The 138,766-nt window shown below is 42.5% G+C and overlaps 1 protein-coding gene and 1 long non-coding RNA gene across 11 annotated transcripts; one reads left to right on the forward strand and one right to left on the reverse strand.

The window, feature by feature from the left end:
- Positions 1-608: 608 nt before the first annotated feature.
- LOC116859519 lies at positions 609-3,479 on the reverse strand. Of its 3 annotated transcripts, none has more exons than XR_004381172.1 (4): positions 3,377-3,479; positions 1,886-1,994; positions 1,176-1,524; positions 609-770 (listed from the first exon to the last, which is right to left on the reverse strand). It is a non-coding gene; the product is annotated as an uncharacterized LOC116859519 (long non-coding RNA). The 3 variants fall into 3 exon arrangements; XR_004381171.1 differs by having other exon boundaries at positions 1,176-1,520; positions 1,759-1,994; XR_004381170.1 differs by having other exon boundaries at positions 1,759-1,994.
- Positions 3,480-54,731: 51,252 nt separating this feature from the next.
- Positions 54,732-120,738, forward strand: AK4 (adenylate kinase 4). 8 transcript variants are annotated; one of them, XM_032844851.1, is made up of 6 exons: positions 54,732-54,832; positions 55,400-55,683; positions 91,872-91,991; positions 114,636-114,808; positions 117,869-117,987; positions 119,339-120,738. In XM_032844851.1, the coding sequence occupies exons 2-6, from the start codon at positions 55,539-55,541 to the stop codon at positions 119,451-119,453; spliced, it is 672 nt and encodes a 223-aa protein (XP_032700742.1). In that variant the 5' UTR covers positions 54,732-54,832; positions 55,400-55,538; the 3' UTR covers positions 119,454-120,738. The 8 variants fall into 8 exon arrangements, with proteins under 8 accessions (XP_032700742.1, XP_032700745.1, XP_032700749.1 ...); XM_032844858.1 differs by lacking the exon at positions 54,732-54,832 and adding an exon at positions 54,904-54,921; XM_032844857.1 differs by lacking the exon at positions 54,732-54,832 and adding an exon at positions 55,045-55,061.
- The last annotated feature ends 18,028 nt before the right edge of the window (positions 120,739-138,766 follow it).

Genomic DNA, 138,766 nt, shown 5'->3' on the forward strand with positions numbered 1-138,766 from the left:
AAAAAAAAAAAAAAACTTCCGGGTCTCATGACCGGGAAGGGAGAAAAACAAAAGGGAGACGAGACACAACTCCAGGGGAAGGATGTGCGCGTGTGTGTGCGCGCGCGCGCGTCCTCCTCCCGCCTCGGCTCGGAGAAGGGAGGCTCCCGCAGCGGACACTGAGCATCCTCCCGTACGGGGAGCCCAGTGACCTCCCCCGCCAGCCGTGGCGTCGCGCGTCCCGGTCCCACACTCGCTGCAAACGCTCCGCGAAGCTGTCAGCTTGGTCCCTTCTGGCCGCCTCCACTTGCTCTTCACCTCGGAGCTCGCGCCCTCGCTCCCAAGCGGGTGTAAGGTTCTGGGTTACCTTCAGGGAAGTCTCACCAGAAACGGAGGAAATAATAAAGTTCAAAGGCTACCGAATTTCCTGTGTTTTAAGATATTTGTTAACATGCTGTTGTTTATGACAACCGCGTGGCAGCGCTAGGCACAGATCTTACATTGGTTCGAATCTTTCCTCTTTCTCTATATCCTTTCTCTCTTCCCAAAGCGAGACACACCCTTATGTGGTGTTCCATGGAGGGCGGGGGTTGATAGGTGGCCACGGACCATTCATCATACCTTGACTTACTTTTTAAGACATTTTTAATAAGTGGCTGTTCAAGGCCAGGGAGCATTGTTTAAGAAGACAGTTGTATGCAGCAAGGTGGATTCACGTTCCCCTGATCGTATTCACATTTGGAGGGCGTGATAGACGTTTCATTCTTAGCCAAGTCTCGTGTTCACGGTTGCTGAAAAAAAAAAAAAAAAAGTATTTGGGAGCTCTGCCACGTTTTTCAGTGAGATATAAAATTTTGTACCTTTATTTACTACTGTATTTCCTTTGGGCACTTTCACTTTTGTTTTTCTTGAGTTTCCTTTCTGGTTTCTTGTCTCAATTTCACAATTCACTGCAGAAATGGACTTCAGAATCGGCTAGGGTTCCTCGCTTTATTGGCGCAGAAAGGAGGCCGTGGAATAGTGATGGAAGTTGCTCCAGGTCACACATTTAATTAGGGCGGAGCTTGGATTGAGCGCAGCTCACCTGATAGCTCTGCAGGAGGGGTTGGAGATGGAGGGTGCGGGATGGTAACGTCTGGCCGCTACTCTGCTTTGTAAAATTGATAGCCTAGAAATTAAAGATGGAGAACATTTACCAGATCATTACCTTCTTGGGACTGGTGTGATTTGATTGCTTCTTCAAAATCCCCATTCTTGTGTTTTAACTCAACTGTATCTGTTAATTTAGATTCGATTTCACTCTTCCCTAGGAGAGTTGGTCATTTCAGGGAACAACCCTACATGATTGTAATGAATTGTTTTTGTTAGACTCAGAGTAGATCACGGCCCCTTTGTCCACCTTCTATTTCCCTTTTATATTTATTTTATGGTGCCTTTCACACTTCAGCATATGTAACAGTTGATGTATTTCCCTGAACTGAGGGTAAGCTTGGAGGGCAGGGCCATGCCATATTCATTTTGTATCTCCCATGGTTAACACCCTGCCTGGAAATGAATGAGCATGCATTAAAGCCTGTTGAGGAATTTTTTCCCCCCTGTAATTCCCTCCTAAACATCTCTAGGAAATTCTTCCATGTTTCTGGTGAGAGCAGAACATTGAAGATGCTTTTTGATTCTTACACCTTTGGCAGGCTTCTACTTTACAGAGCCAAGCAAAACACAATTTGTTTAATCAGTTTTTTTTTTTTTTAAACCAAATGCTTTTTCCTCTCTTTTTACCTTGTTTGGTTCCTCTTCTTCAAATTCCTTCTAATTCACGTAATTAGTTATGGCATCCCTTGCCTTTTGACTTTTGCTTTCTCAGACTCCAAAAGGTTGGTAAAGTTTAAACTTTGATTTGACTAACCCTCTTCAGCCTGGAGTCAAACGACCCGAGGCAGCATTCTTATTGAGACTCTCTTCCTGGAACGCAGTGAGGAGACTGGCAGTTGAGCAGTATGAAAAGATCTCAGCATCTGGACAAAGAGTGCACATCTATAGCTTTAAAAGAGGGGAGAATAACTTGATGCACGCAATCATATTGAGAGCTCAGAGGAGGGTCTAGATTGTCCCACAGATGAGTTCATACACATCTGGATCAGTGAGGTTCCATCACATGTCTGAACATGAACTACAAGTATTCCTTTGGATGGTGCAAATTAAGTTGGTATTACTGATGGTAACATCTAAAGTCCGTATGTTTCATCCTGGAGAGCAACAGTGTGATAATAATTTTAAATGTAACAACATCACCTCCCGGCAAGGCAGAGATGGCACCCAATTATATTTAAAACCATGTGCTCCCTTAAGTACAAAGGTGAACAGAGAAAAAAGGAATATAATCAAAAATACTTAAATACTTTTGTATATCTTGCATTCATGTACGCTCACACATCATTACAAAGATCAAACTTTATTCCTCTGAAATACTACATGGTTGCTGATTAAAGTAAAGCTCTTATAGGCATTCTAACAACATTCTTTATCTTTCCACTACATAGTTAAAACAATGACAATTCCTGATGTATGAGAGCCTGGACTTTGGAATCAGGTTCTGATCTCAGCTCCGCTAATGTATTACCTGGGCAAGTTTCTCATCAGCTCTGATTCTATTTAAAGAAATATGAAAATGAGTATAACGTCGCCTACTTCAAAGAGAAGCTTTTAGGAGTGACATTTCATCAGAATTTAATAAAATATATGGGAAGCCCCCACCCTGGTATGATGCTTAGAAATAATCTTCAATAATGGGGGGCTGTAATAATATTTTTAATGTATTTTTGTTTATCGCATGTGCTTCCTAGAATTATTCTTTCCCTTTTGGCTTCCTGCTCTTGAAAATTCAAAAAACCGGGGCGACTGGGTGGCTCAGTGGGTTAAGCCTCTGCCTTCGGCTCAGGTCATGATCCCAGGGTCCTGGGATGGAGCCCCGCATGGGTTCTCTGCTCCGCAGGGAGCCTGCTTCCTCCTCTCTCTCTCTGCCTGCCTCTCTGCCTACTTGTCATCTCTATCTGTCAAATAAATAAACCTTAAAAAAAAAGAAAAGAAAATTCAACAAACCTAGTATTAGTGAAAGTTCTGTGATTCTGAAACTAAGTTAAGTCCTGCCTTCAAGAAGTTCACACTTCAGCCTTGGAAAAAAACATATAGAGGTAATTGTACTGAGACTCGTTGATGGAAGACAAACACTTGATTCATACCACTTTATGATAATCTAACCAAGAAGAAGCATTTACTTAAGATCTAGCTTCACTAATACCCAAGCAAAGACAAACCTTCTAGAAGCAGTTAGGAAAATGCTACCACACACCCCCATCTCCCAAACCCTCACATTTTAACATAACACCAGGAAGATTACCTTTAAAACCCCATCCAATCAGTATGATTCTGCAGCTGTTGAAAAGAGTTTTCTGGTCCAGTGTAAGAGGCAGGCTTGCTTTCCATCCGAGTAAAAAATATGCCAGATTGTACTTTTGAAATAATGCTGGAGACGTGTAGTTAATAGGAAGCACTTCTGGTTGTTAATTAATTCGACCACTTTAATCAAGAACTATTTTCCGAGAAACTTATTCCCAGCCCTGGATCAGGTGCTAAAGAAACAAAGATGATGAAGACATAGACTTTGTCCTTAAGGAACTCATCCAACAAATGTTTATTGATTACCTACTGGGGATGCAGTGGTGAAACATTGAACTTACTAGCCAAGGACTGATATACACACCTTATCTTCACAGCACCCTCAAGAAGTGTTTGATTGACACAGCTTTTGGGCAAGGCAAAACATGGACCCTACCCCCAGAACATTCTTTGTTCCTCAAAACAAAGAACAGCTCTTGAAAAAAAAAAAAAAAAAAAAAAAAAAAAAAAGATCGGTCTCTACAGCTCCAGTCAGTCTTAGAATTGTGAAGTGAAGGAAATTAAATTTAACTCTCCTGGAGTCTAGGCTATTTAAACAGCTTTCTGGTCTCTCAGTTCCTGAGTTTCTCAACTCTTATTTCATTCTCCAAAGGTTGATTCTAAAATGCAAACCTGCTTATATCATGCCCCTACCTAAAAATGTTCGTGGCTTCCCATTATCTACCAAGCGTGGCACACAAGATGCTTTGTGATCTTGCCCTGCCAAAGCCTACCCATCTGATCCTTCATAACATCCACAGGGGAGGGTTGCCAAAATCTGTAAATAAAAATACAGGATGCCCTGGTAAATTTAAATTTCAGATAAGCAACAATTTTTTTTTTGTATAAATGTGTCTCCAATATTTCATGGGACATATTTACACTAAAAGGCTTTCATTATTTATCCAAAATCCAAATTTAAATAAGCATCCTCTATTTTTTCTGGCAACTCTACTCATGAGAGTCTGATTGATTAACTTGCCACTCCTCGCTAGTCTCTTCATGCCTTTGTAACGGCTTGACAACCTTTCCATTCTGCCCCTTATCCACCTGGTATGTTTCTGTTTCTTCTTCAAAAGCCAGTCATGGACTTCTGGAACCCTGTATGTGTGAGCATGGAATCCAATGTGCTGGGGTGGGCCTGGCTATGTGTGTGCTTTGTTTAATAGCTGGGCTTCTGCCCCAGTTCCTGTTCATCCTTCCCCTGCTCCCTCCTGGAACTGGAGTTCTGCCGTAAACCCTAGTTAATTTGGCTGGGACCCACTCAGAGTTCTTTACCCTTGCCAGCTTTCTCCCTGAGGCTTGTTCTTTCTCCCAGCTCCTGGCTGGGCTCCCGACCTAAATTGGAGGGATCACTGAAACCTGCTTCAGATCCCACCACCTTCCTGTCATATCTACTATGAAAGATGGACAAGATACTCAAATGAGAGTAAGTTTGTGAGTGTGGTTTGTCAAGTATAAAGCTTCTACGATGGCAATTTTGTTTTTAGAGACCAGTATCAAGCTCTTCACCTGGTCCTGTGTATGAAAGTCCCCCTTTAAGGTGCTCTGGATTTCCCTTATTTCTGCTCATGCCTATTGATAATATGATGCTGAAAATGATGGGGCTATTTTCCAAATGTCCTCTAATTTTGATCAGTGCCTTCAGCCACACTGGCTATTTTATTATGAATGGATTTAGACCAGTGGGTTTAATTTTTAAAATTTTAATTTTGTGATCCAGGACACACCCCTTTGGAACTCCAACCAGTCTCATGAACTATGTCATAGCCTCAGTATGTGTAATGAACTCTGATATTTTCTATTCGATTTGACCTTTTAAAAGTTGGTCAACCCACCAAGTGCATTTCATCATCTGATAACAGACTGTGACTTGCATGTTGCTAAATGCTGATCTGTACTATCCATTGGGATTTCTGCATTAACCAACTGGCCAGGACGGTTGTCAAAAGTCTCCTTCATTTGGTGCTATCTCCAGTAGGAACCAACTTGTCCACTAAAGGAGCTAAGGCCATCTCACTGAAGTAGGTCACAGTTGTTCCTGGTGATAACATCAGCAAGCAGAGTACTGCAGCCAGACTTTCTAAGCTGCCTGAGTATCTATAATCCCTGGTAAGGCCATTTGTAGAGATGGAGAGCTAAAAAATCATTATTTATCTTAACCTAGAGGGATATTGTTTGGGGGCAATTCTTGTTCAGATTTTCAAAAAATTTTTAGTTATTTATTTGAGCGAGAGAGAGGAGAAGCGGAGCAGAGGGGGAGAGAATGAGAATCTCAAGCAGACTCTGCACTGAGCACGGAGCCCGATGCAGGGCTTGAGCCCACGACTTCGAGATCGTAACCTGAGCCCAAAGCAAGAGTCGGATGCTCAACCAACTTGGCCACCCAGGCGCCCCATCTTTCCCAGACTTTTGAAATTATGCCTGGTTGGGTTAAAGAGACTTTTAGTTTTCTGAGGTTTCACATTAATTTCAGATACAAAACATAAATGAAGACTCTCTCATTCACTGTTATGATTTTGTTTTAAGCTCTTCTCCCTGAATGGTGAGCAGGGTAATGGGATATTCAGACAGCTTTAAGGAGCTGGGCAACAGGGGCACCTGAGTGGCTCAGTTGGTTAAGCAGCTGCCTTCAGCTCAGTCATGATTCCAGGGTCCTGGGGTCATGTCCTGCATCAGGCTCCCTGCTCTGTGGGGAGCCTGCTTCTTCCTCTCCCTCTGCCTGCTGCTCCCCCTACTTGAGCATGCTCTCTCTCTTTGTCAAATAAATAAATAAAAACTTAAAAAAAGAAAAAAAAAAAGGTGGGCAGCAGTAGATTCCAAAGACAGTTGACGAAATATATGGAGAGGAAGTATGGTTCAGATGGAGTGGAAAGAAGATTAATTATCTAAATAATTCCTATGCTACAGGTGGTCAACCCAACTTCTATAATTCTGCTATAACTCAGGATATTTGCCCCCCAAACACACACAGACATGCCCTAACTTCTTCTCTCACTCACAGATGCTTCATTCATTTTTCTTTATGGCAGGATTTTAATTGTGTTTGTTTTATTGGCCTTGAAAAGACCAGTTTCAGATCTATGGTGGCACAAAAGCTGGACTGGAGAGAATTTAAGGGAGAACAGGAGAAGAAGAATTGGAGACTGCTTATATAGTATAGACAACTGTTTGACTACAAAAGGTTACAGAGAAATAAGATGATAAAAAAATGTGGGAGATACAGTCAAGGAGTCAAGGGGAGATTTTTATTTGTTCGTCTTTAATGCTCTTGAAATGATTGTTTGTATACCAATGGAGATGGTCCAGTAGTGGAAAAATTCATGATGTAGAATAGAGTGGGAGGGTTTGCTAGCTTGGTCTGTAGGTCTACAAGAGGGTGGCATCTTATGTACCAGTGGAAGGTTTTACTTGGGAGCCCTGAGGGTGCATCCTGACTGATAGGACATAAGGCAGGGTCTCAGGGGGTACACCTGTATGGACGTGTGGATGTGGTAAGAACCAGTGGACATTGTCTTCTGATTGTTCAGTTTTCTCAATGAGGAAAGAAGCACAGTCATCAACTGGGAGAGAATGGGGGAGAGGAGAGAAAACAACACTCCTTTAGCAGAAAGAGAATGTAGTAATGTAGAATGTAGGCAAGTGACTGGATGAGGCAGATGTGGGATGTTAGCTGGGAAACAGCAAGGGCCATCTCAAGTTCCTGGTGACAAGTTTAAGGAGAGACCAGTCAGTCTAGGTAGACAGTTGGAATCTGAACAGTGTTGTGATTCTGCCAACCAGTGTGAGAGATTAATGTGATTAAGGAGGTTGAGGAAGTGGTTATATTTACTGACTCTGAATTTTAGCTGAGCAAAGAGGGAATAAACAGCCTCAAGGGACAAAGTACAGTAAAAAAAAAAAAAAAAAAAAAAAAATGGTACCTGAGATGCTCCTCCTTCTGGTCTTTGCAAGACTGGCTCCCTCTTGTGGTCCAGTCCTTTTCCAAAACCACAGTTTTAACTCTCTCCTGAGTACTTAAGGTGCTTTCCATTTACTTTTGCCTGTTTCTGTCTGTCTGTCCATCCACCCTCAATTTCACACTACTAGATGATAAGCTCCAGGAGGACAATGACGTTGTCCATATTGTTCACTATTTTATAGACACAGCATTTCATTCCAAAAGGTATTTGATAGAAGAATGATGAATGACTGTAATATGATTTGTAAGGTCTTCCCCATCCTGATCATGCTCATCTCTACATGCTCCTGTTTGTCAGTTTCCTCCTTCTAACTTCCTCCAAGATAAAGAAAATCCTTCCACCGGGGTTAGAGCTGCTTGCTAAACCATCCATGTCGAGTCTTCTGCGAGTGTGGGAGGAAAGTTCAAGGACAATTTTACCAGAGTTACACATGCACCAGAATATTTCAAAGGTGAGCCAGAAAGGGTGCTATGAAGTCACAATAGCTTTCTGTTTTGTTTAAAACATCCTTATTGAGGTTTAATTTAGATACCATAAAAATCACCCATTTTAAGTGAACATTTCATTGAATTTTAGCAAGCTTATACAGTTATACAGCCATCACTACAATTCAGTTTTAGAGCACTTTCATGACCACAAAAAGTTCCCTTGTGCCTGTTGGCCATCCATCTCTGCTCCCACGCAGTCCTAGGCAACCACCGATCTGTCTCCACAATTTTGTCTTTTCTAAAACTTTCATGTGAATGAAATCATATAATATGTAGCCTTTGGTGCCTGTCTCCTTCCATTTCTTATAATGCTTTTATTGTGAATAATATTCCCCTCTACAGACATACAACCTCATGTCTATCAATTTACCAGTTGACGGACACTGTTTCCAGTTTGGCGGCTATTGTGAATAACAATACAATGAATATTCGTATGCAAGCTTTTGTGTGGACATACTTTTTCATTTCTTTTGGGTAGATACCTAGGAGTTTAGTTGCTAAATCAATTGATAAGTGTATGTTTGGCTTTTTAAAAAACGCCCAAGTGGGGTGCCTGGGTGGCTCAGTGGGTTAAAGCCTCTGCCTTTGGCTCAGGTCATGATCCCGGGGTCCTGGGATCGGGTTCTGGGATCGGGTCCTGGGATCGAGCCCCGCGTTGGGCTCTCTGCTCAGCAGGGAGCCTGCTTCCTCCTCTCTCTCTCTGCCTGCCTCTCTGCCTACTTGTGATCTCTGCCTGTCAAATTAAAAAAAAAAAAAAAGGCACCCAAGTTTCCCAAGGTGGCTGTCTCATTTTATGTTCCCACAAGCAATGAATGCATTTCTCCCTATCTTCACAAACCCTTGGTCACTCTTTTTTGTGTTAGCCATTCTAGTAGGTGTGCTGTGGTAGCTCATTTTGGTTTGAACTTGCATTTCTCTGATGACTAATGATATTAAACATCTCTTCACATACTCACCTGCCATTTATGTATCTTCTTTTGTGAGGTGATTATTCAGATTGTTTGCTCATTCTTATTGGGTTGTTTGTCTTCTTGCTGCTGAATTATAAGAGTTCTTTATATCCTCTGGATCAAGTCCTTTATCAGATATATATTTTGCAAATATTTCCATTCTCTTGTGTCTTTTGAAGAGCAAAAGTCTGCATTTTGATAAAGCCCAATTTGTCAACTTTGTCTTTGATGTGTTATATGTGAAAAACTCTTTGCCTAATTCAAGACTGCAAAGATTTCATCCTGTGTTTTCTTTTAAGTCGTTATGTATGGTGTAAGGTAAGAGTCGAGTTTCATTTTTTTACAGATGTTTATCCAATTGTCCCAGCATCTATTGTTGAAAGAACTATCCTTTCCCCATTTAATTACCTGGCATCTTTATCAAAAATCAATTAACCATATATGTGAAGGTCTATTCCCGGATTCTCCATTCTCCTCCATCTACCTAAATGTTTATTGTTTCTTGATTATCATAGTTTTTTAGTAAGTTTCAAAACCAAATAAAGTCCTCCAATTCTGTATTTCTTTTACAAAATTGTCTTAATATTCTAAGTTCTTTGCACTTCCACATAAACTTTAGAAACAGCTTTTCAGCATCCACCGTAAATAAATAAACAAATAAATAAATCCATCCTTCTGGGACTTTGGTAGGTATTACTTTGAATCCATACATCAGTTTGGGAGAATTGCCATCTTACCAATATTGAATCTTCCAACTCATGGATATTATGCATCTCCCCATTTTTATAAGTCCTCTTTAATTTCACTCAGCAATGGTGTGTAGTTTTCAATACACAGATTTGTGCTTCTCTTGTTAAATTTATTTCTAGGTACTGTATTCCTGTAATGCTATTATAAATGGAATTAATTCATTTTCAAACTGCTTACTGGTAGCTTATAGAAAGATAATTGGTTTCTGTATATTGATCTTGTGTTCTACAACCTTGTTAAACACATTTTTTGGTTCTAGATTTCATAGATTCTTTACAATTAAAAAACTTAGCCATGTTGAAATATAATAGACAAAGAAAATTATAATATATTTTATTAATCAATATTTAATAGTGACTTAATAAATAAGTTAATTAAAATTAACTTTAATATTCAAAATGTACAATGTGATGATTTCATACACATATACATTATGAAAGAATTCCTGCCAAAGAGTTAACTAACACACCCATCATCTTGCACAAATACACCTTTTCTCCTGCTTTTTTTGGTAAGAACACTTAAATTTGGGGTGCCTGGGTGGCTCAGTTGGTTGGGCGGCTGCCTTCGGCTCGGGTCATGATTCCAGGGTCCTGGGATTGAGCCTCGCATCAGTCTCCCTGCTCAGCAGAGAGCCTCCTTCTCTCTCTCCCCCTCTCCCTGCCGCTCTGCTTACTTGTGCTCTCTCTCTAACTTTCTGTCAAATAAACAAATAAAATATTAAAAAAAGAGAACACTTACATTTTATTGTCTTAGCAAATTTCAATTACACATTACAGTATTTTCAATAATAGTCGCCATGCTGTAAATTAAATCCTCACCCTTGTTCATCTAAAAACTGAAAGTTTGTACCCTTTTACCAGCATCTCCCTAATTTCCCCCATCCTCTAGCCCATGGAATTACCATTCTACCCTCTGTTTCAAATTTTTTTTTAAAGTTCCAGATATAAATGATACCATGCTGTATTTGTCTTTCTCTGCCTGGTTTATTTCATTTAACCTAATGCCCTCCAGTTTCATCCATGTTATCACAAAGCAGGACATCCTCCCTTTTTAAGGTGGAGTAATAGTCGAGTGTGTGTGTGTGTGTGTGTGTGTGTGTGTGTGTGTGTGTGTGACATTTTCTTTATCCAGTCATCACTGATGAACATTTAGGTTGTTTCCATGTCTTGGCTATTGTGAATAATGCTGCAATGAACATGGAGTAGAAGTATCTCTCTGAAATGGTGATTTTGTTGTCTCTAGTTATGGTGGTTCTATTTTTGATTTCTTGAGTCAAGAAATTAAATTATACTGTTGTATATTTTACTGTTTTCCAGAGTGGCTATACCAGTTTACATCCCATCAACAGCATAAAAAGGTTCCCTTTGTAATTTTTTACATACATGATCATGTTGCCTGAGGACCACAATGGCCTCGGCATCTCAGTCGACCCTCTCACTTCCTCTAATACCCAACACCAAAGTCCCAAAATAGCATTATTCTTGATAATGTCAAACATTCCTCCTATGAGGGTGGGGTGGAGTGTCCTTAAATTCCTTCTGGAGACTGGAATGTGGCACTAAGAATTGGGTTGCCCCCCATCTGTAGTAATTTTCCACATTCACCCCCTGTACAAAGATAAACTTGTCGCAAGAACTAAGAGCTTGTGTTCATGAATCTAGGATTTTTTCCCCCCTTGCTCATGTGATTTGCCTGTATCTTTGCTTCAGCTGTTGGCCAAACCCCCTACTGGTCCCTATTCTTCTTTTGAAGTATGATAATACATTTAACCAGATTAAAGTAAAGCCCTAGCTGGGAAGTTTTCTGTCTCCAGTGATGCTATCTTTTGTCTGCCCTGATCTATTACTTATTTTGTAGTAACTCTGAAAGGGTGTTCCTATTTTTCATTTCCAAATGCTGTGTGTGTGTGTGCATGCACAGGACTGGAAATGGATACCTAGTGGTTACACTTGGCTATCATCCATTACTCAAGCCACACTTTCAGTAACCTAAACTCCACAGAATTCCTTTACATGTATCTCTATTAATTCATTTTGCTTCCAGTTGATCTATTTTTTGGACTTGTGTAGGACATGATTGATTTTATCACAGTTCCAACGTGTTAGATTCAGGTCATTATTTCAGACCACTGAAATCTTTTTGTATCCTGATTTACTGCCATCCAGTATAACTTGCCCCCACCAAATTCATGCTTTCCCATATTTGGACAGTAGATCACAGTCTTTATCCAAGGAAATTCTGAATGAAAATGTCAGAGTGGGGACAGTTTACTGTGGCCTTGGAGGCCTTCCCTCCTACTTTCTTGCAGTCAGCAACTAGCACTCTTTAGGAATGGTTGTTCAGTTCATTGCGTGGTGACTAATTTGTGCTCCCTTTTCCTCTGATGTGAAATGAGGATAATTTTAGTACCCAACTCATAAGACTGTTGTAAGGATTAAATGATTAAACACTTGCAGTTTGCTTAGAACAGTGCCCAACACAGTATATATGCTCAAGAAGGTGAGCCATTCTTCTTGCAGAGGCCGGGCTTTTGTAGTCAATAGCTTGGCCTTTATCTTCATCTTGTTATTTCCTAGCTGTGCATCCTTAGACAAGTTACTTAACTTCTCTGAACCTCAATTTCTTCATTGTAAAATCGTTGTGAGAACAGTGTTTTTTAATAAAGTTGAAGGCATAAATGAAGTAACATAGAGTGTTTAATGTACTGCATGACACTCAATAAATATTTGTTGCAATGATTCTGATTGACATTCATCTTAGACAATCTCCCTCTATCTTCTTACCAAAATGTCTCCAAAAGCTTGAAGATATTCAGATACATTATGTCTACAGCATTACCCTGATCAAACTATTTGGAAACTAAGTAACTAGTTTACAAGTTATGGCTAATTTAATCATCTTTTAAAACCCTTCTCAAGGGCACCTGGGTGGCTCAGTGGGTTAAAGCCTCTGCCTTCCGCTCAGGTCATGATCCTGAGGTCCTGGAATCAAATCCCATATTGGGCTCTCTGCTCAGTGGGGAGCGTGCTTCCCCTGCTCTCTCTGCCTGCCTCTCTGCCTACTTGTGATCTCTGTCTGTCAAATAAATAAATAAAATCTTAAAAAAAATAAAATAAAATAAAACCCCTCTCAAATTCTTTATTTCTTTATTTTATTCTTTAATTAATCTTTCTCTTAAATTTAATTAATTATTTATTTTAAATTTAAATTCCATTAACTAACATATAGTGTATTATTAGTATCAGGGGTCGAGTTCAGTGATTCATCAGTCTTATATAACACCCAGTGCTCATTATATCACGTGACCTCCTGAATGCCCATCTCCCAGTTACCCCATTCCTCACTCACCTTCCCTCCAGCAACCCTCAGTTTGTTTCCTGTGATTAAGAGTCTCTTATGGGGGGCGCCTGGGTGGCTCAGTGGGTTAAGCCGCTGCCTTCGGCTCAGGTCATGATCCTGGGGTCGAGCCCCGCATCGGGCTCTCTGCTCAGCAGGGAGCCTGCTTCCTCCTCTCTCTCTGCCTGCCTCTCTGCCTGCTTGTGATCTATCAGATAAATAAATAAAATCTTTAAAAAAAAAAAAAAGAGTCTCTTATGGTTTGTTTCCCTCTCTGATTTCATCTTGTTCTATTTTCCCTCACTTTCCCTATGATTCCGTTTTGTTTCTTAAATTCCATATTTGAATGAGATCATCTGATAATTGTTTTTCTCTGACTTACTTTGCTTAGCATAACACCCTCTAGTTCTATCCATGTCATTGCAAATGGTAAGATTTCATTTTTTTGATGGCTGAGTAGTATTCCATTGTTTGTATGTGTATGTGTGTGTATATTGATATATATATGTGTGTGTGTATGTATATATATGTGTGTGTGTATGTACATGTATATGTATATTACAGGAACTCTAAAAATATAAGCAAAATAATTATTTACATGCTTAAATAATATGTTATGGCTAGATTACTACTCTTGGATTCATTTCATGATACCCTAGACTTGTATGTTATGTATGCTGTATATACAGTTTCTAAGAGAACCTTAGGGGCCCTTGGAAAGATTATGATCATTTCATAGTCTGGGAGGCATAGTTTGATCAAAATGATTATGAAAGTATATATTTGGTTTTATTACAGCTTTGTTCTTTGATTTCTCTGGTGCCAAGAACATAGCTCAGGAATGCAGCCATCAATGATAACGCTGTTTCTATGAGAAGATAGTTTGCCCCACAATGGTCAGCTGAGATGTGGAAACTAGGACTCACTGTGGTGAAAGTCAGATACCGCTTGCCAAATCACAACCCTCCTTATGTGTGGTAGGAATAGAAATCCCAAATCTTACAGGTATGATTTCCACAAAACAAGCAGTTCAAAAGGTAATTCTTAGTTATAGCAACTAAGAATCAAGGTTTCATTTTTGATGTCGATTTCACTTGATCTTAGCCAAAAGGCCAAGAATTTTATAAATTATTATATGTCTGATTTTCTAAAAAGTGCCTGTGCAAGCATAATATAAAACCTGACAAGTCTGGGGCACCTGGCTGGCTCAGTCAGAAGAGCATGGGACTCTCATCTAGAAGGTTGTACATTTGGGCTCCATGTTGGGTGTAGAGATTACTAAAAATATAAATAAGTAAAAGTTGGGAAAAAACCACAGATCTTGCAAGTCAAACACATTTGGATTTCATTCTCCATCTTGCTTTTTATTTTTTAATTTTAAAATATTTTACTTATTTATTTGACAGCAAGAGAGGGAACACAAGCAGGTGGAATGGGAGAGGGAGAAGCAGGCCTCAGGCTGAGCAGGGAACCCAATGCGGGGCTCGATCCCAGGACCCTGGGGTCATGACCTGAGCCAAAGGCAGACTCTTAATGACTGAGCCATCTAGTTACCCTCCATTTAAAAAGATTTACTTATTTATTTGAGAAATGGGGAGGGAAGGGCAGGGGGAGAGAGAGAATCTCAAGCAGACTCCCTGCTGAGAGCAGACCCTGATGCAGGGCTCAGCCCCATGATCCTGAGGTCATGACCTGAGCTGAAATCAAGAGCAGACACTTAACAGACTAAACCAGCCATGTGCCTTTCCCATTTTTAAAAAATTTGGGCACATTACCTATCTTTCTGGACTTTCAGGATTTCTTTTCCAAAATGTAGATAATAATTACCAAAAGGAGTGTCCCAACGATTAGATGATGAGTATAAGGTGCAGAATATAGTGCTTGGCACATGGTAGATGCTCAATAAACATTTGTTCCTTTCTTTTTCATTCTCCGTGGTGATCCATTAAAAAATATGAATGGAGCAGGGAAAAAAGTATTTTTTTTAACTTGGCTCTGGTTTGACTTGGCTCCTTTAAAAGATACAAAAAGAGTGTTCTATTTTGTTTAGTTTTGTTTTTTGATGGAAATGCCATGGTGGAATTTTTAGTGGTGGAAGGTGAGGCTCTTGTTGGGGAGATTTTAAAAAATACTGGCGGCTACGTTCTATCCCAGGGACTGTGATTAACTGGACTAGGATGTAGTCTAGGATTTAGGATTTTCTAAAGCATAAATTAATGCAATAAATTGCATAGATCTTAGGTGTATCATTCAATCAGTTTTGAAAATTGTTTATCCTCTTTTGACCACCACCCTAATTAAGATCAAGAACTACTCCATTACCCAGAAAGTGTCCCTTTCTTCTCAGTTTGCCCCACCTCCACCCTAGATAACACATGTTCTGATTTCTATCAGCATAGATTAGTTCTATTTTTGAATTTCATATGAAATTTACAAATGGAATCGAATGGTACGTACTTATTTGTGTTTTGTTCAATGTAATATTCTTGAGATTCATCAATGTTGATATGTATATCAATAGTTCTTACTATTATCATTATGTTTCAAGGTAGAAAAATGCCATAATTGCTTAGCCATTCTTCTCCGGACTGACGTTTGTTGTGTTTACACATTTCTTTGTTATGAATAAAGATGCTTATGAATGTTCTTGCACAAGTCTTTTGTGGACATACATTTTCTCTCTCTTGGGTATGCTTAGAACTGGAATTCCTGGGTTTTAGGGTGGGAACATTCTTTACAGTAAACTGCTGAACAGTTTATCAAAGGGACTGTACCATCATATATTCCCACTAGCAGTGCAAACGAGTTCCAAGCGCTCCACATCATTGCTAACGCTTGCTATTTTGTCATCCCTTTAAAATTCAGCCATCCTGGTTGGTTTGAAATTGCATCCCATGATTATTGTTGTTGTTAATTTTATTTATTTATTTTGAGGAATCTCTACACCCAACACGGAGCTCGAACTCACAACCCTGAGCTCAAGAGTCACATGTTCCACTGACTAAGCCAGCCAGCTGCCTCCCATGGTTTGTTTATTTGTTTGTTTAATTTAGAGTCAATTAGCCAACATAGAGAACATCATTAGTTTCAGGTGTGGAGTTCAGTATTTCATCAGTTGTGTATAACACAACTGGGTGGCTCAATCCTTAAGCATCTGCCTTTGGCTCGGGTCATGGTCCCAGTGTCCCAGGATCGAGCCCCACATTGGGCTCTCTGCTCAGAGGGGAGCCTGCTTCTCCCTCTCCCTCTCCCCTACTTGTGTTCCTTCTCTCACTCTCTCTGTCAAATAAATAAATAAAATCTTAAAAAAAAAAAAAACCACACACACAATGCTCATTACATCACATTCCCTCCTTAATGCCCGTCACCCAGTTACCCCATCCCCCCTCCCCCCTCTACCCATCCTCACCTCCAGCAACCCGCAGTTTCTTTCCCATAGCCAAGAGTCTCTCATGGCTTGTCTCCCTCTCTGATTTCTTTCCATTCCATTTTCCCCTCCCTTCCCCTATGATACTCTGCGTGGTTTCTTATATTCCTCATATGGGTGAAACCACATAATTGTCTTTTTCTTATTGACTTACTTTGCCCAGTATAATACCCTCCAGTTCTATCCACATTAATGTAAATGATAAGATTTTGTCTTTTTTGATGGCTGAGTAATATTCCATTGTGTGTATGTATGTGTGTGTGTGTATATATATATATGTATATATATATATATATACACATATACGTGTGTGTGTGTGTATCACATCTTCTTTGGTTTTTTTTTTTTTTTAAGATTTTATTTATCTATTTGACAGACAGACAGAGGTCACAAGTAGGCAGAGAGGCAAGCAGAGAGAGAGAGTGGAGGAAGCAGTGCTCCCGCCTAGCAGAGAGCCCAACGTGGGGCTCGATCCCAGGACCTCGGGACCACAACCCGAGCCGAAAGCAGAGGCCCCAACCCACTGAGCTACCCAGGAGCCCCTTCTTTGGTTTTAATTTGTGTTTCCCTGATAAAAGATGAGGTTGCCATAGAAATTTACATGATATTTACAGGAACACCTATGGATACCATTTCATGCACTTACTAGTGATTGGTATGTCTTCTTTTTTGAAACGTCTATTTTGAAGTCAAGTCTTCTCCATTTTTATTTTTATTTTCTAAAAGATTTTATTTATTTATTTGACAGAGAGAGACACAGCAAGAGTGGGAACACAAGCAGGGGGAGTGGGAGAGGGAGAAGCAGGGTTCTCGATCCCAGAACCATGGAATCATGACCTGAGCTGAAGGCAGACACTTAAGAACTGAGCCACCCAGGCACCCCTCCAATTTTATTTTTACTTATTTTTCCCCCCACAAATCATTAGCATTTATTTCCTGGGTTCTAGGTGTCACTTATCTTGCTAGAAAGGACAGAGAGTTGATCAGACAGTTTTGAGCACAGAACCCCTTCTGCAGAAGTGGATCTGTGGAGCTCCATGAGGGAACTGTAGAGCTGCATAGATGGTCAGCTTAGCATACATGCCCTCCCCCACCCAAAAAGAGTCTGTTCCCTCCCTCCCTGCTGAAAAAGGTTTAAAGTTTAAAAAAAGTTAAGTGTTTTTTGTTAAAAAAAAAAAAAAAAAGGCAGGGAAGATACAGGGTCCTGACCCAGAAGGTTGGGCTTGGAGAAGCCAGGGCAGAGCTGGGATGTGGTTGCTGGTGGAGGCGCATTCTTGGGGGGAACTGCTCACCCAGATCCCCTCTGAATCAATAACATCCTGTAGCTACAGGGTTTTGAAAGTGTTCCAGGGCGGGCTGAGGAGGTGGTGGGCAAGCAGAGCCTGAGAGTGCAGGTGGAGAGCTTTCCCAGGGTAGGGGCCACACTGGCCTCTAGGGGTGTCTTTTCACTGGCCTAGCCTGCCTGGGACAGGAGCTCAAAGAAGAGGCTGCTGGGCCAGTGCCAGGGCTCCCTGACCAGGTGGGGACAGCAGGTCTCTTTTCCACCCTCCGTGGGCATGGTCAGACTCAAGACGAGGGTGTCCCATTGTTGCTCTCAGTCTGGTTGCTAGCTTCCCTGTTTAGCTTCCCTGTCTAGGGGTACCTAGCTCTGCCTGTCTTTCTGCCCCCTCAAGTGCCAGCTCATCCATGTCTTTGGTCAGCTTCCTCATGCTCACAGCCTCAGAGGCTGCCTGTCCTGTTAGAGGAAATGAAGATGGAGTAGGAGGACTTGACCCCCATCATGAATGTGGCATTGCTCTCCTGGCCTGGTTTAGTTTATTTTTCCTACTTGCATCTCTTCAGATTTTCCACTGTTGACTCATCAGTGTGTAATTTCTGGCAGGTTCAGTGGTCCCGAAGCAACCTGACTTGGACAGGTGTTTGGTAGTAGGGGTGGGGGATAGGGTGAAGGGCTCAAGCAGGAATTTGGAAAGCTTGAGTAATTCTCCTTCCTCTGACATCAGCCCTTTCTGTGGCCTTGGGTAAACCATTTCACTTTGAGCCTTTTCCCATTTCTTTCAGAGAGATCTGGTAAATGAGATTTGGTAAATGAAGCCTTTACTCTCAGCTCTGAGATGGTTCTTTTCTCCATTTTAAAAGAACTGGTTGTCTGATTTAGAGGAATTCTTTGGTTGACTTATGCTTCCCTGTACCTGCTTTTGTTATCCTTACACAGTCAGGAAGAGTTTGTAACTTGCATCGCCTAGTGTTGGTACTGCTGTGAAGAGTAAAGGGGAAAAAGAATATGGAGGTGCAGGGGTGCGAAGGGTCAGAAGGGAGAGCAACCGCCAAGGGTTGATGGTATGCAGGATGGACAAGAAGAACCAAACTAGTGTCAGGGAGGCCAAGTGAGCCATAGAAGGAGACTTCCAGCTACTCTTTTAGGATGAGCAAGTCCCCAAAAGTCTCAGGGAGGTGCTGGATTTCCCACACAGTCCTAAGAACAGGGACCCAGATTTGTTTGAATGGATATATATGATATATATTCACAGTATGTGATATACAATGTAACAGATACCATATAAAAACATAATGTGTAACATAATAAATAAATGTATATAAAATGCTAGGAGTTCCCGCATACTTAGATACTTCTGCTTCAAAGATACAATTCGGGGCCTTTTATAAGTGATTCAGAAACCTAATATGGGACTCAACTTCTACCTTGCTGTGAACTCCCTGAGTGTGGCAACAAATCCGTTCAGAGTTTCTTAGAACAGAGAAAATCCAACTGTGATGCTACGGAATGTTGGCTCCTCTGTTGTGTTCTTGGTTCCTCTCTCGGCAGTCTCTTGCTGTGGTTTCTCAGGTTACAGGTACAATTAGTGAGTTAAGGCTTTAATGTATGGGTAGATGCTTATTATTGTTATTGGCTTTAATGTGACTATGGCTTAAGTCTTATTATTTCTGGACTTTAGTCATTACTGCCATCATTAAATCTGCTGCTTAACAGTCATTCCAGGGCCAAAACCAACAAAACACCAGCAACTGGAATACTAAGGACAATATAATCAACTCTGTTATCCAGGAACTCATTAATTCAAATCCCAACTTAGAATTTATTAGAATTTCCCAATTGGATGTGCATTCAAGTTTAACTTTGTTGTGTCAGAAGTAAAAGACTTTGCAACGCAAAATAAGAAGCAAGAAGAAGATCGTAGGAGGATGTTCACCCAACTAAAGAAAACAGTAGGATGAGAACATTGGGAACTCATTAGAAGTTTCCATTTACTTCAACAATTAGAAGCATGCATGTATACACAAAGATAGCACACTGTATTTTGCTGGCTTATTTTCCTCTCTGTCTTCCTCGTTCAACAGGGCTTGGGTTGGAGGACAGGAACAATGTTCCTGCACAGAGTGGACACTTAGCCTCTGCTAGCTAACTGGTGGATCTTTCCATGTTGCATGGAGGGCTTAGGTGTTAGTCATACCTATGGGTTCTTTACCTACATCTGTGTGTGTGTGTGTGTGTGTGTGTGTGTGTGTGTGTGTGTGTGTGTAAACTCTGTCAGTAGGATCCACTGAACCAGAGTTACTAGCGCAAGAGGTTTGCTGGGGATAATGTCTGTAAAAGATACAAGCAGGGAAGAGAAGGATTGTGCTAGAAGAGGTTCAGGCCGTGATTTAAATCTGAGGAAGTCTTGGACAACCTAGAGGGACTCTCTGGAACAAAGATTGTCCATTAGAAGAGCCCCCCCATTGGGCAAAAACAATGAGACCCTACTATCCCCACCATGCTTGGTCATTGCCTGGGATTGCTGAAAACAAGAGCATGTACACATATTGTAATGGGCTGTATTACATCCTCCCAAAATCATTGAAGCCCAGTATCTCAGAATGTGACTGTAATTGGAAATAAGGCCTTGAAAGAGGTGATTAAGTTAAAATAGGCCAATAGAATGGGCCATAATCCAGCCTGACTTGTGTCCTCATAAGAAGAGGAAATTTGGATGCACCAAGAGACAGCAAGGGCCTACACAAAGGAAGGACCATGTGAGGACCCAGCCAGAAGGCAGCCGTCTGCAAGCCAAGGAGAGGGGCCTCAGGAGAAACCAGCCCTGCTGACAACTTTGATCTGGCTTCTAGCCTCTAGAACTATGAGAAAACACATTTCTGTTGTCTAAGCCCCCAGTCTGTGGTATTTTGTTATGGCAGCCCTAGCAAACTGATAGAATCCTGTCGCTTTGCAAGAGTTTCCATGTTGGTAGAGGGTATGAAGAAGGCAACCAACAACGAAGGGGAGTGCAGGGAAACTTGGGCACGCGGAGGAGGGACATGCTACTCTGACTGAAGAGGATGGTGTCAGGAAAGAATGCCCAGGGGTGCCTGGGTGGCTCAGTCAGTTAAGCCTCAGACTCTTGATCTCAGCTCAGGTCTTGACCTCAGGGGCACGAGTTCAAGCCCCGTGTTGGGCTCTGCACTGGATGTGGAGCCGACTTAAAAAAGGAATGCTTGGAAGAAGTGTTGCAGAGGAGTCCTGAGAGTTGAGTAGGGAGGAACTAGGAGGAGAGAAGCACAGGCAGAGGGACTGACTGGCAGGCAAGCCTGGAGACAGGAAAGAACACGGCGCCCACCATGGGCGAGTCATCTGAAATGCAGGGATGGAGAAAGCGGAAGCACTATTGTGTGGTTCTGACACAAGCACACCAGGGGCTACAGGAAGGAGATGTTATTCATGACAACACTGATAATATTTTGTACAGCCCTTTACAGCCTGACAAAACACCTTCTTGTGCCTTATCTGTCCGTGTCAACAGGAGGGTTGAATCATTTCATATGCCAGGCAAATGAGGGTCGAGAGGCTACATAGTTTGTCTGTAGCCTTCCAGGAAGTTAGTGCTAAGGGCCTAATGCTCAGGCCCTTTCCTGCCCAACTCTGCATGCGAGTTAGGGCTGCGCTTCTGTGCCTCAGACCTTGCTCAGAGCTGCACACGGGGCAGTGTGGGGACAGGAGTGGCTTAGGTGTGGTGAGTCCTACTGGACAGGAAGGACCTGGAAGAATAGAGCCCCTTGCATAACAAGACCACAATATCCTAAACACAGCACCTCCAGGAGAAGAGTTCTGGCCTCTGTGGAAGTGCTTATCTCCTTAATCGTTCTGTCCCTAATTACTGTTGAAGGTCTCTTAGTATCAGTCAAATGGATACAGAGTAATACACCCCCACAATTAGCACTGGGGCCTCCCTGCCGCTCATGCAGGACACCTCCTAACTCCAGGAACCTCATCCAGGGATCGGCATTGAGACACCCTCCAGAGCTGTGCAACATTGCAGGGGTATCCCCTTTGTGTTGATGCCTCCAAGAGGTGAAAGAAGAATTTAAAAATGCAAGCTGTCGTACATAAGAGAGTCTTTCTATCAGGTTGGGAAAGATCGTGCTTAAGATCTGGAGAGGGGGAAAAAAGAAAGGTTGAAGCAGACCTTCTCCCTCCCTCCCTCGCTGTAATCCTATAACCGATGCTGGCGGTCCCCCCATATCCCCGGCCTTTAACTGATGGTCTCTGGCCTAAAAAGAGCTGTCGGTGCCCAGAGGGCATTGCTAGAGGGCATTCTCTAGATGCTGGAGACCACATGCCCTCCCCTGCTCTAGGCTGGAGCTGCCAGGGAGTTACTGTCCCCAGGAACAGCTCTCAAACATTGTCTAATGGAACTTAGTGGAAAAGTACCCCAGCTCCTTCCTTTCTTGTGAGGGTAAGTACACTGCTTCCCAGAATTCTTAAGTCGAATTAAGCTCTGGTTGTCTAGAGTGGTGACTCGCTTAATATCACAACTTTTTTTTTTGGTATCTGTTTCTTCCTGATCTCACATCTGCGCTTCCCTACCAGTGTTTCCCAGGGTCACCTCCCAAATACACAACTCACATCTCTGATCCTTGTCTCATGGTTTGCCTCTGGAGAAACCCAAACTACAGAAACCTTCCCGTCTAGTCATTTGTTGTTGTTGTTGTTGTTATGTGTGTGTGTGTTTTGGTTTGATTTTTTTTTTCTGCCACTTTGAACATTATGCATAGTGATGGAGAGGAGAAAAGAGAATGATACAGAAATATAATTCATTCACTCATGCATTCATACATTTTTCACTCAGCAAATACCTATTAAGTGTCTATTTCATGCCAAGCACCATGCTGGGGGGGCAGTCAAGAAATCTCATTTCCGAGGACTCTCTGAAACCATCCATCATTCAAATCCCAGCTCACACAGCCCAGCCAGCACTGCCTGGGAGGGGGCTGTGTTATGAGAGGAGACAGCGTGTCAAAGAGGTAGAGCCTCAAAAGGGGAGGAGAAGACAGAAGTTCTGGGATTGTGGGGGAGGGGAACAACAAGAGTAAATAAAGGCCGGCAGCGGGATGGGGATTCACCCGTGAAGGGCAAAGGCTCTGGGTGGGTACATGCATCACCTTGTGAACACCCGATTCCTGGGGACATCTACTGTCAGGGCTGAAAAGGGCGTCAGAGGTCATGAGTAGATCTCCTTCACTTTTCTCCTTAGGAAACCTAGAACCAAAGAAAAGACAACATAATTTCTTCAAATCATTATGCTGTGAGTGTTCTTTCTCTTGAGGGAAATAAGTCTAGATCAGTGTTTCTTAAAGTTTTATTCATTAATCCCCAAGACCCTTTTTAGAATTTTTTCTTAATTACTTCTCCCTAGTGAAAGCTTAATACCACAGACACCCAGTGCACCAGTTGTGTACTGTGGGTCTGTGTGCTGTAGACATGAAAAGAGTAAGATGTTCTTTTCAATCCCCAAGAACCAATATTTGCTCCCCTGGGGGCAATATTGTTCTTGTTGAGAATGCATGGGATAGAGAGGCCAGATGGGACAGGTTACTGAGGCCTTGAAGTTCCTGGATTTGGTGCAGTGAGCAATAGGGACCCATAAGAGCTTCTTGAGCAGAGGGATGCAGTGAGGAAAGAGGCGGAGAGCCTACCCCACATAAGAGTGTCCATCAAGCACTCTGTCCTAGCTGCTCTCCCCGCACTGTCAATGTTATTAAGAAGAAGGCCAACCTGGCTCTCCTATATCCTTATGGACAGTTTCAGTATGTGTTCAAACAACTATTATTATACTTGTAATGTGCCATAGCCAGCTTTATTTTTTTTTGTTTTAATTAAACAAGCATTTATATAGAGCTTGTTCCAGGTATTACGCTAAGCACCATATAAATATGAGTTCTTTAATCTTATGAGAGAGGTGAAATTATTATACCCATTTTACAGATAGGAAAACTGAGGCACAAAAAGTATCTTGCCTGAAGGCACACGGCTTGTAACGGTAGAGCTGAGATTCCAACCCAAGCCGTCTGGCTCCAGAGTCAGTATTCTGAACCACCGTACCATGATTTGTTAAAGTAGAACCTCTTTGGGCAAGGTGTAACTATAATTCAGTCTACACACAGTGTAGGGTACAAATATGGACTCATGGACCTCTTGCAATAACTCTAATAGAGCCAAGGACTGCAAGTTGGAAACTGGTGAGCTAGAAGATTTTTAATGTCTGTTTGATTCTTAAGTTCATAATTTTGGTAGAATTTTTAAAAGGGGGTGGGAATTAAGTCCTCTCAACTTTAGCTTATGTAACTGGAACAAACCAGACGACCTCAGACTCCCTTCTCAGTAATGAGTGGAAGAGGCACCCTCCTCTGTGCTATCTACAGAAGAAATGTAACACAGGGGCTGTAACTAAGTCATGTGTATGAGTCTCTGGTGAAGGACATATGTGCCCTTGGACTTGAAACTGGAGAAGCAATGAAACCGAAATCATATGTTCATGTTTTACTATTTGACCACACTTGAACTTTCTTCTCTCCACCCTTTTGATTGTTACCAGTGAATGAGATAGATTTTTTAATTACTTATTTTAGTTCACAGAGGACTCATATACCTGCTATAATTTATAATTTTTCCCATTTATTAAAAAAATCTGTTCTGTTTTGTTTTGTTTTTTAATTTAAACCAAAACCTGTTTTCTCCATGTGATCTTATCCTACTTCTCTAGAAAGGAGTTCAGGATGATGAACCACTAACTAACTCCAGAAGAAATTCCTCTCCAAACCTATCTTCCTGTTGCTTTCCTGTCCATATATTTATTGAACATCTGCTATATGCCAGGCATTCTGGTAGGTGCTGGAAATATAGGGGTCAACAAGTCATAACTCCTATCCTTATGGAACTCACAGATGAGTAGGGTGGAGACGGATATATACAGGAATCATGACAATGTGGAGCTATATTAATATACATATCATATGCTCCATGATCTTATCAGCCTGCAGACTTTTGCACATGTTGTTCCAAGACTAGGGATGTACATCCTTGGCATTTTGGCGGCTGATTCCTGTGGGATAGAGCGTAGAGCACCTGGTAGGGGGATATTGGAGAAGGCTTCCTGGAGAAGGAATGTGTAGGCTGAAACTTAAAGGATTAGAGAGCTTGGATGTCAATGCTGATCTCACCGGCTGAATGGGGTGCCCCCCATCTTGTGCTATCTAGCCTTCTGTCCAAACTGTTATCCTAGCAAAAAGTAAATATTTGTGAATGATGTACAAATAGCACGCCTCATTATCTTGTAATCGTCTATAAACTAGCTACCTTGTCCACAAGACTGGAGCTCTCTGAGGGAAAGGAGCATGTACGGTTGGTTTATCTTTTCATCTTTATCAGTAAGGAGAGTGTCTTACCATAATAAGCTCTCACTGTGCTTGCAGATTCAAGGACGGTTGGAGGTGTGCGTGGGTGGAGGCATGGGTGGATGGATGGGGAGTGGCTGGGTAGATGGAAGCACAGGAGAAAGTAAGTAACAGTGTCAGATGGAAGTAAGGGGAACAGGTTGGATAGGAGAATCTGGCACCTTCATGGAGGTGATGATGACTTTGAGTTGAACCCCAATGAATGATCTAGTGAAGTGCTTTTCAAATTGCAGTGCATTCAGGAATCACCTGGGGATCTTGTTATGGGCCTCTGTGGCACAGTCTGGGAAGGAAGATGAAGGCAGAGGGGCTGGAAGACACCTAGGACTGTCTGTGAAAGTGTGGGAAACCCAGGATCTCATGGAGACTCAAGGATGCTTAAAGCAATGGACATGGCACCTGAAGCTGAGATGAGTGAAAGGCAGGCAGAGAAGAGAACTAATGTTTCTTGAATAAGAATTAATGAGAAGAGAACTAATGTTTCTTGAATAATCTATGTCCACACCTGTTATCTACCCATCACACTCAATTATTTCCACTCAACAGCCCTGAGGAGGTACAGAAAATGGAGATCCTTCCTCCTGTCCCTCTCTCCTTCCTTTCTTCCTTTCCACTTTTCTTTTTTTTTTTTTTTAAGTTAGTTTGTTCACTATGGTAGCATTCTTTTAATGCAGCATAGGTTGCAGGTTTGATCCCTGATAAAAGCACACAGAAAAACATGGTTTTGGGCATCTCAGTTTATGCCATTTATCAGAGAGAAAGAGAAGCATAAATCATAAGTACTTGAAAATGAATAAAATATATTGAACTGAAGAAGAAGAAGGAGGAGGAGGAGAAAGAGGAGGAGGAGAATAAGAAGAAGAAGAAGGAGAAGAAGAAAAACAAGAAGAACAAGAACAAGAAGAAGGAGAAGAAGGAGGAGAAGGAGGAGGAGAACAAGAAGAAGAAGAAGAAGGAGAACAAGAAGAAGAAGAAGAAGAAGAAGAAGAAGAAGAAGGAGATTCAGAAAACTAAAGTGACTTGTCCCAGGCCTCACAACTTTGTGGCAGTTGGGACTCCAGCAAGGGATAAGCAGATGTGAAGACCCAAATACGTTGACGGAGGTTCAAAGAAAAGCTTTCAGTCCCAGTGAAGAATTCAAGTATCAGTGAGAAATTTGGAGTCCTCTTGCACTTACAGAGTCTGAGTCAGTAGATCAGGATTCTGGAAGGCTAGAATCTGAGGGTGGGCCGGAGTAGGGTCCCAAGGCTCCCCAGGATCCCTACTGATTCAGGGAGGAGCCCAATCCCATAAAGCGAGGGCTGAAGATAAAGGAGCCCCTTCTGTCCAGATGCCCAGAGGACTCCATGGTGATACCCATGGGGGAAGAAGCCCATAATGAAGAGTAAGGAGAGCTGGTGAGACAGGAAGAAGGAGTAGAGGAATATTTAGAAAAAAATTAGAATAGAGTTTATTTAGAATATTTTAGAAGTGAAGACAGGGCCTTACTTCAATTTTAACAGATTTTCTGTCTCTTGCTGTAATAAAATCTTGACATACGTAGATTCTTTTTGAACGATTCTATACAAAGGCTCTCCCCAACTCCATCCATTCATTTAATGTTAGAGACTACCTGTTTCATCTCCTAGGACTGTAACTTTCAACCAAGAAATGTCTAAAATAAAAATTTGTCTGTTCTAGGAATGGAATCGATTTATTGAATTTGTCATTAGCAGTATTATTCCAGTCCATTACCTTATGACTCATTTAGTCCCTTTATCAGAAAAACTAGGGACCTACTTAACACTCTATGTTTTATTCAGAGCTCTGTACAAACTAGGGATCAGTGGGAACTCTTTAAGAAAGCATAAAAATAAACTGTATTCTGCCAAAAGTCAAAATGGCAGTGTTGAGAGCGTGACCCATGGGCAGGAGCTCCCCAGGTAGGCTAGAGAACAGGACAAGTCAGTGGATGGAGAGAGAGCAGGACATGGAAGACCCACGGTGAAGAGATCACAGGGATTGTGATGGGCACGGGCCTACATGAGCAGAAGCTACCACACGGGCCCGAGGGTTGTAGATGCTGGCAGCAAGGAGTGTGGTGGGCAGCATGGTCTGATGATACAAGACCCACCCCTGGGGCTTGTAGGGTCCCGAAGGTGTCTCCTAAGAGAAGAGATTTTCACTAAGAAGTTTACAATGCGGACCTGGTGACCCACCATTAGGATAGATATATTTGTTTTGTTTAAGCTTACGTGAATCAGGCATTGTTCTAGGTACTTTTACAAATATGAAGCCATTTCATCCTTGGAGGGAAGTATTGTTACTATCCCCATTTTACAGGCAAGGAAACATAGATGTACAGAGAGCTTAGGTCCCTGCCTGAACCTTAAGAAACATATAGTTCGGTTGAGACACGAAGGTCCAGAGAGCTGAAAATATCTGTGCAAAGCCCAAGAGAAGGAGGAAGGGTTTAGAAGGGCTGTCTCCAGAGTCTCAGCTAGTTCTTTTTAAGCAGAACATCGTGCCCCTTGCTCAAGTGCAAGATTTGAGACACGAGAGGGTCATTTTTTGATGTCTTCTCTGGTCCTTTGTGCCTCCACTAAACTTAGCCCGAACCATTGATACACGTACCCTACTGTCCTGAGAAGACTTGTTCTTGTCTTCCCTGCTAGACCGTGAGCTGTCACTGGGCAGTGACCGTGTCTTCCTCTTTCCTCCAAGGGCAGTGGCTGATCGTTGCATCTATCACATACTAAGTGTTCTATAATGTTTATTGAGTAAATGGATGGATTACATGCTCAAAGACCCACCCTCATTCTTTCCCGATGGCTGGTGCTTTGAATTTATCTTTCTCATGCTCTGGAAGCCTGGTCTGGAGGCATCACCTGTGCTAACGGTAGGCTGGCCATCTCATCAAAGTTTCATGACCGCAGGCTGTGTGGTGCTTGTTCTGGGCCTGGCACTGTGCCCAGGAGCTATCTGGCTCAGTGGTCTTCTGCAGAGCGACCTTGATCTTCTATTTCTCCGGTTCTTTTAATTCTTGGGTCTTGTTTTCTTCACAGAAGTACCAGAAGTTTCAGATTTTTCTTTGTCACTGCTTTTCGAATGGAATGCAATGTCTTGCATTATTACGCTGCATATATGGTGTAAAGAGTTAAGACAGAAATGTATTTTGAGCAAATTAACAATTTATCAAGCATTTGTTGATAACACTGTATAATGATGCTATATGCTTTGCATCCATGATCCCATTTAATCCTCAAAATCCTTCCGTGAGCTCAGCAGAGAGCGGGCTTCTCCCTCTCCCTCTGCTGCTCCCCCTGCTTGTGTTCTCTGTCAAATAAAAAAATAAAATCTTAAAAAAAAAAAATTCTGTGAAAGAGGTGTTGTTATCCCCATTTTAGAGAGGCTAAAAATGGATGCTCAGAGGGGCTAAATGACACAGCCAGTAAATCTTTCCCAGGGATGTCATGAGGATTATATGAAATGACAGAACACATTTTGCACTTAGTCTAATAATGTCCACATATGGCCCTTCTCTCGAACGTTTGCATTTTAGGGAGCAACACCTGCAAACTTAAGACAAGAAAAAAAAAAAGCAAAGAAATAAGGGAAGGGAGGAAAAAGAGAAAAGATTTCTCATGGTGTAAATCAAGGCAGGACCCAGCGAGCATGCTCCTGATATGAACAGCGAGGGCCCCGAGATCTTCCTGAACAAATAGGGCTCTGCCTGTAGGAAATGTGATCTGATTTTTCCTCTTCCTCTGCCATGGAAAAATTCCACTCCCACCACGAGCAACTCCTTTGGCTAAGAGCCAAGAGGCAATCAGGCGGCCTTTTTTTTCTACTCTTCTCCTTCCCTTAGAACACAGAGTTCTGATGGACAATTCCAGAGCTTGGGTTTCCACAGCCCTCCATGCTGTTACTCAGCAGGCTGGTCAATTTGAGGAAAGATTTCTGTAGTCTGGCCAGAGGGTGTTGGCCTCTGGGTCTCCATTCTTTCTTCAGGTATATCGCTGTAACAAGCAGACCAGGGGAGCCTTTCAGAGGAGCCAAAGGATTCTTACTTGTTAGAATGGTTTTTAGACTAAAAGCATCAGTGGAAGACTTTTATCTTTAAAGTGTGCATGCGTGCGTGTGTGTGTGTGTGTGTGTGTACTTTTAAAGTTGGGGATTTCACTCTGAAGTACAAATGTAATGCTAGTTTGCGGCAACAAACTAGGTAATACCATTATGCGACACAGTCAACAATGTGCTCTTCTGCTTACTTTCTCGCCCCCCATTCCCCAACAAATGTGAACTTTTGGATTTGTATCTTTTTGCAACCTTATCTATGTGTGTGGGTTTAAATATATCTATGTATGCATACACCAGATATATGTACACACGTATATGTATTTTCACATAGAGATTTTTGTCATATTCTTTTGAGATGAAACTATATAAACTCATAAAATAACTTGCTGTTTTTCACCTATATTTCACTGACATTTCTCCATGTAAATACATCTAGATTTAACTTATTATTTGTATGCATAATATCCATAGTTTAGGATATACTATATTTTATTTCCATATTCCCCCTGTAATACATATCCAAGTGGCTTCCGGTATTTTTGTCTTTTGCCCCTTCAAATAATATTGCATAGAAGTGTCATGTATCGATTTTCTCATTTATTCATACTTTTTGTTCAGTAGAAGATTATTTCTACAAGTTGAATTTCTGGGTTCACCTGAGGATTTTAGATACTGCCAAAGAGAGAGATTCAGTGCCTAGCAAAACACATAGCCCTTTGGTGATAGCTTTTTCCTCTTTGTTGGACGAGAGGCCTGGAAAAATAATGTCCTTTTCTCTTCCTTCCCCACACCATTATTCTCCTGCAGTAGAACAGGCAGGGATAATATATCCTTTGTAATACAGCAAGGAATAAGAATTACCAGTTTGCTGGGTTATTAGAGGATACAAGAGAGGCCCAAATTAAACAACCACATATTCCTCCAATGAGTCTTTTATTTCGGTTTTCTCCCCTCTTCATGAAAAGGCAGGTAATAGGGAAGAGGGTGCACAGAAGGAAGGATCGTGCGTTGCAGGGCTTTAACAGGCGAATAATTAAATGATGGCACTTCTAAAACCATTGGCTTACAGGGTCTGAATATATCTTCCTTCTCTTTGTAGAACAGAGAAAAGAGAAAGCAAGGTGAATGAGATGAATCACAATGTAAGTCTTCTTTCATTATTAATTTTCAGTATTCTCATACTAGAGACTCATCAGAGTTCAAGGTTGGAAGGGGCCTTAGGACATCTGGTCTGTTTGCCCCATTGTGTCAGGCCTCGTCCTCCTCCGAGTTTCTGCGTTCCTCCTTAACACACTTGTATTTGGATAATTCTTTATCCCTTCATGCCTTCAAAAGAACATTTATGGTAGCATCCCAAGCTAGACTCTGGGGACAAAGAGGAAAGACACAGGTCCTGGCCTCAAAGAGGTTACAAATAAGGGGAAGAAAATCAGTAGACTTAAAATTACAAGGGAGGGGTGCCTCGGTGGCTCAGTTGGTCAAGCATCCCAGTCTTGATTTTGGCTCTGGTCATGATCTCAAGGTTGTGAGATGGAGCCCTGTATGTCTCCACACTGGGCATGAAGCCCGTTTAAGATTCTCTCTCTTAGGGCGCCTGGGTGGCTCAGTGGGTTAAGCCTCAGCCTTTGGCTCAGGTCATGATCTCAGGGTCCTGGGATCAAGCCCTACATCGGGCTCTCTGCTCAGCAGGGAGCCTGCTTTCCTCTCTCTCTCAGCCTGCCTCTCTGCCTACTTGTGATCTCTGTCTATCAAATAAATAAATAAAATCTTAAAAAAAAAAAAGATTCTTTCTCTTGGGGGTACCTGGGGTGGCTGAGTTAAGTGTTTGTCTTTGGCTCAGGTCTAAGATTGAGCCCTGCATTAGGCTCCCTGCTCAGCGGGGGAGTCTTCTTCTCTGTCTGCCCTTTATCCCACTTTCTCTCTCCTTGATCTCGCTGTCTCTCAAATAAATAAGTAAAATATTTTTTTCTAAGATCTTCACTCTCTTCTTCTGCTCCTTTCCACCCCTTCTCTCTTTCTCCCTTTCTAAAAAAAATAATAAAATAATATCAAATAAAATTACAAGAAAATGACCAAGATGTATGCAAGTATTAAGGCAACACAAAACACAGAACAAACACCCAACATAGCCACAGCTGGGAGTACGGGCAGTAAGAACAGGCTGGTAAGATTAAGCTGTGACTTTAAGATTGACTGGAATTTTGCCAGCATTGACTGTACAGTACATGAAGCATATACAAAGGCATGGAGATGGGTGAGAACATGACAGATTAAAGTCATGATTGTGATTGATTTAGAGTAGCAGAAATAGGGTGCCTGGGTGGCTCAGTCAGTTAAGTGACTGCCTTCGGCTCAGGTCATGATCCTGGAGTCCTGGGATCATGTCCCATATTGGACTCCGAGCTCCACGGTGAGTCTGCTTCTCTCTTTGACCTTCTCCCCTCTCATGCTCTCTCTCACTCCCTATCTCAAATAAATAAATAAAATCTTTTTTAAAAAAAGAGTAGCAGAAATATATTTTGCTTGCATGGAGCAATGGAATATGAAGTTGGAGAGGTAGGTAGGGTCTAATCTTGAAACACTGTTATGTTCCTTGCTAAGAAGTGGTTTTATTCTAATGGAAATAAGGAGAATTTTAAGTATAAAGTGACAAGACTGGATACATATTTCATAAAGATCCTTCTAGAATCAGTGCAGAAAACAAGGTCAGGGGTGAAGAGACTGGAAGCAAGGAGACCAGTTGGGAAACTGGCAAGCTGGTAAGAAATGGCAGGAAATGGGGGAGGATCTGCATTCAGCAGTGACACTGGACATGGGGAGCTCGACAGTAGATAGAATAGACTGGTCCTATGACTCTTCAGAAATGGAGGGAAAGGAAGTGGTACAAATTTGGGATGTATTAAGGTTTCTGGCTTAGGCAACTAGGTAGATGGTGCTTCCCCCCAATTTAGATAGGGAATACTATCCCAGAAGCTTCTTTAAGGGGAAGGGTGATGAGCTCATCTGTGGACATATTAAGTTGGAAGTTCCTAGGATATATCCTAGTAGAGGTGTGCATAACGACTGGATACATGAGTCTAGAGTTCAGAAAAGAAGTTTGGGTTAGAAATATGAACCTTGGCATCATCAACATGGGAGCGGTTGCTAACGCCCAAATCATGGCTGAGATCACTCAATGAAATAATAGAGAGTGATTTGAAAAGTAGATCAGAGATAAAGCTGTAGGAAAATAATAATACCCCTGTTTAAGAATTAGGTGCCATTTGCTATAACAGGACAAAACTGGAGATATTATACTAAGTGAAATAAGCTGGACAGAGAAAGATGAATAATGTATGGTATCACTTAAACGTGGAATCTTAGGGAAAAAAAGGCAGATTTCATAGAAACAAAGAATAGAATGGTGGTTGCCAGAGGCTAGGGGGAGAGGGAAATGGGATAATATGGGTCAAATGGTACAAATTTTCAATTATAAGAAGAATAAGTGGGGCTCCTTTGGGGCTCAGTCATTAGGTGTCTGCCTTTGGCTCAGGTCATGATCTCAGGGTCCTGGATCTAGCCCTGCGTCGGGCTCCCTGCTCCACAGAGAGCCTGCTTCTCCCTCTACCACTCCCCCTGCTTGCCTGGGTAGCTCTGGAATTTCCTATTCATATGGCAACCATTTATTGATCACTTATTATATGCCAGGCATTATGCTGTCATTTTATTTAATCCAAACTGCAGCTATGCAAGATTACCATTTTACCTTCTAGAAAACTGGGGGTGAGAAGTTAGTTTATGCAGACTATAAGTAGGTTGCAGAGATGTGACTCAAATTGCAGACTTCTTTTTTTTTAATATTTTATTTATTTATTTGAAAGAGAGAAAACACAAGCAGAGGGAGGGGCAGAGGAAAAGCGAGAAGCAGACAACATCCTGAGTAGGGAGCCAGACTTGGGGCTTGATCCCAGAATCCCAGGATCATGACCTGAGCTGAAAGTAGATGCTTAATGGACTGAGCCACCCAGGTTCCCTTCAAGTTGCAGTCTTCTGGTTAAGATTTTATTTCATGTTCACCATGCTTTTGGTAAACCTTTTCAAGGTTGACTACTATCATTCCAGAGTCTCCTTCTTTATTCCCTTCTCATCCATTGGGACATCTGCCTTTGTGTCCTGGGATTTTTTTTTTTTTTAACCTGGTTTTGACTGTGTCCCTATTTTTTTTTTAAGATTTTTTTTTTATTTTTATTGATTTGAGAGAGAGACAGTGAGAGAGAGCATGAGCAAGGAGAAGGTCAGAGAGAGAAGCAGACTCCCCGTGGAGCCGGGAGCCCGATGCGGGACTCGACCCCGGGACTCCAGGATCATGACCTGAGCCGAAGGCAGTCGTCCAACCAACTGAGCCACCCAGGCGTCCCGTCCCTATTTTTTTTTAAAGATTTTATTTATTTATTTGACAGACAGAGATCACCAGTAGGCAGAGAGGCAGGCAGAGAGAGGAGGAAGCAGGCTCCCTGCTGAGCAGAGAGCCCAATGCGACTTGGGGCTCAATCCCAGGACCCTGGGATCATGACGTAAGCCGAAGGCAGAGGCTTTAACCCACTGAGCCACCCAAGCGCTCCTGTGTCCCTATTTTTGTTCATTCTTGTGGACACCATCTTTATGACCAGACCTCATTTCTTACATATGAATCTGCATTTGTACTCATTCCCCCAGGGTCTGGTCCTTCTCACTGGATAGATCTAGGTCCAGCTCACTGCTCTGAATAAAGTAGATTATTTTTAAAAAATAATAATAACTAGATTTTATATTGTGTCTACTTTATGCACTAAACCTCTATTATTTCTAACCTGGACAACTCTAGGTAGAGTATAGGGAGACAACAGTCTTCCAACTTGGGTATGTTTTACCCTACAAATCAGCAAGCCTTGCAAGGGGGACATAGGTATGTGTAGTTTTAAAAAAATCAATTTTCAGATCCTGAGCTTCCACATGTTGGTCCCAAATTAATCTGCCTAACAAGTGACCTGGAAAAGGTGCATGTCCTCTTTTCCCACACTGTTTTTCTCAATCAGTCCTCTTCCCAATTCAAGAAAATAAAGGTATGCGTCCAACTCATCTCGAATTTTTTGGTGCATTACTCTCGGGATATTTGTAAAAATATCAGAACAAAGAGGCAATTCAAAATATTGGTGAAGGTATTGGCAGCTGAATGATTCTAATAACTGGATATTGATTCCTTTTTCCAGTCAGATGGCTTTTTTTGTTTTTAACAAAACTGAAGGAAAACCTAATCAAGTTGATAGTTAATAGATCATTAAAATTATTTTTGATGACATGTAACTGTGTTTCTTGACATACCACTCAGAAGTAGTTCGAAGAACTGAGTGACATTGTTCTAACAAAATGTACTTTCCCTTCTACTTAATTATATAAACAGGTTTCTCAGTTCTTACTTCTCTAAAAATGAAAAATAGGAAGAGAATTAAAATCCAATCTTCTCCATTCTAATAGTTGATATTGATCCATGGATTCATGAACTAATTGAAAAAGCAAAAAAACACAAAACACAACAAAACCCAAAACAAAGCAAAACAAAACAAAAAACAAAGCACAACCAGCTCACTGAAAAATGGATTTCCAATAAAATTCACTAATTTGATATGTAATAATTATTTATCCAAATTTCAATAGATGTATTTTTAAAAGAGGTATGTGCAAGGGTGATCAACAAATGAACTTCACGCATAAAACAAATCACAGTAGAAAATAAATTTGAGGAAGAGGTGAAAGAGAAATGGGAAAATTTCCATCCTGCTCACGTGTTTTTAAAATAGGTAATGCAGGGGTGCCTGGGTGGCTCAGTGGGTTAAAGCCTCTGCCTTCGGCTTGGGTCATGATCCCAGGGTCCTAGGATCAGGCCCTGCATCAGGCTCTCTGCTCAGCAGGGAGTCTGCTTCCCTTCCTCTCTCTCTGTGCGTGCCTCTCTGCCTACTTGTGATCTCTGTCAAATAAATAAAATCTTCTAAAAAAGTAAAATAAGATAATGCAGATATACACTCAGTTTTAATTTTGATTTCCACTGGATACATCTTGAAATGTAGTTTTAATTTTGATTTCCATTGGATACATCTTAAAAAGTGACGTAGCTCTTTTTTTTTTTTTCAGTCCCAGATTGAATGCAGATTGAAGTGGTAAGATGTTAGTCTGGTCTCAAAACGGAGGTAAAACCTCTACCTACTGGCCCCCAGCCAGAGTCCAGCTACCACCAGGGCACAAGGAACCAGAGAAGTTGTGAAAACTCTCTGTAGGTGTTTATGAGGTTTGAAATTACAGATGATAGTTTGAGAGAACTTTTAGAGAGATGAGGCACACACATACATTGTGTGATGAGACCTCCAATCAAAATGTCCCACGGGTTCTGGTTTTGTGAGTCCTTTTGACTTCTGTTCAAGAGGTGAATGCTGAAGGACATCTAGACCAGGTTGTTGGGCCTGTAATGGAACCCAAGAGATTGTTTCTAGAGAGGATTCCCTGAAGGCTGCTGCCCATCTAACAGTGACAAAAAATTTGTGTTGGTAGTGTGAAAGAAGGTACAGAAGACTATAATTTGAGAAACTACTTTGAAAAGTTTAGTCAGATCAAAACCACAGAAGTTATGGAAGACAAGCAGGGTAGAAGGAAAAGAGGATTTGCTTTTACAATTTTTGATCATATAGTTGATAAAATTGTTGTTCGGGGATATTACACTATTCATGTGCCTAACTGAAGTGAAGACTCACATGCCCTCCATGAAGACTCAAGCAGTTCCAATGACTTTTCTAGACACCGAAATAGTCTCTTTCGAAACGACAAGTGTAGTCTGCTGGATCACAGGAGACTCATGTTGCCGGATCTCATGGGGGAGATCCGGCAACTTTAGGTGTCGTGGGGGAACTTCTGCCACGGTGGAGGGTGCTTTGCTCAGGGTGGTAACTTCCGTGGAAGAGGGGGATATGGTGCTGGAGGTGATGGCAGCAGAGATAATTACGGACGACATAAAGGTGGATATAGTGGATTTGGAGGTGAAGGTGGCAATGACGGCAGATGGGGTCCTGGTGATAGTAGCTGAGGGGGTGACGAGCTAGGATATGCAAACCAAGGTAAAGGATATGCTGGCAGTGGTGGAGGATATAATGGTTATGATGAAGGAGAAAATTTTGGCCGTGATAACTATGCTGGTGGTGGGAACTGTAATGGTTTTGGAAATTCTAGTGGACAACAGCAATTGAATTATGGTCCAAAGAAGTGGGGGCGGGGGCAGTTGGTGAGGAAGCTCAAGCAGTCCCTAGGGGTTATGGATATGGTGGTAGGAGTGGTGGGTATGATAGTGGAAGGTTCTAAAAGCTCAGCCAAAAAGGGCTACAGTGCTTAGCAAGAGAGAGAATGAGGAGCTATCGGGAAAGTTACAGGTTACTTTGGGTCAGTTCTCCCAAATGCATTAGGGGATCTACAAAAATCTGTCATGAAAGGAAGAATGACCAGCCATAGCCAGAAAAGTTACTTGGATAGGAAACTTAAACTTAATAGCAGCTTAAATGAGAAAGTTTTTATCCGGTCTGTCATAGCCACAGTTTGCAAAAAGTACAATTAATGATTAACATGCTATCAGCTAATTAGATGTACCTTCCTGAGATTTTTTAATATGGCGTAGATTTGCCTATTTTTAAAATTGCATCATGCATATTGCCCTTATTTGTAAATTGTGCTAGTCATAAAGGAATAAAAAATTAAGGAATTCTTAAATAACCTCCCCCCAAAGATGATGCCATCTTTTTAAGGCGTCAGTATTTACAACATGTGGGAACTTATAGCTTTTGCAATTACTTAAACTAATAATAAAAAATTCTAGGTGTCAGCATAAATGTTACAATGTAAGCAAAAACATTGGAAGACCATGGGTAGAGAGGAAAGAGCGCGGGCTTTGTGAATGTCAGTTGTGTGTCCTTGGGCAAGTGACTTTATCTCTCTCGGTTCAGTTTCCTCCTCTGTGCATGCTGTCATGAAAATTGATTTAATAATTAATAATTTATTAATATTTATAATAATAATTAATAATCCTGGGGAGGCGTAAGCCAGATAAGACACATAAATGAGCCTGAAACATGGTAGGTAGGTACTCCATAAATATTATTTCTCTGCTCCTTTTATCAGCGCTGTAAGAAGGTATTGATTGATTCATTCAAAAGTTATTTTTAGCACCATGTATCAGTTGCTATTCTAGGACCTGGAGATACAGGGTGAATAAGGCAAACAAGGGCTCTAGGACACGGATAAGAGTGAGCTCTCAGAGCCAGATGGTCTGGATTTGAATCTGCCCTTTGCTAGCTGTCTAATCATTGACAATTCACTTAATGTGTCTCTGTTTCATGATCTGTGAAATAGGGACAAGAGTCCCTTGAAGAGTTCGCGTATTGAATTGTAAAAGAGTTAGGAATATGCCCGGCACGTGGAAACACCTCAGTAAAAGTTAGCTAGCAATGTTATTCTTCATGAAGCTTGGGGTCTGATGTGGAGAAGGGGGAGAGAATATTTTTCTGTATTTTTCAGGTAAAGACACTGGGGTTAGGAAAGGTTAAGTAAACCATCTAAGTCAAATAGACAGTGGGGGTAGAGAAGAGACTTCGTCCTCTGTTCCATCTGACTTCAAAGCCTACACAATTTCTGTCAAGCCGGGCAGACTCTTTCATAAAGTGTCTTCTCTAGGACATTCCCCGCTACTAAATTCTACTGGTAGGGGAAGGAATTTTAGAGTTTCCATTTAGAGGACTTAGAAAAATCCAAGAACATAATTTGTAAGTCTCCCAAGCCCTTCATTACTTCAGGCCCATCTGCTGTAAAGCCTAGCTTCAGTCCCTTTGGGTATAAAAGATCATCCCTCAAACCATCAGACAAGTCATCTGGAAGGAACTCGGAAGGAGACTCAGAAAACTCATTGCTTAGAGGTGGTGATGGCCTTACCTTCAAGATAGTACCAACTGTTTGATTTGGTTTACATTTTGAAATGGTGCCATGTTCCAGGCCCTTTCCTGCATGAGGAGGCGGCCAGATCAGAGACCCTTCACAGTTCGTGGAGTCCCACACAGGAAACCAGAAACTCTTGCACAAGGCGGTGTAGCCTACGGTCACGATGAGGAGAAAACCAGCAGTAGAACTCCTCAGAAGGAAGCGATTAACTGAGTAGAAGGGCCCGTGAGAAGAATACTCTGGGGCCTGAGTCAGGTTCTGGAAGTCTGAGAGGGAAGGACAGTGAGAGGGAAGGGGCTGGAACACACTGTGCAGGAAGGAATTCTGAAGTGAGGCAAGAGGGCAGAGCTCCTCCGTGAGGGCAGGAAGTTCCCTTATCCACTTCCCTTATCCACTCTGATGCCTGAAGAGGTGCCTGATACTGAGTGGTACTCATTAATTACTTGTTGGCTAATTGGATGCTAAAATCCTGTGTCTATGCCTAGAGATTCCGACTCAGTCCATCTGGGAAAGGGCCAGTGCCCTGGTAGGTTTTAAAAACGCCTCAGCTGGGACGCATGGGTGGCTCAGTTGGTTAAATGTCTGACTCTTGATTTCCGCTCAGGTCATGATCTCAGGGGCATGGGATGGAGCCCCACTTTGGGCTCTGCTCTCAGCGTGGCGTTGGTTTGTCCCTCTCCTTCTGCTCCTCCTCCTTTCTCTCTCTAAAAACAAACAAACAAATAAACCCACAAGAAACAAAAACTCTTCACGTGATTCTACTGTGCCTCCAGGTTTGGTACCACCGAACTAAATGAATGACCTGAACCAAAGTATATGAGAAAATTTATAGTTTTCCGTGGGTCAAAAGCCGTACTCTTTGAAAGCAGCTTGGATGAAGGTGCAAGGGTACTTTCCTGTTTTATGGAAGCCCCCTTCCATAAAATGTAGGGGAAATGTAGGCTTCCAAAGATTTAAAAAAAAAAAAAAAGCCTTGGCAGGTACGGTAAAAATTAATAGTAGAACCTAAGTGATGAGTATGTAGGTGGATATAAAACCTTTTTTTCTATTTAGATACATCTCAACTTTTTTTCTTAATAAAGTGTTGAAGAAAATTCGCTTGAGCCAGAGATAAAACATGCTAATTGAGTCTCAATGAGAAACTGCTAGAAACCTGAGTGTCATTTAGTCCAGCCTTCTATGAGGAGGCAGAGAGGAGAAGCCAAGGCCTTGCAAAATAGAAAGGGAAATGGTGCTGGGTTGGTGTGTTGGGGTCTTCTTAGCTGGAGCAGAAGCAGAGGGCTCTGCTGAAAGTGTCCAAGATGTCAACTCAACTGGAGTCAAGTGACCTTGGGTAATTGATGTGATGTCTCTACATCTTAGATTCCTAATAAAGTAGTCATGTGAATAGCAGGTTTGTTTTATTTTTTAAGAATTTATTTATTTATTTGACAGACAGAGATCACAAGTAGGTGGAGAGGCAGGCAGAGAGAGAGGAGGAAGCTGGCTCCCTGCCAAGTAGAGAGCCTGATACGGAGCTTGGTCCCAGGATCCTGGGATCATGACCCGAGCTGAAAGCAAAGGCTTTAATTCACCGAGCCTCTCAGGCACCCCATGAAGAGCGGTTTTAAGTACCAAACTCACAGAGCTGTTGTGAGGATCAGATGATATAAATGGTATAAATCAAATGGTTTTCAAAGGCAGAAACAGAGACTTTCCAAAAGATATGATAGGGAAACAGTTTCTGGATCTTAATTTCTTTATGTGATTCTGCTAGAAGGGATTTCTCTGAGGAAATGTTGAGTGTTGGAGTGTTAGGCTAAGTTTTCCTTTCTCAACTGCCTTTCATAATCCCCCTTATCTCCTTTGATGAAATAAAAAGGTACAACTTGCCTCCATCTTACCATATACCTTGCACTGGGTGTAATCGCCCCTGCCAAGGGCTCCAGGGAGAACTTTCAAAGTACTGGGGTAGGCTAGACTCTTCTAATCTAGGCAGCATGCCCCCAAAGCAGGGCTTGTGTTTTTCCTTGATTTATCCACATCCTGTGAAGAATGAAATGTGGCATCTGGAATGGGCTCTTCTGGCCCCTGTTGGGTTGTTTTGAATCTAGCTCCACTCCAAAATAAGTAGGGCATGATGACAGTTTTCACTTAACGACCTCAGCCTTTCCATCCTCTGACTACCATCAAGGAATCTACCACTCCTGACTGAGAGTCTTGTGACAGCAAACAAACAAAAGAGGAGGGTGTGTTGATAAAAAAAATATCAAACAGAATGGCACGTTATATACTTGATTTCATTCAGGAACAAATTCTCAGCAAGGTTCTTCTCCTTCTCACTCTCTGAATTCAGAAGTGAGCTGGGTTGTCATGGGGATGTGTCTTAACATGTTTATTTGAATAGAAAACATGTAGTCAGATCTTTTGTGACAGAAAAAAAAATCTGATTTGGCCGGTTGGTTTGACAGTGAAGGGTGACTTTGCTAGTTAGGCAGTAGATGGGTACTTTCCATAAATTGAATGAGCTAAAAATACTGCACCAAGGTTTTTGAATAAAATATATTTAAATCACATGATTTAAGAGAGAAGAATTCCTTGTCAAAATTTTTATTACTCAAGGTATTTTGAAATTGATAGTATCTTCATCTTCTAATCCTTTCTGTACATGTTAGGTTAATTAAAATACCTCTAGATGGAAAAGTAACAGGTATGATTTTAATAATCATTTGATAATTCTTGAGAAAGCCTTTTTGATACACTTTTCAGAAATCCAGAAAGTGAATGGTTGTCATGTCCAGGGTAACAAACACTTTTGCAAGTCAGGTGCTTTCTAATTCTTTGTAACAGACTTGAGGGAAAAATCAAGCTTCAGCCAACAGATGACTAAAAAATGCATTTTAATGATAGATCACTCTGTGGATTTTGGAATATAACTTGGAAGGGGTTCAAATAAATGAATGATGTTGCTGCAGCTAAACTCCTCCAATTCTCATCCCCTGATTTTTGTGAACAAGTTTTCTCAACACCTAACATCCATAAAAATGGAAAACAGTGAAATTAATGCTGAATACTGTTTCAGTTTAGCAATAATATTTTTATGAACTAATTTTTAAAATTATAATTCATCTTAGTAAAAGACATTTATAATAATATATTTTTGTGTCATATTTTGATCAAAATTAGTAATGCGTTGGTCATTTTGATTAGTGGTATATGACTAATAATTATAATGATAACTTAATTCCTATAATTGAGTTTTTGAAAAAGGAGTTTAAAAATCACAGGGAATTATCAAAATTAATTTCTGGCTGTGTATTTTTGTTGCCAAATATATTAGGGTAATCGAGAAAATACTTCTAAAAATGAAAAAATATCACCTTGCAATTAAATGGAGGGAAAGCAGGATGAGCATGTTGGTTCAAGGTGCAGAAGAACTGATGTAAAAATTTGACTGAGTAGAAGAGCTTGTTCATGTAATTTTCAAGAGGATGATGGTGGTTTTTTATTTGCTATGGTCTTTAAATTTCAATACATTTAAAAGAGTGGTATAAGTTTTATTTTAAAATTTCAGTCTTATAATATGACTGGAAATTACACCCCTTGACACTTTTTCATTTATGATGTACAATTTTAATAGTTGATGTCAAAACATGTTAGGATTACATGTTTCAAATTTATTTAGGAGATACTGGGGCATAAAGGTTCAAAGGTCCTTGATATGTATGTGAAAAGAATCCCTTCTCCCTCACCTGTTCCTCCTCCTCCTGTGCTTCCTGGCCTAATAAAAGCCAGAAACCCAAATAGCATCCTTACTTTTCTCTCTTCTGCTACATCTGAACAATTTATGCTATTTCTTAGATAATTCTCAGACGCCTCTCTTCTATCTCCCCTGCCACTGTCTCTCCTAGAATATTGTTAACATCTCCTTAATTAGTTGGCCTGACATTCTACCAGGGTGTCTGCAAGCAGGACAAATTTATCTTACTAAAATTCAAAATCAATTATGTCACTCTTGTATAACTCAGTGGTTTTCCATTCCCTTAAAATAAAATCTAACTCCTTAGGACTGTATAGAAATCTTCTGTGATCTGACTCCTGCCACCTCTCTTGGCTTTTCTACTCTTAATCCTTCATTCCCTAACCTCTAGTAAGTCTGGGTCTTATTCTCCCTCTATATCTCATATCCTTGATGCCATTCCTTTTGCCTGAGATGCTTTTGTTCTCTTAGCTGATGCATCCTCCAAACCTAACCTCAAGAATTACTAGTCTCAGGGCACCTGAGTGGCTCAGTTGTCTAAGCCTCTGACTTCAGCTCAAGTCATGATCTCAGGGTCCTGGAGTGGAGCCCCGCCTCAGTCTCCATGCTCAGTGGGGAGTCTGCTTGTCCCTCCCCACCCCCTATTGTGCTCTCTCTCTCTCTCTCAAATAAATAAAAATCTTTAATTAAAAAAAAGGAATTATTAGTCCCTCTGGATAGGTTTCCTTGTCTCTCTTAAACAAGACTTAATAATTTCCCCTTTTCTTTTCTTTTATGTATTTATCCAGTGTTTACCACATGCCTGGCACTCTGCCAGTGTAACAGAGCTGTCGTTCCTCACCCTTAGCCCCTTACCTCTTCTGTGAATCACCTGCAGACAATTCCTGTGTGTGCAGATAGCTTCCCTCGTCTTTCTGCCTCCAGGCCAACCTTCTACCAATGAAAAACAAGTTGGTGGACTAATGCTCCAGGACAATTCTGAAGTGTGTTCCATGCAGTCATTCAGAATGAGCTCCATTTCCTCACAGAGATGACCCACTCATCCATCTACACACTGTTAGCTTTTCATTCTTTCCTTTTCCACTTTTCCTCTCCCTTACCATGCTTTCAAGGATCACCCCTCAAAGAAATGACCTGCATTCAATTCCTTTTCTCAAAATTCTCCTTCATCTGAGAATATAACCCATATCTCTTTCTTTCACTTAAATGGTTCCTGATAGGGCACCTGGGTAGCTCAGTGGGTTGAGCACCTGCCTTTGGCTCAGGTCATGATCCAGGGGTCCTGGGATTGAGCCCTACATCGGGCTCCCTGCTGAGTGGGGAGTCTGTTTCTCCCTCTCCCTCTGTCTACTGCTCCCCCTACTTGTGCTTGTTCTTTGTCAAATAAATAAAATCTTAAAAAAAAAAAAAAAGTTCCTGACAGAGGTATTTAAGCCTTCTGAACCTGAATTCCTTGTATCTGATACTTTGTAAGTCAATGAAAATGGGATTCTTTTAAGCACCATTGTGTTATCAGAGGTGATTCACAGCCTGGCATGCAGTGGGTACTCAATAAATACTGTTACCTGAATGAATAAGGCAGAATTAGAGAGTAGGAACTGTCTAGTTGCCTGTGATTATCTATAAACAATTATGAAACATATCTTCGGAGTTTTATGTGAGTATGAAGTAATACTGGGTTTGCCCAAAAAAGCAACAATTTCCATTTTAGATTATATGAAATTTTAACAAAAAGAATTGTGGTCTTTCAACCACAATGTGAAAACTTGTAACTTTAAAATTTTTCTATGACTGGGGTGCCTGGGTGGCTCAGTCTGTTGTTTCTGACTCTTGATTTCAGCTTTGGTCATGACCTCAGGGCTGTAAGATGGAACACCACAATGGGCTTCACACTCAATGGGGGGTCTGCTTGAGATTCTTTCCCTCTGCATCCCCGCATGCATGTGCATGCACTTTCTCTTTCTCTCTCAAATAAATAAATAAATCTTTTTAAAAAACTGGTCTTAAAATTTTTCTATGACTGAAATTAATTTTTATTATGAGCCTATGTCAGGATGCCTTAACTGCAGGCAATAGGAAATCCAACTCACTCTGGATGAAATAATAAAGAATTTATTTGCTAATGTAAGAGGAAGTCCAAAAGTAGGGAAGAATTCACTGTTAGTATAGAGGCTAAATTATGTCATCAACGACCAAGTTCTTTTCATCTTTCTGTTTTGCCATCCACACTGTTGGCCTCAAACTAATGCTAGTCCCCCCCTCATGACTGTAGGGTGGCTGTCCAAAACAATGGGGCTACAAAGACATCTTGTCTGAAAGAACAAATGATTGATTCCCATTGGTTGTTGTGAACCTTCCCAGAAACTTCCACGTGGTTGTTTCCTCATAATTGCTCAGATTTGGGTCACTTATCCATTCCTGAATTATAATTAATAGCAAGGGGTAATTGAAATTCTCTTGGTCTAATCAGGTACGTCACTGGAGTCCGGGTCAGTTGCTCGAGCTTCATTGCTGGTACTCAGTGAGAGAAAAGGAATAGATACTGAGGAGCCCACAACAGTATCAAAATCAAGGCTTTGGGTAGGTTGTATACACTTCCTTTCAGTCAATTCAGTATCTCTATGCTTTGCCCCAGTCTTGGTGGAGAATGGGATTTTGGCAATGCCATAACTTTGAGGAAGCATCCTGGTCTGGTTGTCGCCCATCCCCATCAGCGTTCACTGAGACACCGTTGTTTATATCTGGTTTTCAGTCACAGGAGACCCGTCCCTCTCTCTCCTTCTCATGCCACTCTCTTGAGTAAATGAAATTACTCTGCTGAGGCACATGGGGAATCAGGTGAGATTTTTTCATGTCCACTTGGGATTTTAAATTCAAATGCCTTTAGAGGCAAGTTGGTATAGTAGACCAGGTATAAGATAATAGGGGTAAGGACAGAAGGAACTAGAGGGCATGCTCCACTCAAAGTCATTCAAAATCAAATTGTTTAAAAATTCTGTGTTTGCCAAACAAGACCTGCTTGTAGACCATATTCAGTCCGTGATATACTTCATGATGGCATCTTGCCCCTTCTCAAGGTCCTGCCTAGGAAAGGATACAAACCTTTCCTGGATTTGGATCTTTCCAGCCCTGGATTTAGAGCTTTCGTCCTCCATGCTGGGACTCAGTCCTGGGAAGTAAACAGGTGTGCATGTCCTTTTTTCCCAAGGAATCATTTACACTTAAATTCTCCTCTCAAAGCAACTGGGTGGCTTAGTTAGTTAAGCATCTGCCTTCAGCTCAGGTCACGATCACAGGGCTCTTGGATTGAGTCCTACATGGGGCTTCTTGCTGAGTGGGGAGCCTACTTCTCCCTCTACCTGCCACTCCCCCTGCTTGTGTTCTGTCTCTGACAAATAATTAAATAAAATCTTTAAAAAATAAGAAATAGGGGCACCTGAGTGGCTCAGTCATTAAGCATCTGCCTTCAGCTCAGGTCATGATCCCAGGGTCCTGGGATCAAGTCCCACATTTGGGCTCCCTGCTCAGCAGGAAGCCTTCTTCTCCCTCTCCCACTTCCCTTGCTTGTGTTCCTTCTGTGGCTATCTCTCTCTCTGTCAAATAAATAAAATCCTTAAAAAAATAAAATAAAATAAAATAAACAATAAATAATAAATAAATAAATCCTCCTCTGACTCTCCCCTCTCTCCAGCCCAGGAGATTTTTCTTCTCTTTTTAAATATTTTAATTAATTAATTAATTTATATTAGAGCGAGCAAGAGCACAGGAATGGGTGGGGGAGGAGGGGAAGAGTGGGAGGGAGAGGAGGAAGAAACGAATCCCAAGCAGCTTCTGCATGTTGAGTGTGGGGCTCAATTCCATGACCCTGAGATCGAGACCCAAGCTGAAACCAAGAGTCAGACCCTTAAACAACTAACCCAGGGTATGGAGAGTAGGAGGTCTTCAACCATTTGCAGACTCCCAAATCAATTATATTATATAAACACAAGCATGTTTTCCACTTCTGGGGGCTTAACCCCAAAAAAGCCAAGAAAAGACTTGGTTTCTCTCTTCTGCTGCATTATTTCTTTCTAAGATGATGGGCATAAAATTCCTTAGCTATTACATGAAGAGGGAGAAGGATCATGGGTTGAAATATGGGAAAATATTATTTTGCTGTATTAACTAACACTGCTGTGTGCTATATTTGAAACTTGTCAAAGCAGTAGATCCTAAAAGTTCTCATCACAAGGAAAAATACATTTTTTGCACTTATATGAAATGATGGATGTTAGCTAAACTTATTGCAGTAATCATTTTGCAGTATATGTAAGTCAAGTCTATATGATCTATGCCTTACACTTACATAGTGCTGTATGTCTGTTATAGTTCAATAAAGCTAAAAGAAAAAAAGTAAAAATATGCTATCCTGTTAGAGAAGAAACAGTGCCCAGAAGAAGAGACTGCTTGTCAGACTACATCTGGAATGCTTAATGCATTGCTGTGTATGTCACCTTAGAAGAACATAATCATCCAAAGAATACCCAGTGTGTGAAGGGATTCTGAATCATATTATACGAATATAATCAATAGGACTTCTGCGCAACATTTAGCATTGAAGACTGAAAATGGAAGAGTCAAGATAGGCTAACTTATGCTGGGATAATAACTGACCTTAAAAATCTTGGTGGTTTACAACAATGAAAATTTGTTTTTTGCTCACGATACATGTCTATCATGGTTCAGACTTTTGTAGGGAGGTGAGCTCATCTGTACTGTGGGAATTAAGCCATTTGCTGACCATTGTTCAAAGAAAAAAAGGTCAATGGGAACCCCAGCTCTTAAAGTTTCTGTTTTCCTTTGCCCAAATAAGTCACGTAGCCACTCCTGAGATAACGGGGTTGCGGGGGTGGGGGTGGGGGGGAAGGGGGTGCTGTTTCATGAAGGGAAATCAGAACATTTCATGGACAGAAGTATAATCTATGTGGAAAGTCCCGTGTCATCCGTTTGGGGATCTTCTGTGGCTCATCTGAACTCCTGGAAATTTGCATAGTGCAAATGAGATCTATTAGATGGCTTAGTAATATTCAGTACATAGTAGCTATTATTGTTGTTATTATATTCCATTAAGAAGAGAAAATTCTTTTTTTAAAAAGATTTTATTTATTTATTTGACAGACAGAGATCACAAGTAGGCAGAGAGGCAGGCAGAGGGAGAGGAGGAAGCAGGCTCCCTGCTGAGCAGAGAGCCCGATGTGGGGCTTGATCCGGGTACCTGAGATATGACCTGAGCTGAAGGCAGAGGCTTTAACTCACTGAGCCACCCAGGCACCGCAAGAAGGGAAAATTCTTTCCATATGTTCTTCTGAGGCTGAACAGGAGAACTTTCTGGTATTTCTTACATAAGCCGCAAAAAACACACTGTTGTGCAGTTTCTAGCAGGATACCATATTACTTAAGGAATGCCAGGATAATTCAGAATATTTAGCATAAAGAAGAGATGCTTTGTGGTTCTAGGCTGGCTCAGTTGGTAGAAATGTGGCTCTTGATCTCAGGATCATGAATTTGAGTCCCACGTTGGGTGTAAAAATTGCTTAAATAAATAAACTTTAAAAAAAGAGAGAGCTTCAGATATGACAAGACAGCTGTTTTTTAATTTTTATTTATTTATTTTTAAGATTTTATTTATTCATTTTGAGTGAGAGAGAGAGGGCTAACAGGAGGGAGAGGCAGAGGGAGAAGCAGACTCCCTGCAGAGCTGGGAGCCCCCAGCATGGGGCTGGATCTCAGGACCTGGAGATGATGACCTGAGCCAAAGGCAGACGCTTAACCATCTGAGCCACCTAGGTACCCCAAGACAGCTGTTTTTTTAATATATGAAATTCTATCTAAAAACAAATTACACACACATATAACATGAGGGTAGCCCTAGTAGTAGAATAAATCTGTCTGGACAGGCTTAATTCTTCCAAGAACCTGGCTCTAGAGCCATGAAGTATGTTGCACTTTGTGGGGGTTGAAGAACCAATAATAGTGAAACTGACACTTATATAATGCATATCACAGGCCAAGCATCGTTCCAAGCCTTGCATATACTAACTCATGTAGGCACAACAACCCTATGAGATGGAAACTGCTTCTATTCCCATTTTTCAGGTGGAAAAAATGAAGCACAGATGAAGGAACTGCTGGTCACACATCTGGTAAGAGGTTGAGCTAAAGCCTGACCTTGTCACTCTGTCTCTAGAGCCCATCCTCTTAACCCTTGTGCCAACTTGCCTTTCCATGCTTAGAATTCACTCAGAAACCCTTACTGAATCAGTCTATCTTAAAACTGGTGACTGCCTTTTTGACCTTTGTTTCTCCTCTGGGTCTTCTGTACGGCTCTCCAACAAGACGTATCTTTGAAATGATACTCTGTTTCTACCTTTTTGGTTTGTCTCTCAGAACGACTTGTCCCTAGTGACCTCTCCAACAAGTGGGATCTATGATCTGGATTGGGGATCTAGGAGCCACGTTTGGGACTTGCAGGTTGGGGACTAGCCACATTTGTGGTAAAGGTGATGGTGGTGGCAGGCAAGGACAATTGGAACTTGACCCTAGAGCTGGCAGGCTGGCCTGTGGCCATGTGAAGAACAGAGTGAGGATGCCATTCGAGAGCCAGAGCAAGAGCGAGCCAAGTGTCAGATCCAACGGGTCTGGCAGCAAGACCAAAACCTGGGACACAGCAATGATTTGGCTGTTGGTTGGCAGCAGGATGCTGACAGATGAACTGGCAGGTTCAGGAAGGGAAGCTGTAAGTTAAAACCTGTGGAGATTCCTGAGAGGGAAGTCCTAGTGAGACGAGCCTTTTATAGCTATCTGGCTGCTGATGGAGCCCACCGGTCTGCACACGAGTGACTTTCTCTTTGTTAGTATTTCTTTGTAGACCAGCAATCTGGTTCAGAACTCTTCTGACACTCTTTGGAGCCTCTTCACTCAAGTACTAGGAAGACTGAGTGGGGTTTGTGGTTATGTGGTTTGACCCTGAGACGTACGTTCGGATCCCAGCTCTGCCACTTATTGGCTCATGACACTGAGGGATAAAATACCCAACCTTATCGTGTGTTAATTTCTTTATCTAAAAAATAAAAAGATAACAATGTTACTCCAGAGGTCTCTGAATCAGCATAGCACAGTGATTAAAGAGCACTGGCTCTGAAGTCCGGATGCTTAATTTATGTCCTTAATCTTCCACTAATGGGTCTAGGATCTCAGACAAGTTTCTTGCTTCAGGTTTGAGGTCTGTGAAATGGACACACAATAATAGGCTACCTATGACATAGGACTATTGTAAGAATTAGTATTATATATAATGTATAGTATAAATACTCTTTATTGCCCTTACCAGAAGATCAAACTTAAAAGGCTCCCACAAGTGGGACCCAACTCGAATAAACTCAGTATTCAGTTCCAGTCTCTCCAACCAGCTGGAACAGGAAGAACATGCATTCCCTCTGGGAGTTGATTTAGCACCGAGGAAAGACACACCCAAAGACATTTGTCTCCAGAAATGCCTACTAACTCCAAGGCAACTTCCAGAAGGAACTCTGCCATTGATCGTGGTTAGGAAGGTGGAGGGAGAAAGGAATGACAACAGGCTTGTCCATGCCTACTACCAAATGTATCACCAGAGAGCAGAGTTCTGAGCAAGACATCATCGTTGTATCATTATATGTGGAGGGTAGAACGTAACTGATTGTTATTTTGCTTGTGGGGATTTCACAGGGAGAAGATCAAAGGTGGTAGTTTGACCTCTTCAGCTCTTGAGAGAGGCCCTCTATGCTAGACTGTTATTCCAGGAGCGATTTGTAAGTTGTTGCTCATGGAGGATAATGGGTCACGCCAGGTAGATAGGAAGAATGTTCATCGCATTCATCCCAGTTCCTTCTGTGACCGCTTGCCCTGGGAACCTGTGTGTCTGAGAGAGCAGGCTTGTCGAACACACGTTACTGCCTCTTTTCAGCGACTGGTGAGATGTTACAGGTTAATGACCCAGTGAACTCGTAAAATTGGGGGATGATTCTTTCACTTGTAAGAATTTCCCATTTTCACCAACAATGCCATGTTAGTGTTTTAGTCACCATTTCTTCTCTCAGTGCAGCCTTTTGACTTCTTGAGTCTTGAATGAGTGCCTGCAGGGAGAAGGCAGCAGGCACACAGGGCTGGGTATTTTCCCCCTTCTTCCCATCATTCTCCAGCTTTCTTTTCTGAATCTTGATGTGTTGGAGTAACTAGCCTTCCTTCTGTCTGCCCAGAGAAGCTCCGTGGAGGGCAAAGAGAAGTCGCTTTGTCCATTCATTCATTCAGCAGTGAATCGGCTGTATAATAATGTCTGCCTTCGTGTCTGGTCTCTATGCCTAGCTATGTGGAGGCCGTGAGGAAAAGATGAAGGCGCTATGTTCACGGAGCATACGGTCTCCAACAAATATAACAGAAGTCAGCCTGCAAGATAGTGATGAAGAATTGATAGCTGGAAGAACAGTGGGGGAGTGGGGCGCTTAATTTTTGAAGTGGGATCAGTATACTATCTTTGAACTATGGTTGGGGTGATGGCATCCTTTAAAAAATCCTGGTGAGTTGTATTTTAAAGGTACACTTACAAGTACATTAGAGTATGTGACATGCAACCTTGATGATGCAAAAGATAATTTCACATGGGACCAAAGATGATTCTAGGTGGCATGTGGATCTGGTTTTAGACACTATTAAACTGAATGTTACAAAAGGGGTGCCTGGGTGGCTCAGTCATTAGGCATCTGCCTTTGGCTCCAGTCATGATTCCAGGATCCTGGGGTAAAGCCCCATATCGGGCTCCCTGCTCAGCAGGAAGTCTGCTTCTCTCTCTCTCACTCCCCTTGCTTGTGTTCCCTCTCTCACTGCGTGTGTCTCTCTCTCTGCCAAATAAAGAAATAAAATCTTAAAAAAAAAAAAAAAGAAAGTATTCCCTTTCTAATTCTATTTTGAGCTATGTGATTACAGATAGAACATTTCATTTAGATGCTATCTGTCTCAAACACCTCTCTATGAGTTGGTAAACACCCTCCCCCCGACCTTTTTAAATAAAGACTAAGTTCAGAAACTCCACAGGCAGACAGTTAGTAGAGTCCAGATAGAACTCGGTAGCCTTATTTTCTTTTTCTCCTATTTATTTTAGTGTGTCCTTTTACTTATGGTGAGTTGCATTCAGTTTTTTTAAATAAATTATTTAAGCAAACTGAGTCAATACTTAAAGAAACATGATAAGTGGCTAAGAACCAAGGTGGTACAAGGTTATGGTAAAACTGTGACAGTAATACGGAAATGACGAATGTTTCCTAAACAGGGGCACTGCAGTCCAGATAGGAGAATCTGATGAAGGGATGTATAAAGTGAGATCAAACGTGGACTGTGGACTTCACATTACCATCCAGTGAAGTTGCAGGGAGGCACCTGGGCTCAATGTCCAGTGTGTTAGGAGGGGGAGGGAGATTTGCCAACATTAACAGCGCACTTATTACAGGCAGACTGTGGTATGTTTTTGAGGCTAGACAGATGAATAAGATTGGGCCCCTCCTCTCAGAGTGAGTTTCCAGTTTGTCTCTAGGGGAGACAAACACGGAGATGTACATTCCTCTGTACACTGTGATAAATATTACCAACAGCTTTAAAACCCCAGGCAAAGGAAATAGGAAGAAACTGATTATATGAGTGTATGTGTGATAAGAATAGCTGCCATTTGTGGAGTATCTTCCAAGGGCCAGGGGATCTGCTAAATACTTTGTCACATTAGCTCATTTATTCCTTACAGTTAAGGAACTGAGATCGGAGAAGCTAAATAATTGTCCCATGGTTAATAATAGTGATGATGTTCAGGGTGCCTAGGTGGCTCAGTGGGTTAAGCCTCTGCCTTCGGCTCAGGTCATGATCTTAGGGTCTTGGGATCAAGCCCTGCATCAGGCTCTCTACTCAGCAGGGAGTCTGCTTTCACCTCTCACCCTGCCTGCCTCTCCGCCTGCTTGTGATCTCTCTCTCTCTCTCTGTCAAGTAAATAAATAAAATATTAAAAAAAAGTAATAGTGATGATGTTCACCACTGAGTATTTAATATATGCCCAGCACTGTGTTACATCCTATATGCACCTTAGCTCATTTAAGCTTCCCTACTAGCCTAAGAAATAAATATTATCTCCTTTTTACAGATCAGGAAACCAAGACTCACAGAGATCAGGAGACTTGCAGAGTTAGTGAATGGTGCTGTTGCAGTTTAATCCCAGAGGCGTTTGACTCCCAAACCCATTTCTTCCAGTTCTACTGCTTCCAATCAGCTGTCAGACTATAGGAACCTGATTTGGCTGTGCAGGGGTAAGGTTCACAGAGGGCTCGAGCTTCCAGGCTCGACCGGGTTTCTTTATTGAGTTTAGTACGTAACAACTCTTTCTGTTTCATAACATAAGCTCCTAAACTCCTCAAGCACTAAGTCTTATGACGGTGTGAGTGGCTAATGCTGTTCCCTGAAATTATAAGGTGATGTTGACAAATGCATTTCAAAAGTAGGTAAAAGAACTGGGTGATAGGGAAGGTGGGCTATAGTTCATCTAGTTTGTGAGGGCTAGAAACTATTTCCAGTGGGAACTCACAGAATCAATGCTTGATAGAGTCAAAGGGACCTTTAGGAGTATTAAATCCAATGTCCGCATTTTAGAACAAGAAGAGCTTAAGGGCCAAAGTTCCCACAGCAGACAGAGGAGCCGCGAGGCCACACAGCTCCCCATGTCTCAGTGCTCAGTGTGGTAGAGCAGTGGTTTTCAGAGTGTGGAAACCACACTTTCCAAGTGCTGATTTCCAGATTGGCAGCCTCAGCATTAACCTAGGAACTTGTTAGAAATGCCCACCTCAGACCCACAGATTCAGAAACTGCTGAGGAGGGGCTCAGCAAATCTGTTTTAAACAAGCCCTCAGAGGGATTCTGACGCATGCTGAGGTCTGAGGAGGACTGCAAAGTATCCACTATATATGATACAGCATATGGAGGGAAAGGGAAAGGAGAGTTAAGTCACCCCCACATCCCCGGAAGCTCTTCTCTGTTTATTCCCAGGTGAAGGGCTGAAAGGGTTCAGTGGAAACAACCTCCTCATGTCTACAGCAGACTCCCATGATATCTGAGACGAGCGGATGAGCCTACTGAACAAACGCTGGGCGAGGCTGGGGGACTCGGTGTGCTCTAGGTGAGGCTAGGCCTTGTCTGGCTGGCTGTCTATGTTGGAGATGCTGGAGGAGGGGGCTTGAGCTGCCAGAGGCAGAGAAAAAGAAATACTCCACCAGGCTCTTGCCTACTCAGGCCCCCTTTCCCCCTCAGAGGATGCAGCCAGGACTCTAGAAGAGTCTCTTCCCCAGGCTGTCCCTCCCCATTTGTGGTTCCATTCAAAACCCTGCAATGCATTTCCCCAAAGCTCGGCCTGTAGAAGGAGGGGAGAGGGAAGGTTGCAAAGATGTATGGAAGGCTGAAGATTTTTTTTTTTTTTTTTTTTTAAGATTTTATTTACGGGGCGGCTGGGTGGCTCAGTGGGTTAAGCCTCTGTCTTCGGCTCAGGTCATGGTCTCAGTGTCCTGGGATCAAGCCCCCCATCGGGCTCTCTGCTCAGCCGGGAGCCTGCTTCCCTTCCTCTCTCTCTCTGCCTGCCTCTCTGCCTACTAGTGATCTGTCAAATTAGTAAATAAAATATTTTATTTTATTTTATTTTATTTATTTATTTCACAGACAGAGATCACAATGAGACTCTGGGCTCAATCCCAGGACCCTGGGATCGTGACCTGAGCTGAATCCAGAGGCTTTAACCCACTGAGCCACCCAGGTGCCCCAAGACTGAAGAGCCACCCAGGTGCCCCAAGACTGAAGATATTTTATGCTGAAGGGATGCTTTTTATCTGAGGTTGGGAAATAATAGAAACTGATGTGCACTGAGGATGGACTAGAGATTTAGGGGCTGGCAGTTATCACACTTTCGCCAGTAGGAAATGAAGGCTGTGAGGAACGGCTGGGTGAGTAGGAACAGATTTAAGAGAATATGGAGTGGGACTCCATGTGGGGCTGGATCCCGGGACTCGGATCATGACCTGAGCTGAAGGCAGACGCTCAACGGCTAAGCCACCAGGTGCCACTCTGCCTGCTTGTATTGCCTCTCTCTCTCTCTTACTGTCTCTGTCAAATAAATAAATAAAATCTTAGAGAGAGAGAGACTATAGAGTGGGATACGCAGGGGAGAGGAGGGAAGATAGCACCCTTTGGACTTGGTGAGTTGTAACTGTAGTGCCAACATCCTGGGCCCTGCCTGAGGTCCTGAAATCAGCTGGCTCTAAGAACTTGAGCACAGGTGAATGATCACCCCCTCCTTCCTTCTTCTGTAAGGAGCTTGGGCTTTGGAGTCAGGCCGGTGAGGGTTCAAACCGCCGGCTGAACTGTGTGTTCCACCAGGGCAAGACTCCGCCTCTTTGGTTTACAGCTATGCGCCAAGCGCCTAAAACAGTATCGGGAACATGGTAGGCGCTCAACACACATTTGTTGAATGAATGGCGACACGCCAAGCCTCCTTTCCTCATCTGTGAATACTCTATCTGGACCGGTTGTTGCACAAGGAAATCGCCCAGCCCCGAACTTGACGCACAGTAGGCGATCAACAAGTTGTATTTTTCCTTTTCCTCACCAGCAGACGGGGTCCGCAGGCGATGGCAAGAGAAGGGTCTGTGTCCCTGCGCCCCTGCAGCCCCCGCTGGGTGGTGCGGGGCACGTGGGACCAGAGGGCGGGGTGGGAGCGGAGCGGCGGGGAGGGGAGGGGGCGCCGGCCCGCGACTCGCGCGGAGCGGGTCTCCCCGGCTTACGTAAGGCTCGAGTCCCGCGCGGCCGGCTGGGGCTCGGAGTGGGGGCGGGCGGAGGCGGCGCCGCCCAGCGGGATCCGGGCTGGAAGCCTCGCCGAGCGCCGCGTCCCAGCCGAGGTGCGTGTTTATTTGATTGCTTCGGGTGGAGAAGCGGCCAGACTCCGGCTCCCCGGGGCAGGGAGCGCCTCGGCCCAATCTCCGCGGAGGTGGGCGCTGGGCGGTCAGCGCGGGCGGCGGGCGGCGGCGACTCCGGAGGACTGACAGCCGCTGGGGAGGGGCCGCGGCGCAGACTCCGCGCTGCCCACGTGCGAGGCCCGGGGCAAGGGCTCAGCCCCCAGGCCGCCCCGTGCGTGGGGCGACGGGGCGCGCGCGTGGAGTCACCGCCCCTCCCGGCTTCCCCCTCGGTCGAGCCTGGCGCTGGGATGCCAGGCCGCCTAGCCCCTTCCTCGAACGCCGCGTGCGGAGCGAAAGAGGAAAGGCTGGAGGTGGGCTTGGCCCGGCGGCCCTCTGAGCCCCCGAGGTCGACCCCGCCTGGGGCGGGGACTCGGGACTCCTACGGAATCGCGGCGTGGGGGCGAGGAGGGCGGGGATGGGTAGCGTGGCGCCTTTCTCCGCCTTCGAGCCGGCCCCGGCGCGGGGCTGAAGGGAGGGGTTGTCTTCAAAAGTCACTCCTTCCCCCTGCAGGGGCGCCCGGCGAGTCCCCGCGCGAGCGGAGAGTGTCGGAGGCAGAAGGAGCAGCAGCAGCAACAAAGTTCCCGGGGCTTCTCCGAGGCTGCTGTCCGGGTTGCCTGTTTGGCCGCCCCCTCCCTGCCTGGCGAAGGCAATGGCTTCCAAACTCCTGCGCGCGGTCATCCTTGGGCCGCCTGGCTCGGGCAAAGGCACCGTGTGCCAGAGGATCGCTCAGAGCTTTGGCCTCCAACATCTCTCCAGCGGCCACTTCTTGCGGGAGAACATCAAAGCGAACACCGGTGAGGGGTGGGGGGTGCGGGGGCGAGGGGCGGGGGTGATCCGTAGCCGGGTCGGGTTAGGTCGGGTCTCCTAGGTCCCCGGGCGCCCTTCCCCCGCCCGCGTGCGGTCGTGCAGGCTCGTACGTGCCTGGGAGCATGCAAACGGTGGCCCACGGCCGTGCGGCTTAACCGCGCCCCTGGAGGAAGCCGAGGCCAGCCGGGAGGAGGGTGGGAGGTGCTCGGGGCTCCTCCAGTCTTGGGGAAAAGCCGGTAACCACTCAGACAGCCGAAAAACCCGAGCTTCCCGCTCGCCCTGCCTCTTTAAGGCAAAGCTCTCTGTGCCCACACCTTCCCCGCGCCCCCTGCTCTGGCCGCCCACCTGTGGGAGTCGGGTCCCGCTGTGCGCTGGGGAGCCTGTGGCGCTGCGGGTCTCGCAGCCGCGCGCTATTCCTGCCCCTCCGCGCCGCCCGGGCCTCCGGACAGAGCCCTGGTGGCTTTGCAAGGCCTGTCTGTCCGCGGACGCCTTCTAAGGTAAACTCTCACCACGAACTCCCCTCCTTCCCAAGCCGGGGCCTGGCCGTTGGGAGACTACGTAGTAGGAGGCTCGATCTGATAAATTACCTTTTAAATCCTGCTTCCCTGGAAATGGCTTCTTGAGAAAGTCTCCCTTGACTGGAGTCGTGGATTTGGGGGTGTAGATCGCCTGATCCTTTCGTCTTTCAGTAGGGCCCTTCACCCCTCTCCTTCCACCCCACGTCCACCCCAGTTCCTGATGAACTGGCATTAAAAGGCGCGAGGTGGCTGTTGGCGCTTCTAGTGCGTAACCCTTCTGGGATGCATGTGCTCATAATTAGCAACTCCTTTACGAAAACTTGTTAACCACAGACGGGGTGCTGAACCTTCGCTGCTGTCCTTGGAGGTGACCAGGGTGGTTATTGCCCATTCGTGGGCTAATTATCCAGAGATCTTCATTACAGAAGCATAGATTAGTTTGAAGAGGTGGGCGGAGGACTGTGCTGGAAAACGGCATAGAAGCTAGGAATTAAGAAACATCTCCAAGGCAGAGTTTTATTCATTATCTCTTAAGCTATTGCAAAAAGCAAGCTTTTATTTTGATTCTCAGAAAGACTGGGCCTCTTCTCCCTCCCCTCCCCAGCCTCTGACGGTGTAGAGTTCCGTGTACCCTGGTCGTACCTTGAATTTTTTCTCACCTCAAATGGGTCTATTTTAATTTTAATACCACCTTTAGCTGCATTTTATTCTTTTTGTTTTGGAATGCAGTTTGGGGGAAGAGCAGTGTGAGAGGGAAGGCTGGCTCTCAGCCGGAGGGTTTTGTGATTGGCTCCGGTTTCTCTGTGGTAGGGAGCCGGAGGCAAGGTGAGGGGAGGAAACGATGCAATGGCTTTGAGCCCATTCCTTAGCATTTTTTATACCTGCCTTGGGAACTGGTTTCCTTCTGGCATGAAAGACTGCACCTTGTCCATCCCAGCCTGGATTAGTGGTGCCCTTCCCATTTTTAAAGTGAATGTGATGGGAAGTAGCTTACTTCTGAACTTTCTTAGAGGTTTTGAAGACTTTCCAGATGTTTTCCCTTATTCTCACTTTTTACAAATTTTTTTTTAACTTTACTTGTTTTTTTGGATTTTAGTTTCTGTTCCCTTTCACATGCCTTCATTGTTCCCAGAGTTTCTCTCTGCTGTAAGACTGTGACTGTTTAGATTTTGTTTTTCTCTTGGGAGCTAAGTAGTTTTTGCAAAAACCAATTTAAAAACCGCTTATCTGCTAAAGAGAAGAAAAACGGAGGGCAGCAATTTCTTTTCAAAGTGGCTTGTGTCTGGTGGACTTGGAGGGTGTTCTCAGATTATTTTTCTCACAGAAAGTTGGTTCTAAGAGTCTTCAGGCTCAGTGCCTGGTAAATAAAACATTCCACAGTCTATTTTTCTGTTACCTGTTGTTAGCTTTTAGTTAATTTTCTGGTAGAGAAATACAACAGCCCCTCTCTAGGTGCCCCTTTATTAGAGTTGAAGGTTTGAAGGAGCGCATGAAGCACAACAAAACCCCAGGAAATAAAATGTTGGTGGGAACTTGAGTTGGAAAGTATCTCAGGCCATCTGCTCCAACCTTGCTTCCAGCATACTCCTGTCCACATGGCTTTCCTGCAGCCCTGCCTTCTGAAAAGCTGCTCATCCAGGGAAGGAAGGGCTACCCCCGGCTTCTAGGAAGTCTTCCCTTATCTGCCCTGAGAGAATTCATTTCTTTACCCTGCACTTAGCTTGATGATGCTGTCACATGCCGTGTGGCAAAAGTCTGTCTGATTCATCATGTAGATACTTAAACCAAGTACCTGTTATGTGTGGGACAGTGTTCAAGGTACTGAGGGCTGTAGCAGTATTTAAGATAATCCTGTGCCCTTTGTTGTCCCTTCTACCTTCACTGTGTTCCAGTTCCCACTAAAAGAGACTTCAAGGTCAGGGATATGGATGGTGAAGTACCTGGTGCCTAAAGAGAGTTCAGCAAGTCTGTGTTGAAGGCAGAATATAAGTCAGATAACCTCCAGTAATTGAGTCCATTCTGTTTAATTAGCCTTGACTTGTGGTAAAAGTTTGTATTTACTATGATCTGAGATTAGCCTAAGATAGTTGTCACTCATTGGCTCTGCCTCATCTGCCTGGAGCAGTACTGCTGAGACTTAATCAAAGACTTTATTTTTTTTGAAGGGTATTGACCCGGATGCCTGGATGGCTCAGTCAGTTAAGTGTCTGCCTCCTGCTCAGGTCATGATCCCAGGGTCCGCGGATCAAGCCCCACATCGGGCTCTCTGCCCAACAGGGAGTCTGCTGCTCCCCCTCATTTACCCTCTGTGTGTATGCCTGCAGGCGCTCTCCCTCTCAAATAAAATCTTAAAGAAAAAAAAAAAAGACCCACACCCAAATCTTTGGTTCTCTTTGGTTTTCTTTAGTACTTTGCACAAGTAAATAGAAGGGATAGTTTTCATAGATTGCCAGGAGGGGGGTCCTACACTGTGTTAAAAGGAATGTTAACTTTTCTGTGTATGCGCGTACGTGTATATAAGCATGTGCATGTACACACGGGACGACACTTAGTAGTGAGTCCTAGTAAAACTCCTTATCTCTTCTGTTGAGTGGTGGTGACTGAAACCTCCCTCTGAAAGGATGTGAGAATCCTGCTTTAGGGGTTGGACAAATACTGGCGTTTTTTTTGTTTTGTTTTGTTTTGTTTTTTATAAAAATCACATTATTCTGTACTGGATCTACTCTCTCAAGTGCAGGAAAATTGGCAGATTTCCATTTGGAAGCATCCTGAACTTGATTGGGAGATACAATGTTCAAGAACAAACCTGTTTCTGCTCTTAATATTAACTGCAGCTCTTGCTGGGGTTTGCAGATGGGACTAGCATTTCAAATTAGACTATGGCCTGAGCCTCTTTTCTTTGAAAAGATGACCTAGTTCAGAGGACTCAGGTTTTTGTTTTGGGGTTTTTTTTTTTTTTTTTTGAGTATAAATGTGTCTTTTCTTATGTAAGAGTGAAAACTGAGGGTTGGAAGATAGAAAGGTTGTATTTGAGAGACTTGACAGAGTTGAACAAGGTATCTAAAATAACTTTAAATAGTTAACCTTTGTGTGGATCATAGAGTGTCTTGGCGTATTACAGGATTTCTAGAGTATTCTCTGTTCCATTTTTTTTTTTTTTTTTTAAGGTTGGTATAGCCCAGGTCAAGGCATTGAGGGAGCAGAAGGCTAACTGAAGACAAAGCACATGCTGGCACCCTGACACCCCCTCCCAACCCCCGGTGGGACAAGTGTGACATTCTTCCAGGAATTTCCCAACTGTCTTAATGTTAATACCTTGCTAGAAGGAAAACAACCTTCATGGCCTCTGGGGTCTTGTAGTTATTTTATATAGGTCGGTTGGTCCTCTTTAGCATATGAAAGTTCTTTTAAAACCCAACTCCTGAGAGTATAAAATCCCCACTCCTCAAGATTCTGGTGCAGCCCCCCTTTGTGCCCATGGCTCCTGTCCTGTCCTCATGCTTTAATAAACAAACGACCCTTTTGCACCAAAGGCATCTCAAGAATTCTTCAAGAATTCTTGGTGGTTGGTTCGAACCTCACCTGTATTCCAAAACCATATCAAAGGGTCTGACCAGTTAGGGGCATCTCTTGTTTCTACAGGTCCGCTCTACAACTTATTTTTTCTGGCTTCTTTGAGGGTTCTTATGGGTGTTGGAAGAGAACTATTTGTAACTTTTTTTTTTTTTTAGATTTTATTTATTTGAGAGAGAGCATAAGCAGGGAGGGAGGCAGAGGGAGAAGCAGACTCCCTGCTGAGCAGGAAGCCGGATGTACTGTCCCCTGAGGGTACATTTGCTTTGGCCACATTCACAGCCGAATCTGAGCATTCTTCCAGTGTGGTCATTTCTTTTTTTTTTTTTTTCTTTTAAGATTATTTGTTTGAGAGAGAGCGAGTGCAAACACCCACGCACAGGTACTGGTGTGAGTACAAACGGGAGGGGGCAGAGGGAGAGACAGAAGCAGACTGCCTGCTGAGCAGGGAGTCCTCTGCAGGGCTCAATCCCAGCACCCTGGGATCATGACCTGAGTTGAAGGCAGACACTTAACTGACTGAGCCACCCAGGTGCTGCCAGTATGGTCATTGTTTAAATGACCTAGATTGGAGTCCTGCCTTGTAGAAAATTTGGAAAGTGTGAATTGGATTGGATTTTAGGGCACTGAAAAGTTATTCAAGGTTTTGAATAGGGCGCTGACACGAATGGATTTACTTTCTAAAAGTTGACGTTTGGGATGCTGTATGAAATGACTCCCGTTAAACAGGAGTGGTACCAGTAAAACCAGTATAGACTAGGAGAGTGGACCATGGCTTGGGTTGGGCAGTAGTGGTGAAGGCAGAAATGAAGGACTTTAGGAAGTGTATGAAGGCCAAGCTGACTGGACAGAGTGAGTTGCTTGGGAGGGGTGATGGAGAGAAAGCAGCCCACAATCAGCCCTAGGATTTTGGCGTGAGCACCTTGGGTGAATGTACCTTTCGGGTTGGACTGGAGCATGCCTAACCAGTCTGGTATGAAACATTTGAGTGGCTTGCTGTTTAGTATGCTCTTAAGAACACCACTGTATGTGATTCATTGGGCAAATATACCTTCTGTGGCACAAGTAAAATGACTGGACCAGAGTGGTTTTTAAACTGTAGAAGAAGAAGGGAATTTCAAGCTTAGCTTAAGAATACTCAGTCAAGGTCTTGGTATAAAAGTTGATAAGATTTGTTCATGCACCACTTTGCTTACTAAATATTCTGTGTAAATACAGATAGAGATATGCATACATTGGTACACATGTATTTAAACTCTTTTGTATGTTTTTGTGTTTTTTTTTTTAAGATTTTATTTATTTATTTGACAGAGATCACAAGTAGGCAGAGAGGCAGGCAGAGAGAGAGGGGGAAGCAGGCTCCCTGCTGCTCAGAGAGCCCAGTGCGGGGCTCGATTCCAGGACCCTGAGATCATGACCTGAGCCAAAAGCAGAGGCTTAACCCATTGAGCCACCCAGGTGCCCCCAATGTTTTTCTGATTATAAAGATAGTATATGTAAGTTATCAAAGGTTTAGGAAACCAAGAAAAATAAGACAAACACTTTTATGGGCCCAGCACGCTTCCGCTGTACTACTCTGCTAATAAGACAAACACTCTAATCCCACTAACTGGAAGGAAAGAAATGCTGTTTATACTTTCATATACAGTGTATCCTTCCAGGCTGACTTTCAAGACTCTACTAGATATGGGATACCTGGGTGGCTCTGTAGGTTAAGTGGCTGACCTTTGATTCAGTTCAGGTCCTGACACTGAGTCCTCGTTGGGCTCTGCACTGAGAGAGCAGCCTGCTTAAGATTTTCTCTCTTCCTCTCTCCCTGTCTCCCCAGCTCTTTCCCTCTCAAAAAAAAAAAAAAAAAAAGAATATACTGTGAATTATGGTTTTGAAAATTGCTTACTTTACTTTTACAACAAATCATTTGATATTTTCCAGTGCCATTATAGTCTGTTCTTTAAGTTTAATACCCGTTTGGTATTTCAGTATATTTTATATATATATATATATGTGTATATATATATATATATTTAATTTTTATTTATTTATTTGATGGAGAGAGAGATCACAAGTAGGCAGAGAGGCAGGCAGAGAGATGGGGGGAAGCAGGCTCCTTGCTGAGCAGAGAGCCCGATGCGGGGCTCCATCCCAGGACCCTGAGATCATGACCTGAGCCAAAGGCAGAGGCTTAACCCACTAAGCCACCCAGGTGCCCCATTTTAATATAATTTTTATCCCATCTTTTATTTTTCAAGAAAGTAACATGCAGATGGTAAAATTTTCTTAAGGATTGATTTATTTATTTGAGAGAGTGCACACACACACACACACACACACACACACAAACTGGATGGAGGCGGGAGGAGTAGAGGGGTAGGGAGAGAATCCTCAAGCAGACTCCTTGCTGACCATTGAGCCCAACATGGGGCTGGATCCCAGGACCCTGAGATTATGACCTGAGCTAAGATCAAGGGTAGGATGCTTAACCGACTGAGCTATCCAACGGCCCTGAGGGTAAAATTCTCAAATTAATACACTAGGAATGGTGTGGAAAGTCTCTTTCCCCTCCTTGACCCCTCCTTCCCCAGCTACTCTCTATAGGGATAGCCTCTAATTACTTTTCTTGGATATTCATCTGGAGAATTTGCATACATACATACAGCATGCATAGGCAGAGCAGTTGCCTCTTTTTAAAAGGTACAAATTTGGGGCACCTGGGTGGCTCAGTGGGTTAATCTTCTGCCTTCAGCTCAGGTCATGATCTCAGGGTGCTGGGATTAAGCCCTGCATTGGGCTCTCTACTGGGTGGGGAAGCTGTGCGCCCCCCCCCCCCCCCCCCCCACCCCCGCCGTCGCTGCCTGCCTCTCTGCCTGCTTGTGATCTCCATCAAATAAATAAAAATCTTTAAAAAAAAATAAAAGGTACAGATTTATACTTTGTTTTTCAGGTCTTTGTTTAAATTTAGCAATATAGATTAGACGTTGGTTTCTACTAGCAGATTATCAGTTTACCTCATTCATTTTGAAAAATTGCCACATGCTCTTACTGTATAGCTGTACTGTAGTTCTTCGAACCAGCCATTCTCAGACATTTTAGTCCCACATTTAAAACTCATTGAGAACTCCGGGGAGTCTTAGATGCAGATTTCTAGATGCTAACTGTATTAGAAGTTAAAACTGAGAAAGCTAAAAAATACTATGGATTCATTAAAAGTAATAAACCCATATTAACATGTTTCTACGAAAAATAACTTTTCCAAAACAAAATCTTAGAAGGGTAATGTTTTTTCACATATACACAAATCTCTTCAATGACTTGCTTTGTCATTTTTTTTTTTTTAAGCTTTAGTTTGAGAGAGAGAGGGAGTGCGCGCAAGCATGTGCTCACGTGCAAGGGAGAGGGAGAGAATGTCAGGCAGCCTCTGGGTTGAGTGTGAGCCCCGCATAGGGTTGGATCTCACAACCTTGAGATCATGGCCTGAGCCAAAACCGACACTCAACTCACTGAGCCACCCAGGTGTTCTGAAAGCTGGATTTTTATAAATTCAGTTTGTATGCTGCATTGTGTTGGTTAAAGTACTAAAAGAATATTTGGCTTCACACAGATGTGTAGTTAGACTTTGAAAAAGGGACCTCACCCCTGAAGGGATGTTCCTGGACCCTTGGTGTCCTTGGACCACACTTGGAGAACTGCTGATTTAACTAGTCTTCTGTTGATAGAATTTAGGGTATCTACAGTCTTTTGGTGTACAAAGCATGCTTCCCCGAACTCCTAGTAAATAGGTCTTTTCAACAAATGTGTAAGTGCCAAGCACTGTTGGCTTGTGGGATACGAAGAAGTCAGACAAAGTCATTTCTTTCTTTCTTTTTTTTTTTTTAATGATTTTATTTATTTATTTGACAGAGGGAACAGAAGCAGGGGGAATGGGAGAAGGAGAAGCAGGCTTCCCGCTGAGCAGGGAGCCCGATGTGGGGCTTAATCCCAGGACCCTGGGATCGTGATCTGAGCTGAAGGCAGATGCTTAATGACTGAGCCACCCAGGTTCCCCAAGACAGGGTCTATTTCCTGAAGGAGCTTCTAAGTTGATAGGCAGAGGCAGGCAAACTAGGAGAAAGTAATGGAGGCTGAAAGATGTGCATGTGTAGGTCCTGTAGCACATGGGGAAGTGTGACCCACCCAGCACTGAGGAGGCGGTGGGATTAGGGAATGCTTTCTAGAGATGACTGCTGAGCTGAGTTTTGACAGATTGAGTCCCGCTACCAGATCAAGAGATGGGATGGTCATTGCCACCACATAGCTGCACACTTTCTAGAGCTTTCTTGTGGCCCACAAGAGATCATTGCTTCTGTGTCTTGATCACATCTTTTATGTTATTATTTTGGTCTTTAGTCACCTCTTTACTATCAAAGGAAAGGGTACTTATACCTGCTCTGTATTACGTTTTCCAGCTTTCATTACTTGGGCTTGCCTTTGAGATGCACACATACAGCCACATCATAGTTTGAAGCTTTTAAACTACTGGTTCAGACTCCTCGAACTCAAGTGACGGCACCTGATCGTGAACCTAGTAGATTGGGTACCAGACTGTTAGCTGCACATCCACCTGTTCCAACGGACATACCGAATTGCCTCATCCCTTAAAATCTATCGAGTAAATGTGAAATGGTATTATATTAGGCTAGTGTGCTCTTTAACACCCTATGTGTAATACATGTTGTGAGAAGATTTAGGGACTTGGAAATTGTTTTTCTTAATATTCTTTTATTATGGGTTGGATGGCTTGATCATGTATTGTCTTTCAGCAAACTAGTTTTTTAAAGCATGAGCAGGTAGTAGAGGCTTTGAATTACTCTGTGCTCCCCCTACCTGCCTCACTTTGGTGTTTAGTTCTCAGGTTAGCCTTTAAGACATGGTACGAAAGGTCTCACTTGTCCAGTTTCACGAAGTGCAATTAGATGGCTGATGTTATATTTTAACAGTCTGATGTCCAAGTTCCAAGAGTTCTTGTACTGGTTAAACGACAGGCCTGGCAGCAAATACCCCTTATTTAGCCAGAAAGGCTGATAGTATTGAAATAATGCAAAGTCACTCCTGCTCATCAAATTCCCCAAAGGCTAGAAATCAGTTATTTTCTTTTCTTCAGCACTTTCTTACTGACCAGCCGCCTTTGACTTTGGCACTTTGTAGTTCTTGTGACTTGGTCATTGTAACTGACATTTGCGATGGGGGTCAGGGAGGTCGAGCGTGCTAGGCCCTGCGCTGGCTAATGTATGAATACTGTCCTCTAGTTCATGCACACATCTACAGAGCAGTTGTTAACGCCGTCATGTTACAAATGAAGAAATGGCCTCAGAGAGGTCGCCGTACTTGCCTTAGGTCAAATAGCTAGTTAAATAGAGAAGCTGGTATTCAAACTTGGGACTCCCTAGGTTGGGTTAAACTGCCCATTAGGTCATGCAGGGACTCCAATACCTAGTGAAATATCCCCTTCCTGCCTCACAAACAGCACAGGGGGCCGCGTACTACAGCTCACCGGTCCACAAGGACACTGAGCTTCAGAAGGCTCTTCAAGGCTAGGCTAGAGGTACGTGGTTTGTTGTTGTTCTGTTCCTAAAACATTTTTATTTAAATCTAAATAAGGAAACCCTGACTTCCTCCCTCCCCCCAAAAGAGCTCCGAAAGTTCTAAAATAGAAACTTGACGTAATTGTGAGGAGGTAGAAGTTGCCTTTCATTCTAATTGTTAAGACTTCTAGCATAATACCTGAACCCGCTCTTCCGTTAGCCATTTGGCAGATGCTTCTGTGCCTGCAATAGGTATGAGGAGGATGCAGAAGTACCCTTGAGGCACTTACTCGGGTTCAAGTTCTAGGTTTCACATGATGTTCCCGTGAGTCACGGTGGGATGTGTGTGTGGGTGAAGTGTTGAGGTCATGGACAAGGTGGGGAGGGCATTGTTCAGGGGTGCCTTTCTCCTGGAATGCCTTTCACACTTCCCTTAATCTCTCAGTTTTCAGTCTCGTTGCTTCAGTGAAGATTTTTCACAGCTGTTGGCAGCTACACATCGTTTTCTTCCTGAAATTTCTGTCAGACCCATCTGTACCTCTGATATGGCATTCATTACCACCTCCCTGTCAGGTGGTCTGTTTTGTAACATCAGTTAAAGTCTCTCAGCACCGGAATCATAAACTTCTTCGTGTCAGTTCAGTTCAGCAAATGTTCTGATAGCCTATTAAGGCAGGATGGGAGATGTGCTATAAACAAGGGAAAAATAATCAGGGTAACCCTGTGTATGTTATGCCTTATATCCTGTATACTTTTACCACAAAAATATGGTAGTGCAGTGATAGAGGGTGATTGGGAAAACCACTTAAGCCTGTGATGTGAGGTCGGAGAAGGCCTCTCTGAGGAGGTGATGTTTAAGCTGAGCCCTGAGAAAGGGTAGGAGCCAGGTGTGTGAAGATTTGGGGGCAGACGGGACGGCGTGTGGCGAGACTTCATATAGGAGTGAGCTTTTTCCATGGAGGAAAGGAAGCAGGTGTTTCTGGAGTGCTGTGAGTAGGAGATGGTAGAAGGGAGGCTCTGAGGGTTGGCATAGGAGCTTAAGGGATGACTGGGGGAGTTTGGCCTTCCAGGGCAAGTAGATGAGAAGTGGCTAGGGTTTTGTTGTTACTGTTAACTAGTTTCTATGTCTTAACAGCTCTGAGAGATAACTTGAATAAAGGAGCATTTATCCTTATAAAGCATAAAAACCTAAAGCATAAGTGTCCTTAGAGAATCCTGCAACCATCATCACATCACCGCTAATTGGAGAACATTTTCATTACCCCAGAAAGAAACTCTGCGTCCGTTAGTAGTCGTTCCCCATTTCCCCCCTCCCTCCAGCCCCTGGTAATCACTAATTGACTTTCCCTTTGTATGGATTTGCCTACTCTGGATATTGTAAATGGACTCATACAAGATGTGACTTTGTATCTCGCTTCTTTCACTGAGCATGTTTTCAAGGTTCAACTTTGTTCATCGGTGTAGTTATGTGTCAGTATTTCATTCCTTTTTATCCCTAGATAATCTGTCATATGGGCATACCACATTTTGTTTCTTGATTCATTATTTAATGGACACTTGGGTTGTTACCTGCTATGAACATTAGTATACAAATTTTTGTGTGCATATGTTTTCATCTCTCTCAGGTATATATATACGTAGGAGTGGAGTTGCTGAGTCATATGGTAACACCATGTTTAACATCTTGAGGAACTGCCAGCTGTTTTCCAAAGCAGCTCAACCATTTTATATTCCCACCAACAATGAATGAGGGTTCCAATGTCTTTACATTCTTGCCAACACTTGTTAATGTATGTCTTTTTTGTTTTCACCACCCTAGTGAGTGTGAAGTGATATCTCACTGTGATTTCAGTTTACATTTCCCTAAGGACTAATGACACTGAACATCTCATTTGCTGTTGACCATCTGTATATCTTCTTTGGAGAATGTCTATTCAGATCTTATGCCCATTTGCAGATGTGCTCATTTGTTCCTTCATTGTTGGGTTCTTTATATATTCTGGATACAGGTCCCTGAATTAGGTACATGATTTGTAGATATTTTCTTCTGTTCTCTCTCTCTCTTTTTTTTTTAAACCTTTCTTGATGTTTTCCTTAGAAACACACAAGTCTTTAAATTTGATGAAGTCCAATTTATCTTTTTTTTTTTTTTCCTTTGTTGCCTGGGGATTTTGGTTTCATTGCCTAATCCAAGGTAAAGCCCTTGTTTTAAAATGTGGGACTGACAATCAGATTCCCATTTAAATAGATCATCCAGGCTATTTGGAAACTGGATTGGAAGGTTCTAGAGTGAAAGTAGGGAGAACAAACCAAAAAAGAAAAAAAAAAGGGGGAATGAGAACAGACTTTTAACATCCATAAGTTCTTGTTAAATCAGTGTATTCCAGTGTACACTTGTTAATAGGAGTAAAAAGTGGCCTCTACTTTTAAGGAATTCATAAGGTAAAACATACACCCAATTAATTGTTTTATAAGGCAGATTATACTGAGTGCTATTTAAAAAAGAATGATTTTTTTTTTTTAAACACTGAAGTTACTTGTATAAACTTACTGAGTTCTTTTTGTATCTCCAATATCTAACATACAGTTAGTACTTAATAGTTGTTTAATGTACTTCTGGATGACACAACACATCAGTGAAAGCTGAGGGAGAGATGGCATTAGAATTGAACCTTGAGGGGTGTGGGAAAGGTACTGGCAGTTCGAAAGTGGGAGCAGGGTGTTATTGTTGGAGGGGTCATATCTGAGAGGAGGGTATTTTGATTGAAACCTAGAGGTGGTAGAATTATGTAGGCATGGAATTTAGAATTGTCCTTTGGGACTTACATGTAATTCCAGATTGAGTTTATAAATAGGAAGGTGCCTGGGAGTCAGTGCCTTCCTCAAACTCCTTTAGTGGCACGATTATCATTTCTCGTAGGGAAGTATAGTGTGGGTTGTAGTGGAGAGAAAGTGGAGCATACCTAAGATGGTGGCCAACAGTTTTGATCAGGTATAGGGTAGAAGTAATGGAAACGGGGATTTGGGAGAAGCTGAGGTAGTGACAGTAGCACCTAATAGAATAGATTGTGCCTGCGAATGGTGGGAAGGGCAGAGCCAAATGCAACCCTTCAAAGGGTTGAGCTTCAGCGATGGTGGGGAAAAGTGGCCCCATTTAAAGAAGGAGGGCAGTCGGGTGTTGGGGTGATGACAAGTTTAACACACCTGCAGGAAGTTCCAGGTCGAAGTTCTCTAGTGGGTTTTGACATAGCAAGTGATAGGCTCCAGCGGTTGGCTGTTAGGCATAGAGAAAATAAGGTTGGGCTTTGGAGTCTGTCATACCTCTGGCTCCATCTCTTCCTGGCTTGGTAAACTTTGGGGAAAGTTAATTTAACTTGATTTCCTCCTTTGTAAGAACCGCCCCCTCACAGGGTTGTTGGGAGGATCAGACGGGGTCGTCTGTGTAAAACGCCTGACAAGTAGGAAGGTTCTCTATTCGGTTTGTTTCCTTTTTCCATGGAGTCATAATACTTTGATTTCTTTGAAAATCTTCCTCAGTAAATGTGGTGCTTTGAATGGAATCATTGGCATAATGCAGTGGGGTGTAGGCAGTATATAGGGTGTGTGTGTGTGTGTGTGTGTGTGTGTGTGTTGTGTGTATATATTATGTGTGTGTACGTATACCAGTGGAGCCTACAAGCACTGTTTTTAAACTATTAATTGTCTTGTCCTCTTATTTTTTTTTTAAAACTAGTCTTGTTTCCATTCTTGTCCAAACAAAAATACTTACCCTAAAGTTATGTGTATATGTCTTTTGGAAGCCTTCCTGGACCCAAAATTGCTTTTTAGAAATTGTGTCATCCTTTTTTTTTTTTTTTTTTTAAGATTCTATTTATGTATTTGAAAAAGAGAGAGGGCACAGAGACTGGGGAAGAAGCAAGACTCCCAGCTGAGCAGCAAGCCCGATGTGGGACTTGATCTCAGGGCCCTGGGATCATGTCCTGAGCCAAAGGCAGATGCTTAACTGACTGAGCCACACAGGCGTCCCAAAATTGTGTCATTAAGATGGACATTTTTCTACCTTTACCTGTTTGTCTGATTGGATAGATTTTCTCAGGGTCTTTTAATGTTCTGGACTGCTGATACATCTGATTTGGCTTTTGGTTTGCTTTGTTTAAATCCTAAATTCTAACTCAACTGCTTATGTATTTTTTCTTCTGTGGACTTCTGTAGATCTTGGTAAAAATAGCCAATGTAGTTTGTGGGAGAACTATAAAATATCGATTGCGTATATGAGTACAGCTTCCTAATTTTCTTAAAATGCTAACTATAAATACTGTCTCAGGACACAATTTAGTTTTTCCATGAGGGATATTGATTTTTAACTTGTGTTATTTCAGTGGCTTAGTTTTAAAAAAATCAAGAATCTAGCTTGGAATACAGTGAAAGTGTAAGACCTCCTTCCTGTTGAGCTCAGAGTTTTGTTTTAGTTTTCTCTGGTTTTTAGGAGCTAAACACTATGCATAACAATGAATGTGCTAAGTTTAATTATTCCATTTCTTAATGTCTTAGAATTGGAAGGGATTTGAGTCCTTCTGTCCAAGTGGCCATTCTCTACTGAGTCCTTTCTGTAGCCGCTGACAGCCAGCTCACCTCCTCTGGAGGCAGGTTTTTTCATTGCTGGACAGGTCTGATTGTTGGAAGATTTTTTTCTTTGTACTGAGATGAAAGCCAGTCCTTGAAATTGTCATCCATAAACTGTCGTCCACTTGTCCATCTTCAGTCTTTTGGTATCACACACATTAAATCTAGTAACTCTGCAGACAATTGGAAATAGTTGCTAGGTACCACTTCCCTGACTGAAGTCATCTTTTTCACCACCCTCAAAAGAATAGCCCTCATTCTCTCAACCATTCTTTCCATGATGACTTTTCTAGATTCTTTTCAGCCTGGTTTCATTTTGACCCTTTTAAACTGTGATGGCCTCCATCAGTAACAACTGGCCAAATATGGTAGGACCATTGTAGCTGTCATGGCTTGACTTCTAAATTCTCCTCTCTTACTAAATTAACACATGATTTGGGAGTGTTTCTGAACAGTGTCCTGTGAGGCGCACGGTAGCTCAGTTAGCTTTGTAGAGCCCACAGTATATGAGGCTGTCTCCAAACCTACGGGCAGACACCAGCTACTCAAGGCTACTCCAGTCTGTAGTTCTGTCCTTTGAGTGAGGTCTGAACTTCCATCTCCTCCTTGGTTCGTTCTGAGGATGGCTAAAAGTATTAGGGACAAATTAGGTAAATACTGGGGGTTTGGTGGAATGACCACTTAGCCTAAATATCGTAGGATATTGATCCATGTGATGAATAAATCATGACTAAATTTGCCCAGGTTGCCATTAATTATGGTTATTGAATAGTTTTCATGTAGTATTTATTTCCTAAAATCCAGGACTCTGATTTTATGCTGAATGCCTTTGTTCATTCAAAGCTCTGAGAGGTAGTGTTTGTCTTTAAGAGTGTGGGCTCTGAGCTACATAGCTGGCTGGGTTTGGAATCTGACTGGGCGACCCTTGCACCGCAATCTTGGGCAAAGTAGCTAACCTTTTTGTGTTTACTCATTTATGAAGGAGAGTAACGGTGCAGCTACCTTATGGGATCTCTTCGTGAGTATTAAGTTAATATGTGCTGGCAGAGCTGAGGCCATGGTCAGGTGAGTGAAGCACTGTCCTTGGGTGAAATTTTAAGAGGGTGCCCAGAAAACTCAGTAAGTGAGAGAAGTGGGGTTGTTCAGTGCACTAAAAGGATCAAAATGCAACATTTTAAAAGATAAAGACCAGATCTGACAGATTGAGGCAGGACTAAAATGCGTGAGAGTGAGTTGTTTAAATGAGTTGGATCCATTTTCATTGTGGATTTTTTTTTTTTTTTGCACTAGTTTTGATACTTTAAAATATGGCACTAAAATATTAGTTATCTTGATTCCTGGAGCTCGGCTTTTTGTTGCCCTCTTCTGTTTTCCCTGAAGTGAGTGCCTCAGCCTCTGATCCTAGTTGGCCAGTGTGTGGTGTTAGTTATTAGTGGTTGATTGCAGTGATGTTAGTTTTGTAGAGGAAATGCATTTAAGAGCCTTGTGGAAGGATTCCCCCCCTCCCCCTTGACTGTTCCATTAGGTTGTCTCAGGGCCAGTCCACATCTCCTAGTCAAGGTCAGTTTTAGATTTTGAATGTCATATTATGAACACTGTTGGAAGCTCAAACCCTGGAGAATAAAAAATGCATGCACTTAGCTTATGTCTAGAGGAATGCAGCCAAGCCAAACAGCCCTGAAACATTGCATTTCCTTCAGGGCCAGGATCGGGAAAGACAGCCACAGATGGTTGGCTGAGCCGGAGCTGGAACTGCTGTTGGGCGGCGTGAAATGTTCGAAGTGGCAGAAACCAGGAACCCATTGCAGGGTGGGAAGTGGTGTTTCTAGAAGTTAAATTAAGAGGATGGAATCTTTCTGTAATTCTGGTTCTGCTCTAGTTTGTCTTCAGTTATACAGACCCGATACAAACACGTTTCGGAAATCTGTTTCATGGTTACTGGCCGGTGAAAGGCAAAAAAAAGAAAAAAAAAAGTTGTAGGATCCATTTTTAAAGCTTGTTCTTGACAGTTGAAGTGTTACACAAGGCAAGGCAAAGCTGTCTGTTAGGACATGATCCCTATTAAGGTGCCAGCCTGCCTGCCTGCTTGCTTGCTTTCCTTCCTTCCTGCCTTTCTTCCTTCATTCCTTCCTTTTTTGTCTTTTTTCTTTTTGATACAGATTCATCCCATGTTGCTTTTTTACACAAAGTAGAAGGAGTTGCTCTTAAAAGGTCACATGAACTGGATCTTGGTGATATTTTGCATAAAATCTGTGGAGCCAAATAATAGCACTATCGCGGTTACCATGGACTTATTTAGGTTTAAATTTGCCTGAAGATATTTTATCATTTTGTTTTGAGATTGCAAAGAAGTGGAATCCAGTGATACACTTAAGAAGTGGAATGAGTTTAAAACCCAACTTTCTGGGGCGCCTGGGTGGCTCAGTGGGTTAAAACCTCTGCCTTCGGTTCAGGTCATGATCCCAGGGTCCTGGGATCGAGCCCGCATCTTGGCTCTCTGCTCAGCCGGGAGCCTGCTTCTTCTCCACACTCTCTCTCTGCCTGCTTGTGATCTCTGTCTGTCAAATAAATAAATAAAATCTTTAAAAAAAAAAAAACAACCCACCAACTTTCTTTTGTTGGCTACCGCCTGACTTTGATGCCTTTCTCTGAAACTGCTCTGCTGCGTGAGTCTGATCATTTTTAGAGACTCCCGGTATCTTCTGGCTTTGCATTGGGAAGAAAAAAAAAAGAGTCGGAGAATTCTTGTCTCAGAAGAATGTATGTCACCACTGTACCAATTTTTAGAGAGCAGCTGTGGCAGCTGCTTTGTTGTCCTCCTTTCATTTGGCAGGTGGAGAAAGTGGGAAAGTTTTAAAGTGACTTCTAAAATTAGTGTGTCTGGTCGAGCATTCAGTTTCACATATATGCTGCTTGGAATAACATTGTGAGCCGATGCAGAGACTTGAAAGTCAACTTAGGGGTTGAAACCAAGCGGCCGGTACCTTTGTGGCCGTTGGGTTTATAAGCCAAACATCCTCCGATGTCTAGGAACTTGCACTTGAAATAGAGACAGCTGCGGCAGTCAGTCATCGTGAGCTGACGGCAATCCTTGGTTTAATGGGCGGAGTTTAATGTTTCCTGTCCGGTGACTTACCGAGGCAGGCTGGTGGGGGTCTGAGGGTCCTTGGCTTTGCGCAGGATGGAAATCAAACAGGGAAGTGAGAGCAGAGTTTATTGAAGATCTAGAGAGAGGGCAGATACGGACAGAGCATTGGGGAGACTCCAACAGGAGAGAGAGTCTTGTCTTTGCTGGGCCTGGGGGTTTTATTGAGGACTGAGGTCTGGTGTGTGTGCCCTTGCAGGCATCCAGGAACTGGTCTCCATCAGTCACTTCTGTCCTGAGCCCCGGGGGTGTTGGTGTCAGGGTGTCTGGAGTCAGTGCTCTTAGAGAACCTTCTTGACAGCCTTTAGATGTTATCTGTCATGCTGGAAGATTCCAAAGAAATTGTTAACTCCTTGACCTTTACAAGGAGGACATGCATTATCAGTACCGTAAGCCCGTGTAGGGAGAGGGTGCAGGTCCCAGCAAGAACAGAAGCAGGAGAATGAGCAGATTCCTTCATGAGGTACCGTCAGGTTCTCTGTCTCATGACCAGCTTGTACTTGGATTAGTTAGGCCCAAGGTGAAATACAATGTCTTCTTCTTTTCCTCTTCACTGTTTCTTTTCTGCTTCTGGGCCAGCTTGCACTTCGTTGTAAAGCGATTTGTCAACTACAAATCCTGGTTGTTGGTGTTGAGTCATGATGTGTGGCGTGGGAGTGACTGCACGGCATGGGACAGGCGTTCTCTCTGGTGGGCGTGATCTATAACTCTGGGGAATGGTCTGTGGTGCTTGTCGGGTCCTCCAGCATTATCTGTTGAATCAGAAAGACCTGGACCCTCACCACCTACGTGGTGGGCACACAGTGGTCTACTCCACCATTTACAGTGCTGCCCACTCCCCTATAACCTCTTTCTTAGAGGTCATGCTTCTCTAGAGGTCTTCACTTCCGCTTTTCAGTCTTGTAAGGGCCACCCTTTTTCTGCATTCCTTCGTCCCCTATTGGCCACTACCTGTATTTTCTTCTCCCAAAGGACCCCTCATATGAGATGGTCGTATTGAGTTTTGGGCATGGTGTTTGGAGTCAGGCACAAGCAACATCTTGATAGGGCATGTTGGACGCCACTATCCTAAAACCTGTCAGCCGTTCTTCGCACACACCCCCTAGTTCTGCCTGCCCATCCCCTAGTTCAGAGTTAATGTGTTACTTTCTTGCTCTTTTCCTTTCTGGAGAATTTGCTTGCTCTATCTCTCCATCTATCTATCCCCCAGCTTTCAGTCCTCCAATACCTGTTACTTTCTTATCCAGAACAGTGTACCTCTTCACCATCAACTCCCAAAATCAATCCTAGTCCCACCTGTGTTGAGCTACAAACTCATTATTAACTTGTTTTCCCTGAACAAAGACCTGGAAGGAAACATGCTTTAAAAAGTTAGTGTTTATATATATTTTTTAAAAGATTTTTATTTATTTATTTGAGAGAGAGACAGTGAGAGAGAGCATGAGTGAGGAGAAGGTCGGAGGTAGAAGCAGACTCCCCATGGAGCTGGGAGCCCTATGTGGGACTTGATCCCGGGACTCCGGGATCATGACCTCAGCCAAAGGCAGTTGTCCAACCAACTGAGCCACCCAGGCGTCCCTTTTTTTTTTTTTTTAAAGATTTTTATTTATTTTTTAAAATCCAATTTAAGTTTTAGATAAAGTTTATTCCTCCTGTCATAGCTCTAAGAAAGCAAGTGGTATTACCAAGACTTTAGTTTCCCTTTGCCTGGGACAGACTCTGAAGAGTCAGGGTTTATTATTTTTTCTTGCCGTATTTTATTTTGCTTTCTTTTCTTTTCTTTCTTTCTTTTTTTTTTTTTTAAAGATTTTATTTATTTATTTGACAGACAGAGATCACAAGTAGGCAGAGAGGCAGGCAGAGAGAGAGAGTGGAAGAGAAGCAGGCTCCCCACTGAGCAGAGAGCCTGATGTGGGGCTCGATCCCAGTATCCTGAGATCTTGACCCGAGCCTAAGGCAGAGGCTTTAAACCCACTGAGCCACCCAGGTGCCCCGCTTTCTTTTCTTTTAAAAAATCCCATCTTTATTTACTTATTTAGCTTAAAACTATTGAAGGAATCCTTTGCACCTTGAGGCTTAGTTTCAGTCACTCAGCTGAACAAGACCTGCCCTTGAGGTGGTCTCCTTCAGAAGTGGAGGGTAGATGGTTGAACAGAGGATTCAAGGGTGGGAGGAATTGAAAGAGATCAATGGCTTGAGGAAGTGGAAGTAGGCTTGGCGGGCGTGGGAAGCTGCGCGTTTACTGGACCTTCAGTTGAGTGTGGGCTCTGATCCCACTTCCCTGGGAAGCCAGCCGGAAGCCAGCCGGCCCATGGCTCAGTCACTTTGTAGATCCATTTCTTCAGCTGCAAAGCAAGAATAGTAATGGTACGGCCTCCGAATGTGGTAAGAATTAAATGAGGTAATGCATATATGGGATTAGAATAAGGTTTGGTCCAATATTTAATTTTTTAAAACGTGCCCCTTAGGTGATGGGATGGCTCAGTGACTTAAGCAGGTGCCTTTGGCTCAGGTCATGATCCCAGGGTCCTGGGACTGAGCCCCTTGTTGGGCTCCTTGCTCAGTGGGGAGCCTACTTCTCCATCTCTCTTTTGCCTTCTGCTCCCACCTGCTTGTGCTCTCTCTTTCTCTCTGTCAAATAAATAAAATATAAGAAAAAAAATGTGCCCGACGATAGCGTTGATGTAAGTTTCTAGGCCCAAGATGGAACCACTTGTGCCCACTGTGCTATGTCAGCAAACTGAAACTTAGATAATTTTTGTGCCTCTGTAACTGCTCCATGTGGAAAAGCAGTGTATTTTGTCAGCCAGTATCCAAAGAGGCCAGGCCAGCTCTGGGCCTTCTCACCGGAAAGAAGGTTGACTCTGTGGCCCCACCCAGTCAGATAAGTTTCCTTTTTCTTTCTTGTTTTTATCCTATAAAACCTTCCTAGGGGGGCACTTGGGTGGCTCAGTGGGTTAAAGCCTCTGCCTTCGGCTCAGGTCATGATCCCAGGGCGCTGGGATGGAGCCCCGCAGCGGGCTCTCTGCTTGCCGGGGAGCCTGCTTCCTCCTCTCTCTCTCTGCCTGCCTCTCTGCCTACTTGTGATCTCTGCCTGACAAAAAAACAAAATCTTTAAAGCAAACAAACAAAAAAAAACCTTCCTACCTTCTGCCTCATTTTGTAGTTCTCTGAAAGGAGACTGTCCAGTTCACGTAGTGTTAAATGAAACTTGTTTGTACAACCCAAGTTGTCCTCTTTAATCCTTTTTTCTTTAACAAAAAAAAGTTTTTTTAGTTTAAGCTCACAATTGAGAATATACATAGAAATACATAAAACTGACACACCCATCCAGAAATTTACAATATTCTCCCTTTTTGTGTACAAAACACTTCTGTGCATATAATACTTTTTTAGTTTCAAGAAAGCAAAATAGTGGTCTTGACAGCAGTGTGCTCGGCTCTCTTCCAGCACCTCATATGTGTTAAGTGACGTGCTTCTGGTATTATTTTGCTGTTAATACTCTAGTTAGTTTGTCGGTCATTGATTTTATTCAAGTTCCAATTAGTTAACACACAGTGGTTTCTGGTGTACAACATAGTAATTGAACACTTCCATACAAGCTCGCTCCTTAATCCTCATCACCTTCTTCTCCCGTTCTCCCGCCCACCTTCCCTCTGGTAACTGTCAGTTTATTCTCTAGAGTGAAGAATCTGTTTCTAGGTTTGTCTCTCTCTTTTTTTCCCTTTTGCTCATTTGTTTTGTTTTTTAAATAACACATATGAGTGAAATCACATGGTAATTAGTTTTTCTCTGACTTGTTTCACTTCGCATAATACTAACTCCATCCAAGTTGTAAATGGCAAGATTTCTTCCCTTTTTATGGCTGAGTAATATTCCATTGCACACTTGCACGTTTGTGCATGTGTGGTATATATAGAGTGAGACACCATATTTTCTTTTTTATTTTAATACCCTGTGTTCTTTATCCCTTCATCCATTGCTGGACACTTAGATTGTTTCCATATTTTGGCTATCATAGAGAATGCTACAGTGAACGTGGAGGTGCAGATACCTTTTTAAGTTAGCATTTTCATTTTCTTCAGATAAACACCCAGAAGTGACATTGCTGGATTATGTGGTAATTCGACTTTGAATTTCTTGAGGAACCTGCATACTGGTTTTCACAGGTGCAGCGCTGTGGTATTACCTGCCATTCTTCTTGCTGGGTGTCACAGGGTGACTACCTGTCGGCCTGCTTCGGGGACCTTTTGCCCCCGCCAGGAGCCGTGTCCTACTAGAGCGTTAGGAGCAGCTGTTTGCCCCGCTCCCCTTTCTGCCTGTGGGACTGTCTGCTGGAGGCTGGCCAGCGGGGCGCATCTTGGGTATTTGGCTGTAGTTCTCCACCAGAGCATTGCCAGAAAGCTGTGAGATAGAAGTGGGGTGGAGGGTGGAGGGCGTAGGAGAGGGAGGGAGAGAGGGAAGGAGGGAAGACGCCCTCTCAGGCAGCAGTAGCCACGCACCCTGTGGGAGCAGATGGCAGCGGAGGAGACGGCAGCTTCCCTCATGCTGGTCCGCTGCCAGGATCCCGCGCACACGCAGCCTGCGGGGTGCCTGGCACGGCCGGATCCACACTCTGGGCCTCGTGCAAGACGAAGGAATTCCTTTTTCTGTTGCTTTAAAAGTGAAATTCCTCCCTGTCCTCTGAAAGCGCCGAGTAATGGAGTCTTGCTGAGGTCCCAGGGGAGGCGAGTCTGAAGGACAGTCCCACTCCTCAGGCTGCAAGTGCCCGGTGTGCTGGCCACCGAGGCCCGCTGGCAGAACGGGAGCCTGAGACATGAAACGCTGTGGCTCTAAAACTCATTTAGGATTTTGGCACACCTCTCAGATGACTTGCCTTTTCCCATGTGTTCCCTTGGCCAGCTTCTGTTGCTTCCATCCCGATCTGCTTATATAAGGCAGCATGTGGTACTGGGCCAGATGTTCATGGTATGTTTATAAATGCATGTGTTCCCCTTCGAGGCCAAAAAAATGCTCCTGACATAAGACATCCAAAATTTTTTGGCTTCTAAGACTCCTGGTATCTTTTTCTTTCATGATCTATTTAAATTCTTAAAATGAGGTTACTGCACTGTTTTATTCTTTGAATCCCTGTGCAGTGTCAAATAATAATTGATCTGTTGGTGTGGGCAGAAAGCTTCAGGATAAAGAATCTGCTGGACTTCCCTTATACTTAGATATTGGATGACCTGCTCTTCCAGTAATGCGAACCCCTTCCCTACGCAGGATCTTGGCTTTTGTCCATACATATTTTTAATCTTGTCTATTATAGCAATATACCCCCTGGACCCAAGGGGGTACAAAATGAGACTGAGTGAATGTACAGATGCCGCCTGACCAGAGAGAAAAGAGCAGAGAGGCCAAGCAAAGCACTGGCCCTTATTTGCAGGAGGTCTAGCAGGCCGGGTGTGAGGGAGCGCCAAGGTGGTGCAGGCCTGGGGTCTGGTCGGACGGCACCCCTCTATCTTGCATGGGTGTGAAGACCCATGCGGCGACTGCCGCTGAAAGCAGGGAGCTGCTCCTTAGTTTCTGAGGTCCGTCTCCTCAGCTCCAGTGGAATCTTGGTGGTTGGAAGCAGACTGGTGTGATTCCACACATACTGGGCAAGCTGGATCCCCTGGCCCCCACACATGGCCGCAAAACCAGGTGAAGGAAATTGAAATTCCACCTCGGAGACGACAGAGCTGGCGGGCCCCCTCCATGCAGGTGAGGATACCTGAGGCCATGATGTGTGAGGCACGTTGATGTGTTCCGTCCTGTGGACAGTGACTTAGAAGCAGAGCTCCAAGAGCCAAGAGGCCTGATTTTCAGCCTGCTGGTAATTCCTTGAATCATCTTGGCTCTCTGCCTCATTATGGAGCCATTGTGATGTGTTTAAAAGGGTATCATCCCATGATAAAAATGCAGATGGCAAGAATAAATCAAATGTATGAACTCACATATATGTGGACTATACAGGCAAACAAAACAAAATGATCCTGAGCTCACAGACGCAGAGAACAAATTGGTGGGTGCCAGACGTGGGGATGGGGAGGGAGGTGCAAAATGGGCGAATGTAGTCAGAAGGTCTAAGTTTCCAGTTATAAAATAAGTAAGTCATGGAGGTATATTGTTCAACATGTTGATTATAGTTAATAATACTGTACTGCATATTTGAAACTTGCTAAAAGAATAGATCTTAAAAGTTACCATCAGGAGAAGAAAAGTTTATAACTGTGTCTGGTGACAGAAGTTAACTAGACTTATTGTGGTAATCAGTCCCTAATATTTACAGATATCAGGTTATTTTGTTGTACTCCTGAAACTAATATGTTATATGTCAGTTTTAACCTCAATTCAAAGAAAACACATTACAGGTTTTTTCATTTCTAATCTCATAATTAGTGGTAAAGAAGTACACATTTATACTTTACATAGATTTGAGTTCAAATCTAGGTTATAAGAAAGATCTTTTTTTTGCTATGAACCTTCTTTTGACTTAGAGAGTGATTGATTATATAGATCATAGATTCAAATAATGTTAGCTGCAGTTTGCTGTGGTTGACACCAATAATAATTGTCCCCAGGATGAGGTAGATACTGGACCCTAAGGCCAAATAGCAAAGGTCAGGCTTTGAAGATCAGCCCTCCATGTAAAGTCACTGCTCCTCAAGAGAGACATGTGGTCAGCAACTTGATCCCCTGGAGGGGGAGTTCTTCATCCAAAGGAGTAAAGGACAAACAGGATGAAAGTCTTCCTTTATGGTTTCAAAGTTTTGTATTATTATATATAAAATGAAGTATAAAGCTGCCTTTGTTACCTTCTTTGGAAATAGTTTACAATCTTTTTAATGTCTTGTGATTTATCAAGAAGGTTTTTAGGTAAATCTTATCTTTGTCACACAGACACCCAGAAGAAGATTCAGCTCAAAAAGAGGGAGAGCAGATTTTTGGCAATCTAGCCTAGTATAACCTCTCACTTGGGATGACTTCCATGTATATACCTGTTAGTGTGAAAATAAGTTCTTCTCTTCACGTCAAACTTTCTGCCTCTTCTGTTAGAGAATATTTTGGAATCTTAATCTCAGAAATCTGTAAGAGTTGACTCATACACATTTTGTGGGTGTTTAAGAATGTCAGATAGCTTTAGGAGGAGCAAACATGCACTTGTAGGAACAGATCCTTTCTTGTTCAGAGGTCAGGCTTGGGATCCAAGTACAACCTGTGCTAAGGATCTTTCTGCACCAGCTTGAATAGGCTGAAGCAAGAAGTGTGAGAACCACTGGCCAAAGGGATGAAATGTCCATTTATATAGTTAAATCAGATAACAGTGTTTTGCTTAATTTAGTAATTTACTTTATGCAATTATTCAATGCCAAAGAATTCAGATAACATTTAAAGGAAACATTGCTGCCTGTAATTCTTACTGTGTGATCGAACAGGTTTTTCTGAGTCTTAATGTCTTAAGTCATGACTGTGGTTACTAGGATTGTACAGTATAATACATATAAGGTAAGGCGGGGGGTTTAATGAGGTGAAAGTTCATCTAATAATCTGTAGGATGTTGGAGACAGGAGGATGAGAGTTTAAAGATGGGATAGTTTTACATCTCAAGTGGTATTTATTGATGGTTAAAATAAGATGGTCTCTAGCCTCAAAGGCATTATAACCTGGTGTGAAGGATTTGTAAACAGCCCCATTTAAGGAGAAGAGTAGAAATATAACCACAGGTAGAAATATAACCACATCTGGCTGTGCAGACTGTGATGTGCATGGGGTGTGCAGCACAGACCCTGTCTTAGGGCTTAGAAATGGCAGTGCCAGGATTTGAACCTAGGCAGTCTGGCTCTGAAGTGTAAGCTCTTGACCATTACAGGAGATTCAGATGTTTCTTCATAGCTATCAGTCACAAGTGTTAGGGAGTGATTAAAAACCATGTCTTTTTATACTGAAGGAAAAGAAAGCCTGGCTTTGAACAAGGCCATTTGAAGGGTGGACACCAGCCATCTGAAATGAGTCATTTGAGTTAGGTGCCAAAATGCCTTTCTTCCATAATTTCTGTCTTTAAAGGACTTTGATATCTATTCACAGTGATTTTTTTTTTGTAAAGCTTACTTTCTTACTAAAAGATTCATCAAAGTGATATCAATGATAAGTGGTTTATCAAATGAAAATTTTCTTAATTTTGTGACAAGTTTGGTGCCAAAATGTTCTTTTGAGTGGGCGTTGGGAGAATAGAGAACCTGTAGTTTGCAGAATCCTAAAACTGCAGTTCATTTCTCACCATGCCTTTAGAGGTGTGTGTGTGTGTGTGTGTGTGTGTGTGTGTGTGTATGTGTGTTGGCATTCTCAGTGACAAAACTTTTGGAGAGGGGTTGATACTGGAAGTGGGCAGTGGTTTCCACTGGTTTTAGGTAGTGTTATGAGGAAATCAAGCTCTGTTACAGGGGCCTTTCACTCAGCATTTCTAGCTTGAACAATGAGAAGTACATTGAGTAGTTACTTGTTTCTGGCGTCTTAGCCAGGCATCTTGGGAATTTGCTGCTTTGTGGACATTTGTCCATCTCTGTTTTCTCTATCCAGTTTGCCCTCACGTTATGGGCAGTCAGAAGAAAAAGAGGGTGTGCAGCGTGTATATGTACCAGAGGATAATAGTTATGTCTCTACCACTCAGCCTGAGGGATAAGAACACCCCCCAGATGTCCTTTCTCCATTACTCCCAACTGCTATCCTGTATCTCATCATTATTATTCTCTTGCTTCACTGTATGTTTTTCTTGTGGGTTTTTTTTTTTTTGCCATATATGCATGTATCCCTTAGCAGTACTTTGAGGAATATACAAGTTTAATTTTGTGAGTTTTTGACTTTTATAAAAATGGGCAGATTCTTTAGGCAAGAAGACAAAATTAAACTTTATTTTTATTTCTGGTTGTGCCAGTGAAAGATAGGACACCATTCCTAAACCTCGGCTTTGTTTTAAAATAGGCTAGTTTATCAACAGTTTGATGCCTGGCCAAGCCATTAGAACATACTAGGGGATGACTGCTGATGCTCCGTTGTTTCTCTGACATGGAGGGGGGATGTGCTATAGCATGGCACCGAGCATAGTTTCTTCGTAAATATTTTTGAGTGAACGGCTGACTTAGAGTAGCAAGATCAGTGAACTTCACTTGTGATAACTTGCATGTAGTTGTTTTTGATACCTCTTTGTGCAACTGAACTGAACATGTAAGTCCTCACTGGGAAAGATACATGAAGTGTTTGTGCCTTGATCTGCTTATTCTGTGAGGAGTAGCTACTTCTGTTGCAAGAGATTCCGTTAGCCCTGGCCCTCTGGGCGTTGAATCCGGAGTTGGAATGACCAGTCAGTCTTAAGTGCATGTTGAGTGTCTGTTTTGAATAGGTGCAGCAGAAACACTGGTGTACCAGATGGACGCGATTACCTGTTGTATGGTGGGGAAGACTGGTGAGATAAATGAAATATGAACCTGATGAGTGCTACAGAGCGGGAGAACAGGAGTGTATGTGTGTGTGTGTGTGTGTGTGTGTGTGTGTGTGTGTGTAGGGGGGGAGGGCTAATGTCATTTGGGGAAGTTGAAGAGGGAAGAGAGACCTGGGGCTGGAGAGTAGAGATGGAGTGGGGTGTTGCACATGGGTGAAGGGAGAAAGACTACCAGGCTATAGAGGTAGGCACGGGTCAGGTCTCGGAAGGACTTAGAAGCCACCAAATGGGCAATAGTAGATCAAACCCCACTGATGCCTATTAAGAAGGGTTGCAACACGATCAGCTGTGCAAGTTGGTCCCCTCTGGCTGCTGGGTGGGAAATGGTGGCATGAGGTTGTGGGATATGGGGGGAAAGTAGTGTTAGGTGGGAACTACTGATTATTAAATCCTGTCTTTTGATCACAGCCTAGCCTTAAAGGGAAATAACATCAGTTTGAGATTTATAACGGAGGCAAAGTGACATTTAGAATTTCAGTAACCAGGGCGCCTGGGTGGCTCAGTGGGTTAAAGCCTCTGCCTTTGGCTCAGGTCATGATCCCGGCGTCTTGGGATGGAGCCCCTTATCAGGCTCTCTGCCCAGCAGAGAGCCTGCCTTCCTCCTCTCTCTCTGCCTGCCCCTCTGCCTACCTGTGATCTCTGTCTGTCAAATAAATAAATAAAATCTTAAAAAAAAAAATTTCAGTAACCTAATTATGAGCCATCTCTTTATAGCTGTTTATTTTCCAAGGTTAATGTGGAGTCCTGTGGCTAAACCTCTTCCTTCTATCTCCATCTCTGCATGTATCGTTGATTGCTAAGAACAGAGTGCTCTGGCTATTTCAGAATGGTTCCTTTCCCCTCCAGTGGAAGCTTGAGGGGATTTTTCTCCAGTATTTATTACTGCGGGATCCGGGTGGAGCTCCTGGATATAAATCTCACAGTATTGTGAGGGCCCCTCAAGTTTTCCTGCCTAGCACTGGTTCCCGAGGTAGCTTCCATTTGTGGGTCTCTGCTCAGGTAATATGCGACTCCTGTATTTGTCTGTCTGTCCCTCTAATCTGGGGGCTAGTGGTTTGCCTTGTGTCCTCCCTTTTCTTCCTCTATCTAAGAAGAGTGGTTTATTTTTCAGTCTATTCAATTTTTTCTTCCTCTGAGGACAGAGCAGCTGTTTCCAAGCTCCTTACATGCACTCCAGCACACACACTTATTAAATAATGATTTCTCTGTGACTCTTCCACTTCTCTCCTAATCAGTAAGCTTCTTGAAGTTATTGTTATATCTGTATCCGTAGTGCCTTCCATGGTGCCTGGCACGTAGTGGACGCACAGAAAATTTTGGTTGGTGACTGGTGTGTTCCTGAGGAGGAGGAGAATCTTGGCTTGTGGTTCTGAGTGATTGGAGTGACTAGGGTGGACTTGGGGTAAACTGGGGGGGTCTCTTATAGGATGCTGGCAGGCTCATTGCACAGCTGATTGGATGTCTTTGGCACCAAACACCCGTGATATAATTGTCCTTGTGTTGCCACTTTATGGGTTGGTTATTGAAAAAGTACATGCTAAAGAGAGAGAAGACATATTCAAATGAAATTAAAAAGACCTCATTTGCTTTTGCTTAAAGTATTAATAGCACTTGATGTACGGTCCCATAAGACTTCATTCCAGTGGTGGATTTTATTGGACTAAAGTTGATTATCTTGAAATTTTAATCCTTGCCTTTGTTAAAACAAACCTCTTTGTCTCCAGTGTCTAGAACTAGGGGACTCTTACTGGCTTTCTGCAGTTCTGGGCTAGTATTTTCAGGGATAACGTTTCAGCGTTCAGTGGTGAATTAGCTGGCAGATTCCGCATTTGAACAGCTTCATTTAGTTTGTAACCCATCACCCATTTCTGTTTCTTAATTTCATACATTTGTATGGAATGTTACTGGCAAAGTCAGAGGCTGTATAACTTAATTGTGCTAACTGTTGTTTAATTTTTCTGCCCAACAGTGTGAAATTCTATAAAATTTGGCTGTTGAAAGTTTTCAGTGTGCTCACACCCATTCCCAGTATTGAGGCTCTAAGCTCCTGTCAGGTTTGACCAGGGCCTGCCACACAGTAGATATTTAGTCAGTATCAGCTTGAATGAATGCGGAGTGGATTCGGAGAATATGTGAACTACAAAACCAACCAGACCTCCTGTTCTCCAGTTAGCCCCCTCAGGAACAGTGGACCATTTTTCCTCCTCTTACATGACAGTAATCTGTTTTTCCCATGTTGAATTTGTGTGTGGAGGTCATTCAGTTTCTGGAATGTTTAAGCTGGCTGTCCTGAGTGTTTAAGAGGCTAATGAGTGGATTTTGTACTCCCTAAGTATCTGAGTGTGTGTGCGTGTGTGTTCGTTCTTGTGGATTTTCTAAAGAAATGTCATTTGCCAAACTGGCTCTCCTAGGTATTTAGAAAAAAGATACTTTCTTTATCACCAGTCTTAATTCATAATAGGAGTCTAACATCCTTCCCATTGAGCAGCTGACAATGACAATGTTTTGTTATGTTGACTGTCCTGAATACAATCATCTGTATGAGTCGGTTGATGTTTAATGTGAAAGAAATGAGGGCAATAAAATAAACTTTTCTGTATTCTGGAAGCATAAAATTTAGAGAGATGACCGACCTAACAGTAGTCTTAAATTCTGTATTACCATACATTTTTAAGCTTGGTATTACCTTAAATACACAACTTACTAGTGAGCCTTAAATTCTGCCAATTTGTATATTAACCTTATCTAGTTAGAAATCGAAAATATAGGGGTACCTGGGGGGCTCAGTCTGCTAAGCATCTGCCTTCAGCTCAGGTCATGATCTCTGGGTCCTGGGATCTAGTCCCGCATAGACTTCCCACTCAGCACAGAGTCTGCTCGTCCCTCTGCTTTATACCCCTCCCCCTGCTCTCTCTTTCTCAAATAAATAAAAATGTTGAAATTGAAAATATATATTTGAAATTGAAAATATGTATTTCTTAGAGTTACCAAGATTATCTTACTTTAATTTGAAGAAATTGAAAATGTATATTTCTTAAAGTTACCAAGATTATCTTACTTTAATTTATATTTAGTAGTAATTGAGTGAAATAGGTTAAGGTGCCCAAAATGTATATTGTTACAAAATAGGTGGAATGTTGATTTTTCTAATGTATTTACTATAGAAGATGATAATATGTATCTATACATATACACATAATTTTGTAATATATACCATCTTGTAATCTGATGCTTTGTCTTTTCCTTTCTGAGGAAAATTCTTCCAAATGTGGCCTTAATTACTCATATTTTATTCAGTCTTACAAACACATAATGGATTTTCTTTTTGGTTGTTACGAAGCCTAAAAAACGCAAAGCTGTTGGCCTGTTTTTGGCACTCTTCAACGTATTGTTTATTTTTGAAAACATCCTGGTTGTTTATGACTTAGTGTGTATGCACACTAAGGATTCAGAAGCTCTGTAAGACTATGTGTGTCCACAGCCTTTCTTTGGAATACTGCTTGACAAATTGGAGTGGGTATGTGTGTTATCCAAACATGCTAGCATTAGCATTTAACCATATTGCTTTCTCTTCCAAGCAAACTGGACAAGGGCAGATGAAGGCCCTGGTTTTTGGACAGGTGCTCTGTCTTCTGGTCAGTGCTTTATCTAGTTTGCTGTTGTGGTGAGGTCTTCATTCAGATGCAGATACACCGTTAGGTCAGTTTTGCTCTGGCTTTTGACCTTTCCAGGTTCTCATTCAGATGGGGATTAAGGGGTGGGGTAGAAATTTGACTTTGTATCAGATTAGATGAAGTGTCAGTCTGTTCTGCTCCAGAGAAGATCCACGGTTGCCAAAAATAGTTGGAACAGTATTTTGCACTTAGCGCTTTCTCTTACTTAGTAAATTGGATTCAGATGACCCTGGAAGTCTTCCTTCTGCAGACTTATTTTAAACTTGTGTTTGTTGGGTTAACTCAAGGTGATGTGGGTAGGCTGGGTCTGAGGGCCCAAAAGGGGTCCTGCCAGAGCAGCCAAGAGGGTCTTGGACTTTGTGCAGCAGAGATACCAAAGGGGAGCTGGTAGGAAGTGAGAGCAGAGTTTACTGAGGATATAGAGAGTGTCTGGGAGACTCCGAAAGGAAAAAGAGAATGAGTCTCCTCTTTGCTTGGGGTCTCGGGTTTCTATTGAGGATGGTGGTCTTGTGTACTTGTCCTCTCAGGCATCTGAGACCTGGATGGGAAACAAAGGATGAGTGCTTAGGTGTCCTCTGTAAGTAGCTTTCTCCCTGGAGCCAGGAGTCTTGGGGTCAAGGGGTCTAGAGTCAGGGATCTTGGAAAACCTTCATGACAGTCCTGCTGAGTCTGCCCAGTCTACATCTGTAGATGTTTATGTTACCCGCAGTGCTGGACGACTCCAGAGAAGTAATTAACTCCTCAACCTTTACAAGGAGCACATACCTTAAGACCTGTGTAAGGCAGGGGTCTCTTGGAGATCCTAGGAAGAATAGAGGTAGCGAAAAAGCAGTCCTTTCTGGGGTCCCTTCAGTTTCCCTGTCTCAAAGGTACTCTCTCAAGGGGCAGAATGCTGTCGGATGTCACTTCTGCTTTAGTGTGGTCCCTTGTCTCCTGCTTGGATTATTGTCATAGGCTTCTTTGCTTTCATCATGCCAGCCCAGTCCAGATGTCACACCGTTGTAGGCATGTCACCTGTGTCCTCACGTAAGGACTTGCATTTAATTTAATGCTCTGCTTTTGCCATTTAGAGATTTTAAATGTTTTAAAAGGGAAGCTCCATATTTTCATTTTGCACTGGGCCCTGTAGATGAAGTAGCTGGTTTTGGCTGTGGGAATGGCATTTCTAAAACTATGTACTAGGAAAAAAAAAAATCAGAGTCGCTACTCCTTATCCTGCTTGTCTAGCTCGCTCGCACGCTCTCTCTCTCTCTCCTGCTATGCTAAAGTCCCTCCAGGTCCACCAGGCAGCACCTTGCTTCTGCATTATTGGCTCCTAGTGTTTCCTTCTCCTCATTTCCCCTACTCGACCTGGTTCATCTCTGTACATAGTTTAAAATGCTGATGAAATAAGACTGAATTGTGAAACCTGATGTGGCCATCTCAAGTAATACAGAATCATACCTTGTCTCCTATCTCCCTTGAAAAACTTGATACCTAGTAAAGTAGAGCCATATTTGATCTTGGGATCATGTTACTGTAATAGGTGTGTGGAAAGATGGGATTGATTTGTGTGTGGGGGGGTCACCCATCAACTTCAGAGTGTTCGTTCGTTCATTCATTCATTCATGCAACAAACTGTGATGAAGTATCTCATACATACCAGACTAGGTACTAAGTACTGAGTATATGGTATTGAATAGAGTATTTCATTTTTTCTAAATGAGCTAATAATATTCTGGTTGGGGGAGATAGAATTAAAAAATACATCAATATATAATAGGTATGATGTGGAGTTCTAGAAAACGGTGCAAAGTAGGGTAAGAGACTAGAGGATGATAGGGGAATGTGTTTGTCCCTGTGCTGTTTAGATAGGGTGGAAGGCCTGTTTGAGGTGATGTTTAATCAGAGATCTGAATGAAGTGAGGTCTTGATCGATGTGAAATTCTGGGGGAGGGATTTGAAAAGTCCCTACTTGAGCACATACATGTGATCATCCAAAAACTAGGAGGAGGCTGGTGTGGCTGGAGTAGAATGGGCAATGGAGAGAGAAGTAGGAGGTGGGGTCAGTGAATGAGGGCCTGATTACCCGGGGCCCTGTGGATCAAGGTGAGGATTTAGGCTTATACTCCCAATGAGAGGGGAAGCCACTGGAGGATTTCCGTTGGTCTGCATTTTAAAAAGGCTCACTGTAGGGGGCGCCTGGCTGACACAATTGGTGAAATATCCAAGTTTTGATCTCGGGGTTGTCAGTTCCAGCCCCACACTGGGTGTAGAGATTAGTAGAAAATAATAATTAAAAAAAATTTTTTTAAAGGCTCACTCTAGCTGTTCTATTTATGCCAAAGATCCATTTCAGATGCTACTGAGAAGTGGACCAAGCTAAGAATTGAGAATTGACTGTTCAAGTAATATGATTCTTTTGGTTGACTTATATGCAAAACACCACAAAAGCAGTCTTTTAATTTTGTAGCAGGTCGAGGATTGTTACAAGTAAAGGATCTACTTTGATCTTAGCTATGAGATCCTTTGTCTATTGAATTTTTGGCCAGTTGTCTGTTCTTCACTGTGTAAAGTGTTCTTCACTATGGTAAAGGACACTGTTTTCTCGCTTTGGAATATAACTCACTGCTTCGTTCTTTGAGCTCTGATTTTTCTTTTTTTTTAATTTTTAAAAATTTATGTGTTTATTTTTAGATTTTATTTATTTATTTGACACAGAGAGAGAGAGTACAAGTAGAGGGAGAAGGAGGAGCAGACTTTCTGCTGAGCAGGGGGCCTGATGTGGGGCTCGATCCCAGGACTCTGGGAACGTGGCCTGAGCTGAAGGTAGACACTTAACCGACTGAGCCACCCAGTCACCCTTTTGTTTATTTTTTATTCCTTAAAGATTTTATTTATTTGCTTTGAGAGAGAGAGAGAGAGTGAGAGGGAGAGAGAATCTGAAGCAATCTCTGCACTGAGCACAGAGACCAATGCAGGGCTCCATCCCACAGCCATGAGATCCTGATCTGAGCTGAAACCAAGAGTCAGACACTTAACAATCTGAGTCCCCCAGGCACCCCTGAGCTCTGATTTTGAGTAAGCTGTGCCCTCCTGTTAACCACCATGGCCATCTGGGACCATTGTTGACCTTTCTTTCCTCGTAGTAACCTCGTGTGCTCTGCCACCCTCCTCAGAGTTGGCGCGTTTGTTCCCAGCAGTGACTGTTGGCACTTTTATGTTTTAGTCTTTGTCTTGGAAGTAACAGATGCTGGAGAATTGTACTGGCGGGAACTTCCCGTTCAGTTTAGAAGGGAGAAGTCAAGAAAACCAACACAACTGGTGTTTGCTCTAAGGTGACATCTGAGGAGGGTAGTGTTACTGCCAGAGGCAAGAAATACCAGGGCAGGAGCGGGGTAGTAAGGGAAAGGACGATTTGGACACCTTGAGGTGTCAGAGGGAGTATGTATGGTGCCCTCTAGCAGATGCGAAGAGGCGTGAGGGGTGCCGCTGGCATACTGTTCTGCATTAGACTCCTCAGTCCAGACGCATCCGACTGTCATAAATCCTCATTGGAAGGGACCTTATACATCCACGTAGCCTCATCATCCCCCGCCAGTTTTCAGAATCCCTCCACAATAGCCTCTCTGAGGCAGCCTTTGAATCTCCATTCAGGCATTTCTTAGACAACCTTTTCCATTTATAATCCCCATAACTAGCCCTGATGAAAGCCCCAGGGATTGAGTGAGGTAATGACTTTTCAGGTGTCAGGTGTTAGGTATGAGCAAATTGTCGTCATGTCCTTATGAGTCTTTTCCAAATAAGATGTTTCCTGCTCTTTCACTGTCTCCTCATGGGATGTTTGGAGCCAGTTCACTTGTTCTGTCACCCTGGAAGATGTATATTTTTTGATTAAAATCAATCTTAAAGTTTGACAGGTGGGACTAGGAATATGATTCCATTTATATGAAATGTGCAGAATAGGCAAATCTGTAAAGGCAGAAAGATTAGTTGCTGCTGTCAGGCTAGATAGAGGGAGGGGGAAATGGGGAGCGCTTGCTAATGGGTACAGGGTTTCTTTCTGGGGTGATAAAAAATGTTCTGAAATTAGGTAGTGGTGATGGTTGCACATTGAGAATGTATTAAAAATCACTGAGTTGTAACTTTAAGGCAGTGAGTGTTATGGTGTGTGAATTGTATCTCAATAAAGCTGTCATAAAAAAAGATAGGTATTCCTTCCTATCTGAAGGTGAAGATCTTACGAGGATTTTAAGGAAAAAACAGATACAAAGTGCTTAAAGCCCAGTGCCTGGTATAGCAGCTTACCTAGTATGCTGAGGTAGTATGTTACTTGGTTAATGATTGGTACTATTACTCTGCATGAATTATTTAATACTCTGTTTAAATAATCAGTAGGGGGCAACTTTTATTCACTGCTCTTTTTGTACGATATTACCTATAACCCAGTATAGAGTCAATAAATACTTGTTGAATGGATGTTTGTTCATAGGCATGTTTAGCCACATTCCCCGAAGTGGTTGTCTCTTGGCTGTGGTTTCCTTCAGCATTCCTGAATCAGCATCATTGGATCTGACTTTGAGATACTTGTCCAGTAGTAGTAATCCAGTGCTATGGAGCTCTTCACAGCCCACGTTTCAGTGTTGAAGTTGGAGTTAGGAGTTTAGACTCAGCCTGAGGAAGGAAAGGTTTTACCTTAAATTCACAATGAAGGTGGGGACAGTGATTTTTGAGCTTTTTCCCCAGTAACATAATTGTGCTTTATGTCTTTACAAAAACATAACTGGCCTGTCAAGAATGTGGTTCTCGGTGGTTCATTCTCCTCTCCAGTTCTCTGGAGAGTAGAGGACTTCATCTTGGTTTAAAAAAAAAAAAAAAAAAAATCAATTCCTAGAACTTTAACAGGTTTAAACTGATAATTTGTTCCGCTGAACCAACTCATGATTTCCACATACAAGAAATGGTTATTTTAAAATAAGATAGAAGCGTTTTTTTCTCTAATTTTAAAAAATTCATATCCTTTTATGAACTTGGCACTCCACTAATAATAATGAGTTGCTTTTACAACTGTGTCAGCAAGGTGCCATTTATTTATATTGAGGTGCATGAAAAGAAGTAAACCTGCTTGTTATCTAGCATTCTTTCTAGAAGACCAGTGGGAATGTTTTCTTTTGGTCCCTAAGGAATGGTTGTGCTTCCCAGCGCTCCTTTAGTCTTCCATAAACCGTGGACTATGTCATGGATCACGTTTCCTTGTTGTCTGAGACTGTTAGGGAGCTCTGTGTCCACTTTGGGGCTCTCCTCTGGGAAGGTACCAGGACTTCTGGACTCCATCTTTTGTTTCCTGCTTATATCTTCTCTGCTTCACTTATGCTCTTTTGTCTGTGTGTATCTTCAAAAACCACTTTTATAATCCTTTGGGAGACAAATCGGAGACAGGGCTGCTATTATTGAAACTAGTATTTTAAAAATTACCTCCAGAGCTTCTACCTATAACTTTCCCTGCATTCTCACAGGGAAGGATGGGAGAGGAGGCAAAACTGTCAGAAAGGAGTCCGTAAGCTTTTTTTTTTTTTTTTTGCTAGAAGTTGGTGATATGGCAAAGCAGTCCATAGAGAAGGGTCTTTTGGTTCCCGATCATGTGATCACACGCCTCATGATGTCGGAGCTGGAGAGTAGACGCGGCCAGCACTGGCTACTAGACGGTGAGTTGAGCCCGCGGGTAAGCTGGACCTCTGCGGATAGCGGGTTACGCACACTCCCTTAACTTCTTAAGGGAGCGCTGCAAAATACTTTTTCTTCTCAACTTGCAGTCACTTACTTAAGCATCTTCCAATTTGGCAACATGCTAGAATCCCACTGTGGTGAAGCTGTTGTGCTTCTGTGTCTCCAGACCGCCATCCCTAGAGCCACTGACCAGAAGCAAACCATATACAGAATTCCCCTCATTGTTCCAGTTTCAATGGTACTGGTTGTTTCCATCACTAAGTTGTCATAAGTATAACTCATCTTAAATCCAAGGTTCCCATGTTCGTAATAGGCCGCACAAATTAAAACCACGAGTTACCATTTTTTATTCGTCAGGTTAACAGAGATAGAAGATTTGAAAGTCTTTTATTGAGTGTGTAGGAAATAAATACTTTGAGAGTATGTAACGGGCAACCGTTGAAGGGCGGTTGAGCAGTCTTTGTACTTCCTGACTCAGCAGTTCTGTGCCGTCTTTCTTCCTAAAGATGTATCATCAGAGTTGTGTATTTTCAGCATTATTTGTAAACAACAAGACACTGGTAACAACCTAAGTATCCATCATAGGGATGCCTCAAATGTTGATAATGTCTGTTAACCAAATAATGTATACCTCTTCGTGGGCATGGATAGACTTGTAAGGTGCTGTCACGTGAAGATGGCTAGCTGCAGGAGAGTGTATGTCATGTCCTCTGTTTATGTAAACACAGGAGGGTGGTATGATATTATTGTATACACAGATAAATGCATGCATAAGCAATCTTTGAAAGGATATAAAAAATACCTCATATATCCTTTGATACTGTTTGATTTTTTTTTTAAAAAACAGTAATACCTGGACCTGATTTAAAGACTCCGTTTAGTGGTTCCTAAGCTTTTTAGGCGTGTGGGCCCCTAGATGACAGCTGTGATATTTCCCCTAGGAGAGGCGTGCAGACATTCACACATAACATATTGCACAGTTTTATTCTTCATGAAGCTGAAATTAAGAATCTTCTACTTTAAGTTGGCCCATTATTAAAGGAGAAAAAAAAGGGATTGGATGGATTATTTGTCTTGTTCTTAAATAGCAAAATTCCTTGATATGATGAAAATAGAAACTTGATGAACATGCTGTTTCCTAGGAGTGCAGAATGGCAGATAGTGAGATTCATCTGTAAGAATCTTCTTTCCATACAGAGCAGTTGTTTTTAGTTCCCACAAGGCACTCAATTCTATCTTAATTTGGTGAAACTGAAGCTTCAGCAAGTTGGGACAGGTGAAACCTTGGTGTTTGCTAGCCCCAGGGAAGCCAGAGGCATTGTCCTACAGTTAAACTGATTGCCTCTGTTTCTCTTAAAGTCTGGAGCCATGAATGTTCACAATGACTAAAATGGTAGGGGGTAGGTTCTTTATTCTATATCAGTGTTTCTCAAAGTATGTAGTGTGCAGTGTTAGTAATTTCTAGATAAGAAAACGGCCCTTGTGTCAAGTTGAATATTAAAAATGGCTAGCATTTATTGAGTATTTGCTGTGTGCAGGCATTGTTCTGAACATCTGATACTTATTGTTTATTCAGTCCCTACAATAACCATATGAAGTATATACCATTAATCCCCATTTCATAGATGAGAAAACAGAGGCTTTAGGTAACTGCCCAAAGGTAGTAAGTGTCAAAGTTAGACACGTTTTCTTTACTTAACTGTAATATGACAGTGCTGTTTAGCTCTTCACAGAGGGAGACATCATGAGGCATCTTCCGCATTGATTTGATCTTAGAATCCACCCCCTTATTCCCAACCCCCACTGAGACCCTGCAGGATTTGCTCTGTGGAGCGTTCTTTGTGAAAAGTGCTTTTTAACATATATTCCTCACTTTGTAGGTATTCTGAAAAGTTGACTATAACGTGGATCGTATCTTTCTGTAATTCGAATTTTTTTTTTAAAGATTTTATTTATTTATTTGACAGAGAGAGAGCGATCACAAGTAGGCAGAGAGGCAGGCAGAGAGAGGGTTGGAAGCAGGCTCCCCGCTGAGCACGGAGCCTGATGCGGGGCTCAATCCCAGGACCCTGAGACCATGACCTGAGCCGAAGGCAGATGCTTAACCCACTGAGCCACCCAGGCGCCCCTAGAATTTGGATTTTGAAGTTTGGAACTTTGTTCTCATGCGACTGGAGGGAACCAGAAAAGAAAAGCTATTATGGCCTGTGGAGGGTATGCTCTTAGTCGTTAGGCAGTAATGAATGAAGCTCCTGTTCTGTGTCAGAAACTGTTAGGTGCTATTGATACAATATGGATACATTGCTAGGACACTGTCCCCATTCCTCAAGGGGCTTCTATCAGGTGTGTAAAATAGTAGTTACTCATAGCATAATGGAAGCATATATATGTGGTACTCTGCAGACACAGAGAAGAAAATTCTGTTCTAGCAGTGTGGGGAGGGATTGGGACAACTTTATGGAAGAGGAGAAAGAGTAGAGGTTCCACAGGTTGATGAATGGGGTTGGAGGGCAGATACTCTCTGCCGAGGGGCAGGTGAACTGGGGAAGAGAATGATTACGTAGCTTAGTATTTTCCTGGGCCTGTAAGCAGAGGCTGGCAGGGTTGAGAAGTCCCTGAGCGGATGGTGTTTGATTCTGTACAAAGATGTTAGAACTGGAAACTGTTGAAACTTCGAGAAGTTGTTGAGAGTGGTGAGATTTGTGTTTCAGAAAGACTGTTCTGTTAGCCTAGAGGAGGGAGTAGGTGCTGGGACAGGGAGGAGCTGGAGACTAGAAGCCAAGTAAGAGACTTCTGGAATATTTGGACCAAGGGCAGGTTGAAAGCCTGGATTTGAGCAATGGCAGTGGGATGGAAGGGAGAGAATGGATTGAAGGGGAAGAACTGACAGGAGCTCTAATGATTGCGGTTAGCTGCTGCAGCCCTGGTGTTTTCTTTTATTGCCGTCTGATCTTTGAGCTTTTTGTGTTTTTGTATCTTTCTTTCTTTCTTTCTTTCTTTTTGTAAGATTTTATTTATTTACTTGACAGGCAGAGATCACAAGTAGGCAGGCAGAGAGAAAGAGAGAGAGGAGGAAGCAGGCTCCCTACTGAGCAGAGAGCCCAATGTGGGGCTCAATCCCAGGACCCTGGGATCATGACCTGAGCCGAAGGCAGAGGCTTTAACCCACTGAGCCACCCAGGTGCCCCTTTTTGTGTCTTTCTTGGCTGTCATCTTCCCTGCGCTTCTCCAGGCCGAGTTAAATTCTCTACGTACTACACGTGGACTCCCACAAGGTAGTCCTACAATACTCATTCTGTAGGGACCTGTCAGGATGTGTGAGCTTTGATGCTGCCACATCTTGACTGGTTTAAATTCTTTCATTGTGAAGCTTGTCACCTTGTGAAGTAGACTTGGTATAAACAGAAAAATCTGTTTTAAAAAAGGATCATCTATGTGAAACTTCTTTGGCAAGGCGGTTAGTGTCTCATCACCATGAACCCCAGTTGGGTGGCAGACTGCCCGCTTGAGTCCCATCTCTGCCGTTTACTGCTGGTTGGTGACCTTGGGCAAATTCTCTTACCTCGGTGGGCATGTCATTCCTCTTTCTCTAACCAGCGTTAGGAAAGGGTCTGTAAGGATGACGTAAGTGAATATAATGTAATGTCCTTAGAAGAATGCTTGCCATAAAATAAGAGCTCTATAGACAGGATATTTTTTTTTATTATTATTTGTTCCACTTGATATACAGGTCCCGAATATTCTTTTTTTTTTGTAACTACATGAAGTGTCAAGTTCAGAAATAGTTTAAAAAAATACTGTGTGTTTGTGAAGTTGGAAGTCAGTGTCAGTTATGGAATGCTCCCTGTGCTCTGCTTTTGCCGTAACTTTCCTTCTCAAGGCGAAGAAGTGAAGTTCCTCTACATCACAGACCTGTTTTTAGCCAAGTGCGTCAGTATCCTTGCTGATTTCGTTTGTATCTTTCTCCTTGAGGACCCATCTGGTCACTTTTTTCAGTTGTGATTTTCCTTTAAAGCTCTGGAATAAATCCACTTGGCAAAGTGAGGAGTGTTAGGAATGCCTCGTTCTGTGTTCAGCCTTCAACTCCTTATGTTACAGGCCACATGCTCCGCGGAGGACGTGCCTGTTGAGTGTGCTAAAGGTGATTGAATGTGCAAAGGTCAAGAAAGGAATTCTGGATGACAGATGACTCATCATCTTGGTCCATATGTCTGTAGAGAGGCATCTGCAAATGGTGGGTGGAAACAAATAGAGTGGATGCAGGCCAAGGGAAGGCCGGAGGGTGGGGTGGGTGGATGGGGTGGCTGAGTGCTCTGTGGCTTGGTCAACTATGCCTTGCTAAAAATAGTTCCGTACTACCTTAACTTTGCAGTGTACCTTCCATCTGGGGAAGAAGCACTGCTTTATGTGTCGAGATATATATATATACACACACATATACATATACACACACATACATACACACACATACACACACACACACATATGTAGTGGGTATGTGTGTGGGGGGGTTTCTCCTTTTTTTCCTCTTTCCCCCTCTTTCTTTTATTTTTTTTTTATAAATTTTTTGTTTTTTAAGTTTTTTTTTCAGTGTACCAGATATTCATTGTTTATGTACCACACCCAGTGCTCCATGCAATACGTGCCCTCCACAATACCCACTACCAAGCTCACCCAACCTCCCACATCCCACCCCTTCAAAACCCTCAGATTGTTTTTCAGAGTCCATAGTCTCTCATGGTTCATCTCCCCTTCCAATTTCCCCCAACTCCCTTCTCTCCATCTCCCCATGTCCTCCATGCTATTTGTTATGCTCTACAAATAAGTGAAACCATATGATAATTGACTCTCTATTCTTGACTTCTTTCACTCAGCATAATCTCTTCCAGTCCGTCCATATTGATACAAAAGTTGGGTATTCATCCTTTCTGATGGAGGCATAATACTCCACAGTGTATATGGACCACATCTTCCTTATCCATTCTTCCGTTGAGGGGCATCTTGGTTCTTTCCACAGTTCGGCGACTGTGGCCATTGCTGCTATGAACATTTCTCCCCCTCTTTCTTTAATTTCCTTGGAAGTTTAATGTGTGAGAACAGTTCTAAAAAATAGCATTCTTTAATTTTTAAGACAAATATTCTACTAGAAGAATGGAATGTGCTGTAAGCCTTGTAATTTTATTATAAAGCCATAGTTTTTGGTTTTGGGTTTTTAAAGTCTCATATAAAGAGAGTATTTACTGCTTACTAGGTGATCTTGAGATGAAATCATAGGTAGAAAACAGTAACCATCTCTTTAAAACAAATATAAATTCTTCACTTTTTAAAAAAAGGACTGGCAGCTGGGTGGGGCTAGTGGGTAGAGGTGTTAGTAATAGAGTTTTTCATTTCTAAATATGCCTGCCAACCTGTGTATTTAAACAGTAAACCTGCAAGTTCTCAGACTCAGTCCCAATTTATCTCCAGGTAACAAAATGTAATAGAGTTGTCTACCATATGATTTTAGGTGAGGTGTCAAAATATTTCAGATTTGCTGTCAGAGTTTGGTTTCATAAAAAGAAGCATTCAGTGTTGGCATTACGAGTGGAATATAATTTAAACCCTTCATTGGAATAAAGGTCCCTTTGGAAGGAGAGTCGTCCTTTGGTGCGTGGTGGTATGTTCCCGCTTGTGGTTCTGTGCAGTTTCCAACACAGACTGACTGCTGCTCTCTGTAGATAATTCCGGGATTTTTACATCTTACTTATTTATTTATCTTAAGCAGAAGGTCAGAGCTGCTTGAATGTGTGTGGTGTTTGTGTGTGTGTGTGTTTTTCCTGAGGGTTAAATGATCTCTGACCCACGCTGTTTCCAAGGTATGTCCTTGTTCAGTCTTGGGTAAGCAAGTAAAAGGTGGGTGCTAGGGGACCAGACTGTTGGTGGCCGTGTAGCTGTAATAATCTTCTCCAAGATGAACATCCATCAGGTTCTGTTTTAAAACAGACTTCACCTTTTTTTCTTTTTTATCATGTTCTTAGAAGAAGGAATTATAATACCTGAGACCTATGTTTGATTATACTTTCTAACATGCTTATTAAATATTCAGATATTCTTAAATGATACTAAACAGAATCGTCATATGGGTTGAGTGGCACAGGAAGAGACAATTGCTCAGCAGGGTTAGGTTATGCAGAGTCATGCTGGTGACACCTGACTTGAAATAGAGGACACTCTCCTCTTGTCATAGATACACCCTTACCCAAAGTGTGGCGCCTGTTCAGACTTCATGTCTAGCTATTGATTCATTAAAGCTACTGTGTCCTCTTTGTTAATGGTCTCAGGCGATTGTGCCAGCTGCTTTTGGTTCTAAGCATTCATAATTCTTCCTACAACTGAGCGTTTCTTGAGTGCCGTCCCTGTGCGGGGCACTACCAAGACCCCACAGCAGAGCAGCATAGTGGGCGGACCTGCCGGCATGGCATTTAGGATATGGTGGTGATCCTTCCCAGGCAGCGAGGATTGTCTTTGGTTTCTATGATTTACCTCCAGACTTTAAGAACTTTGTTTTTATCCTATGACTTCCCTACATTCAAAGGATCTGACTGAAGAACATGGCAAAGCCTGGGTCTCTCCTCTTGTTCATTTGGTTGGATTCTTTCCTGAGACCTTGTCCGACCCATGTCCGTTTCTGGTGGCTTTCTTCTGATTGATCCCACAGCTGCTTTGGGATGAGAAACAATTTTAATGCAGTAGTCAACCCTGGCTGTGTTTATTCCCTCTGTGATTTTGGAGACTGACTAGATTTTAACAGGGGCCGTATGGAAAACATGTGTATACAGAGATATTTGAACATACTCTAGAAATACTTGGTTCAGAGATCAAAACACAGATGGAGCGTACATTTTTTGTGTGTCCCAGTGAGCTTGGCGTTGGTCTGTCTAAGGCGGGTATAGCATGCTTTCTGAGCTTACTCCAGGAGGAGCAAATGCTCCATAAACACTTGCAGTCTAGGACCCTGGGAGCCCCCGTGGAGGGGGTCAAAGGTAAGAGGTAGCCCTGAGGAGGAAGGAACGGACTCTGTCAGGCAGCTCTTAGGAAGGCTTCCTGGAGAAGGCGATACCAAGAACTAAATTTTGAAAGTGAGAATAAACGCACCTTCTAGATGGAGGGAGCATTGTACGCAAAAGGTGTAGAGGTTTTAAACAACAGCAGATAATTGGACAGCCCTAGAGCTTGAAAATGTGAGCACGTACAAAGTCAGAAAAGTGGCTGAGGGCAAAAGTTAAACACTTCGCGAAATTCAAAAGGAGGGCATTGAATAAACATCAAAGTTAATATTAGATATGAGTTAGAAGGAAGTTTAAAATGTAAAACTTCGAGTTGGAGGGAATAACTTATTTTTTAACTTTCTAACCAACAATTTAAAATTAACTAGACTTTTGTTTGTTTTTTGTTTGTTTTGCTTTGTTTTTAAGTGGGCTCTCCATCCAACGTGGGGCTTGAACTCATGACCTTGAGATCAAGAGGCAGTGCGCTTACTTGTGATCTCTGTCAAATAAATAAATAAAATTAAAAAAAAAAAAAAGAGGCAGTGCACTACTGACTGAGCCACCCAGGCACCCATAAATTAAGTAGATTTTTAACATCGTAAATTTAGACCTACTTTAGTTATTAAACTAGGATTTCTCTCTATTTGGGCATGTCTCATACCCTTGGAGATACGCTTAACCCATTTGCTCTTGCCACTGAATTAGAAGTCTAGTCTATGGCCCTACCACCCTGAATGTGCCTGATCTTGTCTGATCTCGGAAGCTAAGCAGGGTCAGGCCTGGATGGGAGAAGTCTATAAAGTAAGGCACAGGGATGAAACTATCTCTGAATTTTAGATGGTGGGGGAGCTTGCTTCCCTAATTAATGAAACCAGTATCTCGGGAATTGGATGAATTATGAATATTCACCCATAGCATCTGAGGCATCCTTTGCTAGTTTAAGTATGAAGCAGTTACCGGGCGTTTAGTACACACAAAGCAGCATACTGAGAAAGCAGTAATGTGGTGGGAAAAGCATGGACTTGTAACTCTTACTTGAACATCGTTATGTAGTTTATTAACTGTGTAGTCTTGAGCAAGCAAACTGAACCTTTTTTGGATTCTTTCTCCTCATCTGTAAAATAGTGCATATGGCATAGGTTTGCGAGGATTGGCTGACAAATGCAGAACTCTTAGTGGAATCCTGAAACATAATCGGTGGTCAGATGGGTTATTACCGATGTTGTGTATACATACAAACACATACGGACAAGGGCATAGATGTCAGAACTTAGATTTTCATTAATAAACGGCTGAGAAATTTAAAAGGGTCATTTTAGTAAATAAAGATCCTCCTGTTCATCCCTCACTAAGTACACCTGAGGAAACTATAGCTAAACAAAATTCCCCAGCTTCCATTCAACTTTACCTAATAATATAAAACAATAATCTAAAACTCTGTTAATTATCCCATCACTAGTAAGAGAAACACAGATTTTGGAAAGATGAAAAAATTAATTAGGGTAAGGAGAAGAGTTAGATGTGACAAAGTGCAGGGAATTTTATCTTTTTTACACTGTCCTTATAAAAGTAATACATGAGATTACTGTAAAACATTCAAGCCATACGGGAAAATGTGAGGAAAAGCAACTGGTCACCTGAAACCCCACTAGCCAGAATGAATCAGGGTTAACAGTTGAAAACCATCATTCTAGATGCTGCACATACGCACCCAAAAGTGTGTAAGGATGGCACCATACTTTGTGTACTTTTATTAAAAGTATTTAACTTTACTCAAAATTTTAATAGTAGCAAAGCTAAAGTGAACCTTAAGGAATTCTTACTGAATGTCAGATAAAGCTTTCTTCATCACCAGGGATGTTAATTCTTGCAGGAACTCTTGAAGATTAGGAAAGCCATTAAGAGATCGACATACTTGTTTTTTATTTCACATTTCAGATTGAGACAGAGAGATACTGTCTTTCTGCAGTGAACAGTAAGAGGATTAATATATGTATACTTCCTCCCACCTTTTCTCCCCTCCCTCTGTCTCCATTTTCATTGGTTTTTGTTGCAAAAATTTATTACAAATTTTCTGCTGTACCTTAAATTTCCTAGTTTGTTTGTTTGTTTGTCCTACATCTAAAAGATGTAAATGGATTCTGGGCTCTGATTTTTTTTACCCATTGCCATGTCTCTGTTCCTTTTATTTTGATTAATCTTTTGGTTATATCTCTGAATAGACGAGAAACCATCAAATTATACACTTTAAATGAGTGAATTGTTCTGCATGTGAATTACATCTGAATAAAGCTGCACTACTTTTAACCACGGCTTTTCCCTTCATCATTACCTTGGCTGGGTTTTTTGTTTTTTGGGGGTTTTTTTTAAAGATTTTTTTTTAAGATTTTATTTATATATTTGACAGAGAGAGAGATACAAGTAGGCAGAGAGAGACGGGGGGAAGCAGGCTCCTCGCTGAGCAGAGAGCCCGATGTAGGGCTCGATACCAGTACCCTGAGATCATGACCTGAGCCAAAGGCAGAGGCTTTAACCCACTGAGCCACCCATTCGCCCCTTGGCTGGGTTTTATTGGATGTTTTCTTCCCTCCTAGCAGAGGGCTCATGAGGTGTGATGTTTCCTGAGTTCTCATGTTTGAAAATGTCTGCTCATCGGTCTGCAGTTCAGCTGCCCCCCCCCCCCCCCCCTGGTCCTTGTGCCCTTTGGAACTTTGTAGCCATTGTTCCATCTTCTTCAGGCCTGGTTTATTGCTCTGGAAAGCCCTAAGGCCTGTCTGACTTTTCTGAAGATGATTTTTTTTTCTGTATAGACTTCTGAGAAATTGTTTCTTCATACTTGGAGTAAATAGACTGCCTCCCTGTTGTCTTCTGTCCTCCCTCCTGTAGGTAGTGTGTCCTTTTGATCTCTAGCTCTTGCCTTTGAAGGAGCTGCTCCTGTATGACATCTTTTTCATCCTTTTGTTCAGTTTTTCTATTTCAAGGATGCCAGTTCAATTGGATGTTATATTGAATAGTCCTTGTCTTTATCATATTTCATTTAAAATTTTCACACTTCGATGTTTCCTTTTGTTCCTATATGTTCAGACCTCTTTTCATTTCTCGAGGGAAGGGGAGAGCAGAACTGTGTATCTCTCCCATAGCCACTTGAGAATCTCTTTACTTTTTTATACGCTGTGTGCTGATGATGCAGGACCTTTGCACTTACTGTTCCCTTTACGTGCCATGCTGTACCTCTACACTGTCCTGGGGATTGCTTCATTCAGATCTCTGCACCCATATCCTCTCCTCTCTGGGTCCTAGCTGTACCGTCCTCACTGCCTGTTTCATTTGTTCTTCCTACCTTAAAATGTGACTTATGGATTTACCTGCATATTTGATATTTTGTACCTTCCTATACCTACACGTGTGTTTGACATGTAGAAAAAGCTTATAAATACATGTCTGATGATAGAGGTATCTCACCTGCAGCCCGTAGCTGGGCCATGTCAGGGATACTGGGCTTCTCTTCTTTTATTTGGGATAAAAACATGGGCCTCTGATGGAGTCATTTGCAAATTCCTTTCGTCTCAATTGAGATAACAGTGGGACCCATTTTCCCCTAATTTATTTATATGGAGACTTAGGTTCAAAGAACAAGTAAACAGGAAGGGCCTTTCAGTAAAGGATTTACAGTGAACTGCTCATTCCTCAATGTAGTAGGCATCTTCCTTTACTGGGAAAAGGTTCCATGGTTCTAGTATAATTTAAGAACAGAGATGATAAGCCACAAGTTTCGTCTATACCCTTAAACAGGAAAAATCATTACGCGGATGCCAAAGAATCTCAAAACCACTTGGAGATTTCTCCAAGAATCCCTACCTAATAGGAATTCATCTTCTATTTCCCTAAGCCTCTTTGAAGATCCCAATTTATAGATTAAAAACAAATTTTCTGTAGTATCTATCTTCTATCAGTGGATCCCTCAGTAGTGATGATAGCATATCTAAGTTTTTAAATCATTGACTGCTCCTTGAGAGCAGGACCTGCTTATTGCCGATCTAGGATAAACTCTAGGATACGTAATAGAAGAGTTCCAGGTGTTCCTGGAAGATTGCAGTGAGGAGGAAGTGGGTCCCAAGCTTTCAGTTTAGCGGGAACTGTGGAACTCACCCAGTTATACAATGTAGCTTCATTTCTGTTTGCCAGCATCTGGAGCCCAGCTGTCTCTTACTCTTTTTACCATCTGTTAATAAAAACCGGATGAAGTGGAATATGGAGGTCTTGGATACACATACAAATAAATATTGTGCCAAAAGATAAGGTAATTATAAGATGTAAGCCAGAAAAGGCCCTCATAAAACGGGTTTTGATGGTGATTAAGTTGCTACTGAGGCTTCTAGCCGGTGGTATGAATGGTTTGAACGCCTCTGGGTTAGGGAAGACTGTGGAAGAATAACTGCCTGCTTTCAGCTTTAATCATTCAGTGATTAATTGTATTGGACAATGGCTTGCATATTTGTAACTTGGTTCTTGCTTTCCCACCAGCTAGGAAGAGATGGATGGTCAGAAGCAACCTTGTTGGCCCCAGGTCCTAATAGACGTAGGAAGGGGGCCTGGTGTTGTGTGGCCTTTTCACAAGCTGCCAATCCCAGGCGGAATTTGGAAGTTGCCCTTCAAAACTGCCCTTTTATTTTCATCACGCAGAGAGGGCTTGCTTTTCTGCCTGGAAATGTGGTGGTGGACTCTGGCTCTGTGCCCTTCCTCTGGAGGAAAGGCACTCCAAATTAGAAAAACAGAAGTGTCCTAGTTCCCTCTTCCTTGTTGCTGTGGCACCTCCTGCTTCAGCTGCCCTCCCTTAGGTTCTTGGCATGGCTCAGAGGAGTAGGTGCCAAGGCCCAGTGGCCAGCACTGCTGGGAACATACCATGTCAGGGATTTAACGACATCTTCCTGCATATGGTGAATCTTTTTGGTGGGGGGAGTGTCTAAAAAATAACCTCTAGGCACCCTAAGTAGTGATATATAACACAATGAATTTGGGGAGAAATTTAACTATATAAAATTTCAACTTTCAACATGGATTGGCTATTTGATTCAGCAGGAAATAGCAACCTTTCTAGGCCGGATTAAGAGACAAGGGTGTGTGGGGGGGGTAGCTTGGTCTGGAAGCACGAAGTAGGTTTTCTATACTCCTGGAGAGAAACCTGTGATAAGCAGCGTCATGTGTAGTTAAAGGGAGGAACACAAACTCTGTGCTTAAGTGGGTTCTTTATTTTTTCTTTACTGATTGGATTTTCTGGTTTCCTCAACAATTAATGGAATCTGTTCACTTGGATTGGGTTATCTAAGGAAGCTGGAATTCTGCTTTAGTCATTTAGAAAACATGTCTTTGAGAATTACTTTTAGTAAAAATAAAAGCATACCAAAAATTTATTGCAGCTCTCTCTAAATTGAAGAATTATTCATGCTGCCACCTGTTGACAGAATTTGGGTGTGCATCTAGTCCACTTGGTCAATAACCCCTGCCCACCAGGAACACCATATCCGCATGGAATCTGACTGTGTCCCGGGGCACATCGGGAATAAGCACAGCCAGAGCCCTCAGGAAGATTGAAAAAAAATTTTTTTTAAGATTTTATTTATTTAACAGAGAGAGACACAGCGAGGGAGGGAACACAAGCAGGGGTTAGTGGGAGAGGGAGAAGCAGGCTTCCTGCAAAGCAGGGAGCCCGACACAGGGCTGGATCCCAGGACCCTGGGATCATGACCTGAGCCAAAGGCAAAGGCTTAATAGCTGAGCCACCCAGCCACCCTGGGAGCTCGAAGTTTTTAATAGGGGCTATAAGCCAAGTGTGTTTAAAGATGAATACACACCCACAGCTAGAATGGCAGATTGCCTTGGGTCCACCAATGTAACCATAGCTTTTCTAGTCTAAATCACTTAGAATGTACTTAATGTATGTCATCTAAGTACTTTCATGTTGAGAATGTCTATTCTTATTTAGATGAAGATTTTTGGAGCACCTGGGTAAGCTCAGTTGGATAAGCATCTGACTCTTGATTTCAGCTCAGGTCATGCATGATCTCAGGGTTGTGAGATGGAGCCCCTCTCTGTCTCCATCTGCCCCCGCCCCCCAGCCCAGGACATGCGCACACGCTTTCTCTCTCTCTCTCTCTCTCAAGAAACAAAACAAAAAACAGATTTTCTATCAAAATATTTCCATGGATCATGCTTTAAGTTCCCTATCTTCTAATTATTTGTTTCTTTTCAAATCCCAGTATCCTGGCAATTTGAGGTACCAAGGAATTGAATCTCATACCCTGAGTAGATCTTTAGAAGAGGCGGATCAGTGTTAACCAGATGTTAACTAAATGTATTAAAGAGGAAAATACCCACATTTTCCCTCACCAGAGTCAAAATGAACATCTCATACCCTAATACAGGGACATTCTTGGTTGATAATCATTTTCCACTCGTCTTCATATTGTGCTCCTCTGACAGTATATTCATTTAAAAAAATATGTATGGCTGGGTGAAGACACTCTACTGAAAATGGTTTAAAATGTGCTGGTCAGACCACACCTTTTCTGACAGTCTGTTCTTGGTGGCTGATGAATGTGAGAATTACATCTGAATTACTTAAATTTTCTCAGCCTACCTTGAGACCCTGATGTAAATCACTTCAAAGGATGCTGCCGTTGAGGACACAATTTCATACTATATGCCCGGAAGCCTTACATTCGGATCTGTGCGCGGAAGCATACTTCTGTCTGGAGAGTCTTATAGACAGATCACTGCTGCTCCTGTCTTCCCGGAGCCTTTGCCTTAGGTCTGGCCAGGGTGGTGGAGTCCCAGGCCTGGGACTCTGCACCCCAGACTTCAGTGAGAGCCCCAGCCCATTGCCAGGGCCTTTGTGTGAGGCCTTTGTGATACCTTCGGAGACTAGGACACCACACCTGCTCTGGAAATGACACCGTCTGAAGCTTGTCACTTCTAACTGTGCCTTTTATGTCTGTGATCCTTGGTTATTAAGGGAAAGGTACGTCATCCCTCGGCATCCTTTTTTCTTCTTTATCCTCTTTTCTTTCTCTGTGACTGATTCCCCTCTTCCTTCCCCCTCGTTCTTCACTTTTCCACCATACCCTCTGGACTCCTCTTTCCTTACAGCCTTCTCCACCATCCCCCTACACTTCCTCTGACTCCTTGCAGATACTCTCTCTACCTTCTGCCTTAAAGAAAACTTGGGTCTCCTCTTGGAGAGGAGGAGGAGACTTACTCTTCCATGTGAGTGCAGCATGTTGGGTCATGGTGGTGCTACTAGTCTGTCTCCCCACTGGTCCTTTCTCTTTATCCTTCGTGTCTTTCTTGTTACTAAACTGGCTGTCCTCTTAACCTCCGGTCCCGCATCGTCTCATTTTCCCCCAGTGTTGGCTTTTGGCCCCATTTGCCACTCCTCCCCCCAGCTTTATACCGCATGCCAGCCACTGTGCTGGGATTTATATATACTAATTCGCTTATTCCTCACAACTTTCTGAATTGGACATGACTGTGCTCATTTTAAGGTACTGAGAGGTGGGTAACCAGGGTCACAGTGTCAGTAGGTGGCGTAACTGCGGGGAAAACCCAGCCAGTTTATCTTTGGAGTCTCTGGTCCTCTCTGCTAAGCATTTTCCCTGGTGTGCTTCAAGTCAGTGCAACCTAGATGCCCATCAGTTGGCGGTGGGTTAAATGATGGTACATGGCTGCCGTTCTCGGGGAGAGTGAAAGAGCGGTATATATATGGTGTAGGAAAAACCCTCCAAGATACATTAGAAGAAAGAAGCCAGGTGCTGCATATTTGTTTTGTGTGTGTGTGGAGAGAATCCAGTGTGGTTGTGCCTGGGGCACGGGGCTGTGCAGCGTTTTGATTTCTCAAGCTGCCTCGTATACAGACCACTGCAGTCACCACAGGCAGGCATTTCACTTAGGCTGTGGTTTTCTGTGTGGAGGGAAGACAGCATTGAGTGGTACATGGTGTGGGATTCTGGGAGTCAGCCCTTGGTTCTAATCTAGGTTCCTCGGTTCTTCTGTGTGTGGTTTTGCGCAAGTCATTGAACCTTTCTGAGCCTCAGTTTTTATAACTTCAAAATGGGAATGATACCCATGTGCTGGAATTCTTGTGACTTTTCAGACAGTAGTTATTTACTCATTCAACAAACACTTACTCAGCATCACTGTGTGCCAGGCACTATTCAAGGCACGAAGGATATAGTGGTAAACAACTATAAAAGTTCTTCCCTCATTTAGCTAATGTTCTGGTGGAACTAGAAACACTTGCAAAATATATCATATACAGCAAATGATGTTGAAATCTATAAAGAGAAAAAAAGAAACTGAGGGGAGGGGACTAGGGGTGCCCTGGGTGTGGTGGGGTGCAGTTCAACAGGATGGTTCACTGACGAGACGCGTCGTCAGCCAAGACTTGTGGGAGCCGAGGGTGTACGTAGATACCCGAAGCAGGGGTGGGTCACGCCAAGGGTCCATAAACTGAGCGTTTAAGGTGGGAATGGACCTGCAGGTTCAAGAACAGCAAGGATGTCAGTGTGGCTGGCACAGAGTGATGGAAGGGGACGTGAGGTGAGAGGTGACAGGACCAAGAGTAGGCCTTCTAGGGGCACCTGGGTGGCTCAGTGAGTTAAAGCCTCTGCCTTCAGCTCTGGTCATGATCCCGGGGTCCTGGGATCAAGCCCCTCGTTGGGCTCTCTGCTCTACAGGGATCCTGCTTCCTCCTCTCTCTCTCTCTCTGCCTGCCTCTCTGCCTACTTGTGATTTCTCTCTCTGTCAAATAAATAAATAAAATTCTTAAAAAAAAAAAAAAAAAAAGAGTAGGCCTTCTAGGTCCCTGCACAGTTTGGGCTCTTCTTGGGAATAAAGTTGTTCCAGCACGTTCAGGGGTGCTGGGCAGATAGGAGCTGGGTGGTGAGGGTGCTATCAGGATGTTCTGATCTTTTGGTTGAGGTAAGGTATGTAGGGTGACATTTAGGATCCTTGTAGTAATCCTTTTTTATACTCATGGAGGAGGAGTGTTGTAGAGTGGGCACTGGCAAGACCAGAGACCTAAGTCGTGTTCTGCCGCTGTCCCCACCCCCCCCACCCCCCGCCCCCACCCCGCCCCCGGTGTGCCAGCTCCCTGGTCAGTTACACCATGGGTGGTGTGTGTTCCTGCTGCGCATGCCTCACAGGCTTGGTGTGAAGAAATGTCTGTAAATGCCTGTAAACAGGAGACTACAACACACAGCTGTGTTTGTGGAGTTGCTGTTGGGACGTGGACTAAGAAGCCATGAGTCCATGTTCTTCCCAAGCAGGGTGGCCTTGTCTGGGAATGTTTCCCAAAAGGAGGCGCTCACTTGGTGGGAAAGACAGCACACGGCTGTCCCCTTTCTTAACTTGGATTCTGTGTAGCAATTAATATAGCCTGCGTGTGGATTAGTTGCTAAGAACTTTCCTCTGGCCACTGCCTCAGGATACACTTGGACTGTCAGCTGCTTAAGGCTGAGCCTTTGTGACAGATTGGCCAGTCTGTTTAACTCGAACTCCGATGAAAGCTTACCATGATAAGGTATTGAACTGGATCAGGAAAGTCGGCTTCCGGTGCTTCTGTTATACAGGAGTAGGTGACGACGGGGGCAGTCAGAAGAGTGGGAAGCTTGTGGCAGAAGCTGGCCTGGGTCGAGCTTCCTTTTGAGTGGGGTGGGGACCAGAATGTGCGGACTGTGTGGCTGATCACTGGAAGGGCTAAGGTGTCCTTGTATGGCAGAGAGCCCAGAGCACCGGGGACTCCCTAAACCAGCGCATCTCAGAAAAGGAATTAAATAGAGGCAAGTCGTGCTTGTGCACAAGCACAGGGCAGCAGTGCTGTCTTGTGACATGGGGAACCAGCTGGGCTCCCAGGAGTGCTCTACCAAGAGCCACAGCTGCCGTTTATTGAGTGCTCACTATGTGCCTAACACTTTACATCTCAAACATTTTACAAAGATTGCCTCTTTTAATCCTCAAAAGAGTCCCATGCAGTAGGCATTACCTTTTGTTACGGGCTGAGTTGTGTCCCCCACTAAGTTCATCTCTTCCAGTCCTAACTCTTAGTATCTCATAATTCAGCTCTTTTTTGGAGGTAAGGTCACTAAAGAGGTGATTAAGTTAAATAAGGTCTTGAGGGTGGGCCCCAATGTAATATGAGTACTGTAGTGTCCTTATAAGAAGAGGATTTGGATACAGACACCCACAGAGGAAGAGCCCTGTGGAAGACACAGGGAGAAGGCAGCCATCTGCAAGCCAAGGAGAGAGGCCTCAGAAGAGACCACCTGTCCTGACACCTCAGTCTCAGACTTCTGGCCTCCGGGACTATGAGAAAACAAATTTCTGTTGTTGAAGCCACCTGTTCTGTGAGAAAACTAAGGACCAGAGAGAGATTACAAAGTCTAGTGGAAGTTCTTGCTGTCAAGGCTGGGCAGAGCTGGGATTGATGTCTGGTTCCAGAGCTTGTGCCCATAACTAACATGTTCCACTGAGCCCTGAGTTTCCTGGCTTACACCGTGGCTTCTCCTCACTTCTGAAAATGCAGCTGGCACCCGGATCTTTGACTAGGCTGCTGTTCTCACTGTTTTCCTGTACTTTCTTGCCTGTGAAACCACTCTCTGTAGAGGTAAGATCTAGGCTGGGAATGGCATGAACAGGTGGCTTGAGATAGGTGGGCACTTACTGAGTCTAGGAGGGTTAGCCTTTGGGAATTTCCTTCCCAGTTCTCTTGCCATGAAACCGAGGTCAAGAAGACTCTTGTCAAAGTGGTTTGGACCTGCTTAGAAGTGCTGTTAAACCTTCCCCCAAATGGGATATGTACACGTAGTTAATACTGCACTTGCGGTGTTGCTGTCATTGGGAAGTTTGGCCAGAGTCACCTGGATAACTTTCAGAAAAATACCTAATTCCTGCTCCTAGATGTTCCCTTATAGGAAGAATGGTACAAAACCTGGGCAGTAATGAGCTCTCCCCCTCCCACCCCAAGTCTCCCCTGATAATGTTGATGAGTGCCATCAGATGGAGAACCTTGAAGTTGAGGAATGACTTATTTCTCTTGTTAGTACTTCTAAACCATTAAAATGGTTGCATTCCAACAACATTAACATCTTAAACCATAACTCTTCCATTTTTGCTTTCATTGTAGGCTTCTGTGTTTTTCTTGGTCTTTCAACTTTAAACCTGTTTTGAGGATGGGAGGATATGATGAGAGCCACTGTCTTAACAGAAGACCTCTAAGCCACCAGAATTAATGATTCTCTGGTCGTTAGCAGGTCTGAATGTGAGCCCTAAGGTAGACACCACCTGACATTTTTGAAATAGGTTCTTCTGAGTTCAGCTTTTCATACACAGTTGCATTTTCCACCCATTCCTCCAGAGGGCGCCAGAGTTCAGAAACAATTGCGGGGCTGTTGGGCCGACTGGACTAGGAAAGTCCAGGAAAGACCTGGAAACTTTAGCCATAAGGATTTGAGCTTTTATTTGTTGGAGGAACTGTCATATTCTTGTTCAGAGCTTCTTGTTCTTTCCTAGTGCTTTATTCACCTTTCAGCCTCTATCCAAAGGATAAAGAACAGTGTTTTCTTGTCAGGATAGTGGCCCTAGAACCCAAGTCCAGGGCCTGAGGCCAGGAACTTGGGTCTTTAGAGGAGTGAACCCTTAAATTCTTTTGCACACTTATCAGTGTTGACTGCATCTTCAAAACAGGAATTTGTGTGAATTATATGCACATACGATTTTATTAATATATACCTTATAAAATGTACCATCCAAAATGGAAGCTAAAAAGAATGAACAAAACAATGCAACATAGGTTCTCTTTTTTCTGTACTCATTGAGAGTTACTTTGGAAGCCACTGCTTTTGAACATAGTTTTTCTTTAAAAAGGGATTTGGGGGAAGAACATAGAGATTGATCTTGGGGTGGTTTTGGCCACAGTATCTAACTCAAGTTGTTAATTTGAAGCCTTCAGGAGGAGTTGGTTATACAGGGAAAAGGCAGGACATGGCAGGCAGTGAGAGTTCCTTCTGTAGAAGGCTCACTGCTCTCTTTGTTGGGATTCTATGTAGAATGTGCGAGGCACAGTATCTGAGGATGACAGAGGGAGTAACGTGTGTCTTAAATCCCATTTCAGGAAGCTCGTCTTCTAAAGCAGACTGGTACACAGTGTAAGGGAAGTTGGGCTACCATTGACTAATAGACTTAGCAGAGGTCCCGACTTGCCACCAAACTTCTCTACAGCATCTCCAGTCTGACCTGCAGTGAGCTGTTGGGAGGGAGGTGGAGAAAAGGACCTGGTTGAGGGTGTCCAGTATTCAGTAAGGAATTTGGTGGAAAAAATAAAGGAGGCAGGCATGGTTTTATCTGGACTCTTCTGAAACTCCTTGCCCATCACCCAGCCTAAGTTGCCATAGATTGAATTGAGTCCTGAGGGCCCACCTGGGGCCAAATGCTCCTTGGCGACGCAGGTAGTATGACTTTGTTATCTACCTGGTAGCTATCATGTATTTGAAGCTCCAGGATACACCTAGGTGCTGTGAAGCCCTGATTCTGTAATTGTTTTTGAACTTAATAGTTGCTTAATAAATTAATGTACATGCAGTCAAGCCATTCCATAGTAGAAAAAATTGACATACTGTGTTTACAGGGCTTGACAGAGACCTATATTTCACAGAATTAAATTCAGAGTTTAAAATAAGGCAACTGTCAAATAAATATGGCCACCGAATGGAAGACTAGAAGACAGCTACCCTAATATTACACATAAATGTTTGCCCACTGCCTGCCAGGCATTGCTGTCTTCCGGTGCTGAGGCTAAGTGTGTGTAGTGTACTTAATCTGAGGTAAAGTTTGACCTTTCACTTCCCTAAATGTCAGGTAGTCATAACTTGACCTGACAAGTTATGTTGAGATTTGGAAAATAGCTAGTCAGCAGTTCTTTACTTAAGGTATTTTTCTTTCCATTCTGAATGTACTATATGCTTAGTTAATAATTAGAAGAGTAGAAAGGAATCAGCCATCTTCCCACTGCAGAGAAAACCACCATGAATATGCTTCCCACGTGATTTCCCAATGTGTGGTGTGGGTGCCTTTTTTGTGAAGAGGATGCTTAGCCAGAGAGTCACTATGGGAGGAAGGAGACAGTACAGGTGGGTGACTTGGCACAAGAGGTAGCATCTGGGCTGCGAGATTGGAAATGCCTCTTTCTCTGTTGAAGCCAGTCCCAATGTGATGAAGGCTAGACGAAGGCAAAGCCCACTGACCCCCTGAACGACGCCCCCCACCCCTTGGGACAAGTGTGGCATTCTTCCAGGAATCTCCCAACTGTCTTAATGTTAATACCTTGCTAGAGGGGGAAACAACCTTAACTTGACAATGGCAAGGCTATCTTGCAGGTGTCATATAGGTTGGTTCTCTTTTTAGTATATGAAAGTTCTTTTGAAACCTCCCGTTTTCCTTACTTCCCCCAATCCCTGAGTATATAATCACCACTCCTCAAGGTTCTGATGCAGCACCTCTTTCTGTCCACGGGTCCTGTCCCTGTGCTTTAATAAGCCACCATTCTGCACCAAAGACGTCTCAAGAATTCATTCTTGGTTGTCCGTTGTGGACCTCACCCCACCTGTATTCCAAAACCACATCAAATGCGTGATGGGTCACAAGAAGTCAGCATAGAAGAATGTGAAAGCAGTTTTGGAGGGAGCAAAATGGAGTCTCTCATGTCAGGCAACCTATGTCAAGCAATGACCCAAGCAAGCAGTTAAGGTACCACAGCTTGGAGATACTGCCGGGACCAATGTCAGCTGACACCCAGAACTGATAATGAGTAGAACTGGAGAAGGTCTGCAGAGACCCCAAGCCCATAAAATCTCTTTTAAAAGGGAAGGATTTGGGCAGCGAGCTATTAACTCTTCAGGCATGACCCCTCTATGTCTGACCACTTAAAAAAGGCAACTACTGGGGCACCTGGGTGGCTCAGTGGGTTAAATCCTCTGCCTTCGGCTCAGGTCATGGTCTAGGGGTCCTGGGATTGAGCCCTGCATCGGGCGCTCTGCTCGGCGGGGAGCCTGCTTCCCCCTGCTCTCTGCTTGCTTCTGCCTACTTGTGATCTGTCAAGTAAATTAAAAAAAAAAAAAAAAAATCTTAAAAAATAAAAAAGGCTCTGCCCGATGGATCTCCGAAGGGAACTGAGACCCTTCCCGGCTTGAACATAAGAAGCAGTAAGTGCTGAGACTAGCCCGGACCAGGCCAAGGCCTTATCAACTGCACCCCACAGACCGACTTTGTGTGGGGTTCCTTAACTTCCCACACGGTTCTCTCACCTTGCTTGTTGTGCAGCTTGTCTTCTGTCCTGCTTTGTGTGCTATGGAAGAAGCCAAGTTTAATCACATGGTGAATTGTCCTTGAGTTTGGAATCCCGAACCTGCCTTATGGTTGTGGTTGAACTTTGCTCTGTGATTGAGTAAAGCTGACATTGTGGAAAGACACAATTCGTGTGTGCACCTTCATAGTGTGCTCACGACAAGTTTCTTCTGGTGTTACCTGTCATGTTGGAGTAACCCTTTTGCCTAGTGGGAACGTGTGAGTACCTTGGTTGGGCCCAGGAGAGCCAGTGAACTAAGATCTTGCCCTGCAAGGTAACCTTTCCCTCACCTCTGTTTAAACTTGCCTTTTCTTTCCCTGTCATGACAATAGAGTGGAAGCATGCCCTAGGTTTCGTTCTCACCATTCTTGTGTCTTTTGGGGAAGAGATGTAACTTAATCTATATGCCTTCTGTAATAAACAACATCACGTGTTAGATACTGTGGGGACTATTGGGTAATTTCCCTTATTAGAGAAATTAGAAAATAAGCTCCAAGGGAAGTCTAGAACAAACTCTGCGGTGAAAGCTGTGTTTCTTCACCCCCGCCCCAATCCGGTGCAGAGCAATCCTTTCATCAAATAGAATAAGAGCAAATTACTAGAAAAATTAAAAGAAAAACATATTCAAGCATAAATTTTGGATTCACTAGGCTTAAAATTACTGTGAAATTTCTATAAAATTCCTAAGTGCATTTTCTCATTTTGCAGTTACTACGCTAGATTGCAGACCACATGTTGAGTTTTGTAAGATGTAGGGAATGGATGAAAATATAAGTTGAGGGGTAGCCTGAGAATAATATACTCATCAGCTGTTAAAGCTATAAAAGAACACAAATACAATTTTATTCCTTTGCTGCTTTAACAGAAGAGGAAATGGAGGTGATGTAACTTTCCTAAGGTTACGGGAGTAGTTAAGAGCAAAGTGAGGACTAGTCTACTGATTTTCAGTTTAGTGCACTCTGTACTTGGGTCACATGACTCCTTAATCTTTACGTATACCAAAGGTCAAAGCTGAGCTATAAAGTAGCATATTTTCTTCTATTTTTAAATTTTTGGAGGTCGACATACATTCCTGATAAAAGCTGGTTTCTGGATGGTGTATGTGTAGATTCGATTATTCTGTCAACTGAAAATGCACCATTGACTCCTTGGAATTGGGAAATGTCTTGCATCTGATATGTCTTGTTTCTGGCATTTAGGTTTTCCTAGGACCTTAGTTCAGGCTGAAGCCCTGGACAAAATCTGCGAGCTGGATCTAGTGATAACTTTGAACATTCCATTTGAAACGCTCAAAGATCGTCTCAGCCGACGTTGGATCCACCCCGCTAGTGGAAGGGTATATAACCTGGACTTCAATCCACCCCATGTACACGTAAGAATATACAAAGCATTTTTACGGGCTGACGAGAAAGAGGTGAAACATTTCAGTTGTAAAGCATAGGAAGGATACGAATAGATTATTCGAAAAAGCAAATGTGCATGGCCTAAAGTGTTTGAACTTTCTCGTTCACTAGGTCAAGGAATGTAAATTAAATTTATAACACCTATTGCTGGTGGGACCTAGAAAAAATGGCATGCTCATCTTTATTAGGCATATAAAGTATTAGTAGTGTTTTTAAAAAACAACCTCGCAATATACATGAACATTTTAAAATATACATACTTGACTCAACCCACCACTGGGAGTATAGGTTATGGCAATGAAAGCACCAGCAGGTAAGGTCAAGGACACAGTGATGCTTATTTCAGTGTTGGTTTTGGAGAAAAGATCTGAAAACAAATGAATATTCATTTATAGGGGATGACTAAATAAACTAGAGATTATGTACATCTTGCAATATTACATACTCAGTAAAAAGAATGACTTTGTGTGCTATCCCGTTTGACCTGTAGAAATACTTCCTCTGGGTCCTGTTGAATATGAAAGGCAAATAGCACTGTGATTCCATTTTTGTAAAACAGTGACCCTCCTCTACACATTATCTGTATGCGTGTGTATATGTACTCTCTAGTTTTGAAAGAGCAGGGATAAATGGTGAGGGTTGGGACTGAATAAAGACTTTGGGTCAGAGTGGATGGGGTCATGGGAGTGATGGTAGTGAGGGTTTAAAGGGACTGGGAGGACGAGAGGAATAAACAGGTCCAAAAGTAACACGTGTTTACATGAAATAAACATATGTAAAGGTATATGTTTAAAGAAACTTTTTAAATTAACACACTCATTTAAAGAATTATTCTTTCTGGTAAAGACATGAATTAGTTCAGTGGGATTCTTACCTCCCGTTACTGGGTGTTAGGTAGAATTATTTGTAGCCTTCCAGATATGGAAGGGGTGACAGTTGCATCTTATTGGGTTAATGTGTATGGGATAGGTAGGTCTGCATATAGATAGAGTCAATAATTACTACAGAAAACCAACTTTAAGAGGGTAAGGACACCTTCCCAGCTCCTGAGTGCCATGGTTTTGTGACATTTCAGTGAGTCTTGCTCCTTTGGGCAAAGCACTAGTTGCCATTTGAAGTCTTCTTTTTAAAAGGTAATGAATACTTTTGGAATTTATTAGGTCCCTTCCTCCTTTCCCTCTCAAGAAGCTAGTACAGGGGAAGAAATAGATGGAGAGGAGAAGAGGGTTCTGGATATGCCTTGATGTTCTACAAGAAATGCTTCACATTTTAGCCCTGCCTAGACCTGCTGAAGCAGAGATTCTCGTCAAGTCAGAGAACCTTTAACACTGAGTTGCTTTCCAAAGACTGGAATACCTAAAAGACACCCACAGTTAGAGTGCTCCATCCAAAGACAGGTGAAAATGCTAGTCTGGGCCACCTCTCCCAGCCACTGTGGCCAAGCTCTCCCAGAAGGAGAGATGCTGTCACCCTAGCACCAATTCTGTTCTTTGTAGAAGCAGTGGTTGTATTTATGGGTGCTCTGCGGTCCTGGAAATGACTCTTCTGAGCTTTGCAGCTCTAAGTTAAATAAAGGAGAAGAGAATAAAGGAGATGTACAGCCATCTCCCACCCCCATCTTGCCTCTTGAGTCAGGGTAACAAGCATGGAATACACGTGATGATTACAGGGCTCACCAATAACTCATCAGTGCAGGTTATGGACCCAAGGCCCTGACCTATAATGGAATTTTAGTGCATTTCAGATTTATAGCTGCTTTCTGATTATCCAGTTGAGTTGCCTGAGCCTTTTGGTTCTGTTCTAGCCTTCCGTTTGACAGATTATTTCTTGTGACTGTCTCCCTGGAGGGTAATAGCCATGGACATGGGAGACACTCACATGTCCATGTTGTTACTTGTAAGTAGGTATGTTTCTTGGGGAGGTTTAAAATAAATCAGAAATCAGGTTTTCTAAATTGTAGTTTTTTAGTTCTCAGAAAATTTTGCCTGATTGTTACAGGTAGAGACACCATGCCCATTTTAATCTATTTCTAAGTAAGTCATTATGCAATCTAGGAAAATAACCTGAGTCAGATTAATCTCAGGAAAGAATTTGAAAGTTAGCAGAGGCAAGACTGAGATACCATCTCCCAGATCAGTGTTCTCCTAAGTAAACCAGTTGGTTCTTGAGACATTGTCTTTTTTTTTTTTTTTTTTTTGAAGATTTTCTTTACTTTAAAGAGAGAGAAAGCATATGAGCAGGAGTAGGGGCAGAGGGAGAGAGAGATCTCAAGCAGACATCATGCTGAACATGGAGCCCTATGGGGGGCTCAATCTTACGACCCTAAGACCATGACCTGAGCCGAAATCAAGAGTTGGATGCTTAACCAATGGAGCCACCTGGGTGTCCTAGACATTTTATTTTCCATATTAACAGTTCAAACTTTAGAAAGCAAGGCGGTTTTAGAAATGTTTAGAGGGCCAGAGTGACGTTGTCTAAAGGTGGTTTGTGGTTGAGGGAGGCAGCATGGAGTTTCAAACTGTAAACTGAAACTATCATTTTTCAGTGGCACTGAAATGTATTTGGAAAGATCTGAGAATTTAATAAAGATTCCATGTCAGCTCTCACGAAGTAAGGTTAACATGACTATTAAGAGTGTTACCTCGGGGCACCTGGGTGGCTCAGTGGGTTAAAGCCTCTGCCTTCGGTTCAGGTCATGGTCCCAGGGTCCTGGGATCAAGCCCCGCATCAGGCTCTCTGCTCAGCAGGGAGCCTGCTTCCACCTCTCTCTCTCTCTCTCTCTCTGCCTGCCTCTCTGCCTGCTTGTGATCTCTGCCTGTCAAATAAATAAACAGAATCTTAAAAAAAAAAAAAAAAAGAAGAGTGTTACCTCTTTTCCAATTACTTCACTGTTAACTGTTGCCACTCAGGCCTGATTCATCATGCAGTGGGAGTCCAAAGTAAGTACACGGATTTTGCACAGGAAGGTTTTTAATCTTTGGAATGCCTCAGGTGTTGGCCATATTAACTGGTTTCTCTGGTATTTATAGGGGGTTGATGACATCACAGGCGAACCGTTAGTCCAGCAGGAGGACGATAAACCTGAAGCTGTGGCGGCCAGGCTAAGACAGTACAAGGATGTGGCAAAGCCAGTCATTGAATTATACAAGTGAGTGTGCTTCACCGTTTTCCCAGCAGACGCTCAGTCAGAACCACGTGGTGCTCAGTGGGAAGGACATAGGGCTGAGGCGGGGTTGTGTGCCTTTAACCTAGACAGAACCCTAATGGCCCAGTTCCTCCCTGGGTGTCAGGGGAAATGCTGGAGTTGCACATGGGAGATACAGCCCAGTTCTTTTATGCTGAAATTCTGTACTACAAGGACTGAAACCCAATCATCTCTGTCAGGTTGTAAAATTACGTCTAGGATTATTTTCATTTTCTTTTTCAAGGGGCTGAAATAGGGGTTTATATTTTGACACTGCCACCTGTAAATATCTCAGTGGGATAGAGGATGAGAAGGGACCTTTTGCCTAGATACAGCTAGAGGGAATTTAACCCAAAAAAGCAAACACTGTAAGCTGCAGATGGCAAAGTGAGATGGCTGCAGGGGCCAGGGAGCTGTTGGAAGTGAGTGTCAGACCTAGTGGGGGATGTGTTCATCTGGGCAGTTCAGTGACAGTGCCCCTGCCGCTCCAGTCACTTATCCCACAGGGGCACTCAGGCCCAGAGTGGCCAGTGAGCCCTGTTTTTCAAGAGAAGCAGAAATCTGGCTATGAGTGGTGGGGGGGTGGAAATCCCAGTTTGTATCTTGGCAACAAATAACATTCTTAACAGCATGCATACTGAACAAAACCCATTTGCAGACTGCGTTCAGGACAGCTGTCTGCAGCCACTAGTGGAATCAGTTTTTTACCTTTTAGCTCCCAAATAATTTAGCAAGCCTTTAGATCAGAAGTTATGATCATGTCATCATGATACGTCCTGTGTTTCGCGCTCTATTGTAAGTAATAAGGGTTTTCCAGTACCCCAGTTGGTCAGTGGTTTGTCTTTTGAAAAGTGTATCCTGAGGCAGATTTGGGGTTGTCCATATAATGTTATTCTTTGATATATATATTTTTTAAGATTTTATTTTTTTGAGAGAGAGCGCACGCACAAGCAGGGGGAGCAGCAGGCAGAGGGTGAAGCAGGCTCCTCAGTGAGCAGGGAGCCCAATTCGGGGCTCGAGCCCAGGACCCCGGCATCATGACCTGAGCCGAGGGCAGATGTTGAACGACTGAGCTGCCCAGGGGCCCCTCTTTGATATGTTTTAAACAGGAGAAGAAGAGGAGGCATCACGGCAGGCAGGCCAGAACCGTAAAAGCTGTGGTTTTACTTAGGTACACCGAGTGCAGAGGTTGGCACTTAGTGGTGGGTGATAGGCCACGAGGTCGTGCTGGCTTTATGCCCAGGATCTTCACCTGCCCTCATGTCATGTTAGAGGAAGCCAAAAAGGCCTTCGTGTGTTGGATTTTGTTTTTCAGGAGCCGAGGAGTACTTCACCAATTTTCCGGGACGGAGACTAACAAAATCTGGCCCTACGTTTACACGCTTTTCTCGAACAAGATCACGCCTATTCAGTCCAAAGAAGCATACTGAGCCTGCCCGGCAGAAGAACCAGGAAAATGTCGTCCATTCAGTTGTGTGTGTAGTATCGGTGCCGTGTCCAAGGTAGAAGCTAGTGGGGATAGCTCACAGCGTCTTTTCTAGTTTAAATGGTGAACTGAAATGAAAACGAATGAGTAGAAAGCGTTCCTGAAGCGGCTGCTCTATGCCTTCTCGAGAAGGGTCACCAACACATGCGTACGAAGCCTCTGCACATCTCAAGCCCTTCCCAAGAAAACAAGCCCAGGCCGGGCTTCTGGCGGCGTCTAACCCCAACCTCTAGCTGATCTCTGGCCCTCACGTTGTTGCCGTAGTAGCCTTTTTGTGCGTGACGCTGTTGGCCTCTGGTGCCCTCCGTCTCCTGAAGGCTGTTGAACCACAGCGCCAGGCCGCCTTGTCCCGAGATTTCTGGTATGTGTCCTTCCTGGTGACCGCGCGCTTGAAGCCAGTTGCTTTTTGTGGTTGCTTCCCTGGCCTTGAGTGACTGTCCACGATTTATTTTTCCTGTTAGGAGTGATATCTTTTCTGAATCCATGCTCCATAGAATCTGTCCTTTGCAGACATCCCTGGAATGAAAGGATTTGGCTTCCACTCTTTTTATTAGACTGTATATTTTTTTTAACCTCTGTTTTCTTCCAAGGCTATGAAGCAATACAGACAGTTACTGCTTTGATCCCTCTCAGACCTGTTTCTAAGAGCTGAGAGCGAGGGGAGGCTGTCAGATCGCTTCCCGCACCAGGAACTGGGCTCTGCAGAGGGCCTCCTTAACGCTGCTGGGCTGACTCTCATGGGTTGACACTGCCCTTTTTTCTTTTATTGTGAAAAAATAAAATCCTCAGAGTCTTTGGGAGTCTTCAAAAAAATGGGAGATGCTTACCTACATAAATGTTAAAGGATCGTATCTTGTGTATAGAAGTAATAAGGCCACATGAAATGACTGCACTAAAAGAATAGTTTAGTTTTTTCATCAAGACAAAAAAAATGTATTTTGAAATGCTGCTAAATACTGATGCTGACAGTGTTTTTCTCCTGTGAGTGACCCAAACATATTATAAATAGTTGGTAAAGGGAATGGAGCCTATGGGTTGAGGAGAATGTTGCACTAGCTGGGCCCAGAACTGAGTAGAACAGCTTTATGATTATGGGAAAACAAATTCTTAAAACTTTTTTTTCTGTTCCAAAGATGCTTTCTGTGGGATGGCCATTAAGTCTAGAAATAAAGATAATACAGTTTTGTCATTCTTTATAATGTACTATCAATAAACCATTTATTAAAGATTTGCCCGGTTTTCAGACTTGGTGGCCACCTAATCCTCTGGGAAGGACAATGAAATTTATTCCTGTTGCCTTAAAAATAAATACCCCTCTTTGTGATTGTCCCTGAAGAAGGTCCTTTGCTATTCCTGGGAGTGACTTCTGTCTAACTCTTCATACTGGAGGGAAAAAAACCTACCCGTTTCTGCACGCCACTTGTGTTGCACCGTATTATTTATTTTCTGAAGATGTCTCAGCAGATCCCCAGTCAGTCCCTGGCACCCGTGTTGCAGATGGTAATGACTGCATCTTCCGTCCAGATACTGCCCCGCTCTTGCCGGTTCTTCTCCCTCTCTTCCTTCATGTGACTCTTCTTTGACTGCCTTAGTGGAAACAGTCTCCTTCTCATTCTCTGAATCACCTCACTGCATTACTTTTTAGGTTTATGCCCTGGAAATGCCCAGTTCAGGTCTCTGAAACATCAGCACCTGATACAGACTCTGAGCGCTTTTGAAGAGCCACGTGTGAATGCCAGTTGGTGGGATCAGGGTGAAAAGATACGGGCAAGGCTCAGGTGTCCTGGTGAACCAGGCATAGAAAAAACAAGTCTGAAATGAGGAAAATGGCACAACTTAGACTACTGTTGCCATGGAGACCATTTCCACAAACTAGGGAAAGTAGAGAGTTAAGGTTATTAGGTGGACAGTTCAAGAAAAGAAAGTGTGTGCCCTTCTAGAAGCAGACAGAGCTTCACAACTCTACCTTTAGTTCCCTTTTGAACAGACTCCCTTTGGAATTTTCGAGAGAGGTATGGGGAATGGCTGGTCCCTGGTGGCATGCTGTCGTTCTCCATCCTTCCCTCCTCTCTCCGGCAAAATAGACAGTTGTGGGCAGCTTTGGAGCCTCTGGGTGTCTCAGTGCGTTTTCTGTTTCTGAGGTGGCCCAGCAATTGAGGGTCCTGTACTTGGCGAGACCAAAAACAGACAAACACCTTTTCCATGGTCTTTGAAAGATGATACTTATTTCATGCTTAGTGGCCTAAAATGTCTATTTCTGGTTTTCTTCAGCCAGCTCTCTAGTTTTTCGTTCCCATAATTTTGTAAAAAATTAAAGTCTTCTTGCAGGTATTTTGACAAAAGCAAAAAGGACATCTTTTTCTTGGTTTTCCTTCTGCTGACACACACATGGTTCCTTCAGAGTTACGCAAAAAGGAAGTAGTCGGGGTGTCTCTAAGATTCCTACCCGTCCTCATATTCTGTGATTCTAGTCAGCTATGAATTCACTTTGTTTTCCATTACCTGAACAGGCTTTCCCCTTAACTTAGAACTTGGAAACATTGCCATATTTAATAACCCTCTTAACACCAAGGCAGACATAAAATAAGTACCATTTACTGAAGGCCTTTCAGGTGCTAGGTGTAGTTCTAGGACCTTAGCAAACATCTCATTTAATCTTGCAAGCATCCTTTGAGATGGGCATGGTGCCATGTTTATAAACAAAGAAGGCAGGGGTCGGAGATGTGAAGCATCTTGGCTGGGCTCTTGCTGCCGATAACCAGTGCAGCCAGGACTCCCGTGCAGGCTTCCCCAGCTCTGCAGCCTGAGTTGGCTCCGGATGTTTACTCTGTCCTATCCCAGCCAAGCCAGGGTGCTGAGCCTGCTTGATTCTGCTAGCATTTCCAAGTGGCCTCACACTGAAGCAGCTAACGTGACGTTCAGCTCTGTATGTGACTGATTCCTTTTTCTCCCCTTTGCTGAAGCAAAGGGAGCTGCTAGAGGAAGGTCCGAGGCCCTGATATTTTATAACTACTCGTTTATAAAGTGAACGGCTGTTGAAGAGGGCTTGGGTCCAGGCTAATCTGTGGAGGAGTCGGGCTCGTGTCCCTCACGTACCATTTTGGTGTCCATGGGGTTATACCCTGGAGGGGCCTTTACCCTTGAGCCACCCCCAGCTGTCGCGCTCTCTGTAGACCTGGGCTGCTGGAAGCTCTCCCGATGCTACTCACTTTTCTTCCCTGTTACTGGAACAAGTCACTCCCTTATTCATACCCCGAATAAGGCTCTGAGGATAAACTGATCCTGCCTGAAGTGCTGGCGCGTGAACGGAAGGTGATCGAGCCACTGACATAGAGCCACCCTGGATTTTTGTACTGTCTTCCCTATATCACATTCCACACCAACCTGATGCTGAACGCCACATTCACACCTTTGCCTGCCATCTGCTGTGCTGGCTCTGTTTGGCATACACCATTCTGGCATTAACCAGGGGAGACGGCTTCCTGTCTTCCCTGCCATCCGCCAGCGGCCACGCTCGCAAGAGCTCCAGCCCCAGCTGTGCCCCTCTTTGGTAGGGAAGGAAAAAGGTAAGGAGAGTCATGGGTGAGGGGGATTCTTGGAACAGATACTGCCATGGCTTCTTCCACCCTTTAAATTGTTGTTGAGACAGGATGGTTGTAGATAGAAAGGTGCCTGTGTGCAATCGTAGATAGGATTGTAGAAAATTCGGCTCACTGTCAACTGATTTCAGTATTTCACTGTAGCTGTCGAGCTGACTAAACACCTTGCCAGCTTCTACTGGAGGTTGGCTTAAATCATAAAGACCACAAATTTCTGAACGTGTGAAGACATAGCTGTTCTTAGTAGTTACTGTTGAGTGGTACTTCTGCTAAGTACGTTATATGCATTGTCTAATTAAATTCTCAGCAATTACCCTACATGACAGATACTCAGTTATCCTGCCTCCTTATGTAAAAACTGAAGTCATCCTGTTTACTTAAACTTGTGTTTTTCATGTCCCTATAGGGATGAATCAGGAAATTCAAAAGGGCCCTTTGTGTACCTTTTTCTCCTTTGAGCGCCCCATTCTAAAATGGGTAAAACAGTGTTATTTGTCCCTGGAATCTTTGCCTTTGGCACCCTGGGTCCTGGTGGTAGTCGCACACTGTATATGCAGAGGGCACCCATCTCATTCGCATTCTGCTGGGTTGCAGGATCTCGGGAGACATTCGTATCTACCTGGTGAATTTCACGTATTACCTTTTATTTAAAAGACAGTATCTTTTCTTGCCACAGCAAATTTTGCCACAGATGCAGTTCATAAGGCCAAGTTGTGTTCTTGATATGAATTGCTTTCCTTTCAGTTCCCCTGCATTTTTAGTAACTCTCTTATCCTATGTAGTGTCTCAAAAGAAGAATCTAGCAGTGGAGACTTTTTTTTTTTTTAAACGGGAGTGTGTCTGATCCTAAGTTATCATCCCTTTCCACCTATAACTGATCCAGTCTGGTTTCTAGATGAAAAGTGTGCAAGACCCAGATGTCGGGAAACCATGAAGCCGCATTTCAGCTGTGAAGAGAGATCTGCTTCCTGCAGCTGTTGAGAGGAACTCCCATGACAGTTGTTCCTACACACCCTTCCTTATCTTTTTTTCAACAAGTTGCACAAGTCTTGCCAAAATAAATGCCATTATCTGCGTGCTTCAGGGAATCCCCCCAATTGGATCAGTGTGTGTGTGGGTGTGTGTGTGGGTCTTTGTGTGGGGGAAGGAGAGGTAGGGAGAGAGGGAGATGGAGAGACGGCAAATACCTCCAAAAGGAGGAGAACCCTGGGATGGCATGGGTGTGCGTTCCTTCCTGGTAATTATCGGGCTATTCCAGGAAACAGCATCATTCTGTGGACATAAAAGGTTTCCTCTTTAAAACTTCGCCGAGGAGCGTTGCACCTTGAGATTCTGCCTGGGGTTGGTGTGTGTCTAATTCCATTTCATAAAACCTTTTTCGTTTTGAAACTGGCTGTAAAGTCGGAAATGTACTAAATAAAAAACTGTTTTGTATTTAATTTAGAGAAGAGTAAAGGGAAGAAAAAAAACCTCAGTGCTTATGTAAGCTTCAAGGTGTTAGGGCTCAGAGGGCTTTTCTAGTTTTATGAGAATTTGTACTACTGATTTTTATATATTCCTGTTTCTGAGACGAACAGATCTCTGGGGAAATTGTTGCATTACAATGGCATTTCACTGTGACTCCTCTGAAGCTCATATCTGTTCTCTAAGCCAATGACAGCGTGTTGCTTTGGTTTACTGTCCTGTGAAAAGTCCGCTCCAGTTTCCCAGAAGTTGTGTGTTTACGATGAGTCACTGCATCTCCTCAGTGCGAAAGCTGTCAGCCCTCCTGATTTGGGTGTATGCGCTTAATTCAAAGTATTTAGACCTGTAGTCTAATCTGTACATGCTCTCCTAACTGTTAAATTGTGTTATTGACTATTTTGATTATCTTGCTTGAAGATTGATTCCTCCTTTATAATTTGAGAGAAATAAAGTTTTTTTTTTCTGCTTATAACTAGTGAATTTGTGTAGCTTTTTACACTTCTTGAGAGTATACATCTTCAGAGATCTTCTTTATGCCATTCTGCAACCACTTCATCATCAATGGTGTTACCTTCATTTGGCAGATGAGGAGAAAGAGAACACCATGTCGCCTGCCTGAGGTGACAGTTGGTGGCAGAGCAAGATCATGAACGTAACCCTGAGACCCCACTCTCATTTTCTTTATTGCAACACCACGTTGCCTCACTTCAGAGACACTCAAGCACCTTATTTGTCTAACAGTTTATTCGTTATGTATTTTCATAAACATTTTTTTAGTTTTGTTCTTGAGATAGCTGAATGATGTGAGTTAATTCCCCCTCCATTTTGCAGAACAGGAAATTAGATCTGAGTGTTTGAGTCTAAGGTCATGGTGTCCAGGACCACTCCACAGAAATAGAAAAGTCAGCAGCCCTGGCTAGTGGAAGCTGGAGTCATGGAGGAAATAGAGCCTCTGCAGAAGCCTCCCTACAGTAGGGGGTATGGAAGGTGCCCTGGCATCTCCCAACCTCACATTCTCCTGTCTCCTGCACAGGCTTCCCACTAGCTGGGTTCAAAAGCCACCTGATGTAGGAGCCTGAGGAAGTTTCCACAGGCTTCCATGCTGCTGGAAGGTGAACTCGGATATGAGGGCAATGTGGTAGATTATATCAAAGTTAAAGGCATTCACCCTTCAAGAGAATTTTACATTTCTGCCCCATTGGCTTTATGCCTGGGCATACTGATTTGCTTTAGCCTCTGAAATGTGAGCAAAAACGAAGTGTGCCACTTCGGAGCAGAAGCCTTAGGAGCCAAAGCATGGTCACCAGTCTTTCCCTTTCCAGTGAGACTGTCAGTCTCCTAGGGCTCTTCTTTCAACTGGGATCCTAAAATGGATGTTGAGCAGAATTAATCCATGATGGAGTAATAGTGTGCATGAAAAATAAACCTTTGTTTTTATCATCCACTGGGACTTGGGTGGAGTTTGGTACAACAGCATAGCTTAGTCCAAGCTGACTGATAGAAAATGGGCCTAACACTGTGTCATCCAGTTACACTTCTCATTCTCTTACCAAGCACTATTAGACTGTGGGAATGCAAAGATGAGTAAGACCCAGTTTTTGCCCTTGACTTCCTCAGTCTCCTGGAGGAGATGGAAATATAACTATACATAACTGTTGAAATTAATAACTCAATTATAAGTGAGAGAATACAGAAGTAGTGACTTTCTTGGCTAGCCAGCTAGACCAAGTAAGGGCTAATACTTGAGCTGAGTGATGCAGGGAAGAGGGAACCCAAACCAAGGGAATGATACGTAGGCAGTATGAGCATCTATGCCTTGTGGAAGCCAGAAAGGTATGAGGCAGCACTGGTGAGATAAAGATAAGATCGGGCTGTATTGGGAAGTTGTGTGGCCTAGTCTTAACTTTGTCTGCAGTAGACAGTAGACTATGCCAGAAAGTGACTCATCACAATTACTTGATAAAATTGTACTACAGGTCTGAACTAAGATGTGGTAGAGCTCAACAAAGAGGGAAGCTGGATTATAACAGGAGTAAAGAAGAATTAAATGTCTCCAGGGGAGCAACAATGAAATGGGGCTGTGTATAAGGCTGTGGGGAGGGGCAGACGCTGTGAAGACTGCCTCGTACTGTTTTTTTTCTCAAAGGGGAGTCCCTGTTGCTCAGCTCTGAACAGTTGGCACCACATTGGACTTGCTGACCCAATGCTGCCCAATGATTCAATTTGTTAAGCCAGAAATTGATGTTTTCATGTAAAATATTACTTTTAAATATTTACAATTTAAATTAAAATTCCACGGGTCAAGTAGCACATTAAGTCAATTTGGGACTCTGGCTTAGAGGTGCATAGGAGTTTAGGAATGATGATCTTAGTGGCTGGATAGACGTCTATGAAGTAAGGAGGTACGATTTGGTTTTTTTTTTTTAAGATTTTATTTATTTATTTGACAGAGATCACAAGTAGGCAGAGAGGCAGGCAGAGAGAGTGAGAGGAGGAAGCAGGCTCCCTGCTGAGCAGAGAGCCCAATGCGGAACTCGATCCCAGGACCATGAGATCATGACCTGAGCTGAAGACGGAAGCTTAAACCAACTGAGCCACCCAGGCGCCCCAGGAGGTATGATTTGTAAAGGCAAAAGTATGAAGGTGAGGATTTTCTAACCTAGATTAACAAAAAAGGTGTGTAGTTTTGTAGAATTCTGCTCTGTCAGAGAACACCACCTATTCCAATGAATCGAGGTTTATTTTTACCCCTTGAGTTCCACTGAGTGATTTTTCCCTTATTCTTTGCAGCCAGTGAATATTCAAGCATCTAATAATTAAGTGTGTGTGTATGTGTGTATATATGTATATATACTACGTGTGTGTAATAGAATTATATGTGTATATACATATATATATATGTGCATGTATATATGCATGTATATATGCATATATGATAGAAGGTGCTAAAATTTATTGAGGGTTTGCTCTGTGGTGCCAGGCAATAGGCCAAGCATTGTATACCAGCTACAAGTAATGAAGCTGAGGTTCAGACAAATGAGGTTATTTGTCAAGACCATTCACGCAGTAAGTGGTAGATGAAGACTTCAGCTCTACTCCACTTACTACTCAGTTGTTTTTCCTCATTCTGACTCTCACTGCCCAAAGACACCAAGGGACCACATTAAGGGCTCTGCAACCAAGGCACCTTTGGCTTTGGGCAGGAATTCCAGGAGTCAGGGTGGACAGACCTGCCGCTTGGAGGTGGCTAGGACTTGAGTTGTGTTGAGTCTCCAGTGGCCAGCTCTTTTCCTAGCCAGAATTCTATGTATTCTTTAACAAGTCTAGAAGGCCTCCTATGGAAAGATTAGATTCCATAGTCCATCAGGAGTTGACACTTTGCATATCCCCATTTCAGTGCCTGAGAAAAGAAAAAAGGTTTCTTGACAAGGAAAAATCAGTAATAAAAAATGAATTGATCATCTTTAAATCAGGACAGATCAGCCACTCCTGTGGCAGGAATGGCCCACCTACACTGACCACTCTAGATCCACTATGTCATAGACATCAACCATCCTGGATACACTTAAACCACATCAGACTACTCTGGACACGTTGGTCCCCAGACATAACAACTATCCCGGACACCGATCATACGCACCCACCACATTATGGAAACATTTTGTCAATGTGACAGGGTCAGAGAAGGGGGTGCAGGCTAAAATTGCTTAGAGACTTGAATGAACCATCTACGTGTTATCTATATAAAAACGTACGGGGGTGTCTGGGTGGCTCAGTGGGTTAAAGCCTCTGTCTTCGGCTCGGGTAGTGATCCCAGGGTCCTGGGATCGAGCCCTGCATCAAGCTCTCTGCGGGGAGCCTGCTTCCCTTCTCTCTCTGCCTGCCTCTCTGCCTACCTGTGATCTCTCTGTCAAATAAATAAATAAAATCTTTAAAAAAAATTAAAAATTAATAAAAACTTATGCATTTTTCCTATTTGAAGCCCCCCCCCCAAAAAAAAACCCAACCAAAAAAACAAACAGCCCAATAATCTAATGCTCATGAAAGTCTCACCTAAAAATTTATAAATGTTGGCATTTGAGGTTAGGTAGCTAAACTCGTTGAAGATAAATGGCAGATGTCTAAACCTTAATCTTTCTACACATCTTAACAAAAACCAGAGGCCAAGGACAGCAAATAAAGCCACAATTAACTCACCACACAACACAATTATATCTACTACATAGTCAGGAAATAGAAGACTGCAAACTCCTATTTCATTTGAGTGGGAAAATACATATCTGAAATCAGTAGCACCAGCAGGGGAGCCCGTGTGGAAGTGGAGAGGTAGGCAGGAAATATTTGGGAAAAGCACTGAAAGGGCATGGCTTCTGGGAAACAACAAAGGAACTTGAAAGGAGGTGGCAACTCTTAGAGATCTGGTGATGAAGAGGGAAGAAGAAAGAAGTTGGTGGACAAAATAAAAAGAAAAGAAAGAAAAAGAAGTTGGTGGAAATTTGGGTTTCTACAGAAGTAAGAGTTTCATGACAGCTAACATACTAAACTCTCCTTAACACTCCTCCCCTGCCCCCAAAAGGTGCTCCTTATTAAAGAAATTGCATTTCACTGTACCAACTGAAGAAGGCACTCTTGAACTAAGAAAACTGGTAAGCCACTCAACTCCTTCAATCCCATCTGTAGAAACACCTGATACAGGAAAATCTGAAGTCTTAAAAATCAAGAAAAGAAGGCAGACAACATCCACACAAAGTTACTTTTGAAAGGAATAGATTAAAACTTCTTCAGCCTATGAAAATACTCAAGACCCAACCTTGAGGCAGAAAAAACCACCACAACTCTCCAATATGAGTCAAATATGGTCCCATAATAACAGACATGAAAAAACACCACAAATCAGAAATTCACAAGTGCAGAAAAAAAGTGGGCACAAAACAAAAATTTGTGAAATAAGAATTGCCTGAACACAAAAAAGTGAGTGAAGGAAAAGATAATGGTCCCCCAAATTAAGACTAAACTGCAAGGTACACAAAAAAGAAACGATTAAACAAAGCATGCAAAATAGACGTAGGAACATGAAATGAAAATTTGCCACAGAATTAAAATAAAAAGTAAAAAGCTCAGAAAATAATAGCTATAGAAGACAAAGAAGATCTAACACACCTATAACTGAATTATGTAAGAAAAAAAAAACATAAAACCAATGTTTAAAGCTATAATCTTACAAAAACTTACAAAAGATAAACCCTGAATCTACATATTAAAAAACGTACACTGTGGAGCTGTGAGAACTGACTCAGTATAGTGAACTTTAAGACATTCTACTATATCTGGGAAAACACCTCTCAGCCTCTGGACAAAAAGACCAAGTGATTCAAATACAAAGCAAAACAACAATGGAGCCACATTGTCAAGGAAAGAAATTGTGAACTACAGATATTATATCCAGGCAAGCTGACTTTCAATTATCAAGCAAATGTGGCACAAAATGTTTATAGTTGCTGCCACTGGGTGAAAGGGACCAAGGGTAGTATTCTTTTAACTTTTCTGTAGACAGAAATTTTTCTAAATACTAAGTTGGGGGAAATCTCAAGTTTAAAAAAGTATTGACTAATTATTGATCTCTCAATTCCTCTCTCCAGCTTCTGGCAACAACTTTTATACATTCTATCCATGGATTTGCCAATTCTGGACATTTCATATAAATGGAATCATACAAGTGGCCTTTTGTGATTGGCTTTTTCACTTAGTATAATGTTTTCAAGGTTCATCCATTTTGTAGCATAGATCAATACCTCATTCCTTTTTGTAGCTGAGTAGTATTGTATTGTGTGGATATACAACATTTTGTTTATTCATTCATCAACTGATGAACACTTGTGTTTTTCCACTTTTTGGCCATTATGAATAATGCTGCATGAACATTTGTGTACAAGTTTTTGTGGACACATATATTATTAATTCTCTTGAATATATAGCTAAGAGTCAACTTACTGGGTCATATGGTAACCCTATGTTTAACTTTTTGAGGAACAGCCAAACTATTTCCCAAAGGGGTTTCACTACTTTACATTCCCACCAGCAATGAATGTGAGTTCCAGTTTTTTCACATCTTTGTCAACACTTGCTGTTGTGTCCTTTTGATTATAGCCATCCTTGTGGATGTGAAGTGGTATCCTGTTGTGATTTTGATTTACATTTTCCTAGTGATGTCAAGCATCTTTTCATATTTCATTATTGGTCATTTGTATATCTTTTTTGGAGAAATATTTATTTAAATCCTTTGTGCATTTAAAAACTGGATTATTTTTTTATTGTTGTGTTTTAAGAGTTTTTTTTATTTATACTGTATACTAGACTCTTTTCAGATCTAAAATTTGCAGTATTTTCTCCATTTTGTAGGTTTTTCACTTTTTTTAAAAAAAGATTTTATTTATTTATTTGACAGGCAGTGACCACAAGTAGGCAGAGAGGCAGGCAGAGAGAGAGAGAGAGAGAGAGAGAGAGAGGTGGAAGCAGGCTCACCGCCAAGCAGAGAGCTCGCTGTGGGGCTCAATCCCAGAACCCTGGTATCATGACCTGAGCCAAAGGCAGAGGCTTTAACCCACTGAGCCACCCAGGTACCCTGGTTTTTCACTTTTGAAATACAAAAGTTTTTAATTTTTTAAAAAGATTTTATTTATTTGAGAGAGAGAAAGAGAGTATGAGCAGGGGAAGGGGCAGAGGGAGAGGAGAAGCAGACTTCCCACTGAACAGTTGCCCAACACAGGGTTCCATCCCAGGACCTTGAGATCATTATCTGAGCTGATGTCAGATGCTTAACTGACTGATCCACCCAGGTACCCCCCAGTTTTTTTATTTTGATGAAGTCCAATTTGCCTACTTTTTCTTTTGTTGTATTTTTGGTGTCATATTTAAGAAACCATTCCTTAATCCATAGTCACAAAAACTTACATCTATATTGTCTTACAAGAATTTTATAGTTCTTATGTTTAGGTCCTTGATCTAATTTGAGTTAATTTTTGTATATGGTGTGAGGTAGGAGGTCCAGTAATTCTTTTGCATGATATACAGATGTCCCAGCACGTTTAGTTGGAATGACTATTCTTTATCCACTGAGTTGTCTTCATTATTTGGTTGAAAATCAACTGGACTTACATACATAGTTTATTTCTGGGTTCTTAATTCTGTCTCATTGATCTATACATCTATCCTTATGCTAGTACTGCACAGTATTGATTACTGTAGCTTTGTCATACCTTTTGAAATAGAAAATGTGAGTTCTCCAAATCTGTTATCTTTCAAGAATGTTTTCACTCTTCTGGGTCCCTTGCATTTCCAGATATATTTTATATTTTATTTATTTTTATTTTATTGTACTGTATTTTTAAAGATTTATTTATTTATTAGAGTGAGAACAGGGGAAGAGGGGCAGAGGGGGAGGAAGAGGAAGAGAGAAAATCTCAAGCAGGCTCCACGCCCAGCATGGAGCCTGATGTAGGGCTCTGTCCCGGGACTCTGAAATCATGACCTGAGCCAAAGTCAAGAGTTGGGAGCTCAACCAACTGAGCCACCCAGGCACCTCTCCATGTGTATTTTATTTTATTTTATTTTTTAAAGATTTTATTTATTTATTTGACAGAGATCACAAGTAGGCAGAGAGGCAAGCAGAGAGAGAGAGAGGAGGAAGCAGGCTCCCTGCTGAGAAGAGAGCCCAATGTGGGACTCAATCCCAGGACCCTGAGACCGTGACCAGAGCTGAAGGCAGAGGCTTAACCCTTTGAGCCACCTAGGTGCCCCTCCATGTGTATTTTAGAATCAGCTTGTCCTTGTCAAATTTTGCGAAAAAGACAGGTGGGATTTTGATAGGGTTTGTGGTTTGATGTGTAGATACATTTGGGGAATATTGTCATCTTAACAATATATAGTCTTCTAATCCATGAACATGTGATGTGTTTCTATTTAATTTTTCTTCAATTTCTTTCAGTGATATTTTGTGATTTTTAAAAAAGATTACTTATTTTGAGAGAGAAGTGAGAAAGCAAGCATGAGTGAGGGGAGGGGTAGAGGGAGAGAAAATCTCAAGCAGACTCCCCACTGAGCATAGAGCCTGATGCAGAGCTAGATCTCATGACCCTGAGATCATGACCTGAGCCCAAATCAAGAGTGCGATGCTCAATTGGCCAAGATATCCAGGCGCCCTGATATTTTGTAATTTTTACTGTATAAGTCTTGTACACTTTTAAAATTTTTATTCCTCAGTGTTTTGTTCTTTTGATGCAATTGTAAATGGAACTGTTTCCTTAATATTTTCAGATTGTTCATTGCTAGTGTGTAGATATACAATTGATTTTTATATATTGATTTTGTATCCTGACACCTTGATGAAATTCTTTTTTAACTCTAATAATTATTCATTCTTATCCTCAAATTATCCCAGATTTGTCAAGTAGGATTGACTTCAAGTTGTCCTTGATTCTTTTTGATATGGCTCCATCAGTGTTTGAACACTGACTTGATTCTTGGCATATGATCTCAGAGACATCTTGGAATTTCCCTTCTAAGACCTGGTATTAGCCATTTCTCTGCAGAGCTCTAGTTTCTTTTGGTGGGGTATGATATTTAGAAACCACAAAGATCTTGGTACTAGGTGTGCTCATTGTTATTCTAGTGACATTAGACAGGATTAAGAAATATATATTTTTTTTTCTGCTTTTTATTTTTTTAATTTTTTATATTGACGTATAATTAGCATACAGTGCTATATTAGTGTAGGTGTACAGTATAATGATTCAACAGTTCTGTACATTACTCAGTGCTCATCATAATAAGTGTACTCTTAATCCCTTTTATTTACTTCACCCATGCCTCCAGCCATCTCCCCTCTGGCAACCACCAGTTTGTTCTTTGTATTTAAGAGTCTGTTTTTTTTGTCTTTTTTTTTTTTGCTCATATGTTTGTTTCTTAGGTTCCGCATATGAGTGAAATCACATGGTATCTATCTCTCTCCATCTGAGTTATTTCACTTAGCATTATACTCTGTAGGAAATGGAAGATCTTTTCTTTTTTTATGGCTGAGGAATATTCCTCTGTGTGTGTGTGTGCGGGTGTGTGTGTGTGTTCATCAATAACCTATCGAAGGACACTTGGGTTGCTTCCATATATTGGCTATTATAAGTAATGCTGCAGTAAACATAGGAGTGCACATATCTTTTCAAATTAATGTTTTTGTTTTCTTCAGATAAGTATCCAGTAGTGGAATTACTGGATCATATGGTAATTCCATTTTTAATTTTTTGAGGAACCTCCATTTCCACAGTGGCTGCACCAGTTTGCATTCCTACCAACAGTGCAGTAGGATTCCTTTTTCTCCACATACTCTCCAACACTTATTATTTCTTGTGTTGTTAACTTTAGCCATTCTGACAGGCGTGAGGTGATATCTCATTGTGGTTTTGATATGCATTTTCCTGATGATGAGTGATGTTGAGCATCTTTTCATGTGTGTGCTGCCCAACTCTATGTTTTCTTTGGAAAAATGTCTATTCAGGACCTCTACCTAATTTTAATTTAATTATTTAGGGGTTTTGCTGTTAATTTGTGTAAGTTCTTTATATAGTTTGGATATTAAGCCCTCATTAGATAACATCATTTGCAAGTATCTTCTCCCATATAGGCTTTTTGTTTTGTTGATGGGTTTCTTTACTGTTCAAAAGCTTTTTATTTTGGTGTAGTCCCAACAGTTTGATATTGCTTTTGTTTCCCTGCCTCAGGAAACCTAACTAGGAAATTGTTTTGTTTTGTTTTGTTTCAAGATTTTTTATTTATTTATTTGACAGAGGGAGTACAAGTGGGGGAGAGGTAGAAGCAGGCTCCCTACAGGAAGCCTGGTGCGGGCCTCTTTCCCAGGACTCTGACATCATGACCTGAGCCACAGGCAGACACTTAACTGACTGAGTGACCCAGGTGCCCTAGAAAAATGTTTCTATGAAAAAAAAAAGTTTCTATGGCCAATGAAAAGAAATTACTGCCTATGTTTTCTTCAGGAATTTTATGGTTTCAGGTCCCACATTTAAGTCTTTGATCCATTATGAAATTTTTTATTGTTTATGGTATTAAAAAGTCATCCAGTTTCATTCTTTTGCAAAAACTACTAAGTACCAGGTGTGCTTATTGTTATTGTGATGACATGTTAAGAAACATATATATGTTTAAATTATGTTTTAACATATTTAACATTTATTTTATTTTATATTTATTTATATAACATTTATTATATATAACATTTAACATATATTAAAATATGTTTAAATTAATATAAATTAAATATATATTAAATACATTTAAGTTATAACTTAATACTGCTAGTTCTAATTCAAACTTAAGCATTACAAAATTTTTCCATACTCTATTTTATATCTTTCTTCTTATAGTGAAAATAGGAGTTTTTATTGATGATATATTTACTTATTTGCTTTATCCAGCTGCTACTCCTAATGTCATGTAAATCAACCCGTAATTTTCTTCAGAAGCTAAGATGTTTTTCTTTTTAAAAAATTGCCAGTTAAATAGTGTGCTTGGTGATCTAGTTGATTTTTTTAAAAATTCTATTTATTTGGCAGCGAGAGATCACAAGCAGGCAGAGAGGCAGGCAGAGGGAGAGGGGGAAGCAGGCTCCCCGCTGAGCAGAGAGCCCAATGCAGGACTTGCTGGGATCATGACCTGAGCTGAAGGCAGGGGTTTTAACCCACTGAACCACCCAGGCACCCTGTGATCTAGTTGATTTACATTCTAGTGCCAGCTCCTCATCTTCTTGACCATGGGTACCAATCAGCTGACTGGCAGTTGGCTACTGATTTTTAAATGCCAGTTTTATATTCTACTATGTTAAGGAATTCTTTTATTATTTCTTTGTTTTAGCATTGATTCTCATGGGCCTTATGCTTATGATATCTGCACGTAGTTCTATGCACTTTCCATTTCTTTCTTTTTTTTTTTTTTTTTTTTTTTGCATTTTCCATTTCTTAATTCTAATTGTTTTCTCTTGCCTGACTGAATCGGCTAATATTTTCAACACACTGTTAAATAGTAGTGGGGACAATGGCACCCTTACCTTGTTCCTGACTTTAGAAGGAATGCCTCTCATGTTTCTCCATTACATAGAAATTCTTAAATTTCCTATTTCAGAAGCTGGCTATATCTCTTCCATTGATTTTTTTTCCTAAGAAGTTTTAATGACGTGACTATATTATATCCCACTGATTTCTGTGTTGTTGTTGTTGTTTTTTTAAAGATTTTATTTATTTATTTGACAGAGAGAGAAACAGCGAGAGAGGGAACACAAGCAGGGGAAGTGGAGAGGGGGAAGCAGACTTCCTGCCAAGCAGGGAGCCCCACACAGGGCTCCATTCCCGGACCCTGAGATCATGACCTGAGCCAAAGGCAGATGCTCAACAACCGAGCCACCCAGACACCCCTGATTTCTGTTTTAATCTTTAGTATTTGTTCCTTGTGCTTTCTTTTGAGTCAGCTTGGCTTTTTCTAGCCTTTTGAGTTGAGAATTTAATTCATTTATATTCACTGCATCATTTTATGTGAATTTAAGACTGTGAATTTTCATGTGATTATTATATATCACAAATCTCAAATGTAACATTTTTCTTCAGAACAGCCTTAGAGATTCTTCAGTTTCATTTTGTGTAGTTTTTTTATACAAAGACTGTTTCATAGTTTTTCTTTTAAATTTCTATGTGAAAGGGCTTTTGATTTTTAAAATTTTGATATTTCTAGCATTATTCCGGTAATATGCGGTAAAAATGTTTTTTTGTATTATTTCTATGTTTTGGAACTTTTAAAAAAATTTTATTTATTTATTTGACAGAGAGATAGAGATCGCAAGTAGGCAGAGCAGCAGGCAGAGAGAGAGAGGGGAAAGCAGGCTCCCCACCAAGCAGAGAACCTGCTGTGGGGCTCAGTCCTAGGACTCTGAGATAATGACCTGAGCCGAAGGCAGAGGCTTAACCCACTGAGCCACCCAGGCACCCCTATGTTTTGGAACTTTTGAACTTTTTGTCAAGTTTTGTGACTTTTCCATGAATACTTGAAAAGCAGGTGTGTTTTCTATTATTGCACATCTGCATTTAAGTTTGTCTGTTAGAAGTCTGTACTTCTCAAACTCCCCTAAGATGGGATATGCCAATTAGCCAAAACTGGAAAAAGGAAAAAAATTTCATATTTAACAATTATCCTAAAGGGTTCTTCTGTTTTATGCTCTGTCGCTTATCCCTTGGTTATATTTTTTTTCTGGTGCCAAAAAGTTCAAAGAAGGATGTGAAGTTTTCTTTTTGTTTTTACATTTTAAAAAATTATAGAAATGATATGTGCTTAGTAAAGAAAAATGGGGTGTGGTATAAATTAATAACAGTCCCATTGCCTGAGTATAGCCATTGTTGGTAGTTTGGTAATGTCATTCCAATTTCTTTTCACCTGTGTATACATTTTCCTTACATATAATTATAGTAACAATTTTTTTTTAAGATTTTATTTATTTAGGGGCGCCTGGGTGGCTCAGTGGGTTAAAGCTTCTGCCTTCAGCTCAGGTCATGATCCCTCTGCTCAGTGGGGAGCCTGCTTTCCCCTCTCTCTCTGCCTGCCTCTCTGTCTACTTGTGATCTCTGTCTGTCAAATAAATAAATTTTTTTAAAAGATTTTATTTATTTATTTGACAGAGAGAGAGAGAGGCCACAAGTAGGCAGAGAGGCTGGCAGAGACAGAGATGGAAGCAGGCTCCCCGCCGAGCAGAGAGCCTGATGTGGGGCTTGATCCCAGGACCCTGAGATCATGACTTGAGCTGAAGACAGAGGCTTAAACCACTGAACCAGCCAGGTGCCCTATAATAATAATTATTATGGATTTATATTCTTTTTTCTTGTTGGCATTACAGGAAAATAATTTCCATATATTAACATATTCTCTTCCTAAATACTGTTTTTAGTAGTTCACATGTGGACATTATCTATTCTTTTATAATTGGATTTTTAACTTTTTTGCTAAGTAAAAATCTGTTCTTATAATTTATGAACATTACAAATTGATATATAACATTCACATAGTACAGAAAAACAAAAAAATAGTGCCCTTAATTCTTTCACCTAGAGGGTAGACTTGACTAGTATCGTGGTTCCCAGTTTTCTGAGTATCGCCCTACTCATCATAGATGCAACCATAGTTTACTAATCTATAACTTTTTTTTTAAACTCAGCAATGCTGTTAACAGTGACAATAACAACAAAAACCCTCCAATCTTATTTTATACCAAAAAATGACCTTGTGTAAGATGACCTTTTTTTTTGTTTGTTTCAAATTTCTACTGTGAAAATCTCCAAACATATGTATTGGTAGAGAGAGAGAATGGGTCAGTGCGTGCCATGTGAGCCAGCATGCATCTTCAACACTCATCAACTCTTTGGCCATCTTGTTTCATTTATATCCTCACCCATTTCCCCACTCTCAGATTATCTGCCGTAAATCATTGAACTCCAGGCTCAATGATAACTCAGAACTTCATGAAGTCATGCACATTTTTCAAGGCCCTTTGCAATCTGGTTCTGACTAACTTTCCAGTTGCATCTCTTGCCACATCCCCAGTGAGCCCTACACTCAAGCTATTTCAAAGTAAGTTAAGGCCACATCATTCTTCAAACACACCTTGCTCTTTTGGGCCTCTGTGTCTTTGTATATGCTATTCCATTTTCCTGAAATGGTTCTTCTTCTCTTCCCTGGGTGTCAAACCTTTCTTTACCTCTCATGGTCCAGCTCACATCACCTTGTCCATGCAGGCTTCTTTAAACTCCTCCTCTTGGGTGCCTGGGTGGCTCAGTTGGTTAAGCGACTGCCTTCGGCTCAGGTCATGATCCTGGAGTCCCAGGATTGAGTCCTACTCAGGGCTCCCTGCTCAGTGGGGGGTCTGATCTGACCCTCTCCCCTCTCATCCTCTTTCTCTGAAGTAAATAAATAAAATTTAAAAAAAAAAAACCTCCTCTGAATATTCCAGAACCACTTTGTACTACTTCTACTTTTGCCCTTATCACACTGCACATTCTCAAGCAGGGTGGGGGCCAGCCTGCCACAGGGCCTGATATGAGGGAAAAACTTGGTAAACAGAGTCCATTGAAAATTGAATTGTATGAAAATTGAA

Source organism: Lontra canadensis, unplaced genomic scaffold, assembly GCF_010015895.1.
Source record: "Lontra canadensis isolate GAN:19392208 unplaced genomic scaffold, GSC_riverotter_1.0 scaffold158, whole genome shotgun sequence".
Taxonomy (NCBI): domain Eukaryota; kingdom Metazoa; phylum Chordata; class Mammalia; order Carnivora; family Mustelidae; genus Lontra; species Lontra canadensis.

Bases quoted from the DNA above. Each gene is read 5' to 3' on its own strand.
- AK4 (XM_032844851.1), top strand. From the start codon at position 55,539: ATGGCTTCCAAACTCCTGCGCGCGGTCATCCTTGGGCCGCCTGGCTCG. The intron at 55,684-91,871 runs GTGAGGGGTGGG...TTTTTTTGCTAG, and splicing joins GAACATCAAAGCGAACACCG to AAGTTGGTGATATGGCAAAG. The intron at 91,992-114,635 runs GTGAGTTGAGCC...TCTGGCATTTAG, and splicing joins CCAGCACTGGCTACTAGACG to GTTTTCCTAGGACCTTAGTT.